This window comes from Podarcis raffonei, chromosome 13 (genome assembly GCF_027172205.1).
Source record: "Podarcis raffonei isolate rPodRaf1 chromosome 13, rPodRaf1.pri, whole genome shotgun sequence".
Lineage (NCBI taxonomy): Eukaryota > Metazoa > Chordata > Lepidosauria > Squamata > Lacertidae > Podarcis > Podarcis raffonei.
This window is the reverse complement of record NC_070614.1, coordinates 20,142,905-20,264,800: the sequence shown is the minus strand read 5'-3', so window position 1 is coordinate 20,264,800 and position 121,896 is coordinate 20,142,905. Positions and strand designations below refer to the sequence as shown.

The window sequence follows — 121,896 nt, the reverse complement described above, 5'->3', positions numbered from 1 at the left end:
TCTGTCCCTATTTTAGCCCAAGCATTTTGGTCTGCTGTTATGCCTAGGTTGTACTCCTATGCCTGGCTCTCTCTATTTGCATTTCCCATCCTACAGTCAATCAGCAATTTATAAATAAAAGAATAACTCTTCAATTATGAAGCAGATTGGATCGAACGATGTTCAAAAGCCATCGTGCGGCACAGACTAGTCCCTTCCATGAATAAGCTTTTAAGGAATGTCGTAATCTGTATAAGCTGAAACCAGGAAAAAGTGGAGCTTGTCACAAAAGGCATTGGCTTTATGGGTCTCCCTCTATTCATAAAGTTTCTGATTCTGTATAACCCTTCTGTATAACACCCCACCCTCTCTCTTTTTAAAAAGGCAACCAGTTTAACATGGTTATCCTGCAACTGGGTTTTTGGTTATGGGGAAATAGTGGCTAGCTGTGCCATGCCCTGTATTTTGAGAACATTCCCTTCCATAGCCAATGGTGCAATGTGTTATACTAGAAGACATTTCTCAAGATCAAGAGCCACCTGTGCAGCAGGAACTCTCCATGATGGTTTGGTTGCACTTATTCCTAAAGAAATTGGACGTACCTGGTGTAGTGGCTGGGAGATATAGCGCTATATGGTCCAAAACTGCTTTGAAGTCCATATCGGTTTCATAATATTGGTTTCATAATTTCCGACCTGGCAATATATTATGAATCATGATGTGTGTGTGTGTGTGTGTGCTATGCAAGAAAACCACAACGTGTTTAGCTGGTGATATATCACAATGTTGAAAACCAGATATTGCCCAGCCCTACTGTTCACCTCAAAAGCATTTACATACATACATACATACATACATACATACATACATACCTATATATATGGAAGGGCTGCCTTGAAGATCTCTAGAAATTCCAACAGTGGGTACCCATAGCTCTGCCTTCCCCAAGAGCACATAGTGGCATTTGAAAAACCGAACAGGGTGGAAACAAAGACCTGCAGTTTATCTGATATGACCGGATGATAGGACAATTGGAATACAAAACCAGGAACAATACGTACATACATACATACATATATATATTATATATATACATACACATTTATACCTGTGTAAAGGAGATTAAATTAAAATTTAAGATGATCTTTTAAAAAACTCATTTGTTTTTCAGAACATTACATCTCATTCCCCTGCACGTCATTCTCCACCCCCCATGCTCTGATCCTGCACCCATTTACTGTTTACAGTACACTGTACACCTCTTGAACCGACTTTTTTTTGGGGGGGGGTGCAAAATCTGTTCCATCCTCTATGTAACCCAGGATGGCGGTGGCGTGGAGACACCTTGTCACCTAGAGAATCAGTCCTTGCAGCCCTCGCAGGGTAAAGGGATGGGAGGAGAATTCACTGGAAGCCAGCCAGTTTTGCCTGCCTCTGTGGTCACCACCACTAACAGTCTGGAAGCTCTGTGTTTGGCAGGTGTAATGGCAGCGTGTTGCAGTGAGCAAATGGCGAGCTGGAGACCCGCGCCTGTTTCAGATGACGTCACTGCGTCACGAAATGGCCAAGCCTTTTGTGGACTCTGCCAACGTGGAACACAAGAATTCACATTCCGTAAAGGGTGTGTGTGTGCATGTGTGAATGAGAGAGCTGCTTACCTCTAGAAGTAGGGCTGCGTTTCAGGGCGTACACACACAATTTGACCACTGAGGTTTAAAGGAGATGGGGAAGCAGTCAAACCCCCTGAAACACATTGCCCAGCTCTGGAATAAAGGACACAACATGTCACCTTTTAATTTTGGATTGTTGGATCCAGGATATTTGTCATGCCCAGGTTGTCTACTCCCCGATCATGATATGTGGATTAGAATCCCCACTCCAGTCCACAGAAACATACCCTGGAAAACCGACCCACCATTTTATCACAGTATTTAATACTCTGGGGGAGTACAAATGGATTGTGAAAGCGCATGAAGGCAAATCTACCCACATTACGTTGTCTTGAGTGGGACACATTCTGCACATCATGGCCATGAACTGTTTTCGTCCCGTGATAAGACAAAATAGGGAACTGTGAATTCAAAGTTATGAAGGAAACATGGGAGACGTCTATCCTGAAGTTATCCTCATTATGGGATCCGGACATTTCTGGACTAGGTCCATTGAAATTGGAGGAAAGACTGGTTCGAAGTTCAAAATGAACCCCTTCGGTGCTTCTTTCCCGAATCAAAGCTATCATGCAGACTGCTGAAATTCACACGGAGTTTCCGTCTGAATTGCAGCAAGAGACACCGGGATGAGCAAAGGATGTCTTTCTTCCAAAGCAGGCACTATTAAAGCCCACAAGAAGTAAACAATAAAAGGGGTGGGTACCTCTTGAGGCAACAGGAGGAAAACACCCTGTTGTTCTTTTCCCCTCTTTCCTTCAAAGTGGAAACCTTGTGGAGGGGACAAGACAACAGCATTTTCCACTCCCTTCACAAATTCCAGTTTAGAGGTGAAAACCCAAAGGCATAGCCTTTCCTGGCATAATACTGCTTTAAACCAAACAAAACATACAGGCTTTTGTATCAGCGTTATTTTGGCTCTTTTTGAGGGGGCAGGGGGAAGCAACTTTTCCCAGCAACCGCTTTACAAAACGTACGTCCAGTTCCACTTTACATAGACGCTCCACAGCAGCCTTAGCTAATGGCCATGTCGGAAAAATAATACTGTCAAAAGGTCTGTAGATGATGCAGTAGGTGGAGTCCTGCTTGAGTGGGTAGAGGAAACATCACCCGATTTGCATCTTTTTTTAAATATAAAACTGAATCTAGGTTAATAAATATATCTCTCAAACAGCTGAAAGAGGACCAGTGAATGTCTATGTGACGCATCTCCCACCAGCTCAGTTTATAACAGCCTTCCCCAAGCAGGTGCAATCCAGGTATTTTGGACAACGCTCAGCATCCCTGACCATTGGCCATGTTGGCTGGGGATGATGGAAGCTATAGTCCAAACATCAGGAAGGCACCGGTTGGGAGAGGCCCCCAATGGGACCCGATTGTGTTATTTCCAAGTTGGGTTGAGCGATGTGGTACTCTTGGCCAAGCTCCAGGGCATGAATGAATCATGGTGCCCAAAAACCATGCCCAAGGACGGGGATAGCGAAAGGTCAGAGAGGCCAAAAATGCAGGCAAAGGAAGCCTCCAAATGTGTTCACACAAAGCTTTACCTGGCCATATTTAAGGTAAGATGTTTTCTGACTTTCCCCCCTTAAGAAGCTGATTCCAGCATTACACACAACACGCAGACGTTGCCATCAGGCCAAACTGCATCCTTCTGGTGCCATGGATGCTGATACAGAAAGAAACTCCCTATAAGCTTGGTGCCATACAGAGAGCACCTTTCCAACATCTTGGCCCTCTGGGCAAAGTGCAGCTCTACGGAAGTGTTGTTTCGGTGCCTCTGTGTATGTCAGCGTAATGTTTTGGCTTGGCGCCTGATGCCTGGGTTAGGGTGTAAAAGCATGGGCAGCGCAGGAGCTGCAGTCAGTGACTTCTGCCCTTGTCAGATTAAACAGACGAGAAATAAAGAAGCTGCAAAACCCTCTGGCACCTTAGAGATGAACAGCTTTTGTAACTCGCTGCCGGCACCTGTTATGAAGGCTTGCACTGTAAGACATCCCCCACCTGTCCAGTTTACCACTAAGGTGACCCAGCGCTTTCTGGCTACTAATAACAATCTCAACTATTTCTCTAGAAAGGGGCGTAAAATGCGGAAGGCAAGGTGCTGACTGGCTGGCCACTGCAGCAACAGTTATGACGCCGTTGTGTTGCTTCAGAGAGGAATTCCCTGCGAGCTAGAGATGCCACGTAAAAAACCCAAACTAAATGCACCCGTGCAGCTCAGTCACTGGAAATGGGGGTGATGTGAAACAAAGGGACATCTACGATGGTCCAGTGTTTTGTCCTGGGACAAAGGTTGACCTCATAAATTAAGAAACAAAGAAGGAACCAGGCAATACCTCTTACAATCTAATGATCTTAGAGACTGGGTCCTCATTACCTGTGTGTCTAAGGCACTCGTGCCTCTTTTTTTATCTTTTGCTGTCCCCCGGCTGTAAGCACACTCACTTCCACAACAAACCCTGGTATTGACAACAGCAAAGCAGAACCCTGTCAAGGTGTTGGGCTTCCGAAAAGGTGCTGCCCTTCACAGCTTTCTTCCAGTCAAATGCAGAATGGCTGGTGCAGAACCATGAAACTGAAGGCTTGCTCAAGAGCGGGACCAATTATTTCTTCCCTGCTCAGTTCCATGTTTTTTCTCTCCAAAGTCTCTAGCTTCAGCTCCTGGCTCGATACCTTTGATGCGTTTGCTCCCGGCTCTTAGGTTTTAATACTCAGCTCCCTTGGGAGGGTCCAGTTCATAAACCTCCTGGGTGTTGATTCCCAGAAATTCTCCAAGACAAACGTGAATAAAAATGCAGTGAGGAGGGGAAAGAAACAAGGCGAATGCTCTTTTCCTGGTTGTAAAAAGTCAGCAGTAGCGTCTATTCAGATGCCGACAGGGGTTTCAGAGGCCGGAGCCTCTCCTCAGTCGCAAAGGCGGCGACTGGCAAAATCGCCCGCGGAAACCCTCCTTAAAAAACACAGACATATTTCCCACCATCGCACGAAACATAGAGAATAATGGATTCCATATTGTCCAAAAGGATGGAAAATTAAAGGCAAGATCATCCAACCCTCCCCACCCTCACCAAATCCCAACAATAAGACCCCCCCCCCACTCCCAACCCCATAAGCCCTCGCTCAAAAGTTTAAGATTCAGGAAAGAAAACAAAAAGAGATAGAGAGAGCGCTGGTCTCGCTTCTTGCCAGCAGAGTCCTGCTGCATTCCAGTTTTGTCCCCTGCTCCACGTGAAGACAGTCTCGATCCCGATCTGCAATGGCTGGCGCAGAGAGGACAGGGGACACAAATGGCCGGACACACGGGACCAACGCCTCCCCACCCTCCATGGTTTGTCGATCCAGTTGACACAAGACGCACACCGGACATGGAAAACTGACAGGTGATTCACCACCCTTGTCAAGGTGTCTGGGTTTCGCCTCTGCGGCCCACTTGGACTTTCGCCATCCTGCCTGACCCGTCCCGGCCTTTTGTCTCTCCCTCACCCTCAAGAGAAGGCAAGGCCGATGGCTACTCTCGCTTGCCGTGGTTCTTCTGACTGTGTCAGGGTCTTAACACTTCCCTGCTGGGAAAACCGGGCAGGGGATGAGGGAAGAATAAAAGAGTTGAGAACGGGCAGGAGGCATTTCTAAACAGGTCCCTTGCAAATGATAGTAGTAGTAGTAGTAGTAGTAATAGTAATGAGAAGAATTAATTGCTCTGGTTGGTTTATATGTGGTTTTTTTTCCTGCTCTCTCTCTTTTTTTAAGTCGGGTTGGAATTTTTCAAAGTCTGCAGCTTCGCCTCCAGTTCAGAGATCTGAAAAACACACAACAGAAAGGGGGTGAAGAGGAGATTTCCAGGTAGAAAAATAGCGGGGGGGGGGGGGGAGAGAGATGGGAAAACACGAGGGAAGGAGACATGGTGGAAATTGGCTGGCTGGCTCAGCGCCATTAACAGCAACGGGAATAGGCTGTGAAAAAGGGGGATGAAGGGGCACGCCAAAGGAGAATTGTATGGATGCAAATGACGTGGGGGGGGGGAGCTCATTAACACGGCTTCTGAACGTTTAGGCTTGCAGTCTGCTCCACGTCCGTTTTGAGACGGGTTTCTCTGCTCTGAGTTCGGCAAAAGGCTGCACAGCGTAAACTATGCAGATCCAGTTAAAAGTTGCATACGCCAGATAAGCTTTGTATAATCAGCTCTGCTTCTGGGAACTGAACGTTGAAGCACTTTCTGTATTGTAAGCTGCATGGGTATAATAATAATAATAATAATAATAATAATAATAATAATAATAATAATAATTTATTATTTATACCCCGCCCATCTGGCTGAGTTTCCCCAGCCACTCTGGGTGGCTTCCAATCGAGTGTTAAAAACAATACAGCATTAAATATTAAAAACTTCCCTAAACAGGGCTGCCTTCAGATGTCTTTTAAAGATTTATTTCCTTCACATCTGAAGGGAGGGCATTCCACAGGGCAGGCGCCACTACTGAGAAGGCCCTCTGTCTGGTTCCCTGTAACCTTACTTCTCGCAATGAGGGAACCGCCAGAAGGCCCTTGGCGCTGGACCTCAGTGTCCGGGCAGAACGATGGGGGTGGAGACGCTCCTTCAGGTATACTAGGCTGAGGCCGTTTAGGGCTTTAAAGGTATATGTAATGAAACACATGAATAATGGATAGTTAAAACTAAATAAGGGAATGAAACGACTGAAGGCTCAAAGGGCAAATCAGAGGTGGAAAGTTGGCCAGGAGCAGTTCCAGGAGAAATCAGTGGGGTGATGGGGTGAAGTAATGGTTGGGGAATGAGAGCCAATGGACATGGTTGAGAAAATAAGCATGGCAGAAGCCTTCGGCCTGATGCTTGGGTCAAATCAAAGGTATAACACATTCGGAGATGGGAGCAGTGTCCTGATGTGGGCAGGCTGCTGTTTGGCAGAGTAATTCACCATATTTTTATTCATTCGAGAGCAGTCAGCCCAGGACGAATTCAGACACAGTCAGCAGAAAGCATTCTAAGAAAATAGGGAGATCACAATTAGGGTGAAGGGGAGGTGATGGCATGATAGGAGGCTATATCCTTATTATTATCCTATTATGTTTTTACTGTGATTTTATTTTATTGGTGTTAGCCGCCCTGAGCCTGGCTCTGGCCGGGGAGGGTGGAGTATAAATAAAATGTATTATTATTATTATTATTATTATTATTATTATTATTATTATGCGGATTGTACCACATCAGACAGTGTGGGAGGCTGCCAATGCTGAATGTTCCCTTATGCTAAAAACTCACAAATACAAGGTTTCTCCTTGCTAGTTTTCTGTTTGCAGGGATCGGTTGGTGGTTACCCACCCACCCCGCTCCAACTGTCTCATGGCCTTGTTTTTTCCATCCACCACAGTCGTGGCAATTGCTGCCTAGTGCTCTAGCCATGTAGAATGTGGTTCGTGCTGCCTGTTCTCCGTCGAGTGGCAGGCCACAGCCATGTAGGAGTGAAATGACTGTGCAAAGCACAATGCGGTCCTGGCAAAATGTGCACCTCTGCTTATTCTGGGCCCTGTGCAGGTGATCCTCACTTTTTCCTTAAGAGCTTGGCACTTTGTAAATGCTGAAGAGCAGCAGTGCTGGCAGTGCTCAAATGCATGTGCTAGCCTGGTCGACCTCAATGGAGATGAATGGCGCAGGGGTGTGTGTGAGTTGCGTTCAGTGTTCTGTGCAAAGAAGAGGAACACACTGAGACCTGCCGCTGTGATTTGGGTTTTGGAGGGGGCTTCTAGGAGCTGCAGTACAAGTGATGTCCTCCAGAGGGAGCATGGGGAATCTCCTGGATGTTGGAAGAGAGAGATTCTACGTTGCTCTCCGATCAGTGTAGCCGCAGTACAGAAACCCAGGTGCATTCACACACACACACACACAAAATGCACACATTTAACACACAGAGGCATGAGAACAACCTGACGAGTCTGACATGATCCACTGCCTGATGTAGGAACCAGGGTGTGGCAGGGATCTGCAACTGGCCCAGCAAGGAGAGATATAGATTTGACACGAGACCTGTTGCAGGATCAAGTGAAGGCCCAACGCCCATGTATACGTGGTGGAGAGACAGCGTTTGATCTAGGATCAAGTGTCTGCAAGCTAAATAGAACACTGCACAACCTTAAGAGATCCCTGTAGATCTGGGATGCGGAATCTCACATCACAGGATCTGGGGAAGGTGGGCGAGCGTGGGCTTGTAAAGATCCACTTTGTCCTGGTGGAAGTTTCAACGGGACTCTGTAGAAAGGACACCCCGGCCACCAACACCCCAAAAAATCTGAGTGTGATATAGGCGTGGGATGTGTTCTCAATGTGGAATTCAAAAAGATCAGTCTTCCCACCCCCTGCCTTTGAGCAGCAGGATCTGCTTAATGAGTGATCCAGCACTTGACACAAGGCCCTACAAGACTCAAGCATTGATGCCCAACTCTACAGGAGTTCAGAAAGATGGGAGTGTCCCTCTCGCCCCAACCCTTCCTCTACCCACGTCAACAACCAGGCCCCTTCCAAGTGCACACATCTCACATGTATCCCTGAGCTGAACTGAACCAAGGCCTCTCCAGTCACAGCAAAGCCCCTTCTTTCTTTCTTTCTTTCTTTCTTTCTTTCTTTCTTTCTTTCTTTCTTTTCCTCAGGAGCTCAAGGCAAACCCCCAGTGCTGTCCTTGATGCCCACCTTCTCCTGCAATTTGTCCACTTCCTCCTTGTGGGCCAGCTCAGACTCCTCCTGGATGCGGCGCTGAGCTGTCTCCTTCTTCAGGAACTCGATCTCTCTGTAAGAGGGGAAAGAGCCAGAGTCAGAAGCACTCAATAATAATAATAATAATAATAATAATAATAATAATAATAATGAGAGCCAGTGTGGTGTAGTGGTTAAGAGCGGTAGACTCATAATCTGGTGAACCGGGTTCGCTTCCCCGCTCCTCCACATGCAGCTGCTGGGTGACCTTGGGCTAGCCACACTTCTTTGAAGTCTCTCAGCCCCACTCACCTCACAGAGTGTTTGTTGTGGGGGAGGAAGGGAAAGGAGAATGTTAGCCGCTTTGAGATTCCTTAAAGGGAGTGAAAGGTGGAATATCAAATCCAAATTCTTCTTCTTCTAATAATAATAATAAATTTTATTTATACCCCGACCTCCCCAGCCAGAGCTAACAACAATAAAATCACAGTAAAAACATAATAGGGGGGGAAAGAGAGGGAGGGAACCAATTTAAAATACAGGTTAAAGTGCAATTTAAAATGCAGCCTCATTTTAAAGTAGCCAATAAATCAAGACCATAAGGGGAGGGAAACATAACGGTCAGACTGACTCCAAACCAAAGGCTAGGCGAAACAGCTCTGTCTTGCAGCCCTGTGGAAAGATGTCAAGTCCCGCAGGGCCCTGGTCTCCTGTGACAGAGCGTTCCACCATCGGGGCCAGTGCTGAAAAGGCCCTGGCCCTAGTTGAAACCAATCTAACCTCCTTGAGGCTCCGGACCTCCAAAGTGTTGTTATTTGTGGACCTTAAGGTCCTCCACGGGGCATACCAGAAGAGGCAGTCCCGTAGGTCCTTAAAGCAAGGATGGGCAACTGGTGGCCTCCGTACATGTTGGGACTCCAAATCCCACCAGCCACAGTCAGTATGGACCAGGGATGGTCAGGGATGAGGTGAGCTGCAGTACAGCAACATCTAGCTATCCTAGACGCTCCCCCATTCCTGCCTCCAGAGGGAACTGGTTAAGAGACAAACATGGGGAGTCTCCTGGATGTTGGGAAATGGTCTAACCTTAGGGCCATCAAAAGAGTTCAGAAGAAGAAGAAGAGTTTGGATTTGACATCCCGCTTTATCACTACCCGAAGGAGTCTAACATTCTCCTTTCCCTTCCTCCCCCACAACAAACACTCTGTGAGGTGAGTGGGGCTGAGAGACTTCAGAGAAGGGTGACTAGCCCAAGGTGGATCCTTTGCCTCAGACATCATCTGAACCAAGTCTGGGGCCTGATCCTGAAGAATCCCAGTCTGCACAGGTTCCCCTGCAACAAACACCAGCTGGGCCGAGTCAGGGGCCTGACCCTGCCCTGGCTCCAGATGCAGGGATTACCTCGTTGCCTTCAGCTGGGCCTTCACAGCTGCCACTACCGGTTTGGTCAGGGGAGGCTGAGGCGGCCCCTGGGTCTAGTAACCGACCGACGTCTCCCGAGCTGCAGAGACTAAGGTCAGAGAGAAGGAGAGACCTGAGTACTCGCAGGAGGAGTGCTTGCCTTCGGGTGAAACAGGGAGGTGAGTCGCCGGGGGATCTGGACCGGCCGCTACCCTGACAAGGATAAAAGGCTGTCGGACCCTGCCCCAGGTTGCGGGAGCAACATTGCTGTATGCTAGATCCTGCCTGAGATCCTGTACCTGTCCTTGCCTGGTTTCCTGCCTAGACCCTGTTGGACTGATTCCCAGTGGAACCTTTGGATTCTGGACCAGTCCTGGACTGCGTTTCACGGGTTGCCCCCGGGCCCAGCACACTATGGTTCCATGATTCTTAGCAGGCAGGCATATCATTGCCTTTTACAGGGCAGGGCTCTGGAAGGGGAGTCCTTACTTCTGCTGATACTCCTTGATGAGCCTCTTAGCTTTGCTGTACTTCCTCTCCAGAGTCTGGTACTGGGCTTGGGTCTCTTTCAAGTGCTCGTCCACAGCCTGGCACAAGTTCTGGGCTTCCATCCAGTATCCCTCCAGCTTCTCCATCCGTTCCTTGTTCTCCTCCACGCTCTGTTCCAGCTGGGCTTTCTCGAGGCGCCAGCGGGATTTCTCTTGCTCGATGGACTGCAGCTGAGGGAAGACAGCGCGAGGGAGAGGCTTACTCATTTTCTCAGAAGCTCACTAAATCGGCGCACTGCTTTGAGCCGTAATTAAAACAAAACGGGCGGTGAACATAAAGATTTGGCTGACTATGAAAGAATCTAAGGAAAGAACAGGTGTAAAGGGGGGAGCAAGATAAGTAAGAGACGTGTGGCGAATGCGGTGGAAGCCTTTTATAATATTTTAACTAAGATTTATATATTGTAATGTTTGAAGCACGAATTTGGTAATATTATTGGTTATGAAAAGTATTTTTTTCTTTTTCTTTTTTTTTAGTTTGTATTTTGGAAAATATGTATATCAATGTGTTTATAGTGTTATGTATTGTTCTTTGTTTATCTTTCTTTTTCTTTTTTTTGTAAAATTCAATATATTTTTTTTACAAAATAAAAAATAAAACAAAACGGACGGCAGCGACATAGCCGAGAGCCATCACGGCGAAAGTCAGAAATAGACACGAAAAGCAGCAGCAAACATATAATGAGTGGAAATCGCAGGAAGGTGCTCAGCTGAGCAACTGGGGCAGCAACCGAGGAGGCCCTGTTCCCTGCGGAGGTCAGTCAAGCCTCCCTCCAATCACAATTTAAATCACTAGTCAGTAAGACTTGATTTAAATTGTGTTTTTTGTTTTGTTTTTACAGAAAAACTCATTCTTGCTGGTATAATCTTAATACTTACAGCCAGACGAAGGTTTCGTTTTTGGAAGAATACATTTCCAGAGTAGTTTTTACAGTTATATCAAAAATTACTGATTTGGTTATACTCTTAGAAATACATAGACAGATAATTATGAAATGATTGTGAGCTTTAATAAGTTAACTGTTTATATTTGGACAACTTTTGGACAACTTTTCTGCTGTACTTTATTGGAAGGAGAAAACAATCATTTCCTTAATAAGAATTTAAACAATTTATTTAAGTAAAGCAATAACATTATAACACATGTACCCATGTTTGTTAACTGATGTCGTTAAACATAAACAAAAAGCAAAACAATAAAACCTTAGACTGAGTTTTAGCATACATGAAAAACTTAAAACAAATCCTTATTTCCTGATAGCCTTTGGGCTATAATGTAACCTAAATAGAAAACTATCTTTAGAAATATTTTTCCTACAAAAGCACTTCATTTTAAAAATTCAATTTAAATTAAAAAAAAATCCAATTTAAATTTAATAAAATCCGATTTACATTTTTTAAAAAATCCTTTTAAAAAAAATAAACCATTGATTTTTATCCACCCTGCCTCCAATGCTCCTTGCAGTCTCATTTTCTTGGCAGAAACAGATATATCTCACAGTGCTTCTGGCAAGCAAGGATGGGAGGTGAGATGAGATAAGCCAGGCAGTTTTGCTAGGCTGGGCAGCATTACTAGAAAGATAGGTGGCAGGAAGCTACCTAGTGGGTGGCCCCTGGCATATGTAGGTCTCCAGACCTAAACAGCTCAGGGCAAGGGATGGGATTTTTCAAAAACCTCTGCATCTGCATACATTTCTCCCTAAGGGTGTGTACACACCATGCAGTTAAAGCACATGGCTCCCCTCAAAGAATCCTGGGAACTGTAATTGACCGCTACAGTTCCCAGCACCCTTAGCACCCTACAGTTCCGAATATTCCTCATTTGCTTTAAATGCATGACTGTTTCCCTTCTTGCTCCTTGAGCTTGTCAAGAAGCGAGCTACTGCCCCCCCCATGAAAAACACAAACAATTCTCGCACATTATATATGCCTTTAGTAAAGGTAAAGGGACCCCTGACCATTAGGTCCAGTCGCGACCGACTCCGGGGTTGCGGCGCTCATCTTGCTTTATTGACTGAGGGAGCCGGCGTACAGCTTCTGGGTCATGTGGCCAGCATGACTAAGCCGCTTCTGGCGAACCAGAGCAGTGCACGAAAACACCGTTTACCTTCCCGCTAGAGCGGTACCTATTTATCTACTTGCACTTTGACGTGCTTTTGAACTGCTAGGTTGGCAGGAGCAGGGACCGAGCAATGGGAGCTCACCCCGCCGCAGGGATTCAAACCGCCAACCTTCTGATTGGCAAGTCCTAGGCTCTGTGGTTTAACCCACAGCGCCACCCGAGTCCCTATATATGCCTTTACTGTAGGCATAATATACCCATACTAAACGCAGACGCATTCCAGGTTCCCCAAAGTTAAACGGCACATAAAAATGTGAAGGCAACTTTATAAAAACACACTTAAGTATTCATGCTTAGAAAATTATGCTATGGAAATGTAGTGCTGCCTGGAGTTTTCCAGACCTATTATACTTATAATATTCTTATTTTGTGTGTGTATCGTTTTCCATCTAATTAGCTGTTTAAGCACACACACAACAGCGCACAAGTGGTTGGAAAATAAGCAGGTACTTGATGGTCTGATGTGGTCAGAGCTGCCAAAATCTCCACATTACCATATTTCCCGTGTATACCACACCCCCTATTTTTGGGGACTCCAAATTAAGAAAATGGGGGGGGGGCGATTGCCCAGAGTTATTGAGCTTTTGTGGGGGAGAGGATTGCCCATAGCTGTTGAGGGCTGCCCATAGCTGTTGGGGGGGTGGTCCAGAATTGTTCAGCTTTTTTTTTAGGGTGGATTGCCAAAAGTTGCTTACCCTCTAGCTATTGTCTGTCCCCGCGCCGGCGGAAGCCGCCAATCACCCGCCCTATTTCCACAGCGACAGCCAATCAATACTAGCCCTTGCCGAAGCCACCAATAACCTGCGGCTGATAATCTCCAGCTCGTGGCAGCAACCAATCACACGTCGCCCCCTATGCACTATTATCCATGTATAAGATGACCCCCAATTTTTATCATACAGTGGTACCCCTGGTTACGTACTTAATTTGTTCTGGAGGTTCTTAACCTGAAACTGTTCTTAACCTGAAGCACCACTTTAGCTAATGGGGCTGCTGCCGTGCCGCCGGAGCACGATTTCTGTTCTCATCCTGAAGCAAAGTTCTTAACCCGAGGTACTATTTCTGGGTTAGCGGAGTCTGTAACCTGAAGCGTCTGTAACCTGAAGCGTATGTAACCCGAGGTACCACTGTACTTTTTAAATTAAAAAAAAAAACCCTCGTCTAATACAGTGGTACCTCTGGTTGTGAACAGGATCCATTCCGGAGGCCCGTTTGCCACATGAATAGAACGCAACCAGCAGCGGCATGTTTGCACATGCGCGGGTCACGATTCACCACTTCTGCGCATGATGTCATTCTGCGCATCTGCACATGCCCAAGCAGCGAAACCCAGTGCTGTTTCTATTTTATCTTTGCAAGAGAAGAATCTCGGGATTGTGACCATGAGGGTGGAGCAGGGCCACCCCACTCCAAACCCTACGAAAACAGATTAAAAATAGCCCTGCTATTAAAAGAAGAAGCTCTTACAGAGCTTGTGGAAAACACTCTCAGCCGTGGATTTGGGCAAGTCTCCAAGGGGAGGGAAAGGGACCTCATAGCTTACCTTTCTTTTCAGCTGCTGTATTTCAGCCTCGGTCACGGCATGCTTGATCTGCAGCTGCCAAAAGAGAAGAACAGAGAGTTCAGGGCAGGGAAACCTTTTCCAGGCTGAGGGCCACATTCCCACCCCAGAGCAGCCTTCCGGGGGCCACTGCGGTGGGTGGAGCCAGAGGCAGAAGCGGAACACAGAAGCAAATGTCAATCTTGCCTCTGTTCCTTACATTCCATTCCCTTTATCCAATAGCTGCCGCTTTATCAATTGCTGCCCATACATTTATCGCATACATCTAAAGAACAAAAGAGGTTACATACACCCCCACCACCTGTCTATTTTAAATCATTACGTAGTATTTTTATATTATTTTCCCTTTCTTATCATCTTGCACGTGTAACTTTTCTTTCTCCCCCCCAAATAATTTTTAGTTGATTTTACAAACATTAATTTATAACCATACCAAATACACATCTATCTAATGAGATTTCTCTGAATCTCAAGACTTCCTCTCTGGCAAGGACTCTTTCTTCTTTCCATTTTCGGACTGCACGTGTAACTTTTCAAAAACAAAAAAAAATCCTACTCTTCACCCTAGAGAGATCCCTATTTTCCACCCTTACTTTGGTTTTGTCCGATTCCTGTTCCCCAACAACTATCGCTTTATCAATACAAAAAACAAAAGAAATTACACACACCCCTGCCTATGTATTTCAGATCACTTATTATTTCTATCTTATTTTCCCCTTCTTTTCTTCTTGCGTGTGCAGCTGTCTGTATCCTCTTTCCTCATTCATTAGTTGAGATCACCTTCTGAGGCCTTCCTTCATGTGCCTCCTTCCTTGAGACGTCCAGAGGGTGGCAACACGAGGACAGGGCCTTCTCTGCAGTGGCTCCCTGTCTGTGGAATGCTCTCCCCAGGGAAGTGCGCCTGGCACCTTCATTATACACCTTTAGGCACCAGGCAAAAACATTCCTTTTTAACCAGGCCTTTGGTTGACCTGATCAATATCCTATATCCTTTTAAAATGTGGCTCTTGGGGGGGGGGTGGCATGTTATTGGGTTATTGATTTTATTTTGATTTTATATGTTGTTATCTTTTTTGTGAACTGCCCTGGGACCTCCAGGTATAGGGCAGTATATAAATTCAATTAATAATAATAATAACAACAACAACAACAACAACTGGGTAAGTGAGTGAAAAAGGACATGTTAAGACCTAAGCTGGGGGGTTGTGAATAGGTATGTGCACATCACCAGTTTTTTTTGCCATCTTTATTATCTCCCCCAAAGCTGCTATTATTCCCCTACACCCCTAAACCCTTTGATTTGGCTCCAGCCAACTTTCTTCATCTTCTTGCCCCATGCTACCTATAACTCCGAGAATTTTCTTTGTTTCTTTTGTCCCTCCGCTTCCCCCAGGAAAACCCGCTCTTTACCGCTGAATGGGAACGAACGTCTGCACAAAACCCGACTGACTTTGTTACGATTCAGCGGCTTTCCCCGGGGGGAAATCGGGGCGAACGAAAAGCCTCTCAGACCCACACCTAGAAAAAGTATGGGGCATGGGGAAAAGAGTGTGAACGAGCCAAAAACCAGCAGCGGCTCTCCAGGATTTCATGCTTACCAGGAGATGATGGGGACTGAAACCCGGGTCCTTTTGCTTGCAAGGCAGATAGTCTGCCAGTGAGCTATGGCCCTTCTGTGTCTGTCTGTCTGTCTGTCTCTTGAAATCCAGCACAGCGTGTCAGCAAGCCAGCACTGGGGCTGGCTTGATTCTAGGTGCCTAAATGGAAGCTTGCTGACACACATTCCAGGGTCAACTAGAGGCCGCTACCCACATTACAGAAGAAGCAGAGACATTAAAATTTAGCGCCTCCCAGGCTGCCTTTCGTCTTTAATTGCCACTTACACACTGCAGAAGATGGCAAGGGAGAGTTAGAGCTGCCTGCGGCTGTTCATTACACTTGGCCACATATATTTATGGGGGGTGGGTTGAGGGAGGAAAGGGGTAACTTCCTCACATGCCGCTGGGCAGAAGCAGACGTACGGAAAACACAAGAAGTACCAACAGTGGAAGAATGGCAGATGAAGATGATGGATTTTTCGGAGCTAGCCGACCTGACTGGAAGAGTCCATGACCAGAAGGAGGAGGAGTACCAGGAAGAATGGGCGAAATTTAATGACTATTTAGTTAAATATGTTAAGTTAAATTAATTGGAAAAAGCTTGCAAATACCGGATAGGCTTAGGCTTCAAATATGTAATGTGATGAACTAATATGTTTAACGCTGAATTGGGAAGAAAGATGTTAAGTGACCAGGTTAATTTTATAAGAATATTGATTTGGAAAACCGTTAAAATGATATACACTGAAATCCAACCAGGGGGATATGAGGAAGTCACTTAACAATGTTAATTGGATTATTTTGAATAAGGTTATGATTTATGTGTGTTTGCTTATTTGTCTGTGTGTTTAAATTTTTGTGAAAATCAATGAAAAAAAGGAAAACAAAGAAGCAGACGTATGAAGCTTAGCGTTTGCTAGCTTCCACAACAGCTACGCCTAAGGCAGCCTCCAGCGAGACGCCTGAAAGGGATTCCTTCTCCTGGCAAGGATGTGGAGGGGGCTGCCGTTTTAGGAGACTTGTATTACACATGCAGCAGCCGTGTGGCATCGCGGTTTCTGTGCAGCTGAGCTAAAAGCGGAGGGGAGCAGCTCCCATCAAGCGTTATGCTCTAAACTTAGAGACAAGAACAGAGGGCTGTGTCGGCCACTAGGGGTCAGCCGAGACGTGCAGCCATGGGCCAGGGATATGAAAAGCACAGAGGCACCGATTTCTCGCAAACCGCACATAAAACACAAGGAGCCTCGTGGCAGCTTGGCTGTCGCCACTTCCTTCCTCTCCACGCTCACCGGCCTTGTTTCCTTCCCACCTCACCACCTGAAGGTTTAACTGATTCCCCCTTGCTGGGCTGGGCAGATCGACAAAACCCATTCTCTTCTTTCCATATGTTTCAACACGACATTTCTATGGTTCAAGGGGTGCCAGAACTGCCACAAGGAGAAGCCCAATGGCGTTCCTCCTTCAGACATAGGTGGCACACATTCCAAGCATGACTTCTCCCAAAGATCTGGGGAACTGTAGTTTACTCCCTCGTGGTGCTACAATTCCCAGCACCCTTAACAAACTGTGGTTCCCAGGATTCTTTGTGGAGACGTCATGCGCTTTACATGTGTGAGGTGTGTGTCATTTGCAGGTGCATCCTTAAAAAAAAACCACCATAAAAGAGAGATATGTTTACCAAGACTGGGAAGATACTATGGCCATGTCATGGCACAACCTTGCTCCCAGATTAGACCATTCCCATGCAGAAAATCCCACCCACTCCAAAGGTTAGTATCTTTTGCCAAATCTCTTTGCCCCCATCACAAAAATCTCCAGTGCTGCTTTGCTCCCACTTCCTGAAACCTATGAAAATAAATTGAATTCATGCGACTGTCTCCTAGCTCTCAAGCCACTGTGACTGCTATGTGATCGCAAAAGCAAACTGCATTTTTTTAGTCAGTTAGAAAGGTTTTTAATTGTTTAATCTAGCCAGTTAACCGGCTAAAGACTGCACTCTACTCCTTATATCTGGTTCCTGGATCCTCTTGGTTCTCTAACCAGAGCTAGGAAGTTGGATCAGCTGGCAGTTATAGCCTGCCACTGTCTTACCTGGTTTTTGCCAATTGTGCCTCATCCATTACAAAGTCTGATTTTTCTGGTCTCCCACCCCTCTTGCTTCTGGAGAATGTTTATTTTTAAACCCAGACTCGGCATTCGTGCAGCTGCGGGCAATGTTAAATTTGCATGCGTTTAAAATATATTAGCAGATTCAACTGCCTTCCCCCAACACCACCACTCCCTTCTGATTTATTCTTGTAAAGAAGCTGGTAAAATGCGGTCTTGACTATGCTACCACTCAGTGGATTTGTAACTGGCTGACTGACCGAACCCAAAGGGTGCTCTTCAATGGTTCCTCTTCATCCTGGAGAAGAGTGACTAGTGGGGTGCCACAGGGTTCTGTCTTGGGCCCGGTCTTATTCAACATCTTTATCAACAACATGGATGATGGACTCAAGGGCATCCTGATCAAATTTTCAGATGACACCAAACTGGGAGGGGTGGCTAACACCCCAGAGGACAGGATCACACTTCAAAACGACCTTGACAGATTAGAGAACTGGGCCAAAACAAACAAGATGAACTTTAACAGGGAGAAATGTAAAGTATTGCGCTTGGGCAAAAAAAATGAGAGGCACAAATACAAGATGGGTGACACCTGGCTTGAGAGCAGTACATGTGAAAAGGATCTAGGAGTCTTGGTTGACCACAAACTTGACATGAGCCAACAGTGTGATGCGGCAGCTAAAAAAGCCAATGCAATTCTGGGCTGCATCAATAGGAGTATAGCATCTAGATCAAGGGAAGTAATAGTGCCACTGTATTCTGCTTTAGTCAGACCTCACCTGGAGTACTGTGTCCAGTTCTGGGCACCACAGTTCAAGAAGGACACTGACAAACTGGAACGTGTCCAGAGGAGGGCAACCAAAATGGTCAAAGGCCTGGAAACGATGCCTTATGAGGAATGGCTAAGGGAGCTGGGCATGTTTAGCCTGGAGAAGAGGAGGTTAAGGGGTGATATGATAGCCATGTTCAAATATATAAAAGGATGTCATATAGAGGAGGGAGAAAGGTTGTTTTCTGCTGCTCCAGAGAAGCGGACACGGAGCAATGGATCCAAACTACAAGAAAGAAGATTCCACCTAAACATTAGGAAGAACTTCCTGACAGTAAGAGCTGTTCGACAGTGGAATTTGCTGCCAAGGAGTGTGGTGGAGTCTCCTTCTTTGGAGGTCTTTAAGCAGAGGCTTGACAACCATATGTCAGGAGTGCTCTGATGGTGTTTCCTGCTTGGCAGGGGGTTGGACTCGATGGCCCTTGTGGTCTATTCCAACTCTATGATTCTATGATTCTGAGAAGTGAAGTGAGCATATGCACAACCCATGTGCTCAAGTGCTTCTGCAGCCACCTCCGCAACTCAGCAAACAGCACCCTTCCCTGTTTGTTTGAGTCAAAGAACAAAGGTTTTCAGTTCCCTAAGCTGCAGGTAAAGGTAAAGGTAAAGGGAACCCTGACCATTAGGTCCAGTTGTGGCCGACTCTGGGGTTGCGGCACTCATCTCGCTTTATTGGCCAAGGGAGCCGGCATACAGCTTCCGGGTCATGTGGCCAGCATGACTAAGCTGCTTCTGGAGAACCAGAGCAGTGCACGGAAACGCCGTTTACCTTCCCGCTGGAGCGGTACCTATTTATCTACTTGCACTTTGACGTGCTTTCAAACTGCTAGGTTGGCAGGAGCAGGGACCAAGCAACGGGAGCTCACCCCACTGCGGGGATTCGAACCGCCAACCTTCTGATCGGCAAGTCCTAGGCTCTGTGGTTTAACCCACAGCGCCACCCGCGTCCCTTAAGCTGCAGGTAGCTGGGGCCATTTCTGTGGTGTGCTTAGAAACAAGAAAAGGTTCCATGGATGTTTTCATTAGTCATGTGACACTTCCATCAGCCACAGAAGCCACTGTATCCCTTTTAGGTCCTCAGTGAGGAATATGTGGCCTTCTGGAGTTTGTTGGACTTCACTCCCCATCATCACAGTCCTGCTGGCTGAGACTGATGGGAGCTGGGAGCCCAACAACATTGAAAAGCTTACGGGTTCCTTAACCTTGCTTTTTAGGCCTTTCCTTACCTCCTTAAATTTATGCACCAGCTTTTCGGGGTCCATCTCAACTGGAGACAGCATGTCTTCGTTTTCAGCCAGCTCAAAGACCTCAATGGCCATCTCGCTGCTGGGGAACATGGGACTCATCTCTTCGTCTTCGTCTGTGGCGTATTCACCCGTCTGCAAATTGCAAAACAGGTAAGCTTTATGGTTTGGCTTTTTAAGTTACGGTAACATCAGTGCTGGACAGAACCAAGTGTATGTTCAGATAGCGCCCTGAGACCAGGAAGAGGGGGAAACAACAAAAGGTCTTGTGGAACCTTAAAAACCAAGGTACTCATTATGGCATAAGCTTTTGTATTCGCTTTGTTGTTGGTCATAAATCCCACATCAGCAATACCATCAAGCCTTGTCACTTCTGATGCCAGATTTGTGCTTACAGTGGTACCTCGGGTTACAGACGCTTCAGGTTACACACTCCGCTCACCCAGAAATAGTGCTTCAGGTTAAGAACTTTGCTTCAGGATAAGAACAGAAATCGGGCTCCAGCGGCGCAGCAGCAGCAGGAGGCCCCATTAGCTAAAGTGGTGTTTCAGGTTAAGAACAGTTTCAGGTTAAGAACGGACCTCTGGAACGAATTAAGTACTTAACCTGAGGTACCACTGTATTCTTCTTTGATTGGACTACAGTGGTACCTCTGGATATGAACGGGATCCGTTCCAGAGCCCCGTTCGCATCCAGAAGCAAACATAACTAGTGACGGCACGTCTGTGCACGTGCGTGTTGCTTTTTGCCACTTCTGCGCATGCGCGTGACGTCATTTTGAGCGTCTGCGCATGCGCAAGCGGCGAAACCCGGAAGTAACGCACTCCGTTACTTCCGGGTAGTCGCAGAGCGCAACTCGAACACGCTCAACATGAAGCATATTCAACCCGAGATATGACTGTACAGTCTATGAAAACTTGTGCCACAGTGCACTAGTTGAGTCTTTAAGGCACCACAAATACTTTTTGCTGTTTTTGCTGCAAAACAGACTTTACACAGCTACGCGTCTGGAAACTTAACAAAGAGAGAGAGATGTAAAAGTGAGTCATGCTTTCAGTTATCACATGGCTCGAGTAATACCGAAAGGGATGCGTGGAGGAAATGTACAAGCTAATTCCACACCAGGGGACTTGCACATCTTCCCAAAGCCACTCTCTTTTCAAATGTTACCATGTAAAAACAGCAAGTGGAGCTTGCTTGTACTTCTTCTCTCCCAGCATCGAGAGAATGTCTGAAACCATACACATAAACGCAGCAGGCTTAAAACATTAGGAGCAGCCAGAGGAGGAGACACCAATGGCCCTTCTATGATCTCCAGCACAAATATTCCTTTGGTATTCAATGTCTTGATACAAGAAAGAAGGCTGATTGTTCCCCTGCCTCCAACCGTGGCCAGCCAGGGACCTCCATGAAACTTCCAACAGGCTGGTTCAGTGGAGAAAGCCATTCTCTATATTGTTTGTACCTAGCAGGTATCTTGCTATTGGAAATGGAGGTTCCATTCTTAGCTCTCATGGTCAATAGCCAATGACAGACCTGCCTTCTGTTAGCAGGTACAGTGGTACCTGGGGTTAAGAACCTAATTCATTCTGAAGGTCCGTTCTTAACCTGAAACTGTTCTTAACCTGAGGTACCACTTTAGCTAATGGGGCCTCCTGCTGCCGCCACACGATTTCTGTTCTTAACCCGAGGTACTATTTCTGGGTTAGCAGAGTCTGTAACCTGAAGCTTCTGTAACCTGAGGTACCACTGTATTGTCAAAAGCAGAATGCACTTTGGTTTGCTTACCCTGAGACAGTTAACCTCATGCTGACCTAGGCCTTACAGCAAACAATCTGAACTGTAATGTGCTACAGAATTTTGCGATGACTGGCAGCAGGGCTGTCTAACCCATAGGCACTAGGGGTGCGGGGAACCCGGGCGCCAGGCTCTCAGGGATGCCAGGCCGAGAGTCTGGGGCCTGAGAGTTGAATCCGGGGAAGAGCTCACCCGTCGGTCAGAGTGCCGCGGCGGGCTCTTTTGCCGCGGGTGGCTCTGCACCACAAATTCGGGGGCAACCGAGCCAGCGAGATGTTGAGGCGTTTGGCCAGCCCTCCTGTGCACCTGGGACTGGGCAAACTGGGGGTGTGTATCAGGTGGTTCTTTGCACCCCGGCGCCACGTATGCTTAAGACAGCCCTGACTGGCAGAGATGGTTGCGAACCCTCTAGCACCCATTCAGCTAGTACATTGGCCTCTGCTGGAGACAAGCGTAATTCGCAGCTACCACTTTAAAAGAAACCAAAGTTTACCCATTTAAGGATGGCACACAGTAATCTGAATTATTATTTTTTCTTCCAAAGACTGGTTTCGGACATGGGTAGCAAGCATGACAAGAGGCCTGGGAATATGAGTGGAAGAAGGGACAAAGGGGACTTTTGGCAGTCAGCTTACAAAAAAATTGGGAAGGGGGAGAGACAGAGAGAGGGTGGGAAAGAGGGAAGTGGCTGGAAGAATAGGACAGGGATGGAAGGCTGTTCTTCCGGGCAGAAGGAGCAACAGGGCAGAGGGATGGAAAGGGAGAGGCACGGAGGAGACATGGAAGGGGAGATGAAGGAGGAGACAGCAGACAACTTTAAAGAAGGACTAGGAACTTAAGAAGGGCTCCAATTGTGTGAGAAAAGATAGGCAAGGCTTGATGCTATTGATTTGTTCTGTTTCTTTATTCAGGGCCCCTCCTGACTGGCATTTTGTGGGTTTTTATTTCTCATTTCAGAACATGTCCTTGACGCAATAATAGTGCATTCATGGCGGGTTTATGCTGGACCATTCACGCACCACCCTGCTTTTTTAGTTGCTCCCCCAGTGCAGCCACATTGCTGCTGTTTGAAGAGGCTACAGAGCGACAGAAGGCGGGACCAAACGAAAAAGCCCCCTCAGAACACCTGTGGTATGAAAAGTGACAGGAAATGCGCCGATCGGAAAGGAAGCTTCATGACTGTGCCAAAACCTTTGCCAGACACAGAGCAGTATTAAATTAAGCAATTTAAATAGACGGACTGCAGTGGATACTGCATTTCCCTCTTTGAGGAAAGGAATTGGAAAATCCCCTCCTCTCCCCCTCTTTTTTTTCTCTTTTCTGTGTGCTGTCCTTTATTACTCTGTGGTTGGTAGACCCCTGGTGGACGGGAGAGAAACTACAACTCATTTTGATAGTACTTGCTAATCTCTCTGGGCTGGCTTAACGTCTCTGAAAGTTGGACTTAAATACATGAGGGAAGAAAGTTGGTATGTTTGAACTTCTTCGGGACCCTCTTGTTGATCTCACTCGCAGTGGAATTTAGCCCAATTGAGGGCAAGAAGATAAAGAAGAAAAAGAGTGGTTCTATTAAAAAGATATTTCTCTCTTTTCTTATCTTTTTTCTTCTTTGCAAAAGATATCATAAGGAATAGACTATTTTGAGGTAGGAAGAATTGACTTAACTACCGACGGATCTGGCCCAGCTTCAAACCTCGGATATTATGACTGGAATATAATTTGAACTCTGATCTAAGTCCTGAACTTTGATTTTGGGATTTTTATTTTTTTTTTCTTTTTTTTTTCTTGGTGGGACGTTGGACTACTTTATAGTGGGTTAACCTAATTGGTGACACCAAGAGGGAATTATTGGAGTATTACCTTAAATCATTTAGTGGAATTGGTTGTGAGTTTTGTAAAGATTTATAGAATTGAATTATCATAATTATCATTACCTTTTTACATTTAATTGAAAATGTCCTACCCACCAAAGAAAGGTGGGAATGGGGGGACTCCAGTAGAAAGAAAGGGGTCCAAGCAAGAATCAGATTTCAGATCGGAAATCTTAAAAATGTTTGCAGAAATTAGACAAAGTGAGAAGAATCTAGAAACAAAAATAGAACAAGTAGACTTAAAGATAGGGAAAATGGATAAGAAAATAGATGAAACTGTAAATGAATTGAAAGGCCAAATTAAAGAGGTATCCAAAAGAACTCATGTATTAGAGGAGGGAATGAAAAAGACAAAATTGGAAATGAAAGAACTAAAACGTGAAGATGATAAAATTAGAGTAGGCCTCTTAGAAACTAATAAATCACAAGAAGAAATGTGGGATGCGATCTCTATGAACGAACTTAGACAACGGGAAATTAATTTAAGGATGAGAGGGGTCCCAGAAAATCAAGGTGAAAATATTAGACAAAAATTAGTAACAGAATTGGCACAATGGTTGGAGTACCAAATAGAAGAGATAGCAGGCATGGTACAGAATGCTTTTAGAATGAAAGTGAGAACGACTAAGGCAAGAAGACTGCCTGGGGATTGTTTGATAACCTTTAAGGATAGAGATATGAGGAATTTGGTACTCCAAAAAAATAGAGAAAAAAGACTAATGATAGATGGGAGTTATATAATTATTTTTAAAGACATTCCAATTAGACTGCTAAAACGAAGAGACCCTTATAAGCCACAGGTGCAAATTCTTAAAAAGAATAATATAGAATTCAAATGGGAGTTCCCGGAGGGGATCTCCTTCACTTACAAAAACAAGAGACACAGATTGACCAGCCCGGAAGAGATAGGTAAATTTCAGAGGAAATATAAGGAATTGTTAATAGAGGAAGAAGAAGAACTTAAAGGAGCAGTAGGAGGAGTGGAGGTTAAAGGTGTGAAGGATTTGGGGGAGAGGAAGAAATTGGGAGAAAGGCTAGAGGGAGAAGAGGAAGAGGAGGGAGAGGAAGAGGAAGAGGAGGAAGAAGAAGAAAGATTATAAAGAACTACTTTATAGGAAAAAAAAATAAAATTTTTTTTTTGATTATTCGGAAATAAAATGGCGTTAAAATTGTGGAACTGGAATATTAATGGACTGAATGATAAAAAAAAACGGAATAAGGTGGAACAATTTCTAAAGAAAAAAAATTTAGATATAATCTGTTTGCAGGAGACACACGTGGCGAAAAGGCATAGGAGAATTTTGGTTAATAAAAGACTTGGAAATGAATTTATATCATCAGATAAAAAAAAGAAAAGAGGAGTGATATTGTATATAAAAAGTAAAATTGAGGCTCAGCAAGTACTTAAGGATGAGGAGGGAAGAATTATAGCTGTCCAAATCAACTGGCAAGGTGAAAAACTAATAATTGTTGGGATCTATGCACCTAATGGAAACAAAATGGACTTTTATAAAAATTTGGAAGAAAAACTGTTGGAATATGTAGACCAAAAGATAATTTTGATGGGTGATATGAACGGGGTAGTGTCAATAGAAATGGACAGACTGAGAGACAGTGGGACAAAAGAAGGTAAATTACCTAAAACATTTTTCGAAATGGTTAAAGATTGTAACCTAATTGATATTTGGAGACTGAAACACCCGCTGGAAAAACAATTTACCTTTTATTCAGAACCAAATCAGTCGATGTCCAGAATTGATCAAGTCTGGATTTCGAGTGAACTAACTCCAAGAATTACTCAAGTGGAAATTGAACCAAGAGTAATCTCAGATCATAGCCCAATCAAATTAGAACTTAAAGGCTTTGAAGAAAGATCATTTAGGTGGAGAATAAATGAAGGCCTATTTGATGATCAAAATTTTATCCAAGAGGCACAGAAGAAAGTGAGTGATTACTTTGTGGATAACTGTAATAAAGGAACGAAGATGAGTATAGTATGGGACGCAAGCAAGGCAGTGATGAGGGGGTTTTTTATACAGAAAAATTCATTCAAAAAGAAGAACAGAGAGAAAGCAAAGACAGAGATCTTAAAACAAATTACGGAAAATGAGAAAAAGCTAATTAAAAAACCAAATAATATAAGAATTAAACAAAGCATTAAAGCTCTGCAAACTCAGTTTGCAATGATAATAAACAAAGAAGTGGAATGGAACATCAAAAGAATTAGACAAAAAAATTTTGAATTTGCAAATAAATCAGGAAAATGGCTTGCTTGGCAGATTAAGAAAAGGAAAGAACAAAGTACAATAAATAACATTAATGTGGATGGAGAAGAGATAACTAGCCCTAAGGGTATTAGAAAAGGATTTTTGGACTTTTATAGACAGTTGTATAAGAACAAAGAAAAGAACAGTATGAGGAAAATAGAAAGATATTTAAAAGGAAAAGAGGTGCAAAAGATTCCAACAGAGGTAACAGAAAGGCTGAATACCCCGATTAATAATGAGGAAATTAAGGAGGTAATAACAGAATTGAAAAATGGGAAATCCCCAGGACCAGATGGGTTTACAGCAAGGTACTATAAAGAGTTGAGAACAGTCCTAACAACACCATTAAAAGAAGTAATGAACAATATTCTAAAAGAGAGAGAGATTCCGGGGACTTGGAAAGATGCATTTATAACCTTTATTCCAAAAGAGGATGCGGACCAAACACAAGTAAAGAATTATAGACCGATTTCCCTATTAAATACGGATTATAAAATCTTTGCAGGAATAATGGCGAAGAGATTAAAAAAGGTGTTACAAGAAATCATCCATGAGGACCAAACGGGTTTTCTTCCTGGCAGACAGATGAGAGACAATGTGAGGAATATAATAAATACTTTAGAATATCTGACAGCTAGGAACGAAAGACAGGCAATGTTAATATTCGTTGATGCCGAAAAGGCATTTGACAACGTATCATGGGATTTTATGTTGAAAAACATGGAATATATGGAATTGGGGAATGATTTCTTGAATGGAATTAAGGCAATATATACTGATCAAAAGGCGAAATTGATAGTGAATAATGTGATAACAGAAGAAATTAAAATATCAAAAGGTACCAGACAGGGCTGTCCGCTTTCACCCCTGCTGTTCATAATGGTCTTGGAGGTTTTGCTGAATTCAATTAGGAAAAATGAAAGGATAAAGGGGGTGGCAGTAGGCCAAAATGAATATAAAGTCAAGGCCTTTGCCGACGACTTGGTAATAATGGTGGAAGATCCGATGAATAGTGCCCTTGAAGTGTTGGAGGAGATTGAAAAGTTTGGTGAGGTGGCAGGCTTTAAGTTAAATAGGAAAAAAACTAAAATTATAATCAAAAATATGGACCAAACAATGACTGAAGTGCTGCAGCAACAAGTGGGTATTGAAGCTGTAAAAAAGGTTAAATATCTGGGAATATGGATAACACCAAAGAACATCGATTTGTATCAAAATAATTATGTTCCGGTGTGGAATCGAATTAAGAAAGATTTGGAGGGATGGGGGAGGTTAAAATTATCTTTTTGGGGCAGAATCTCAATGGTAAAGATGAACGTGCTCCCAAGGATGCTATTCTTATTTCAAATGATCCCAATATTAAAAGGAGTAAAGATATTTGAGGAATGGCAAAGAATGATTTCAAGATATGTCTGGCAGGGCAAAAAGCCGAGAATTAAATATAAATTGTTAACAGATGCAAAAGAAAGAGGAGGCTTTGCCCTGCCAGATCTAAAATTATATTATGAGGCGTCATGTCTTTGCTGGGTAAAAGAATGGATAAAACTTAAAAATACCAAACTATTGGATTTAGAAGGCTTTGATGCCAGATTTGGGTGGCACGCGCATCTATGGCAAGGGAAGAAATTGGGCTATAAATCGTTTGAAAACCACATCTTCCGGAAATCATTAATGGAAGTGTGGGACAGATATAAGAACATATTGGAAATGGGAGTCCCACACTGGTTATCCCCACTAGAGATTATGGGAGTTAAGAAAATCAATATGAGAAGTAACTGGATTACTTATGGAGATTTAGTGGTAAAAGAAGATGGGAAATGGAGATTAAAATCATACGAACAAGTAGAAGAACATGTGTCTGACTGGCTGCACTACTATCAGATAAGTAATATGTTTAAAAAGGATATGAAAGAAAGAGGGTATAAGGAAAAAGATTCGAAATTCCAAATAGAAATTGTTAATAATGATTGTAAGATAATTTCAAAAATGTATAAAATTCTATTGGAATGGTATACGTTGGATGAGGAAGTTAAAGCAGTAATGATCCATTGGGCCAGGGATTTAGGGTACAGTATAGATTTGGAAGATTGGCAAAAAATATGGAATGAAAACTTGAAGTTTACAGCATGCACTACGTTGAAGGAAAACACCATGAAGATGGTATACAGATGGTATATGACCCCTGCTAAATTAGCAAAAATGTACAAAATCTGTAATAAATGTTGGAAATGCGGGGAGAAGGAGGGTACATTTATACATATGTGGTGGGAGTGCAAAAAAGTGAAGGGATTCTGGGAACTGGTTTATAATGAGTTAAAGAAAATGCTGAAATATAGCTTTGTGAAGAAACCAGAGACCTTCTTGTTGGGAATAACTAGAAATGATATAAAGAGGAGGGATCGCAAAATCTTCCAATATGCAATAACAGCTGCGAGAACATTACTGGCCCAAAGGTGGAAGCAGAAAGAACTTCCAAGTATTGAAGAATGGAGAGAAAAACTGACAAATTTCGCAGAACTTGATAAACTAACTGGGAAAATCAGATTTCAGAGAGACCATGAGTTTTTAGAGGACTGGGGGAAATTTAGAGATTATTTGAAAATTGTATGTGAGGAAAATATAACGCTAGTGTGTTTCAAAGAAGCTTTGTGAAAAAAAACAAGGAATATTGCAAAAATGTAAAAGAGGATGGAAAATGTATCAAAATAGTAATATTATAATTAAGGAATGTGTAGATAAGAAATTAAGTATGGATGATTGTCAGAGGAGTTGAGGGAGGTCGGATAAGTTAAAATAAGTGATGTTTAAAATTGTATGATTGGAGATATTATGAAAAAAACTCAATAAATATTATTAAAAAAAAGAAAAAAAAAAGAAAGCGGGACTGTGCAGGGCCGCCCCCAATAACAGCACAATAAATTGCCGTGAATGCACAATGAAAAGAATTTGTCCGGAGTAGGCCTCGGTTTCAGCCAGAAATGTAGCCATCGCAAAGAGTCAGCAAGGGAACCACAACTTCCTCTGGCTCTCCTTTATGTTCAGAGTGCTGACAAGAGGAACGAGGAGGGGAATCGGGGCGCCATGTCCTTTTCCTCCTCTCCCCAACAGGCTGAGAGAAACCCGTCCCACTTACTTCTTCGTCCTCCTCCGTGTACTGGGTATACCTCTGCTCCATCATTTCCCGCTGCCATCGTTCCTGCTCCAACGTCTGTTGGATGAGTTGAGCCACCTCGCTTTGCTCGCCCGGCTTCTCTCTCCCAATCAGGAACCTAAGGAAAACGAAAGAGGTGGGAGAGTGGGGGATAAGAGTACGGATCTCAAAGAAGTGGGTCAACACACCAGGAGTTATGCGGCCAGGCTATATATATATATACACATATATGCACTGGGCTCAAAAAGATCCCAGTACAATCAGTTTCTGAGCCGTGATACAATTGGAACGGATTTGCTTATTTTGTGCAATCAATTTTTCTTCGGTCATGCAAGGAGGACAAGGAAGTACGTCGAGGACCGAAGTCCCCTCATCTCACTAAGTGGAAGGCCTTCCCCGCCACCATTTTTGAGGGCTATAATAGCTGCGCTGTGGGGGAATCTGTGATGAGATATTTTGGCGTTTTTAAACTTAAAAACAGTTGCCAGAGCTCCCTGATTTTGATCGGGAGAGTGTTGCTGATGAGGGAGGGGAGGTTAAACTCTTCCTCGTTTTCCCTCATCTAACTCTCCCACCACCTTAAGTTCCAACAAAGGGGGGGGTTGTAGATATTGTATTGTGCCTGTCTTTCTCCCACAACAGGACTAATGGCACCTTTGGGGGGGTGGGATTTTGGTTGAGGAAATCATGCCAAAGGGTTAAAAACCCCTTAAACCAGAGCCACTGATTCACTAACAATTGGGAGTCCCACTGCCACCGTCCTCTAGACCAGGGGTCAGCAAACTTTTTCAGCAGGGGACTGTCCCTCAGACCTTGTGGGGAGCTGGACTATATTTTGAAGGGAAAAAATTCCTATGCCCCACAATTTTAAATAAAAGGGCACATTCTACTCAAGTAAAAACACACTGATTCCTGGACTGTCCACGGGCCAGATTTAGAAGGCAATTGGACCGGATCCAGCCCCCGGGCCTTAGTTTGCCTACCCATGCTCTAGACAGATCTTCTGCTTTGGGTTTTTTTAAAATTAAGAGCAGTATAAAGGTAAAGGGACCCCTGACCATTAGGTCCAGTCATGACCGACTCTGGGGTTGCGCGCTCATCTTGCTCTATAGGCCGAGGGAGCCGGCGTTTGTCCGAAGACAGCTTCCGGGTCATGTGGCCAGCGTGACTAAGCCACTTCTGGTGAACCAGAGCAGCACACGGAAACGCCGTTTACCTTCCCGCCGGAGTAGTACCTATTTATCTACGTGCACTTTGACGTGCTTTTGAACTGCTAGGTTGGCAGGAGCAGGGACCGAGCAACGGGAGCTCACCCCGTCGCGGGGATTCGAACCGCCGACCTTCTGATCGGCAAGTCCTAGGCTCTGCGGTTTAATCCACAGCGCCACCCGCTGAGCAGTATATAAATAAACAAATCTTTCTTGTTGTATCTATTGGGTCCCCAATATTTTACAAGTTGCTACCCATTGTTCTTAGGCGGGGGCAGGAAAAGAGAGTTGTTGCAATCAACTAACCAAGGAGGCCATGGGTATATGTCCCATGGATACAGAAACCAGAAAGCCATACAGATTTCAGGAGCCTGGTCTTAGCCTGAGGCCTGCCACAGCCCGTGTCTGCAAGCGATGCTCAACGACAAGGCTCAGAAACTGGTTGTGATGGGGAAAGTATAATGACAAGCACCCCTGAGCATGCACAGAGTGCGTTTCTTTCCCAAGTGGGCAGCTACTACATCCAGTTGCCCGCTCCCAAATGGGATCAGGGCTAGGGCTTCTAGATGAGAGAAAGTGACTTCCTGACACAACTCGCTTCCCACCGGAATGCCCCGGGGGAAAAAGGACATTCTATTCAACATCCATGAGATGGTCTTATTTTCTGGAAGGTTTGCTAACTCTTGTTTCCAGAAAGTGACATTTAGGCATGGGTCTTGTGTTTGTGCAACCTGAGTTCACGTGGCACAGTGTCAAGGGGTGTGTATGTGGTTTTTTTTAGCAGTGATAAAAAAAATATGGGCCGGAGCACTAGTTAAAAGGATTACCAAATCCTTTAACTGGTTAACAGGGCCTTTCTATCTGGGAAGGCAGAATGGTGCCTGTGGAGTATGGAGGAAACTAGTTGCCTAGCAACACATTCTCGTAGTTGAGGTTCCCGTCGCTTGGGAACCGATCAGCACTCAAATCTCGGAGGAATGGGTTAGGTTCTAGGTGTAACCCCCCCAAAAAAACTGCACTGCCCTTTTTGTTGAAGGAACCAGGGAGGGCTCATATGTGCCCCCACTCTCTCTCTGTGTGTGTGTGACAGAGCGAGTGTGAGAGAGGTTTTCTGGCTTGATTTCCATTCTTTCAAAAACCACCGACGCAAGGATCCTGGGATGGGGCCAAACCTCTCATTCTTAACGCTGCCAGGAAAAGTCAGGCCAAATGCCTCTGGTGAGATTTAAAATAGAGAGGGGGGGCACAGAGGCAGCCGTATAGATAAAAGGGACAAAAACAGAAGGACCACAGCTGACAGGATAATTCAACAGCCCACAGCCCTATGGTCTCCCTCACGCGCACATATACACATTTCCATTGAACCGAACCCTTGTTTCGTTTCGTAGGAAATAATAAAACGGGCATGACATTGGACACTTTCCCATGGTGCATCGGGGCACATTCTGGGGAGCAATGGGCACTGCTCCCCAGTTTAAAATGGAACCAGATGCTGACTGGGCAATGCTGCCAGCCGCTGCCCATTTCCTAGGAAGCCAAAGGCCTGTTCGCAGACTCCCTTCCGGTTGCAGTTCTCTGGGCGCTGCTGGGCTAGAGCAGTGGAAACAGAGCTATACGAATAACTGGGTGGGGTGAAAAACAGGCCATGCAAGGAGGGTTAGTGGGTCCCTTTCGGTGCTGTGCTAACACAGTGCTAATCTCGCTTTCTTTTCTCTCCCTCCCCTTTTCCTCACTTGATGGCAGGGTTAGGATTCGGGGATTTCGAAGGCGAAAAGGAACGCCGAGTTGGTGTGAGCGTGAGGGGCAGTTGTTGTTGTTGTTGTTGTTTAGTCGTTTAGTCGTGTCCGACTCTTCATGACCCCATGGACCAGAGCCTGCCAGGCACTTCTGTCTTCCACTGCCTCCCGCAGTTTGGTCAGACTCATGCTGGTAGCTTCGAGAACACTGCCCAACCATCACGTCCTCTGCCGTCCCCTTCTCCTTGTGCCCTCCATCTTTCCCAACATCAGGGTCTTTTCCAAGGAGTCTTCTCTTCTCATGAGGTGTTCAAAGTATTGGAGCCTCAGCTTCAGGATCTGTCCTTCCAGTGAGCACTCAGGGCTGATTTCCTTCAGAATGGATCGGTTTGATCTTCTTGCAGTCCATGGGACTCTCAAGAGTTTCCTCCAACACCATAATTCAAAAGCATCAATTCTGAGGGGCAGTAGAGAAGTAAAAAAACCTGCCATTTTCACGTCATGGGTTTGCATTTCATGGTTTACTGCAAAAGAGCAGCATGTTAGTTCATTCGATGAACCCAAAGGGGCCAGCTTTGCGTGATGTATGAATGCAGGGTCCTGATCTGTTGGTCCCAAACCAGCCAGACTTTATAGGCTAATTTTAAAACCCCTGTTTTACAATACTGGCTTGTTTGGGGGGTAACAAACTAGGATTGTGGGTTCGCACTAGCCCTGTTTGCGTGAAGGGAGAAGTGAAGTTGAAGCCAATGGCCTGCATGCTTTTTCAGTGAAGTCCGAAATCCCATACCCTCCAACATTTCCCCGGTGAAAATAGGGACTTCCTATTCCGTACCCTCCAACATTTCTCTGATGAAAACAGAGATGTCCCCTTCAATATTTCTCTGATGAAAATAGGGACGTCCTAAGGAAAAGCGGGACATTCTGGGATCAGATCAGAAACTGTGGTGGCTTCTGTAAATCTGAAACTGTCCCTGGAAAATAGGGACACTTGGCGGGTCTGAAATCCTCACTCACTGTAATGTGTGAATCTAGCCAGTATGTGTCCTCTTAACATACAAGAGTTTATAAAGAACAAGTGTTTCAGAGTCTCGGTGCCCCTGGCTCTTCAAGTAATGCTATCAAATTGGCAGAATGTCAGGCAACATTTAACTTTCTGTTGAGGTTGAGGGAGAATTGCCAGAGAGGCAGGAAAAAGGAGATACGAATTGGGCACTCAGACCTGGAAGGAACAGCAAAAGTGAGGAGAGCCCACTTGACCAGGAAATGAAATGAGGAGTGTTGAAACAGGACTTTAAGAGGCTGAGATGCAGATTTGAAACCTGGCAGAACTGAAGTAGGCTTTTGCATGCAGGTACAAGTACCCGCTGAGAATATGCTTTGAAATATTCATTTAAAAGAAATATACCTTTAAAAGACAGCATAATAAGCAGAAATTCCAAAGGTGCTGGCTGTCTCCCATTATACGGCCGTGATGGGGAAAAGCCAAACCAGTTCAACTTCTGTGTATCACAAACTTAAAGACACAGCTGCCCCTGCCTCTTCCTCTGTTTTTAACCCTGGGCAGCTTGTTCTCTGCTTTCAAAATGCCACAACAAAAAGGGAGCCTTCAAGCTACATTTTAGCACCTTGAAAACAACAACGAGAACAACAGCAACCAAGTGACAGGTAGCAATTTAACAGGAAAACCCTCCATCTGTTGCCCTTGTGTCTGGCAGAAGGCATTTAGAAACTCGGTAGCCCCTCCAGAGGAAAGAAGAAAAAGAAAAGATGTGAACTCTGCCAGGGGAAAAAAAATGTCATCATCGTCTAGGTTCTTTTATACTCTTTGGCATGATTAGCTGAAAGCACTGGAATGAAAGGGAGCTTCTAACCCTGCCTGCTTTATTTGGTTTTTTAAAATCCATTCCTATGCACTTCTTCACACACAGAGCATTCTATCAACTTCATTTGGGAGCAAGAAATATCTCCACTAAGAAGGTAGCCCCTTGATGTAATGAACTCATCAAGGCAATACAGTCCTATATCTGCCCAACTCTACATAAATAAGAGAAGAAGCAGTACCACGGCTGCTAGGAAAACCTTTCAGCTGCCATCTTACACCCACAACCATTTCACGGCAAACAAAATGACTGCTCCGAGAACATTTTCCCACGATGCATCAGAGAGCTCTCTCTGAGGCAATACTTCCGCTCTTCTCTATATCTGGTTTTTTCTCCCCAGACAGACAAACAAAACAAATTCTGGTCCCATCACAAAACTGGGGTGCACACCGTTCCCCTACCGGACTCTACCCTTGGTATTCCTCAGCACGGAGGCAGCAAAGCTTTGGGTCACACCCACCAGACTGGTGCCATCCACCTCGACGATAAGGTCGTTTACCTGGATCCTGAGGGAGAAAAAGGATGGAGAAAGTTAGAAGGGGACTGACCATTCAGTTTCAATATATATGTGCGCAAAGCCTTCTGCATTCTTTAGCTATCGGAAAGCACATCTGTGCCAAACTTGCATATACAGCGGCACCTCAGTTTTCAAATGTAATCCGTTCTGGAAGACCATTCCGAGTTTCGACATGTTCGAAAACCGAGGCACAAAGTCTGCAAATTCAATTGAGAAAACTGATAAACACGCAGCAGAAGACGTTCTATTTCCGAGGCGCGTTCGAAAACGGAAGCATTTACTTCCGTGTTTTCGGCATTCGAAAACTGAAACTTTCGTCAACGGAGATGGTTCGAAAACCAAGGTACCACTGTATTTTTAAAACCCAGCGAGCATCATGGAAGTTGGCCACATTCTCATTTGTGGAGAAAATGGAAGACGTGGGGTTTTTTTTAATCAATCTGCAATACTGCGGTTATTTTTTCATCAATCAGTTCTTTAACACTTTCCCGTATATGAAGGGCTTCATATACGGTTCTTTAACACTTTCCCGTATATGAAGGGCTTCATACTCTCTTACTTAGTTGCCAGTAAGTTAGAATGCAACATAGCGACATGACTTGCCCAAGGTAATATTTGCTCTCCTCTGTTCACTATACAGTGGTACCTCTGGTTACGTACTTAATTCATTCCAGAGGTCCGTTCTTAACCTGAAACTGTTCTTAATCTGAAGCACCACTTTAGCTAATGGGGCCTTCTGCTGCTGCCATGCCGCCGCTGCATGATTTCTGTTCTCAACCTGAAGCAAAGTTCTTAACCCGAGGTATTACTTCTGGGTTAGCGGAGTCTGTAACCTGAAGCGTATGTAACCCGAAGTACCACTTTAACACACACACACACACACACACACACACACACACACACACCCAATCCCCATACACAGCTCTCTCTCTATGTGACTTTAAGGCACTGAGAAGGACATTTCTATCGCTCTTTGCATTCATGCCACTACAGTTCACAATGTGAAGGCAGAATTGCCACCACCAGGCCACTCTTGTTGGGGGGGGGGGTCTGGATGAACCTGCATAGGCCTCAACAAGTAGTGTATTTTTCGCTCTATAAGATGCACCAGACCATAAGACACACCTAGTTTTTGGAGAAGGAAAACAAGAAAAAAAAAATATTCTGAATCTCAGAAGCCAGAACAGCAAGAGGGATCGCTGCACAGCAAAAGCAGAGATCCCTCTTCCTGTTCTGGCTTCTGGGATAGCTGCGCAGCCTGCAATCACTCCATAAGACGCACACACATTTCTCCTTACTTTTTATGAGGGAAAAAGTGAGTCTTATAGGTAATTTCCACGGGAAAACAGAAACACTACTTTTTTCCAAGATTAAACAGAGAAACACACACACACACACACAAAAAAGCAGATGAGCAGGTGGAAAAGAAAACCCAGGCAGGTCACTTTTAAAAGAGAGCAGGTGGCGTCCACACATTGTTTGACCAGAGGTAAAAAAAGCAAAAACAAGAACATCTTGAGCATGCGAAAGATCCTTTGCCAGATGCAACTTGGTGAGCGGTTTCTGTAATCTTACCAAGCGTTCTCCCATGAATACCCCCTGTTTATATTTCACTGGTGCCCCTGGAACTGGGCAGGCAGCCATGTTTGTTGCTATGACAGCGAGCGGCAGCCCTGCTGGCATTTCGCACCAGAGTTGCTTCTCCTCTCCCCCACCGCCACCCCTTCATTTCTCTCCCCCCCCCCCCATTTCAATTCTGTGAGAAAACACACAGGGAGCATTAAGGCGTTCAGTTCCAGCAAAGAGACAGTGGTTGCTTCTTGATTTAAATTGGTGGCCTGGGATGGGTACGGGCTGGTTAAGGATCTATTGTAACGTTCTGTGTCGTATATATTTATTTCAGCTTCTGCCCCTTCACAAAACTTCATGATGGGGAACGGCACGTTAAAAACGCTAAAATACTGCTTAAAAACTTGGAGCGAGCAATCAATGAAAAGCATGCCAGCCCTGAAGCATTTCAACCTTAGCCCCTAAAAGCCCGTTCCAATTAGGTTAACAGCATATAGCAGGATTGGCGAACGTCCAGCCCAAATTTGGCCTGCAAAGCTGTTTTCCCCAAACCACGCCCGCCTGACCCATATACAGTGGTACCTCGGGTTAAGAACTTAATTCGTTCTGGGGGTCCGTTCTTAACCTGAAACTGTTCTTAACCTGAGGTACCACTTTAGCTAATGGGGCCTCCCGCCGCCGGAGCACGATTTCTGTTCTCATCCTGAGGTAAAGTTCTTAACCTGAGGTACTATTTCTGGGTTAGCGGAGTCTGTAACCTGAAGCGTCTGTAACCTGAAGCGTCTGTAACCCGAGGTACCACTGTAAACATAGCACTGCAGAGCTAGGACCAAAACGGTCATCTAGTCCAACCTCTTTCAATGCAGGAATCTTTTGCCCAATGAGGGGCTCGGACTCATTACCCTGAGATTTAGATGTGTCATACGTGATGTCAGGATTGACTATGCAACCAAGTTCTCCATTGCAAATTTGATCGTGCAGCGAATCCCTGCAGGAAGCAGGTTTTAAATCGCTGCCAGTGGGGATGGTATTTCAAGCCTGCCGGATCGGCTGCAAGTTCGAGTTCCCCACGCGGATTGCACCTGCTGGGCCAAGGACACAAGAAGAAGAGCCCTGCTGGGCCAGACCAAAGTCCAGCATTCTGTTCTCAGAGTGGCCAACCAGATGTCTGTGGGGAAGCCTGCAAGCCAGGACACGGGTGCAACAGCGCTCTCTCTGCAGGACAGAATTGAGAGAGATCCGGAGCATTGATTTGCCAGTGAAAAAGCCTGACCACCGCTTAAAAGAATCTGAGAGCAAACGATTGAAACGTTTTGCAGGAGGAGGGAATCATTTATTTATCATATACTGGAGCACCGCAGAAAGACACACCAGAGTGCTCCATCTGCTTTTCGACTGTACTGGGACCTGACAGGGTCTGCTTTGTTTTGAATTCTGCTTATTCAGCCTTGTGTTTAAGCCAATAGCCGCAGGTGACAAGAAATCACATGCAGGCAAGTGAGGAGGCTGGTGGAGGAGAATAGATGAAATGCCCTGTCCATAGCTGTCAGCTTACAGATTTGAAAATAAGGGTCCAGCAGCCTTGAAAATAAGGGATCGGCAGCCAAAATAAAGGATGTTGCTTAGCTTATGCACGTCGGGGCTGCCATCGTCCTGGCACGAGGAGTTCCATTGTACAAATAATAAATTATTATTATTATTATTATTATTATTATTATTATTATTATTATTATTATTCCATCGGCCCTTCCCCGCCTGAGAGAGAGGGAGGGAGGAAGAGAGACTCTCACCCGTGAGCCCGGCATGAGGCCGATGCGGCGCCGCGGTGGCCGCTGAAGCGCCACCCTTCTGCATCCCTCCCCATCCCCTTCTCTTCCTCCTCCCTCAGGCCGCCTCCTCAGCCGCCTCCGGCTTCCCCTGCAGCGCGGCAGAAGTCTCGCAAGAGAGGGGCTGCCTGCCTGCCCGCCGCCACCCGTTTCCTCACGATGCGCCCCTGAGGGGGAAAAGGGAGAGACGGGGACCTGGCAGCTTGTGCGTGCGCTCTCTTACGGCAGAGGACCCTGAGCCACTGCTTCCCTCCCGAGCCAGGTGAGCATGAAACCCGGGAAATTTAAGGGACATCATCAATCCGGGACAGCAGCGGGACACAGGTCTGGGATAAGGGAGTTTCCCGCCAAATAAGGGACGGTTGACAGCTATGGCCCTGCACCTATCAGGCTGTCAGAGGAGAGGAGTCCTTCCTCTGAGCCTTGCACAGAAATGCAGTGTGCCACTGATGGAAGGCCCTGCTCATCTCTGCCTCTTTTGTACCTCTGATTGCCCTTTGCCCCTTCATCACAGTTCCTCGTTCTCGTGATCCCTGAGGGTATTTTTTTTTAGCTTTTCTATGAAAACAAGCCAAGTTGAGGGGGAGCAGGGGAGGGTGAAAGGCATGGAGGAAGTTTCCAAAATGATTCTTGCGCAGTTCTAGAACTCAGGGTCACCCAATCCCATCCCTTGGCAGCGGGTCCCGAGTTCAGAACAGAAAGAAGTTCTTCACACAGCTAAGCCTGCGGACCTCTCTGCTACAAGGTGCGCAATGACTAACGACTAGACGTGTTCCAGTGGCGAAATCAACAGATATGACAGGAAAACGGACCCCTTGCATTCAGTAATGGTGTTATGCCTCTGATTAACAGCTGATGGGTATAAACAGTGGAAACTGGATGACACTCCTTGACAGAGACTTGGAGCATCTAACAGGCTCCCTTTGGAAGTTTGGGGCTGATTCAGAAAGGCAGCAATAATTTACAACGCTCCTTGTTTATTTCACAGCTGAGGTGATTTTAATCTGTTTTAATATTATAACTTTTATATGTTTTAAAAATATGGTTGTGATTTTTTTCTTGATTTTATTGTTAACCGCTCTGAGGTTCTTTACAATCAAGCAGTGCATAAATTGTATGAAATGAATGAATAAAATGAAAATAAATAAATATCCATGTAACTACCTTTCTATAATATCAAATCCCACACCTTGTGATTACTCAAACACAAAACACATCACAAATGCCATAACTCATTATCTCATTGCTGTCAACCCGTGGGATTCTTTATTCCCTGTACAAGGCCATAGTCTTTAAGGTTTTAATTGCTCTCTTCATACTACAGATCTTCCAGCGGTGATTTCACCTCAAACTATTTTGGGCAGAGAGTGAATCCTGCAATGGCAGGTGTAACCCCAGGAATTAAAAATAGCACAGTAAGGTGTGTACAGTTTGACTTCCTCTAATACGAAAATGTTTTCAGGGTTCAAAGCTAAACCAAATTAGGTTACACAGCTCAGGAGATGCTACCGATTAATCAGAAACATGCCTTTTTAATTTTCACTGGGTAAACAAAACTATAAATCATAGGACATGATCCAACTGTTATTTCAATAAGTGTTCCCCTAGTTGTGACATACCATATTGAGATCAAGAATCTCTGCTACATTGTGGTCACGTATAACAAAGCCACCCAAATCCATTCTTCTTTCCAAAACACTTTTGGAAGGGGAAAATTAAAAATGGAGGCAGGGATGCAGTTTAAGAGAAAAGCAATTGGCAAGTGAAGGGTTATGGATTGTCCATTCCTTGCAACCTCCTTCTTCGGCTCTGATGCACATCACACCTTCCAGAAAACTGTCAGCAATGGATAAGGTGCTGCTGCAACAGAGCATGCTTTCTGCCATCTTAAAAATTTGCTCGGGGAAAAAAGGTTGGCTCTTCATTGCAGAACAGTACGAGAATTGTTGCTTCGACATATCGCTGTTTTATGATATGTTCGGGTCTGTTATGAAACCGGGAAAGCAGTTGGTTAAATGACCCTGCCTTCCACAAAAACATTCCATGTCTTTCTTTATCTCTTATTGAAACGAACATGCAGCCCTCAACACATTTATAAGGGAATCAAGTCAGTAACTCAGCAAACTGCCCTTCAACTCGGTGCTTAGGATCACACTGAAAGACTCTGAGAGCCTGGCCGCAAACTAACACTCCCTGCATGTGAGCATCCCCGCCATGCGAAAGTTTTTGCCTGCTGAGAATTCTGTTTGCTGTCCCATGAACAAGCCAAGAAAGTTGGAGGGAACAGAAAAACCACAGGCATATATATATATACACACGCACACAAGATGGTGAAGGAAGAGACTCATGTCACATCAAAACACTGTACATTTAAAGCATGTTGCTTTCCCCGTAGAATGGGAGAGCTGGGAATTGTAGCTCAGCGAAGGGCCAAACTACAGTTCCCAGGATTCTTGGGGGACGACGACAATGTGCTTTAAAGGTGTTTCATATGTACAATGTGTGTGTGGCCTCTGGAGGCCTTTCCTCTCCGTTCTTTATCTCTCCTTTGCAGATTGTTGTCCCTGCTGCGTCCGTTCCCAGTTCCTGGGATGATGGGAGTTGTAGTCCAACAACAGCTGGAGACCTAAGTTTGGGAAGCGGGGACCCAGAGACATGGAATGCTTGCTTATGGTAGCTTTATGAGCGCAGAGAAACACATCACATCACAGCTGGCAGGGTTTTTCTTTCCCCTGCTCCCAGTACCCCCTTCTGTGAGTCAACGTTAGGGCTTTTGCAGTGGGTTCAATGCCAACCAGAGACTGACCTGCCATCTCGGTGAGCTGCTCCTCCTTCTGTCACCGTCTTGACAAAGATGCCAAGTTTTTCTAGGCCCATATCAGCACCGGCTCCCATCCCAATGATGCTGATTCCGAGCCCCTCAGAATCTGCATGAGGGAAAGCAAAAGGTGATTTTCTTAAGAACACAAGGTTCCAGGGGAGTTACCAGAATTAGGTCACAGGGCAAGTTACAGCCCTGGACAGCATACTGCAACAAATACAACAGATAAGCACAAGGATAAGTCAACAAAAAAACTCCTTTGAACTACTAAGTCAGACAACCGCAATGCTTTTCACATTGTAGATGTAAACTAATAGCAGGGAAAAGGGGTGGAAACTTCTCTGCTTGCATTGCGGTGCACCCTGAACACAGACTGGACCACAGGCAAGAAGATCCAAACATCGCCCATGAAATTAGAAGCGAAGAAGAAGAAGAAGAAGAAGAAGAAGAAGAAGAAGAAGAAGAAGAAGAAGAGGAGGAGGAGGAGGAGGAGGAGTTTGGATTTGATATCCTGCTTTTTCACTACCCAAAGGAGTCTCAAAGCAGCTAACATTCTCCTTTCCCTTCCTCCCCCACAACAAACACTCTGTGAGGTGAGTGAGGCTGAGAGACTTCAGAGAAGTGTGACTAGCCCAAGGTCACCCAGCAGCTGCATGTGGAGGAGCGGGGAAGCGAACCCGGTTCACCAGATTATGAGTCTACCGCTCTTAACCACTACACCATACCAAGAAAACCAGGACATGCAAATTAGGGATGGTTGATGTATCAGTGCTTCAGGTCCTAAGGATTAACATTCTTGGTGGTAGGGTGGAGGAAACATTGCATTAAAGGCCTTTTCCTTATTTGTTGTTTATTTCCCGAGTTGTTTACTTTCCTTGCTTCGACCACATCCCAGTTTCTATGAAAAATTAGCTGTTAAGGTAAGAAAAAAAACCCAAAAGGATAGGACAAGGTGGGTGTAACAGGTAGCCAGGTTTTATGAACAAACACAAACACATACATGCACACCCCCCCCCCCATACAAGTGGTAAAGCTTTGCTGCTAACACAGCTGTGGTCATTCCTGCAGAGGAACATTTTGGCCAATATGGTCAAGGTGTTAGTTACCTCAAGAACAGATAACTTCACAACTCCATTACAGTGGTACCTTACTTCTCAAATGCCTTGGTTCTCAAACAACTCGGAACCCAAATACTGCAAACCCAGAAGTAAGTGTTCCGGTTTGCGAACTTTTTTAGATGCTGAACGTGCTGTTTTGAGTGTTATGCTTCCATTTTGAGTGCCACATTTCCGTTTTGAGTGTGACGCTGAGGTCTGTCTGTTTTTGCTATTTATTTTGCGTTTTTGTTGCTCTCTCTTTTTGTTTTGTGTGGAACCCAGTTCAGCTACTGATTGATTGACTGTGTGACTGTAGTACATTGCTTATTGCTTTCATTTTATGGATCCATGGTCTCGTTAGATAGTAAAATTCATGTTATATTGCTGTTCTAGGGGTTGTTTTTAAAAGCCTGGAACAGATTAATCCATTCTGCATTGCTTTCTATGGGAAAGCGCGCCTTGGTTTTGGAATGCTTTGGTTTTGGAACAGACTTCCGGAACGGATTAAGTTTAAGAACCAAGGTACCACTGTAGTTCACAAGCTGCCACTAGGCTGCCCTTTATGCCACTGGGCTCAGTTCAAGGTTTTTCTTTTTGCATTCTGAGAGCTATACAACTTGGAGCCAATTGTGTTCCTCCGATGGGACATGGTTTAGAGTCCCATACGCTTAGATATGCTTGACATCAACTAGATACTAGGATTTTAGTTTTGCGGCTCCAGCTCTGTGGAATCAGCTCTTGATCTCATTTCATTTTTACTCTTAGGCAGCTATCAAATAAGTTCTCTCTCTCTCTCTCTCTCCAGCGTGGTGTAGTGGTTAAGAGCAGTAGATTCGTAATCTGGGGAACCGGGTTTGCGTCTCCGCTCCGCCACATGCAGCTGCTGGGTGACCTTGGGCCAGTCACACTTCTTTGAAGTCTCTCAGCCCCACTCACATCACAGAGTGTTTGTTGTGGGGGAGGAAGGGAAAGGAGATTATTAGCCGCTTTGAGACTCCTGAAGGGGAGTGAAAGGCGGGATATCGAGTCCAAACTCCTCCTCCTCTTCTTCTTCTTCTTCTTCTTCTTCTTCTTCTTCTTCTTCTTCTTCTTCAACAATGGCTTTCCCTGAAGAGTGACTCAGCCATTTTACATTGTATACCACACAACACCTGGGTTTTTAAGATCTGCTTTTCAGATGGTTATGCACATTTTTGCTACCTATTTTGTTGCTTTTTAAATATTTTCGTCACACACACACTGCTTCAAAATCACTTTTTGGGGCAGACAGTTTGTAAATCCTTAGACAAATAAATAAATAAATAAATAAAGAAGGGGAGGGAATGTAAAGGCTGGTGTTAATGACAACGGAATGCAAAATACCGTCTGGGACAATTTAATTAGAATGTAAATGTATGCAAAATTACCCTTCTCAGCAGCAGTAGCTGGCGATAACACAGTAATCTCAGCATCCCTGAGTAAATCAGAGCTTAAATGTATGTGGAATGAACATGGCCGTGACACTTCACAGCGGCAGTGGCGGGTGACAACAAAATCATCTGAACATTAGCACTTGCAGTGGGGCTAGGAAACCATTGTCGCTATTCAGGCCCAAATGGAAAGAAATGAACTATTGGATGCATTGCAATTCAGTGGCCAGGCCATTCCTCAGCTGAAAATCTCTGACAAAGACCTTCCTGGGTGATGTGTGTGTGAATGTAAAGAAACACATTCCCCAGCTGGCTGAATCAACAAATAGGCTCCCACCTTCTCCACTCCAGAAAAACCATTTTTACCTCACATCCATACCAGATTTCTCCATTACCTTTATCTAGTTCCACGGGAAAGAGGTCTAGCCTCTCCACCCGCTTCTCGAGTTCATACTCTGCCGAGGCAGCCATGGGATCGACATCTTCGTTCCGCCGGTCATATTCCTCGTTGGAATAGGTGCTAAAAACCTGGACAGAGAAAGAAAAGATATGAACACAACGGCACAATGAAACACCGTAACGGAAGCCAGGGCGCAAGGAAATGCTGTTTACCTTCCCACCGCAGTGGTACCTACTTATCTACTTGCACTGGCGTGCTTTCAAACTGCTAGGTTGGCAGGAGCTGGGACAGAGCAACGGGAGCTCACTCTGTCACCGGGATTCGAACCGCTGACCTTCCAAGCAGCAGGCTCAAGAGGCTCAGTGGTTTAGACCACAGTGCCAGCCGTGTCCCTGGACTAGATGGGACACTGGCCTAATCCAGCAACACTCTTCTTATATTCAATTCTCTCTTCTTATGTACACACACACACATACATTGTCCGTTAAGAAAAGCACTTCCCTTTGTCAAGTTCTGTGCTGTGACAGGGAAGTCTCTTTCTCCGTGTGCAGTGTGGAAAACACAACTTAGGAATTCAGGAAGAGATCACAGGAAGGAAAATTTGAGACACTGAACAATGGAGAAGGGAGGTGATTTTGGTGTACTTTGGATGGGCTTTGGAGGGAGACCTTAGTGACAGCTAAAGCAAGGAGTGTTCAAAATCCTACGCCCATAGCCTTCGACAAACAGGGCTTGATTCCTTGTTCCGCCATCTCACAAGGCCAAACTGGTTCTCACTTCTTACCTCCTAAGTCAGAATCCACATTTATATATCCTCTCATATTCACACGAAACAGTCCTTATCCCTGGGATGAATTTGTAATGAATCTGTTCAGTATTTAACCTTTCAAACTCCCCACTTCTATTGTTCTAGAATTGATATTTGCTTTTATTGCAAGCTGACTTCTGGGTCTGCCATACCAAAAGTGCTGGTATATGCTTAAATAAAATTTGTAACTTGTCCTTAATTTGAGCAATACCGGATAAGTGGTGTTAATTCGGTTTGGCGTGGTACATTGATTTGGTAAAGTGACTAGTTGTTTGAATGCAAGGTGAATTCAGTTTGCAATGCTTTGACTGCTGCAATGCACTCTACGTGGGGCTACCTTTGAAGGCGGCTCAGAAACTACAACTAATCCAGCTGCCAGACTGGTGACTGAGTGCGGCCGCTGGGACCATATAACACCGGTCCTGAAAGAGCTCCATCAGTTCCCAGTACGTTTCCAACCACAATTCAAAGTGTTAGAATTTGCGCTGAGGTAGAAAAATGGTGAACTCCTCTCTTTGCTGCTACATTTTTTTTTAGGTAGACACACAAACTTACTAAAACTTGGGACATCTGAATTGTTTTATATGGCGCAGCAATCACTTCTCTAACCAAGGACCAAAATTAAAGGCTTAAAAATGACCCAAGAAGTTTCTTCTCCAGATGACAGGAGTATCATTCTAGTTGCCTTCTCTTCATTTTATTGGCTAGACCCACTTCCCTAAATTACTTCATTCATTGGTTTAAAACATTGAAAGGTTGGGACAGGCTAGTTTCTTGCTGAATGAATGAGCAGAATTCGCGTTTACACCATTTTGCCTCATTTCTCTCGTTGCAGAAGGCAAGAGGATTGCAAACAGCGAATCCAGGGATTATGGAGCCATGGTTTCACTCATGAGTTTGTTTGTTTTTGTTTGTTTGTTGCAGGGCTCCTTTGCCCTCTGAATAGGCAAAACTTTAGTTACCAAAAAGCCTCATGTAATCATGAATAAGTGATATCTCTTCTCTTGTTTTGCCCCCTCGCATCCATCTGTAATTACAACATGAAATTAACTGATGGCATCACTTCCCCAGCAGCTCTGTGCTTGCCTTGATGTGAGTTGCCAACATCGCAAACAGTTGACACCTGAGCACAGATGCAGGGAGGTCACCCCAATCAACCCATCTGGATGATTACAACCGAGACTTGTCTCCATGGCCCAGGTTTGCTGTTTCACTGCACAATTTAGAAACTCAGAGTAAATGAATACCCCTCCGGGTACGGTATTTAGACCATTCTGTGAAAGCCACAGGTTGCCAACCCAGTGCCTGCGGGCACCAATATGCCTTTCAGTACCTCTACTGCAGCTCATGAAAGTTCTCCGAAAATATCCTCTCGGAAATCCCCTTTTATGTATTCAGTGGGTTCTGTGTTTGCCTGAGCTTGAGTCTGGACTAAGGATTCTGAGCCCCTGTGTTCTGATTCGATACATGATATCCAATCACAGAACATTTCAGGATTTGGGCCTCTGCCATTGGCCCTTAAACTCTGAGTCATGATTCGCAGCTTGGAAGTTTAGACAGCCAATCACGTTGGGAGTGGGAGTGGCCCGGGCCTTCAGAAATGTATATGAGCTGTTGCTTTGCCCCTGTTGTTCAGTTCTGTTAGTTCAATAAAAGTTATTGATGTTATCACTGTGTTTTGACTCGAGGGAACCCACCTACACTTCACACTTCACCCACCATGCATGAGACTGCTTGCTCTTTCCGGTCGGCATCTCCTATATTTAACATGCCTTGCTCAACATGTCCACTTGACCTTCTGTTCTGAACGCAAAGAGCATGTGGGTGCCTGTTTTCTATTGAGAGCTGCAACAGTACCGTCCAATGCCCTTTTAAAGTGTCTGTGTGGGAGGGAGCGTTATTGGGTTATTTCTATTTTGATTATGTATTTTGTGTTTTTAGATCGTAATTGTATCCTGTGAACCGCCCTGAGACCTGCAGGTATAGGGCAGGATACAAATTTAATAAATAACAACAACATTTTGTCTTCCTGTCTCTTTTTCTGCTCTTTTAAATGTGGCAGCCATTTTATGTTATGCCGCATCCCCTACGTCAGCCATTTTGTGAATGGTGCCCACGGAACTGCCTCAAAATTTCAAATGTACCCAACTGGCCAAACAAACAAACAAACCTCCTGACCTCTCCAGGCATTGCAAGGAGGAGTTAAATGAGCATGTGGAGGGATGGGAGTGGGAACCAGGACCTCAATCTTTTGCTGTTACTTGAATAGTCCTCATTCCCCTTTCTTCCTTAAATGCTCTCTCTTGGGGCCATTCCAAGGCATTTCACCATCTAAGGCAAAGCACAAGACCAAGTTCTCCCTGATCCACATACAGAACCTGAGTTGATTCATAGGGCAACCTTAATTGACTTGAACGTTACTTCGACACAGGTAACAAGACAGCACCCTCCACTAGTTTAGGAGATGAAGGGCAAGCCGACTGGCACAACATACACAAAGCAAATGAAATACCGTGAAAATCAGTGAAACAAGGTTAGCCGGCATCGCGTTAAGGCTTTGTTCATTTCTAGGTTTTTCTAATTTTTTCCTTAAACTTTGTGATTTTTGTTATTTAGTTTAATTCTATAAGGTAATTTTTAGTCGATTACTTCTCGTTTCAGGGATTTTCACAGTATTTCATTTGTTTTGTGTAGTTTTCAGTTCTGTGACTGCCTTTTTTCTACCGACTGGCACAACATAGCTCTTTCCTCCAATGCCTCATTGCCACTCCCCAACCCCCAATATTGTACCACCTGAGGCAGCAGCTTCACGCTGCCTAATGGCAAGGCCGGCCCCAAACCTCTCCTACATTTGTTCACCCTTTCCTGCCTTCCTTTCCTAGATCAAAGGACGAATTCTTTCCCTTTAGCTTTCTCGCTCTTTCCCCTTGACTTCGGAAAGCTCACGTCTCCACCCCGCCAAACACACGCTTTGAGCCCTCCGCAGATCCCGATTTAGCTGCCATCCCTGTACGTATGCTTCCCCACTTAGGAGATTCATCCCCGCCCCTCTGCAACTTCCATCCTCTTCCGCCTCCAATCCTCTCAGGCTCGCTCTATCCTGTAATCAAAGCCGCGAAGGCTGTCACAGCCAGAGACAGAAAGCACGAAAACACCCCACTCCCCAAACCCACGGCGGCATCAATTAAGCTGCCAGGGTAGCAGTTCGGCCTGCCCCTGCCTTGCCTTTGCACCCACACCTGCGATGCCTAGTCAAGAGCAGGGAGTGGGGGGTCCCCACCACACTCAGTCCCATCTATGGATGCAAAGGAACACGGAAAATAAAACAGGAGGAAAACATACGCTTTCTGAGCTCGTGTGTGGGAAGAGAATGGAAGTTTGGAATAAATATGAGTCCTGATTAGCCCCGTCCCCCCTGCCTCTCAAGGTTTAGTAAAACCCTCAGCAGACCCGTTGGGCTCAGAAAATTATTACTCAAAATAGACCTGTCAGGAGATTAAAACACAGCTGGGAGAGGGAGCGCAAGTGGTTTAGGCGCATTCATGGAATTCCCCCCTAGATCGCCTGTTTTTGAACTGTACCCATTGTACAGAAATTGACAACAGGACAGCGAAAATGGATTCTATGCGCCCTAATGGTGGCCAAGGGACCAATACTGATGAATTGGAAGAATAAAGATATGGTTCCCCTTAATCGATGGTTTGACAATATGACAACTTTGGCAGCATATGAACGGACAGCTTGGATAAATACAACAGAATATATTAGTTTATTGACAATTACGTGTGTATTTGGCTAATAAGAATATGCACATCTGTATATTATTGCACAACAGTATTTTTCTTTTTTTCCACTCTCACTCTTTCCTCCCCCCCCCTCACTCTACCTTTTCATAAATGAAATTCTTCTAATGAAATATCAATAATAAGAAGAAAAATCCTATTTTTTCTTAGGAAACTATGGATTTTCCTTTTTCATCCTTCTAGACTGTCATTTTCCTCTCCACTCCCATGTCAAGGGCACTCTTGCCTATACATATGTGGTCTGGAAGGAATTCCCTCTCTCGTCAGATTGGGCAATAGTCACCTTTATTTCATCATTTCATTCTCTAATAATACATAGGTGGGTTCACTTATATGAGCCATCTCTTTACACAGACTGAGGAGATTCCTGATGCAACAATACCTTCTCTGCTCAAGTGATCATCAATATGGAACCCACCAGTACATCCTGTTGCACCCACAACAGGTTTCAGTAAATATCTCCTCAAAAATCCACAACACATGAGAGATTGTTGGCTCTTGCTGTTCAGTTCGTGTTAGCACTGACTTGGCCTCTCCTACACTCAACACATCCTCTTAAACCTTCACCGGATGCCAAGATTTGCTGCCCACCCTCTCATCTGTTCCAAACACAACATGTACGGCTAATGTATGAGGAGGGGCACATGCAGTGCCAGATTTACATATAGCTAAACAAGCTATAGCTTAGGGCCCCATTCTTTTGGAGGCCCCCAAAAATTTAAAGGGAAAGAAAACTGGATGTACATTTCCAAAATATAAGATAAAAATCAAATCAAACCTACACACAGCAACAGTGTTTTGTAGGCTCCTATGATGTAAGTCTACATCAGTCTACATCCCAATCCCAAAGAAGGGCAATGCCAAAGAATGCTCCAACTACCGCCCAATTGCACTCATTTCACACGCTAGCAAGGTTATGCTTAAAATTCTACAAGGCAGGATTAAGCACTATGTGGACCGAGAACTCCCAGAAGTGCAAGCTGGATTTCGAAGGGGCAGAGGAACCAGAGACCAAATTGCAAACATGCGCTGGATTATGGAGAAAGCTAGAGAGTTCCAGAAAGACATCTACTTCTGCTTCATTGACTATGCAAAAGCCTTTGACTGTGTCAATCACAGCAAACTATGGCAAGTTCTTAAAGAAATGGGAGTGCCTGATCACCTCATCTGTCTCCTGAGAAATCTCTATGTGGGACAAGAAGCTACAGTTAGAACTGGATATGGAACAACTGATTGGTTCAAAATTGGGAAAGGAGTACGGCAAGGCTGTATATTGTCTCCCCGCTTATTTAACTTACATGCAGAATTCATCATGCGAAAGGCTGGGCTGGATGAATCCCAAGCTGGAATTAAGATTGCCGGAAGAAATATCAACAACCTCAGATATGCAGATGACACAACCTTGACGGCAGAAAGTGAAGAGGAATTAAAGAACCTTTTAATGAGGGTGAAAGAGGAGAGCGCAAAAAAATGAAGATATGGCCACTGGGCCCATCACCTCCTGGCAAATAGAAGGGGAAGAAATGGAGGCAGTGAGAGATTTTACTTTCTTGGGCTCCATGATCACTGCAGATGGTGACAGCAGTCACGAAATTAAAAGACGCCTGCTCTTTGGGAGAAAGGCGATGGCAAACCTAGACAGCATCTTAAAAAGCAGAGACATCACCTTGCCAAAAAAGGTCCGTATAGTTAAACCCATGGTTTTCCCAGTAGTGATGTATGGAAGTGAGAGCTGGACCATAAAGAAGGCTGATCACCGAAGAATTGATGCTTTTGAATTATGTTGCTGGAGGAGACTCTTGAGAGTCCCATGGACTGCAAGAAGATCAAACCTCTCCATTCTGGAGGAAATCAGCCCTGAGTAATCACTGGAAGGACAGATCCTGAAGCTGAGGCTCCAATACTTTGGCCATCTCATGAGAAGAAAAGACTCCCTGGAAAAGACCCTGATGCTGGGAAAGATGGAGGGCACAAGGAGAAGGGGACGACAGAGGATGAGATGGTTGGACAGTGTTCTCGAAGCTACCAGCATGAGTTTGACCAAACTGCAGGAAGCAGTGGAAGACAGGAGTGCCTGGCGTGCTCTGGTCCATGGGGTCAGAAGAGTTGGACACGACTAAACAACTCAACAACAACAACAACATGATGTAAGTAGTGGGCCCCGTCTGCTAGCCTGCTCCCTAAAATATCACTGGTTTGCTCATTTCTAAATACTGCATGGTGGTACCTTGGTTCTCAAACTTAATCCATTCCGTAAGTCTGTTCCAAAACCAATTTCACTATTAATATACTGAACTTCTTCTTAATTGTATTTCAGTTCAACAATTACTTTGAAAAAATACATGTTTTATTATGTGCAAATGGCTTTAGATACCTATTAGGTCCATAAATTACCATATAGAATATATTCAACACACAAAAAACAGTGACAATTTGTTGTTGACAAAGGACAGCTGGACATATAAAGGGCCCCGTTACCTTCAGTAGCTTAGGGCCTCATCAAACCTAAATCTGGCCCTGTGTGCATGTAGGTCTCTTTTCTGCTCTTTCAGAGGTGGCATCTTGCGTTATTCCTTGCCCTCATGGCAGCCATTTTCTGTTACGCCAACTTTTGTGAAGAAACCAGAAGCTTTTCTATTAGGAACCAACATCCCAAAGGATCAGAAAAGACTTTTTATGTGTGGAACAACAGCCGTCCGGATGCTACTAGCCCGAGTTGGAAAGAAGGCAAGGTACCTACCAGAGAGGAATGGCAAACCAAGCTGGTGGACTAGGCTGAGATAGCAAAGCTGGCTGGAAAACTCAGAAACCAAGAGGAGAAAAACTTTATAAAAGAATGGGGGGAAATTACAAGTTGCCTAGGAGACCACTGTAAGCAGATGGAAACAAGAGCAGGATTTTGACTCACTTGTAGTGAAAAAAATACTATGGATAATATGGTTTGATATAAGAATTGGAGTTTGGATGAATATGTAGTTGCAGATGCTTAAAATAAGACTCCAAGGAAGGGATGAAGGGAAGGCTTGAGATTCAGAGAATCTCTTTGTACAGATATGTTTTTACTGGTTTGTGTTTATTTGTACTTTGTATTTGTAAAATATTTGTATGGTTTTCCCAGTAGTGATGTATGGAAGCGAGAGCTGGACTGTAAAGAAGGCTGATCGCCAAAGAATTGATGCTTTTGAATTATGGTGCTGGAGGAGACTCTTGAGAGTCCCATGGACTGCAAGAAGATCAAACCTCTCCACTCTGAAGGAAAACACCCCTGAGTGCTCACTGGAAGGACAGATCCTGAAGCTGAGGCTCCAATACTTTGGCCACCTCATGAGAAGAGAAGACTCCCTGCAAAGACCCTGATGTTGGGAAAGATGGAGGGCACAAGGAGAAGGGGACGACAGAGGATGAGATGGTTGGACAGTGTTCTCGAAGCTACCAGCATGAGTCTGACCAAACTGCGGGAGGCAGTGGAAGACAGGAGTGCCTGGCGTGCTCTGGTCCATGGGGTCACAAAGAGTCGGACACGACTAAATGACTAAACAACAGCAACAATTTGTAAAACCAATAAAAAGGAATTGTGTTTTTTATATATATATTATATATTATATTATATATATTGTGCATTGTGCAGGGCACCATGGGAAATCACCATGGCTCATGGCTATATTTAGGGCTGCCCTGCGCATTCTCCGCTCTCACTTGAAGTTCACGTTTGTCAGCTCCTATATACGCAGCCTGCTCGTATGAAGTTGTGCAACGGATGAAAAGAGAAATGATGCAGTACCAACACTTCTGTGAACGGGGTATTCAGAGGTAATCTACCTCCGAGGACCAGGTGCCGGGCAGAAGCAGCAACTCGAAGGTGGCGACCTTCTTTGCGCCTTGCTTGGAAGCTTCCCAGAGGCTGGTTGCTATTGGAAACGGAATGCTGAGCAAGATGGATCTGGTGGTAATCCAGCAAGGCAATTACAGAGTTCTTAACATTTATTGCATAGCTCAGCCCCCTAGACATAGCGGGGAAGTAAGTGTCTGGCAAAGCAGGAACCCAGACCAGACCAAGCAATTTGGACATCACTGCAGAAAGCTGCTTTCGGCTTTTATGTGCTCTGAGTAGTCATGATATGGGTGGATTTTCACACTCGCTGCGAAAAGACGGCTTGCTCCATATTGATGGACCTTCCCTTGCCAAGGAGGTACCCCAAAGCCCGAGAATCTTGCAGAAACAGACTGGTTGGGATTATAGACTCAAAGATTCAGAAGCTGTGCCCACCCATTTCCTCTCTGGCACACTCCCTGCAAATTAACACTAGGCAGTGTCCTTTGTTGTGTTGTTTTCAGCACCTGCTAAAAAAACTTCTTTGTTTAGGCAAGGCTACCCAGAAATACAGTGGTACCTCGGGTTAAGAACTTAATTCGTTCCGGAGGTCCGTTCTTAACCTGAAACGGTTCTTAACACGAGATACCACTTTAGCTAATGGGGCCTCCTGCTCCCAGCGCACGATTTCTGTTCACACGCTGAAGCAAAGTTCTTAACCCGAGATACTATTTCTGGGTTAGCGGAGTCTGCAACCTGAAGTGTCTGTAACCCGAGGTACCACTGTATAATGTTAATACATAATTTTAACATGTCATTATATTGTGTCTATTTTATTTAAAACTCCTAGTTTCACATTGCAAATCTTGTGCAACTTTCGATTTTATTGGTACGTTTTAATGGATGTTTAAAATGTCACGTACCCTGCTTGAGAGGTTTTGGATACAAATCTTGTTAACTAAAAATAAATGAAAGAAAAAATCTTACCCGTCACAGACCAGCCCCTCCCTTCTGCATTTTATCCTTTAAAATTCCCCATGATGGTGTACAGTTGTACCTTGGAAGTCAAATGCCTTGTGAGATTAACATTTTGGTTCCCGAACACTGCAAACCTGGAAGTGACTGTTCTGCTTTGTGAACATTCTTTGGAACCCAAACATCCGTCACACCTTCCAATTGTCTGCAGGAGCTTCCTGCAGCCAATTGCAAGCTGCGTCTTGGTTTCCGAACATTTTGGAAGTCGAACGGACTTCCGGAATGGATTCCGTTCGACTTCCGAGGTACGACTGTACTATGAGCAGAGAGAATTGGGCAAGGAGCTTGCAGAGCCAATGGCAAAAAGTATAAAAACAGATGGGCTGACAATTCAACTCTGGCTATCAAAAGACATGAACGTAAGAAGAGAGTGCTGGATCAGGCCAAGGCCCATCTAGTCCAACAATCTGTTCTCCTGGTGGCCTATGGGGAGCCTGCAAGCAGAATCTGAATGCAACAGCACAGTCCCTGCAGGGGATTCCCAGCAACTGTCATTCAGAGGCATACTGCCTCAAACTGTGGAGGCAGAATATAGCCACTCTGGTAGTAGTAGTAGTAGTAATAATAATAATAATAATAATTATTATTATTATTATTATTATTATTATTATTTATATGCCATTCATCTAACTGGATTACCCTAGCCACTCTGGACAGCTCCCACCAAATTAAAACACAATAAGACATCAAACATTAAAAACTTCCCTATACAGGGCTGCCTTCAGATGTCTTCTGAAAGTCAGATAGTTGTTTATTTCCTTGACATCTGGATGGGCGCCACTACCGAGAAGGCCCTCTGCCTGGTTCCCTGTAACTTTGCTTCTTGCAATGAGAGAACCACCAGAAGTGTCCAGGCTGAATGTGTCTGGATCTCAGCGTCTGGGCTGAATGATGGGGTTAGAGATGCTCCTTCAGGTATGCAGGGTCAAAGTTGCTTAGGGCTTCAAATTAGGTCAGCACCAACACTTTGAATTGTGCTTGGAAATGCACTGGGACCCAACGTAGATCCTTTGAGATCCTTAGTAGCCTTAGTGGCTGGGGAAACCCAGCTAGATGCGCAGGATATAAATAATAAAATTATTGTTGCTGTTGTTGTTATTGTTGTTTCTACCTAATTCTCCGTGAATTTGTCTGATCCTCTTTTAAAGCCATCCGAAGTGGTGGCCATGGCCCATGACAGGCCTCAGGGAAAAGGGGGGGGGGAGATGTAATTTTAAACTGATAATATTCTTCATAAACAAGTGACTTCCCGTCTCTTCCATTTTGTACCAATAAACTTACTGCCTATATTCATCGTCTTTTTATTTATAATGTTTTCTTATATATCAATTTTCCTTTTAGAATTGTTATCCACAGAAACTGCTAAAAATCCTTCTTTTTTCCCTCGCCCCCTTTTTCCCCTTTCTTCTTCTTCCTTGTGTACAGCAATGTTTGCCGATCTATGATAATAACAATCATGAACCTACTTTGAAAATAAGAATATGTATAATTGCAAGATGTAAAGTTATGATGTAAAGATATACTTGTGAGTATTAAAGGAAGACTAATAATAATAATAATAATAATAATAGACAGGCCTCAGGGAAAATCTCGACATCTCAAAGGTGGAAGCAAAAGTAGCCAGATGTCTCTCCAAACCCCCTTGGGGTGGAAGAGGCCTGGTCTTTGCTGCATCCGGTCAGTCTGGAATGGCCTCGTGCTCCATCTCTTGTACTCCACCCCCATCCTGACAGATGACTCCTCTCGCCTTTCCCTGGAACAGCGAAGAACTGAGCCAAGCTGTACCAAAAAACTCTGCCCACTCACAAGCTGCCAAGCCCTGGGAAGGAGTGTGCCAACCTGCCAAGCAGTGCCATGACTCAGCAGGCACACATATGGTGGAAGTCACGCCTGCGAGCTAACGGAGGCCAGGACATCTTCAGGAATCCAGACCAGGATTCCTACCCAACGGCACTGAGGTGGCGAAACAAGAACCGGGGCACCCACATACATACACACAAATTGTGGGTGCTTAGCACCCACAATGCGGGGTTCTGATGTGACTTCCGATTTCTACTGGACGTTGGGTCAGGGCTCTGACCTCCCAGATGACGTCAGAGGTCCTCCCAGGCCTCCAGACGCGATTTCCGGTAGAAACAGGAAGTTGCGCAGGAGGTCTCATGAGGCCTCAGACTTAATAATACAGCTATACCTTGGGTTGAAGTAGCTTCGGGATAAGTATTTTCGGGTTGCATACTGCGGCGACCTGGAAGTAACGGAGCGCGCTACTTCTGGGTTTCGCCGCTCACACATGTGCAGACGGTCAAAATGACGTCACATGCATGCATGGAAGCTGCGAATCACGACCCGCGCACGTGCTGATGCGTAGAGCGTTCACTTCTGGATGCGAACAGGGCTCCGGAACAGATCCCGTTCGCATCCAGAGGTACCACTGTAATAATAATAATAATAATAATAATAATAATAATAATAATAATAATAAATTTATACCCCGCCCATCTGGCTGGGGTTCCCCAGCCACTCTGGGCGGTTTCCAACAAAATATTAAAATACAGTAATGCATCAAACATTAAAAGCTTCCCTAAACAGGGCTGCCTTCAGATGTCTTCCAAAAGTCTGGTAGTTGCTAAAAGGGAAGGTGAGAGATTGGTTGCACTATCACCAAATAAATGAAGTGTTTAAATTGGACAGTAAAATTGGCTTCCAGGTGGAAAAATCAAAATTGGAGACTGAATTGTTAGAATCCAGTACTAAGAATTTGTCAAAAATGTACAATTTGCTGCTGAAATGGAATACACAAGATGAAACGGTTAAATCAACTATGATTAAATGGGCTCAGGACATTGGTCATAATATTTTGTTTGCTGATTGGGAAAAGTTGTGGACCACCGGGATGAAATTCACGGCATGTAATGCCTTAAGAGAAAATATTATGAAAATGATCTATAGGTGGTACATAACCCCAGTCAAGCTTGCAAAGATTTACCATTTGCCTGATAACAAATGTTGGAAATGTAAAGAAAAGGAAGGTACATTTTTTCACCTTTGGTGGACGTGCCCGAAGATTAAGGCATTCTGGGAAATGATCTATAATGAACTTAAAAAGGTATTTAAATATACCTTCCCTAAGAAACCAGAGGCCTTTCTCTTGGGTATTGTCGGCCAAGGGGTGTTAAAGACGGATATAACTTTCTTTATGTATGCTACAACAGCAGCTAGAATACTCATTGCAAAGTACTGGAAGACACAGGATCTACCCACACTGGAAGAATGGCAGATGAAGGTGATTGACTACATGGGCTTGGCAGAAATGACGAGCAGAATCCGAAACCAGGGAAGAGAAGCAGCGGAAGAAGAATGGAAAAAGTTCAAGGACTATCTAAAGAAATATTATAAAATTAATGAAAGTTAGAATGATGTTGGACTGGAAAGTAAATGGTTACTATTAGCAATGGTTAAGACAAGGAGAATAAGGAAGATTAGCTTAAATTTAAAGTAAAATAAGGGAAGATTTGCTGAGTAATTGATTAGAATCTGGAATACAGAAAAGGGAGGCATGAGGAAGTCGGGGAAGAAAGGTATAAGAAATTAAGATATGAAATGGTACTTGTTTTTTGTTTTGTTTCTGTTTTTGTTTGTTTGTTTATGTATTTGTTGTTTTTATGTTATGTTTGTGTGGTTATAAAAACTGTTTAATAAAAAATATTTTAAAAAAAAACAAAAGTCTGGTAGTTGTTGTTCTCTTTGACATCTGGTGGGAGGGCGTTCCACAGGGCGGGTGCCACTACTGAGAAGGCCCTCTGCCTGGTTCCCTGTAACTTGGCTTCTCGTAGTGAGGGAACCACCAGAAGGCCCTCGGCGCTGGACCTCAGTGTCCAGGTGGACCCTAAGAGGCCTCAGAAGGGCCGCTGTGCCACCGACACAACGTGATGTCATGACATCACGTTACATCATGGGCACCATTGGACACCCATAACCTGAGGCTCAAGTCAGCATCCCTGAATGCCATTCATTAGTGAAGCCTCTGCAACTGGGTGCAAAATGCATGGAATTAAAGAACAGGGCACCTCTGAGTGCCTGTTGAGCCGAGTAATCTGTTTGCAGAACTGAAAAAGAGTTCTCTGTCCTTTTACAAGAAAGTCTGTTCTTGGTAAGCTTCCTTCATTTCAAGTAGCCTAATTTAGGTGGGGTAGTTGGCTTGTTGTTGCTATTGTTAAACAGCTGGATAAACCCATGCCCTAAACGCCCTCGGTCCAGTATATCTGAAGGAGCGTCTCCACCTCCATCATTCTACTGAGGTCCAGCGCCAAGGGCCTTCTGGTGGTTCCCTTGCTGCAAGAAGCCAAGTTACAGGAAACCAGGCAGAGGGCCTTCTCGGTAGTGGCACCCGCCCTGTGGAACGCCCTCCCACCAGATGTCAAAGAGAACAACAACTACCAGACTTTTAGAAGACATCTGAAGGCAGACCTCTTTAGGGAAGCTTTTAATTTTTGATGCATTACTGTATTTTAATATTTTGTTGGAAGCCGCCCAGAGTGGCTGGGGAAGCCCAGCCAGATGAGCAGGGTATAAATAATAAATTATTATTACTTTTATTATTATTATCTACTGCAAACTACCTGGAGATCTACCTTCTGTGAGGAACAGGTGGATCCTTCCATCTCACTTTCTCCTTTTTCCTGCCTTTACTTCTCCACATTCTGACATCAGTTTGCAACTATTAAAAAACAGAAATTTGCACTAAAATACTGCACTCATGAAGACATGTCAGTATTTTATTGCAAATTTCTCCTAAGAGACAAATTTGCCTAATATATGCATTTCTGCAAGCAGTTTACCCTACTATGCAATGAATCTTTGTTATTTTTACTAGCAGATTCATTTCTATGCACGCTTTGCTTAGTAGATGCATTTCTGTACGCGTTATTTAGGTTTACGCCTTAGCCTTTTCTTCTCCTGAAGATATTCAGCTAAGCAGCAGAGGTTTAGGATCAGAGTTTTCCTTCTCCTAGACTCCATTTACCCCTCACTTCCTCCTACAACTTGTGAAGAAGATTCCTTCTTGACTGCTGGACCCACTATTGGTCTCGTCCGCTCAATCTGCCTGAGCCTGTCTTTGCATGCAGAGGAATATATATATATATATAAAGCACACATATACACAGATGCTGAAGCAACCATTTGTTCAACTTTGGTATAATCAGACGCTACAGGAAGCCCTGGCCCAGCCTTAGTCATTGCATTTTCGTGGCTGATAAGTGTTTTTGCAACGCAGCACTCAGACAAAATGGGAAGCAGTGGCAGGTGTGAGGGCGGACGTTGCTTGCTTGCTTACTTGCTTACTTAGAAACTTACTCTGCTTTTTCAACATTTGCTTCTCGGTCAACACAATGACCCGCCTGCGCTGCAAACAACAACACTTTGATGATCCAGCCATCAAATGTTTGGTGCTTCACTGGATGTCCAAGTGTTATGAGGGAGAAAACAACATTTCTCTCTTCACCTTCTCCACCAGAGTCCCCGCACCTGTGCAAACTCAGATCCCCACACCCGTCCCAAACCTCATCCCCAAGCATGCACTTTGCATGTGACAGTGACATCCCTTATCCTGCAATGTAACAGGCAGAATGGGACGCGGGTGGCGCTGTGGCTTAAACCACAGAGCCTAGGACTTGCCGATCAGAAGGTCGGCTGTTCGAATCCCCACAACGGGGTGAGCTCCCGTTGCTCGGTCCCAGCTCCTGCCCACCTAGCAGTTTGAAAGCATGTCAAAGTGCAAGTAGATAAATAGGTACCACTTCGGCGGGAAGGTAAATGGCTTTTCCGTGCACTGCTCTGGTTCGCCAGAAGTGGCTTAGTCATGCCGGCCACATGACCCGGAAGGTGTATGCTAGCTTCCTCGGCCAGTAAAGCGAGATGAGCGCCACAACCCTAGAGTCGGCCACGACTGGACCTAATGGTCAGGGGTCCCTTTACCTTTAAGAGGCAGAACGCCTTGAATGGCGCCTGCCAAGGAACCAGAGGAAATTGCTTTGCCTTGCAAGATGTAGCATGTCTTATCAAGGGTTAGTGAGATGCTGAAAACAAAATAGAAAAGGGAGGTGCACCACGCATAGCTCACGCCAGCAGCACTGCTGGCCTTGCACTACGACAGTTGAAAAGTTGTTTTATATCCCATGTGGGTGACCTTTCAGGACCTTCGTCCTCCTCCAGCAGCAGCAGAAGCCCCATTCCTGGTTTCATTTTGCACAGCAGCTTTGCTTTTGGGAGAGACAATATCCCTAAATGAAGCAGCTGAGCCTGAACCAGACATGTGTACTCGAATGATGAAGCAGCACAGGAGGGGGCGGGCAAAGTGAGGCAGGATTTTACTTGTGCATAACCTAGACAAAAGAATGGAGGAGGGAGTATCGATCTCAGCCAGCTGTCCATGCGTAGATGCTCCAATAATACTGCTAATTCCCCTGACCCCGCCCCCCACTTTCTGCCCTGTGCACCATCTCTTGTAAACAAGCCACGGTCAGTTTCAATTCGAATCACCAGAGAGGCATCCTTTCGCAGACACCAGCCATAATCTCCTACACAGGAAAAGCGGCCCTGTTGCATTGCCCCAAATATCCTATTTGCATGGGAAATGGGGAGAACAAAATATACCATCCAGCCCGGACACTGAGGTCCAGTTCCGAGGACCTTCTACCGCAGGGGTAAGCAAACTTTTTCAGCAGAGGGCCAGTTCACTTTCCCTCAGACCTTGGAGGGGCAGGCTATATGGGGGGGGGGGAGAGAGAATTAATTCCTATGCCCCACAAATAACCCAGAGATGCATTTTAAATAAAAGGACACATTCTACTCATGTAAAAACATGCTGATTCCTGGACTGTCTGAGGGCCGGATTTAGAAGGCGATTGGGCCGGATCTGGCCCCCGGGCCTTAGTTTGCCTACCCATGTTCTAGCGGTTCCCTTACTTTGAGGCATGAAGCTATAGGGAACCAGGCAGAGGGCCTTCTCGGTAGTGGCACCCGCCCTGTGGAACGCCCTCCCACCAGATACCAAACGGATAAACAACTATCTAACTTTCAGAAGACATCTGAAGGCAGCCCTGTTCAGGGAAGTTTTTAACAGTTGATGTTTTACTGTGTTTTTAATATTTTGTTGGAAGCTGCCCAGAGTAGCTCGGCAATCCAGTCAGATAGGCAGCATATGAATAACAAAATTATAATTGTATCTGGTGGCTCTGATCAGGAATCCACTTAACTATCACAGCTCGTCAAGCTGCACGTAGCCTTATTATGGACTATTAAGTCTGCTTTGAATGCTAGGGTTGTCCCAGGGACAACTGAGGTAACTATCAAGGAGAGAGTGCTTCTGAGCATGAGAGGAGTGCCCTGTAGGTATCCACAGACAAGCTGTAACAGCATGGACAGAGACAGACTTAGGGCAGCACTACCGGTTCCCTCGCACTGGGCGCCAAGCCAAAGCGGGCACCACAGGGCGTCACAACCATGACATACTGCATGCGCAGAACAGAAGGCAAAAGGAGGGGGTGCCAAATTTTGGCCTTGCACAGGGCAACATTGAAATTTGAAAGACCAAAGTCCGCTCCTGGCATGGACTTGGGGGATGAGGGCTTTAAGATCAGAGGGTTTGTGATTTGCAGGCAAGTCTGTTCCAGGCACCTCCCGTTTCTGACAAATCAATGGCTTGACCCAAATGGAGAACTTGTTGTTAAATGCCAAGGCTGAGCTTTGAAATGGGAGGTCACAATCAACAGACTGCCTCTGGGCATAGACAGAGTTTGTTTTCAACACACACACACACACACACACACACACACACACACACACACACGAGACCACCTCTGCACCCTGGGAGTAAGTGAGAGGACGTGCAGAGGACGTGCCTTCTTTCTTTAGATGCCTGAGCCCCACCCTGCAGCACCATAGCTCAGTGGCAGAGCAACTGCCTTGCATACAGAAGGTCACAGGTTCAAGCCCTGGCATCTCCAGATACGGAAGGGAGAGAGGTTGGTCTGAAACCCTGGAGAGCCATTGCCAGTCTGAGTAATAATAATAATAATAATAATTTATTATTTATACCCCACCCATCTGGCTGGGTTTCCCCAGCCACTCTGGAAGGCTTCCAGCAGAATATTAAAAACACGATAAAACATCAAACATTAAAAACTTCCCTAAACAGGGCTGCCTTCAGGTGTCTTCTAAAAGTCAGATAGTTGTTTATTTCCTTGACATCTGGTGGGAGGAAGTTCCACAGTGCAGGCGCCACTACTGAGAAGGCCCTCTGCCTGGTTCCCTGCAAACTCACTTCTCGCAGGGAGGCAACTGCCAGAAGGCCCTCGGAACTGGACCTCAGTGTCTGGGCTGAGCGATGGGGATGGAGACGCTCCTTCAGGTATACTGGGCCGAAGCCGTTTAGGGCTTTAAAGGTCAGCACCAACACTTTGAATTGTGCTCGGAAACGTACTGGGAGCCAATGTAGGTCTTTCAGGACTGGTGTTATGTGGTCTCGGCGGCCACTCCCAGTCCCCAGTCTCACTGGATTAGTTGTAGTTTCCAGGTCACCTTCAAAGGTAGCCCCACGTAGAGTGCATTGCAGTAGACAATTCTAAGCTATGGTGTGGCTCAATATAAGGCAAGTATGAATCACAATGGAACCCTCATACACAAAGTAGGGAGAGAGTCAAAAGGACTAGTACCACGTTTCGTGGTGTTTGTGTGTCCCAACACCACCACCTTCTCTTTGTACGTCCAGCAAAACCATGGCACATCGTTACAGATAGCATGCATAGTTTGGAAACAGAAAACAAGGTTTTCCTTTCACAACGATCTCCCGCTCCTCCTCCTCCACCCCATTACCACTTCTTATCTGCCTTCCCCGCTCTTGAGAAGTCCTATTGTTGCCGTTTCCCTCTGTGCCGGTTTGCACAAAATGAACTTCATGGCACTTCTTTGCGTACAGCACCTGCCCCCTCTGCTTTGGAAGGCGAAAGAGAAACGGCTTCGTCCATCTCTCAACAGCCCCCTCCCCCCATTGTACCATGTCCCCACTCCCCACCTGATCTCCATGGGCCCCTCTATCTGAGCACCCCCCACCTCATCCATCTTGAGCTACAAGAAATGCCACGGACATGGGAGCAGTAAGCAAGGTGGAGAAGGCGGAGAGAGGGTCAGTTGCAAGGTCACAATTATACCAGCAACCTGAATGGTGGTTCAGCCATTGGCCTCGTCCCTATGCTTCATGTCTGATTAAAATAAAATTTAAAAAGTGTAAAGTAGCATAAAGGTAAAGGGTAAAGGAACCCCTGACCATTAGGTCTGGTCATGGCCGACTCTGGGGTTGCAGTGCTCATCTCGCTTTATTGGCCGAGGGAGCCGGCGTACAGCTTCCAGGTCATGTGGCCAGCATGACTAAGCCGCTTCTGGCGAACCAGAGCAGCACACGGAAACGCCGTTTACCTTCCTGCCGGAGTGGTACCTATTTAACTACTTGCACATTGACGTGCTTTTGAACTGCTAGGTTGGCAGGAGCAGGGACCTAGCAACGGGAACTCACCCCGTTGCTGGGATTTGAACCGCCGACCTTCTGATCGGCAAGTCCTAGGCTATGTGGTTTAACCCACAGCACCATCCACGTCCTGTAAAGTAGCATAGATAACTGTATAAACCATTCTTCACCTTTTCACACACACAGTATTACGATCATGTTAACAACCTCTGTAAAACTGCTCCAGGGAGTTGGTGATGTCACAGATGCTGGCCAATAAGTACCTTTGATGGCGGTCTGTTCCTCCCCTTATAAACGTAGAGTGCATTGTTTTACTGCAAGGGGGAATGGCGTAGAAAAGGGGTCTTGGCACTGCACAAAATGTTTTCAAACTGTATCCCCTGCTCTTCAAATGCTGCGTTTGGCCTTCACTATTCTGCTGATCAGTCTATGCTTCAGTCAAGCACGGCGGAGAAATCTCTTCTCCTAAGCATCATGGATGGGACAATGAAGCTGATTAATGGGTAATTAGTTGCAACAAGATGCCATTTGGCGGGCCAAACATACCTGGGAATCTCTCGGCAGCTGAAGACATTCTCCAGGTTTACATTTGTAAGAAGAGTTTTGGTTTGCTGTGTGTGGAGCTGATCAAAATTTCAGTGACCTGAACGAAATCCATATTACGGGGTCACAAGGTGTTTGCTGCTAGACAGATCATGACCCGGTTCACATGATCCTATCTTGGCTTACATTAGCTTTGTGTAGCACCCCCTCCTTCCTCCCTTTTCTCAGTGCACCAGAAATAAACCCGGAACTCTTTAAGTAACCATAGTTTCATTTTACATCCAGACCAGGACTCTATGGTTATAAGCCTCGGAAGAAGCCAGAATCTCAAAGGATCTTCAAATTGTGTGTGTGTGTGTGTGTGTGTGTTAATATCATGGCTTGTTTTGAGGCTGATAACCACAGTTTCCCAGTTCAGACGAAACAGGAAACTGTGGTTAATTGAAGGCTGCACCAAGGTACACCAAAAAGAGAGGAGGGAAGGGGTGGCATGTGGAGCCAGAATCGTTGTTTACATCTTGGCTTATTAAGCCGAGATATAATAATCCGAACTGGGCAAATAACTGAGCAGACTGCAGATTTATAAAGAAAGGTCACATCCAAAGGACTGAATGACCAGTTTCATCATTCCGGCTGGGTTCTGGATTTGTGAAACAACAGTGTCTTCCTCCCCAAGCTAAACTACTTTTGAAACTCAGGTGAGTCTGCATCTAGGATATGGTGGGAGTCTGTTATTTTAAAAAGAAAGGCTCCCTCCGGCTTCTGCTTGAAGTAGCTGCCTGGATCTCAGTCAACAAGATTATTTCAAGGACACCACAAGCTACTAGGGAAGGGAGCTGACCAGATGCTAGAGCATATGCCTTGCTTGTAAAAGGTCCTCAGTTATACCCCCAGTATCTCCAAGCCTGGCTGCGAAAGACTCTCCTGCGTGGAAACCTGGAAACTTTCTGCCGGCCAGGATCAACGATGCTGAGGTTAGATGGAACAAATCGTCTGTGACTTGGTAGAAAGCAGCTTCCTGGCATAGGGGCCAACTCTATGGGGCCCAGACCCCTTCAGCATCCCCCCCCCCAAAAAAAATTTGCTCCCCCAACTGGCGGTGCTGAAAGCTCTCTCAAAGGTGCGTGTGTTCAGAAAAAAGCATATTCTATTTTCCCTCCCCTTCAAGATCCTTTGCCACCACCACTTTGTGATAGCGCAAGTAAGACACTTGATTGCCCACTTGCCCCCCTCTCTCCAGGGGTAAACTCCTTCCTATCCTCCGACAGTCTTGGCATGGACCTAATGCCCCACGAGCTCCCCACCACAGAGGGGACTTGTCTGCCACTTGCTGGCATCTAGGAAGGGAGACGAAGGTGCAGTGTGAAGGCTGTTCCTGCCATTGTCCCCCGGCAAGCCCCCTGGCTCAGCCTCTCAGCGCCAGACCCAGCTCAGACAGTGATGCCTCTCATGCCCAGAGCCTGACTGCCTGGGCCTTGAAGACCAGAAGAGAGAGGAAGGCCGCGCAGCTTCACACTTGGCTGTGCTCACTTGGCTCCAGCCTCCCTCACTGCCTCCATCCTTCTGGTGAACTTGCAGCAGGGGACAGCCCCCCAGTATTCTATTCAAGTTGCCGCCACAACTTCCTGGGTTCCTGTGACCCAGAGATTACCACAGAGCGAACAAGACACATGACATCTGGTACACAGGCTGAGACCCTACCTGCCCCCAAGACTGTCTTGTGGTGGTGCATGCTCTGGTTATCTCCCGCTTGGACTACTGCAACACTCTCTACCTGTGGCTACCTTTGAAGGTGACCCCAAAACTACAACTAATCCAGAATGCGGCAGTGAGACTGGTGAGTGGCCGCTGAGACCATATAACACCAGTCCTCAAAGACCTACATTGGCTCCAAGTCCGTTTCCGAGCATAATTCAAAGTGTTGGCATTGACCATGAAAGTGCTAAACGACCTCGGCCCAGTATACCTGAAGGAGCGTCTCCACTCCCATCATTCAACCCCGACACGGAGGTCCAGCTCCAAGGGCCTTCTGGTGGTTCCCTCACTGTGAGAAGTGAGGCTGCAGGCAACCAGGCAGAGGGCCTTCTCGGTAGTGGCGCCACCCTGTGGAACGCCCTCCCATCAGATGTCAAGGAAATAAACAACTCTGACTTTTAGAAGACATCTGAAGGCAGCCTGTTTAGAGAAGTTTTTAATGTTTGATGTTTTATCATGTCTTTAATATTGTGTTGGGAGCTGCTCAGCGTGGCTGGGGAAACCCAGCCAGATTTGCTGGGTATAAATAAAAAATGAAAAATTATTATTATTATTATTATTACTCCTGAACTGTGGTGCCTCCACACCTTGGTGACGACTGATCAAGTAGTCAAAAGCAATGTGGCTAGAGGTGGCGGGTGCCTAGGAGAAACAGCAAAAGGATTAACCCCCGCAAACATCTGCTGCTTCAAGCCTTCAGAAGCCCTCCCAAGGGGGGCTCTGCAACAAAAATGTCATTCTGACCTAAGTCTCCGCATAGCAACTAAAAAGCAGCATCTTTTCTCCACAACACTAACTCAGGAATACGATTATTTAAAGAAAGAAAACTTGCCCTTTGTCTTTCTGAAAGCTCTTTCAAAGCTGTGCGTGTTCAGAAAAAAGCATATTCTATTTTCCCTCCCCTTCACAGTCTGTGGCACCATCAGGGCAGGATTTTGGGGGGAGAAGACTGGAGCCTCGTGAAGCAAAAACGAGCAGGAGCCCCAACCCAAACAACAACCACCACACAGTAGGGCTAGCTTAGCACATGTTGAAGTCAATGAAATAATGCACAGATGGGGTCCATTCACACATCACCCCCTTGAAACACAGGCAATTTTTGCATAAGAACTCAACGCACCAATTTATATATACAGTAGCAAATTTGGGAACCGTGTCTGGAGTTGAGATATGATACGTCTGACTGTAGTGGAGAAGAGGGCAAGTATGGCCTGCATCCCTGCTCATTCTGCGCTCCTAACTGTTGATGGGGAAATCCAAGATCCCTGACGGTTCTCCCTTCTCACTGTCCTTCCAGCCAGATTTAGACAGGGCAGTTCTTTAAACAGAGGACTGTCCTCTGTAAGGTAGGGCATCTTCAAAGGGGACGGGGAGGGCATTCGAGTGCAGTGTCTAAAATTACCTAACCGCAGTGCTGTTCACAATCACCAAAGGCACGTTGTCCCTTTCCTCAGGGTTAGATAGAGGGCTGCCAGCTCCCTTTTGGACCGCTGACCTTCCTGAAACCAAGGTGGTTTGTGTGTGGTTTTTAACTCCTTTCACGACTGAGGAAGACGCAAGGGCGGCCTGGTTCTGTGTCCAGACAGAGGTCTAGCGGTGGTGAAGTAGGGAGCCTATTGGACCAGGAAACCTGGGAGATCAGGGTTCGAATCCTCACTTGGCTGTGAAGCTCACTGGGTGACCTTGGGCTGATCGCTGCCTTTCTGTCTAAGCCACGGCTAGGCAAACTAAGGCCTGGGAGCTGGATCCGGCCCAACCGCCTTCTAAATCCAGCCCACGGACGTTCCAGGAATTAGCGTGTTTTTACCTGAGTAGAATGTGTGCTTTTATTTAAAATGCATCTCTGGGTTATTTGTGGGGCATAGGAATTCATCCATTTCTCCCCCCCAAAAAAAAAATATAGTCCGGCCCCCCACAAGGTCTGACGGACAGTGGACTGGCCCCTGATGAAAAAGTTTGCTGACCCCTGGTCTAAGCTCCCTCGCAGGGTTGCTATGAGGGTAAAATGGGGGGAGGGAGGGAAACCGCGTACGCTGCCTTGAGGCCCTCAGGAAGAAAGCTTGGGTAGAATCATAGAATTGTAGATTTGGAAGCGGCCGCAAGGGGTCAACTAGTTCAAACCCCTGCAATGCAGGAAACTTTCACCCACCGCGGAACTCGAACCCACAACCTTGGGATGAAGAGCCTCATGCTCTACCGTCTGAGCAGTATAATAACAAAAAAACCCCAAAACCAAATATCGCCATGAAACAGCGCTGAATTCGCTCCTCAAAAAGCTATGGGTAGGCTGTGTGTGTGTTGACGCTCCTACTTGTCTGATGGTGCTGAGAGACGCTTTGCCGTTTGTTACAGGAACTGAAACTGAAATGCAAGTCAGAAAACAGGAAGCAGTTGCCCCCGCCTAGGGCTTCTGTGGAAATTTTCATCTCCAGAGCTGCCCTGTGACATTTTGCAGCCTGACGCAGAAACTCCGAGTAGCATGCCACGCAAGGCTACTGCTGGTAGCTGTTGGTAGGATGGCAACGCTCACCTGACCTCCTAGCACTGGAGTCATTGTGACTTACTGGGAGGGAGAGGGGGCAAAGCGGTGGTGAGGCCAGCACGGTGCAAATGCATTGGTGGAGCCAATCCAAAGTTCCAGTATAGTGTGTTTGCACTATACTGGCCTTGCTGCTATCGTGTTCCTCTCCCTCCTGGGTAAACTGCAGCAGGGCTGCTGCCATGAGATCAGGTGAATGAAGTAACCCCGTGTCATGGCTGGGTGCAAAGGAATGGTGGGAGGAACCAGCTGGGGAACCCCCAAGAGAAGAAGGCTCAGAGCCTGGAGAATAGTAGTGGGACAACAACAACAACAACAACAGCAACAACAACATTTATACCCAGCCCATCTGGCTGGGCTTCCCCAGCCACTCTGGGCAGCTTGCAGCACAACTCAGAACATACTAAAAGATCAAACATTAAAAAGCTTCCTTCTACAGGGCTGCCTTCAGATGTCTTCTAAAAGTCAGATAGCTGTTTACTTCCTTGACATCTGAAGGGAATGTGTTCCACAGGGAGGGTGCCACTACTGAGAAGGCCATGGTCAGAGGGAGCAGAATGGGAGGAGGAGGTGTCAGACGTTGAAGAGGTAACAGGGTTTTGTGAGCAGGAAGGAGCTGTGGCAGAGGGCAGTTCAGAATCAGAGGCAGGAGCAGAGGTTGGAGAGGAGCGGGGCAGAGGCAGAGATCTGGCAGACTGCTGAAGAAGCCAGGGGGTCTCCCCCTCCTGCTGTGACCAGCTCCCCTTTGGCTGGCCTTCCCAGAACCCGAAGAGGTATGAAGAGGGCAGAGCAAAGACAGATAAGACGAAGGAGTCTCAGATTGCTTAGGAAGGAACTGGGGGGAGAGGAGACTTAAGGAGCTGTGGGGAGGCAAGAGCAACAAGTGAGTTGCTGTGCTGACTAGGCCTGGTCTCTGGAGCTGTTTGTGTCTTTGAATAAAGAGTTAACTTCACTGACGCTGTGTGTGACTTCTTACTGGCCTGCTCCTGGCTCCCACCCACTTGACACCCCGCTGGTCACTGCTGTCTGTTGCACGTGTGCCAACATACGCCTGTGTTAATTTACACAAAGCACAACTCACTGAGAAGTGCTCTGGTGAAAGTTTGGTTGAAATGAGCAGGAGCCCATTGCCAGCTGACCCTTCCTTGATGGGTTGTGCAAATTGGGACATCTGAGCAGACGGGGTCAAACTAAGCCCACCTCGCCCATGCTTCTGCCCTTAACATCACCCCAAAGTCCCAAGTTGAAACATCTCGAGGAAGAAGAAGAAGAAGAAGAGCTGGATAAAGGTGCAGGAAAGGACAACCAAATTTGATCAGGGAGGGAGCTGAGGCAATTCCAAGAAGGAAAAGTTAACGGTTGGGTCTTTTTAATTTAGGGGAAAGGCAGTGAAAGGGGGGAACGGGAGAGATAGTGCGTAAAAATTATGCACAGTATTGAGCTAATGAGGGGAGGGGGGAAGGGAAGGAGAAAGAGGGGGAGAGAGAGAGGGAGAGAAAGAGAGAGAGAGAGATGGAAGTCCTCAGCCCCCCCCCCCGCTCTCATAATAACTTGTGGTTACCCGATGAAATTGATTGACGGGAAGTTCAGGACAGACAAAAGGAAGCACTTCTTTGCACAGCATGCAATTAATTTGTTGAATTCATTGCCGCACAATACGGTGCCAGCCAACATCTCGGATGGCTTTAAAACGGAAGTGGGGATGCTGAGGCCCTGGGGATGTTGTGAAACTCCAATTCCCATCAGCCCCAGTCAGCACGGTCAAAGGTTGGGGATGATAGGAGTTGTAGTCGAACAACATTTGGATGTCTGCAAGGTCCCCGTCCCTGTCCCCTGATCTCTGTGTTCTGCCTGGATTACTTTGTTTTCTATCTTCTCTAGAGCGGTCCTCCAAGACCTAGCAGCCCATCCTTGCAAGCACTGTGGACCCTCGCAGTCCATCCTCCTTGGGGGTAGAGGTACCATTCCCCAGTTGTCAGGCCTTGTGGACACCTGTCGGATTGCCTGCTCTATAGGCGAACAGCACACCCTCTTCCCTATGTCCGCCCCTCTGATCCGGCACTTGTTAGGCTGTTTTTCACAGGACATGGGTCTCTCCTCCTTTTGGACTTATATACCCTTCCCTTGAGCATCCAGATTGAGGGGAAGCAGAGAGCAACTAAAGCTGGCCAGGAGGAACGGGAAAAGGGGCTATTGTCTAATAATTTGCACTGTTTGGCTTATCCCCAGTGCACAAAGAGTCCACCTGACGCTACATGGCAAGGCTGAGCAGATGGCCCATCAGCCTGAAAACGGGGGCCACCTAGGAAGAGGATAACCCGGCATCCTCTCCTGGGGTGGGGGGGGGGCGTGGGAGGATTATAGCAGCAGGGGGTTAACGACAGCAGACAACAACACCACTCCTAGGAACCCTGTGGGCCAACATAGCGTGAGAGAGAGCACTGCTGCAGGACATGCGGCTCAGTTCCAATTTCCCTACACGAACATGATAGGGTTGGACCAATTTTGCTCCTGAAAACTATCCTCAAAAAAAAACAGCAGCGGGTGGCTTGGTGGGGGCTGCCCTACCAAAATGAGGAGGCGGCAGGGAGGGTGGCACAGTGCGGTCCCGGCAGCAGGAACTCCAGATTGGCTCTGCTGATGCGTCTGCACTGCACTCATCTCGCTGCCACCACGTCCCTCCCGATTAGCAGCCGTGATCTACCCAAATGCAATTCTGTTTTTAAACACAGGATAAGGCGTCTCTATAGGAGTATATTGTATTTTAAAATGGGGTTTCAGAGTTTTAAGGGGTTTTTGAATGTCTTATGTAGATTTTTCAGTTTCATTGTTCCGTATGGGACAATGACAATAAAGATATCGTATCGTATCGTATCGATCCGCCTGCCAGGACAGGTAAGCGCCTTCTCCCCACCTGGCTGTCCGCTATCGCTCGCAATTCTCATTTGCCAATTCTACAAATTCTGCTGTAAACGGCTGCATGTTTGCCAGCTGTCTTCAACACCCCACCCTATCTGATTTCATTGTTTTGGTATCTTGCAGGTTGATATTTGACAGTGATCCGTCGCTGACATGCGGCGGTATTTAGCATCTCACCCCGCTGATAGCTGGTATATGAAGGCAGATGCTGAACTGTCTTCGGCAAAGGCTTTCTACTTTGGTTTACCTTCCAAGGAACCCTGGACCCCGTTACCAGACTCAGAATAAGCACCCAGCACCCTCGGGAAGCTGCCATGACCCTGGCAGCCTGACATGGCCCAACCACACACATCTAGGATTGATGATGTGACATTTTAAATATTCCACAGAATGGGCTGCCTCTTTATCCTTTGCCTCAAGGGGTTCTGGGCACTACAACCAACTTGGATGGCTTTGAAAACAAGTGGACAGATTCACGGAGGCTAGCGCTATCATTGGCTACTAGCTATGACAACAATATTTGCTCCACTGTGAGACTCATGTTCTGCTAGTAGACAGCCCATAAGCATCTTTTGGGGTACTGGACTAGGTAGACCTTTGGTCTGATCCAGCAAGGCTCTTATGCTCATAATATGAAGGGAATCTGAGATTTCTGGTTTCATGGAGTGGGGGGGATGGACCGCTGTAATAATAATAATAATAATAATAATAATAATAATAATAATAATAATAATACCCCACCCATCTGACTGAGTGGCCTCAGCCACTCTGTGTAGCTTCCAACCATTTATAAAACCACAGTAAAACATCACACATTAAAAACTTCCCTAAACAGGGCTTCCTTCAGATGTCTTCTAAAAGTCGGATAGTTGTTTATTTCCTTGACATCTGATGGGAGGGCATTCCACAGGGCAGGCGCCACTACCGAAAAGGCCTTCTGCCTAGTTCCCTGTAACCTCACTTCTCACAGTGAGGGAGCCTCCAGAAGGCTCTCAGAGCTGGACCTCAGTGAATGATGGGGGTGGAGACACTCCTTCAGGTATACAGGGCCGAGGCCATTTAGGGCTTTAAATATCAGCATTTAAACTTTGAATTGTGTTTGGGAGCCAATGTGAGAGCCAATGTGATCCTTTAGGACCTGTGTTATATGGTCCTGGCAGCCACTCCCAGACACTAGTCTACCTGCCTCATTCTGGATTAGTTGTAGTTTCTGAGTCACCTTCAAAGGTAGCCCCAAGTAGAGCTCATTGATGTACTCCAAACAGGGACTGGGAAATCTGGATTTATTTCCCAGATCTACCTTGGAACTGTTATAGGGCCTTGAAATTACTGCAGTTTTTAAACCTCAGTTTCCCCCCTGTAAAATATGGAGTTTTGCATAGGAATATAATGTGCCGAAAACTCTCTGAAACTGGAAAGTCTTTGCTTCCCCGCACATCAGTCGCTGAGCAAGTGTGTAATTATGACATGTTCACAAATGTTCTAACTGATCACGGAGAAGCTGACAGCAATGGAATATTATCCATCAGTGCAGGCTCCTGTCAGGAAAGTGAAAAGATAGGCCCGGCTAGTGAGGAAATGTTACACAGCATCTGGGAATTGTTGGGGCTGCGAGCTGTTGGGAGAAGAAAGGGTGTTGACAAAGGAAGAGAAGCTGCAAAAGGTGCAGAATTTGGCACAACTGCTGAAAGCAGAATTTCAAATCAAACTGCCCATCCCTGAAGAGAGCCAAAGTGTGATGTCGTGATCACACCAGGACAGGGAGGCTTGGATCAAATCCCTGCTCAGCTATGACCTTGCCCATTCTCTCTCTCTTTCTCCCGGCCTACCTCACAGGGTTGTTGTGAGGAGAAAGGGGAAGGTGACTATGGAAGCCGCTCATGAACGAGTAAGAGTAATGAATTCATTTTTGACCAGGTCTTCATTTGAGCCAAGACTCTGCTTCAGAATCTGAATTCAGCAACAAGAGCTCAACTACAGCGGTACCTCTGGTTAAGAACTTAATTCGTTCTGGAGGTCCGTTCTTAACCTGAAACCGTTCTTAACCTGAGGTACCACTTTAGCTAATGGGGCCTCCCGCTGCCACTGCGGCATGATTTCTGTTTTCATCCTGAGGTAAAGTTCTTAACCCGAGGTACTACTTCCGGGTTAGCGGAGTCTGTAACCTGAAGTGTCTGTAGCCCGAGGTGTCTGTAACCCAAGGTACCACTGTAGTTGCAAACCCCCCCCCCCAAAATCCAACCTTCTGAAGCAAGCAGGAGCATCAGTCAGAAACTTCATGGTAAGGTCTGATGATATGTTAGCATGAGAGGCTGTAATGTTTAATTGCATCCTCTTTCCACTGAAGCTTTCATCAGAGACTAAAACCCACCACCCCGCCCCTGACAGATCACCGGGGTTGACTAAAGGACATACCACTGAGTAGATCTCATATGCACACAGGCAGGCTAGCTTCCTCTTTCCCCCTTCTGTAGAAGTCGCAAAACATATTTAAAGATGGCTTTCCCTTTCAGTTTGGACCTTAAAAGAAGCAGGAAGCTTCCCTTTCAGGGTGATGCGTTTCCCACTAGCAAACAATCCCCGCGGTTGGTGCCAACTCATCTCGTATACTTGTCTCAACTTTGAAACCTGCTTTGGCTCTTGTATGCCAGATGAGAAAACACTGCGTTCCCACATGTGAGAAAAAATAAAATCTCAAAGATGAGACTCTTAATCTCAGGGTCGTGGGTTCGAGCCTAACATCAGGCAAAAGATTCCTGCATTGCCTGGGGTTAGACTAGATGAACCTTAGGGTGCCTTCAAACTCTTCAATTCTATGATTGATTATATGTTTTGGAAAGTTGTTTCGCCCTCCGCTTGGATGCCTCTTATGATATCACAACCAAATTTTGCATGAAGGTTCCAGGGACCAAGGAGCAGAGTTGTTGTTTTTTGTCAATGTTTGGATACAAATGGGCGCCATTTTGAATCAAGATGGCGGACTGAACCTTCCAAAGCTGGTTTGAAACACCGATTTCAAAACTGCGCTGTTTTTGTTGCTTAGTATTCCTGAGCAAAGCTGGGTATGCGGCTGCTAGTATGAAACAAAGCAGGAACATTCCCTCCTAACCACAAGCTCTGGATCTAGTTGATTAAATTAAGCTGTTTCTCACAGGTGTGATTTGCCCCCTGCCATTGCGACCTTCCTTGGTGTAGTGCCACTGCTGGGAATACACTCCCTGAAAGAATGTCTCCTTCCTCCTGGGTAGCACATTTGACTGGCAAGGGTAGCAAAGCATTGTGTGACCATGTCGGGCAACATGCACCATGCCATCTCCCCCCCTTAATGTTTTTGTTGCTGTTCAAATAAGAGTTGTTTGGGGCTACACCTAAAGAGCTGCCTTTCCCCATTATGAACCTGCCTGGATGCTGAGAACATCACCTGAGGCTCTTCTGTGAACACCACATCCCAGGGAAGTTCAGAAGGTGGTGGGGAGAGACTGGGCCTTCTCTGCAGTGACCCCATTTCTGGAATTCTCTCCCCAGGAAGGCCTGCCTGGTGCCAACCTTGTCATTGTTTCAGTGCCATGCAAATAACATTTTTGTTATCCCAGGCACTTGGGAAGCACAAATGCTAGTGTAGTGTTAGATCTATTTTTATATCCTATCTGATTTTATCATTGGTGATTGTTTTTTACTCAGTTATAAATGACTTTAGAATATTTTTTAGCGGGAAGCAATACATTATTGTTATTATTTAAATTTGCCCTTCATCCATAGCTCTCAGGGCGGTTCACAACATAAAATCACAATATGAAAACACACAGCATATATAATGAAAACAAAAACAGACCAATAACCCACCCACCCCCATCCCACAACACATTTAAAAGAAAATCGGATGGCAATCAGCCCAAGGCCTGGTTGAAGAGTAACATTTTCGCCTGGTGCCTAATTGTGTATAATGATGGCACCAGCCAAGTCTCCCTGGGGAGAGCATGCCACAAATGGGAAGCCACCACAGAAAAGGCCCAGTTCTTGTGTTCCCACCTCTGGGCAGAGGAGGAATGCGAAGAGGGGCCTCAGATGATGATTGCAGGATCTGGGTTGGTTCATATGGAGAAAGGCGGTCCTTAAGGTACGGTGGTCCTGAGCCATTTAAAGCTTGATAGTTCAAAACCAGCACTTTGAACTGGTCCCAAAAAACTAATTGGCAGCCAGTGCAATTGGGCCAGGATCAGTGTAATATGCTCAAACCGCCTTGCCCCAGTGAGCGATGTAATAAACCTGCATCTAAACCATTGGCAATGAAGCTCTCCAAACTAATATACAGTCAACTGCTGGGAGGGCACAGGCTGGAGCAGGAATATGACGAGCTGCTCTTCCTACAGACCACAGTTCATCTGCAGAACTAGCTTGAATAAAAGAAGACAGGAACAGATTTCTCACCACCACAGAGGCTGGGACCAGCGGCATTTCCTTTCAAGGTAGGATTCACCGTTAACCAAATCTCTCCATCCACTAACACAGGCGTAGGGAACCTGAGCCCCAAAGGCCAAAGGCATCCTTCCCATCTCTTTCTGACTCTCAAAACTCTCTCCAGGCCTCATCCCTCGCTGGTCCTGCTTCATAGTGCAAGAGTTTTTGCCTGACTGGGTCCTTGAGTGCTGATTGTGCCTTTTGCTGGTCTGTTCGCAGGTCAAAGAGGAGCATGTGAGTGTGTGCAGAAACTAGCCTACTGCACAAAGGTGAAATTTGCATTCATTGCCCCACCAGTTTAATGATGATGATGATGATTTATTACTTATACCCCGCCCATCTGGCCGGGCTTCCCCAGCCACTCTAGGTGGCTTCCAACAGAATATTAAAAACACAATAAAACATCAAACATTAAAAACTTCCCCAAACAGGGCTGCCTTCAGGTGTCTTCTAAAAGTCAGATAGCTGTTTACTTCCTTGACATCTGATGGGAGGGTGTTCCACAGGGCAGGCGCCACCACCAAGAAGGCCCTCTGCCTGGTTCCCTGTAACTTCACTTCTCGCAGTGAGGGAACCACCAAAAGGCCCTTGAAGCTGGACCTCAGTGGAGGTGGAGACGCTCCTTCAGGTATACTGGGCTGAGGCCATTTAGGGCTTTAAAGGTCAGCACCAACACTTTGAATTGTGCTCGGAAACGTACTGGGAGCCAATGCAGGTCTTTCAGGACCGGTGTTATGTGGTCTCGACGGCCACTCCCAGTCACCAGTCTGGCTGCCGCTTTCTGGATTAGTTGTAGTTTCTGGGTCACCTTCAAAGGTAGCCCCACATAGAGCGCATTGGAGTAGTCCAAGCAGGAGATAACCAGAGCATGCACCATTCTGGCGAGACAGTCTGCGGACAGGGAGGGTCTCAGCCTGCGTACCAGATGGAGCTGGTAGACAGCTGCCCTGGACACAGAATTGACCTGCACCTCTGTTCCCACCCGCCACTGACACACAGCCCCTGGAAAGCTGGAAATGTGGGCCTTGAGCTAAGAATAGTTCCTTCCCCCCTGCACTAACCTATCAGCAGAGACCCAAAGGGGACGAGGGGCGAATCCTGGCCAAGCCCACCAAGCAGGAGAAACAGGAAAAAGACCAAAGAAGACCCACCCTTCAGGGTCACCGGCAACGGGGGAGGTTTCCTTCCCAGCCACACATGCGGCAAATGTCGTGCCTTCTGTTCAGCACAAGGTTCGCCCACGGAGTCTCCCTAAAAGGAATTTCACGAGCACAAAAGACCTGCCAGGCATCCTGCCGCTTTCTGTGGAAGTCCTCGCTGCCTAAGACGCCTCGCTGCTCGGGGAGCAACAACAAACACTGCCCCCAACTCCAGAGAAGGACAAAGTGCACCGTCCCCAAAAGGCTGGCCAGGTTTATATTTTGCTACCTGAGACAGAACATCCCACAAGCATCACTTCTAGGGAGCAAAAAATGCCACAGAAGTAACCATGCCTGAGGCATCTGATTCAGTCTGGCCAATGACAGAGCCGGCCTTGCCAATGTCCTAGACTAGGTCAAGGTTACCTGCTTTATCTCCCTGAGGAACTTTGTTGTTTTCTTGTTGTGTTGTCATTTGGCAGATTTAATTGTTCTTTGCGGGGGTCTAACACTCAGCTCTCTTCCATGGTTAAAACACATAAAGCAAGACGGCTCTGTTCACATGTAAATTGCGGTGGCCCCTCTTTTGGAGTTGGTGATCAGGGATCTTAAAACCCCAGGGTCTTAAAATCTGACCCTTGAGCCTATAAGCTAGCACATTCTGTCAGCTCCCAGGGAACTGAACTCTCTTATGGCAGCCTGACTGGAGTAATGCTTCCTCTTCTGCCAGCGAGCAGTCCCATATGCCATGACCTGGTGCCAGGATGTTGGCTAAGACAGAACGATGCCAGAAGGCCAAAGAACATAAGAAAAGCCTGTTGGATCAGGTCCACGCCAGCATCCTGTTCTCACAGTAGCCACCCAGATGCCTGTGGGGAAACTCGCGAGGCCTGAGCAGAAGATCACTCTCCCTTCCTGTAGTCTCCATCAATTGGTACAGTCATACCTCGGGTTACAGACACTTCAGGTTGCGTTTTTTCGGGTTACAGACCCGCCAAAACCCAGAAGTATCGGAACAGGTTACTTCTGTGTTTCAGCGCTTGCACATGCACAGAAGTGTGAAATTGCGCTTTGCGCATGTGCAGAAGCACCGAACCACAACATGCGCATGCGCAGAAGCAGCACTGCAGGTTGCGAACATGCCTCCCGCACGGATCACATTCGCAACCTGAGTGTCCACTGTATTCAGAAGTATTACTGCCTCCAAGCATCGAGGGCAGAGCATAGTCATTGTGGCGAGTAGCTACTGACAGACCTCTCTCCTCCATGATTGTCCAATCTTTTAAATTCACACAAATTGGTGAATTTGAATCCCTCCTGAGGGAGTGAGTTCCACAGAGTAACTATGCACTGTGAGAAGGTAAGAGCTTTACTGCATCCCATCAAAGGTCTATCTAGCCCAGCATCCTGACCCCACAGCAACCAACAAGATTCCTATGGAAAGAGCATGGCTACAACATCGCTATCCCGTTCCTGTTAACTTATTGGTGCAGGGCACCTTCTTTGCAGCGTTAGAAACTCAGGATATATATAAGGTAGGTGCCCCATGGCATCTTAAACCTACGTAGGTTACGGTCACCACAATGGAATGTCTGGGGCTGGACTAGATGGCCCTTGGGTTCCCTTCCAATGCTACAATTCCATGATGCTATGATCTCGACAACATTGATGGGCTGTAGCTTAGTCCGGCAACAGTTCACTTGTCCCAGAATGCAAGAAGGAGAATCACACACAGGGGGAACGGAATTGGTATTAACTGTGGACCAAGGCAGAGGTTTCCTAAACTGTGGTTGATAGCCTGGCACCCAGAAAACTCTACATAGTCACAACCGGATTCACACCTGGTAAATTTTGAACACTGCTTCCTTGCCCCTGCAATCTGCTCGTGGGACATTCACCCATGTTCCTACGTTCTAATCTCTCTCCAGACATATTCCCTTTTTGTCTCAACTACCCAAAGAACTCAAAACGACCTGTGTTTCTCCCCCTTTATCTTCATGACAACCTAGCGAGGTGGGTTAGGCTGAGAGATGGGGGACAGACCCAGGAAGCTTTGCAGCCAAACAGGGATTTCAACCAGGGTCTTGCTGGCCCGGCTGCAACCCACTAACCACTACAACACACCAACCATTAAGTGGAGATATCATGGGCAACCTGAGTTAATGATCCATGTTGAATCCTATCTCAGAACTTGAAAACGTTGGCCTGATTGACCATCTCCTTCTATCCAGGTCTATGACCTCATGGGCACCCGCCAGAGGGCTGTCATGTCCCCCTGTCTCAGGTTCCCAGTGCTGGCCTGAACATGAATCTCATTCGGATGACAAACCTGTCAACCCACTGGAGGGGAGACCCTTCAGCAACGGCCCCTTCTACACTGACCAGGCCTGAAGATGTAGCTCTTGCATATGAAGATGATCCCCATGTAGAATCTCCTGTGACTGAAGAACAGGCTACAGGCCCTTTAAATATTGCCAACAGGTCTCTGGGGTCGGGGCAGGGGGGCAGAGCTACTGGAAAGTCAAACCCTGCTGTCCTTTCAAAGGCTTCAGATGACCCTAAGCCTTCTGCTGAGACAACATCTCCCCAAGCTCAGCATGCAGGGCCTAGTCGGAGCTGTCCGTGGTCCTGATTTGCCTCGCCTTACCACACCCCTGGACCAGGCTCTGGTTATTGATTGCCCCTCTCCCTGTGGGCCCCAGTCCCCAGCAGAACAGGAGAGCTGCCATTCATTTCCCTCATCTGGGGAAGACTAGAGAGTCTTCCTGCCTCCAGATTCACCCTTGGCAAAGCTGGCCTTTTGCAGGGGACAAAACCGAGCTAACTGTTTGGGAATGATGGTCAGTACGCCTTTGATCCTTGCAAGGTGTTGAAGAGCGGAAAGGTAGCCAATCGATAGCAACTCCGAGAGGGAATAAGGGGCATTGGGGCAGCAGGAGGGCTAGAAAGGAACAGATGGCGATGAGCCATCTCCCTGAATTTGTGTCGGTGACATCTCTCTCCCTCCTTCTTCCAGAAACATGCAGCCCCCAGCCGAGGTGGGATAGAGTGTGAGAAACGGAGATTTCACATCCAATGTGTTATCCCCTTTACTACCAGCAGCCAGACAGAAACGGGTGCATTAATAATCCCTCCCTCGCCCTGAGCGTTCCATAAAAGCAGTGGTTTTGCAAAAAAAAAAGGGGGGGGAGGGATGGAGAATGGTTTCTCCCTCTACCACCCCCAGACTGCTTTGCAATATCAAGTCACCTCAGCAGCATCTCCCTGTCTGCCGAAATCTCAGGCTAGGGAACGGTATCCTTCAACCCCACCCATTCCATGATTTTCCACCCTAGACAAATATTCTTTCTCTCTCCCTAGGATTCTACAATGGAAAGGGGAAAAGGGGGGGGGGTTGAGTGAGATTACGGGCGGGGGCACTCCAAAACACTGTCACTATCTGCCATGATACTGTCTGGCCTATTGGTCCTAAAACCACCTTTGCACAGATAGTCTTGAGTCCTGTAGATCTGCCTCAGAGAGAGGCCAGCCCTGTTAAAAGCAGCAACCAGGCCCCTTTTTTCTGCCACTAGCCCTTAGGATGAGAATTTTGCTTTGCTGTTCTTGAACAGAACCTTCCCTCCAGTGTTTCCAGAGCTCCTAAAGTTCAAAATAAAAATACATATATGCAAAAGGGGGACACACAACCCCTTTCCTGTCGGTCTGTAGTTCTCAAGTAATCGTTTGCTATAGGCTTTTCGATATCGAGGCCTTCTCATTGGAAATCTTCCTGAGGAGAGGGTTGGTGTGGGGAGAAAGCCCATCTTTAGGCCTGGTCCTCCCCAACAGGCCAGTGGGTTGTGGGAGGCTGTGCCATGACTGGGCCAATCCAGGTGGCAGGTTAATGCAGCTCCACACAAACAAGTGCATGTCTTTTTACACGCCTTTCCTTTCATGTAGAAATCTAGCTGATCAGGAAGAAGGTGGAGCTTCGTGCCTTCTCCTTGGCATGGCATGTACAGGGAACATATTTATCAAACGCAAGGTAATTTTTGGATGGAGGAGCCACCCCATCAAGCAAGCTCGGTTTGCAGCCTTTGTGGAATTACAATCGAGATACGGGGACTCAGAAAGCCACCTTACACTGGGTGAGACCTCTGGCCATCTTCCTCAGTATTGTCTACACTGACTGGCAGCAGCCCCCCAGGATTTCAGGCAAGGGTCTCTCCTACCTGTCAATGTCAAGGGCTGCACCTGAGACCTCTTGCATGCAAAGCAGATACACTATCCCTGAGCTGTGGCCCTTCCCAACCTCATAAGCTACATGGGAGAACTAGGCCAAACCCGGATAGGCCAAACTGAGGGGTAGCTCAGTTGGTAGAGCATGAGAACTCTTAATCTCAGGGTCGTGGGTTTGAGCCCCACATTGGGCAAAATATTCCTGCACTGCAGGGCATTGGACAAGATTATTCCCTTGGTTCCTTCCAACTCTGAAATGATTTGAAGATTCTAGCTCAGAAAACTCACTGACAGTGACCCCCAGCAGCCGGACTTCCCAGACCCAGGAACACCTGAACTTTGCCAAGCCCAGTCGTACGTCCTACCTGCTCAGAACATCTCATGCCTTGGCCTACCTGAATGGGAGCAGTGCTGAAATGGATCTTGCGGTTGGGGGCGGCCTCCTCCTCTTCCGACAGCCCAGCGATCTCCATGCAGCTGGATTCCGGTGCGTACAGTCCATCGGCGTCTTCGTCTTCATCCAGCCCGCTCCCTCCTGAATCCTCCCCCAGCCCACTGTAGGCACTGATGTCCACCAGGTCAGCCTCGGAGAAGTCCTCTCTCTTCGACTCGTCGCACAAGTCATTCTCCTCCGGCCCTTCTGCCTTGGCCCCTTCCTCGCCAAAAGCGTCCGCCAGAGGGTCTGGCGTCTCCAGGTGCCTCTCGCCACCCGGCTGGCCGTTCTCCAAGGCGGCGTGCACCGTGACCTCGGCCTGGATCACCTCTGCCCGGTTCGCCTCGCCAAGCCCCTTGGAAGCGGCCTTGCTGCGCTCTTCGGCAATTGCCGCCGCCACGGCCACCTCAGCCGCCTCAAACTCCTGCTCTGAGTCCCCGCTCTCCTCCACTTCCACGGGCTTGATCTTGCGTACCTCCTGGACCTTCTGGGGACGCAGACCTCCCGTGTTGCCATCCCCCGGCTTCGCCGTTGCCCCCCCGCCAGCGGGAAGTTTGGCCTGGCTCTTGTCAGCCTCAGGCAGCCTGCCTCTTGCCTGGAGAGCAGTAGGCCTGTCGCTACTACTACTACTACTTCTCCCTTCTGCTTTGGCCCCTTCTGGGGCCTGAAGGAAAACCCTGGGCCTCTTGGGGACGATCTTGGAGTTGAGGGGCCCGACTTTCCCAGGGGCCTTGTGGAGGTTGTTCCTCAAGTCAGCCTTCTCAAAGACAGCACTGAGCTGGCTGACGGTGGGCGACACGGCCTCAGTGTCCAGCTTGTCCAAGGACTCCGTGCTGCCATTGAACCTCACCACCACGTCCAGCTTCCTGTCCTGGAACCCGGCCCTCTCCTTCCTCAGCAGAAGCTTGTTGCTGGTCTCCTTCTCCTGCAGGCTCCTCTCAAAGATCTTCCTCGTCTCCTGCAGCTTGGAGAGCGGTTTGTCCGTCTTGGAGTCGAAGCGGCTCACCCTCTCGGACACGCTGGTGCCCAGCTTCAGAAGGGCGCTGTGGTCCACGTTTTCATTCAGGCTGCTGGCCCGGGGCAAGGACAGCCGCACGGGCTTCTCCTTCATCTTGGCCAGGTCCATGGCGCCCTCCCCGGCGGGGCCCGCCGTCCCCATCTGCAGGAACATGTTCTTGATCCGGTGGACGTTGGAGCCATACTTCTTGTTCCGGGCTTTCTTGGCCTCCTCGCTCTCGGCGTTGCCAAGGGCATCCTTGGTGGCTTTCAAGGCCTGGATGCCAGCTTCGTAGGCGTTCCGGTGAGGCGAGGCACTCCGTAGGCTCCCTCCTCCACCGCCGTTGTTGCCGCCGCCACCGCTGCCACTGCTGCTGCTACTGCCACCAGGACTATTCTGGGGCTCAGTCTTCATCATGGTTCAGCAAATCTTCGGGTGTCCTGGACACCACATAGCCCCACGTTTGGTCCTCTTTCCACGCGCCCACCCTTCCTCCGATTCCCCCTCCGAGCTGCCTCTTCCCAGACGAGCTGCGGCAGCGGATTCACATCGCGAGAAACAAGGGATGGAGGGGAGGGGGGGTAGCTAATGCACGCTTCTCCTTCTTCCTCCTACAACACGGCGTTCATTGTGTCAGGGAAATGTGGTCAGCGGGGGCGGAGGAGAGAACGTTTCCAAAAAGAGAGAGGCTTCTTTTCCTTACCGATGGTTACAGGGAAGCGCGACCCTTCAGGCTCGGATCAGCTCAGGCCCACTGTCGCCGGCTGCTCGGATGCGTTACGCCTCCCCTTCATCCCTTTGCCTCCCTCTCTTCTTCTTCGTCTTCTTCCTCCTCCTCTTGTTTCTGGTCGCTCTCTCAGTCTTGGCAGCCCGATGGTGGTGGAGACCCGGCGCTTCTGCGAACGGCGCAGCCTGTCGCTCCTAAAAAAAATAAATTAAAAATATAATAATGATAAGGTTGGGGGGAAGAGAGGAGGGGAGAGAGAGAAGGGAGGGGGGCAAACCCGAGAGAAAATGCCCGCTGGGTCTTAAAGAGATCAGCTTCTCACCCCTCTCTCGCGCGCCTTGTCCACCCCCCTTTTTTCTGCTGTGGCAGGAAAGGAAGCTAAACGGCAGCCGGCGACGCGCTCTTCTTCCTCCTCCCCCTGCGCGTCCGCGCCGCCCTCCGCCCCCCTCGCCATTGAAAGAGAGAAAAACCCACTGAACTCATCCACCCCGTTGCAACAGGGAGGGAGGCAGGCACGGCCATCCTATCCCTTCCCCGCCCCCTCCCCGGCCGACGGATTATTAAAAGAAATAACAGCAAGCGACGCAATCCAACCCCTTCTTCCGCGCGTTTTTGCGCTAAAATGCGTAAAGCAACGCGCGCCCTGCACTTGCTCCGAAATAGGATCAAGCGCGGCCGAGGAGATTTGCTACATTGATCCCTAGCGCGCAGTTGGGGACGTGTAACCCCGGGATCCGGCTGCAGATTGTTTGGGAGGGGGAGGGCAGATCCATCGGAGAGGAGAACGCCCCGGGATCTTTGGCGGTGTGGCAAAAGCCGCAGAAACGGAAAGGGGCCGAACTGGAAATGTCACAAAATTAGGCGGAAGCTGGCTCGCTATTGTTTGGTGAATTTTTAGCTGGCCCTAATATAACGGTAGTGCTTCACCATGGGATATTTGGGGGGGGGGGTTAATTCTCATGGGCCAACTCTTCTCCCCATTATTGCAAAGGATTTCAAAGATGCAACTGCTTAACTAGGTGCTTTAAAAAGCAAACAAAAATATAAATATATAATGTGCCTCAACTAGTGAGAAAATATGATTTGTACCGAGGACCTCCATTCATAAGGCAGCTATTCTAAATGAAAACTTAGATTCTATACAACGTCTTGAAAGGACCTGAAGCCCAGTTTTGCAAACTCGCGTTTTCTAGGCGCATTTTGCGACAGGGAATTTCATTAGTGCGAGCAGTTTCTGAGCACTGGACATAGTACCACGCCTAAGATTTCAGATGAAAACTGCAGAGTGGAAGGAAAAGAGGACCTTTTTCTGCCTCCCCACTTCCAGCTACTCTCTGAAAACTAGAGAAGAGACCCTCTTAAGAATATTAGGAGGGTGGGCTGTGGAAGGACCAGACCATATGAAAAATGAACATAACATTTTAGCTGCAGTTCATTCTTTTTTCAGCTTTGTGTTCTTATATACGTATAAAAAAAGTGTGCCTAGACATTCCATTGTTGCGCCCATAACTCTAGGCTTAAGGTGCCATTTAGCTCCTAGCTTTCATATCTCAGTTTCTAACACTGCTGAAATCACCACCTCCTCTAACACAGTTTGCAATGTATTGTCCTACTCCAAAATAGGCCAATGTAGCTAGCTTGTTTGGACAGTGGCAAACTGAGCTGATCCCAGTTTTTAACTGCTGTATGTTTATCATGGACAATCCATTATCAAGAGCTTAGAATAGCAATGCTGATTGACAGCTCACTGTTTCTCAGCCATTTGCTTGTTCATTCTCACAACCCCCCCTGTGAGGTAGGCTGTGGGCAGCTTGGGGCAGCAAGGGGCTTGGCAGTACAGTTTGTGGGTTTTATTAAGGGACTACTTTCCCCTGCAAAATGGCAAAAAACCAAAACCAAAAAACAAACCACCCAAAAAAACACACAATGGAAAATTGTTTTTTTTTAAAAGATATTTATTATATTTTCCAATTTTTTATACAAACAAAAAAGAACAAACAAAGAAATTTTTAAAAAACCATATAGTTCATAAAACATACTTTTCAATAACAAATTTCTCTGACCTCCTCATACCTCCCCTTCTTGTATTCCATTTAAAATTATTTGTTCAGCAAATCCTTAACTTAAAGCATTACAGCTTATAATATCACCTTATTTTCCAAACCCTTTTTTTCCATCCATGTTCCTTTATATCATTACAGCTAGAAACCACTCAATTTCAATCCAACACCATTGAACTTTCCTTAATTTTACAATATTTCTGTAAATAGTCCTTAAATTTTTTCCAATCTTCTTCTGCCGGCTCTTCTCCCTGGTCACGGATTCTGCTCGTCATTTCTGCCAGTCCCATACAGTCGATCAGTTTCATCTGCCATTCTTCCAGAGTGGGTAGGTCTTGCGTCTTCCAATACTTTGCAATGAGTATTCTTGCTGCTGTTGTAGCATACATGAAAAAAGTTCTGTCCTTCTTTGGCACCACTTGGCCGGCCATGCCCAAGAGAAAGGCCTCTGGTTTCTTCAAGAAGGTATATTTAAATACCTTTTTCAATTCATTATATATCATTTCCCAGAAAGCCTTAATCCTGGGGCATGTCCACCAAAGGTGAAAGAATGTACCTTCATTTTCCTTCACACAATGGAAAATTGTTTCTGCCACTGTGATTTTGGCTTTTGTGTAGTTTTTAATGTGTATATATATAATTTTTGTCCAATGCTTTGGTAATAAATGTTTTTATGCAATTGCAGCAAAGAAATATTTTTTTTAAAATATAAATAAATACGTTGAGCATTGACTGATAAATCTGAAATTGTTCACAGCATGGTGCCATGAAGGCAGCTTCAAGTGGCCTCTATATGGCGAGAGTTTCTTTTGAAATAGCCTCTAGTTACCTCATAGACAATTACCTTTTTCAGAAAAACAAACAAACGAAAAGCAAACCCCATTATTGTATGCATGTGGTCTGGGCTGGATTGAGGTTTGATGAAGTCCTAAGGTACTGAAGGTAATAGGGCCCTTTATATGTCCAGCTGTCCTTTGTTGACAACAAATTGTTGCTGTTTTTTGTGTTGAATATATGCTCTATGGTAATTTACGGACCTCATAGGTATCTAAAGCCATTTGCACACATTGCCATGCAACTAGTCCATGCAGAATGTAGGCACCCTATATATAGAAAGGAGCAAACCAGTGATATTTTAGGGAGCAGACTGGCAGACGGGGCCCATTACTTACATCATAGGAGCCTACACAACACAAAACACTGTTGCTGTATGTAGGTTTTATTTGATTTGTTTTTTATCTTATATTTTAGAAATGTACATCCAGTGCTTTCCCCCCTCTATTTGTTTTGGGGGGGGGGCCAAGAGAGTAGGGCCCTAAGCTACAGCTCGTTTAGCTTATACATAAATCTGGCACTGCATGTGGTCACGTAATATAAGATCTCTAGTGCTCACACAGTGCGTTCCAGTTACCTTGAGCAATTCCCGCTTGCCTGGGTGCGAACCACTCACGCCGTGTGCAAGTGTTGTGGCAGCTATCCCAGACTGCTTTGCAACAAGGGCAGCTGTGCGTAAGGTAAACGTAAATGGACCCCTGAGCATTAGGTTCAGTCATGGCCGACTCTGGGGTTGCGGCGCTCATCTCACTTTACCGGCTGAGGGAGCCGGCATACAGATTCCTGGTCATGTGGCCAGCATGACTAAGCTGCTTCTGGCAAACCAGAGCAGTGCACAGAAACGCCGCTTACCTTCCCGCTGGAGCAGTACCTATTTATCTACTTGCACTTTGACATGATTTCGAACTGCTAGGTTAGCAGGAGCAGGGACCAAGCAACGGGAGCTCACCCCGTCGTGGGGATTCGAACCACCGACCGCCCTAGGCTCTGTGCTTTAACCCATATTGCATCGCTGACTCAATATTTTGGTCAGGGACATCTCTTCAGCTCCTAGAGAATTGTCCCAGGCTGGGCTGACTTTCTCAGAAGCACTGGTAGATCCAGCAGCAACTAGGTTTGGATTTCTATGCTCTGTCTTCCCTGCTGAAGTCTGATCTTCTGTACTGGCATAGATGCTTCCACACTAAACACAGCTCCAACGAACCGATGGCAGCATTTGAAGATGACTTATACTGAGTCAGAATGTTGGTCCATCTAGCTCAGTAGTGGCTGGTAGCAGCCCTCCAGGGTTTCAGGTAGCGCTACCTGGAGATGCCAGGAGTTGAACCTGAGATCTTCTGCGTGCAAATCGGATGCTCAACCGCTGAGCTATGACCCCTACAGAGCCGTAGCTGGGTGATCTTGCACCCCTGGCAGAACCGTCCAGATTGCACCCCCTTTTGTTGTTTAGTCGTGTCCGACTCTTTGTGACCCCATGGACCAGAGCATGCCAGGCACTCCTGTCTTCCACTACCTCCCGCAGTTTGGTCATACTCATGCTGGTAGCTTCGAGAACACTGCCCAACCATCTCGTCCTCTGCCGTCCCCTTCTCCTTGTGCCCTCCATCTTTCCCAACATCAGGGTCTTTTCCAGGGAGTCTTCTCTTCTCATGAGGTGGCCAAAGTATTGGAGTCTCAGCTTCAGGATCTGTCCTTCCAGTGAGCACTCAGGGCTGATTTCCTCCAGAATGGATAGGTTTGATCTTCTTGCAGTCCATGGGACTCTCAAGAGTCTCCTCCAGCACCATAATTCAAAAGCATCAATTCTTCGGCAATCAGCCTTCTTTATGGTCCAGCTCTCACTTCCATACATCACTACTGGGAAAACCATAGCTTTAACTATACGGACTTTTGTTGGCAAGGTGATGTCTCTGCTTTTTATGAAGTTGCAGTACAGAACAACAACCCCCTGTGAGCACTGGTTACATATCCACATGACCACTTCTCCTTGTGCATTTTTCTAATCTATGGGTTGTGCTGAAGAAGATTCCAGCGAAACAGTCAGATTATCCGGCATCACTGTGCATTGTTATTCACCTACTACTTCGGCACCATGAACTCCTAAAAAAGTTTTACCGCTTAGCCCGCAGGATAGCATCTATTACTTTGTTTCAACCATAGACTTATTATACTTTTGCGGACTTTCAAAGATTCACAGACGTGTGTTCAATTGATTTCAAATATATTAGAGAATTTACAAGTGCACACATTTTGTTTTTGTTCCTAAATCATGTATATTAATCAATAAGAATTACAGTGCTATCTAGTTTACTGGTCTGCGTGTTACTTGTATTGTTTGTTGTGTTAAGAGAAGTTGCAGAACAGCTGCCCTTGGAAGTTCCTAAAGGGGGAACTGATTGCAACATACATTTACAAATTTACTTGTTGGTGAACCGCAGCCTAATGAATGTATCTACCTTCAGTGGGAAACTTGGCTCTGCTGCTCCTTAATATGTGAAAAGGCAGTGAAATGGAAAGGATGCCCGATTGGTTGTATTCAATAATACTCAGAGGAGACCCATTGAAATGAATGGACCTAACAAATGTAGGTCCGTTAATTTAAATAGGTCTTCTCTAAGCAGAACATAGGTACAGCCTATGGCCGCTGGCGAGGATCCTCTAGCTGCATATTCTCCCAGACATTTGACAGATAATGCTGATTTTGCTGTTGATGGATTGCATGTTTTTCTTGCTGTTTTACTGGGTCATTGGATTTTTTAAAAATCACGACGTATTGCTCCTTTGTTATGCTTTATGCCAGGCATAGGCAAACTCGGCCCTCCAGATCTTTTGGGACTACAACTCCCATCATCCCTAGCTAACAGTGGTCAGGGATGATGGGAGTTGTAGTTCCAAAACTTCTGGAGGGCCGAGTATGCCTATGCCTGCTTTATGCTCTTAAATTTGTGTAAGTTGCTCAGAAGCACCGTAAGTGGCAAGTGACTAATAAACTGAAAAATAAAATAAACAGAGCAGGCGCTCAATTTAAAAGTGCTGCCCTCCCCATTCTCTCCTGCATTGTGATTCATAAAGGACACACTTCAGATTAAAATAGAGGCTTTCAGCATCACATGTAGGGAAGCAAGGGCGTAGCTAGGAGGTGGTGAAGTGGGGCCCCGCCAGGGGCGCAGGCGAGGAAGGGGCACAAAATTGGCTTGAAATATGTTCAGAAATATGTCTATAAATAAAAATTGATATTTTTAAAACAGAGGGTGAATTGAATGGGTGGAGGGTGGGGGGTTGGAGGAGAGGCGGAAAGAAGAGCTGATTTATCTGTGGCTAGGGGGCGCAATCCCCTTCACGGATCACTGCCTTGCCGTGGCGAAGGGGCTTGAATAACTCAGAGAAGCTATGAGCTATGCCGTGCAGGGCCACCCAAGATGGACAGGTCATAGTGGCGAGTTTTGACCAAACGTGATCCACCTGGAGCAGGAACCGGAAAGCCACTCCAGTATCCCTGCCAAGAAAACTCCATGGACAAAGACAACACAATGGCAAACCTAGACAGCATGTTAAAAAGCAGAGACATCACCTTGCCAACAAAGGTCCGTATAGTTAAAGCTATGATTTTCCCAGTAGTGATGTATGGAAGTGAGAGCTGGACCATAAAGAAGGCTGATCGCCGAAGAATTGATGCTTTTGAATTATGGTACTGGAGGAGACTCTTGAGAGTCCCATGGACTGCAAGAAGATCAAACCTATCCATTCTGGAGGAAATCAGCCCTGAGTGCTCACTGGAAGGACAGATCCTGAAGCTGAGACTCCAATACTTTGGCCACCTCATGAGAAGAGAAGACTCCCTGGAAAAGACCCTGATGTTGGGAAAGATGGAGGGCACAAGGAGAAGGGGACGGCAGAGGACGAGATGGTTGGGCAGTGTTCTCGAAGCTACCAGCATGAGTCTGACCAAACTGCGGGAGGCAGTGGAAGACAGAAGTGCCTGGCATGCTCTGGTCCATGGGGTCACGAAGAGTCAGACACGACTAAACGACTAAACAACAACAACTACACTGCAACTTCTCTTGGCAGCTTCTCCTATGACTGCACTGATTTTAGTGACCCCACCTCCCGAGTGTTGAACCTCAGTCGACTTTTCTGTAGTTTATACCCATCGCCCAGTTTTTTCCCAACCTGGGTGCCCTCCAAATGCTTTGGAACTACAACTCCCATCAGCCCCTGGGATCAGCACATGCTGGCTGGGGCTGATGGAGGTTGTAGTCCCAAACAACTGGAGGTTTGGGAAAAGCTGTGATCCTCAAGTGAAAGCCAGCCATGTGTGGAAGCAGGCTGCCGTGACAAGCAGAGCAAGTATACTCCATACATTTAAATCAACCTACACAAACCCCTGCGAAGAATCCTGGGAACTTTAGTTTATCCTCACAGAACTACAATTCCCAGCATCCTGAAACTATAGTTCCCATACTTCTTTGGAGGGGGGCTTTAAATATATGGTGTGTACGCAACCCCCAGTGTACAAGAGCCTGTTTATGAAGAGAGGGGAAGGGTTATTAATGGTTTGCTCCTAAGGATCACAGCGCAACCCAAGTTTGCACCGTTTCCCCACGGGCTGAAGAAAACTGATGCATGCAGCAGCTTCCCTTCAGCTCGTCCAGCAAGCTCTGGGGATCTGGGTCGTTGCTTCTTGTTGGGAAAATATCGATCCCCAACAGCACGGGGATTGTGCGACGTGGCCAAAGCAAGCAAGCAAGCAAGCAAGCGAGCGAGCGAGCCCCCGGTCAGCCACAGAAGCGCCCATCACCCCCGAGGCTATGCAGAGATGCTGAGGGCGCAAGGACCCTGCGGGAAATTCCTTAGCAAAGCTTCCCTCCCAGGCTACGCGGTTTCCTGCATCTTTTCCCCGTTTTTTGGCGTGTGCGCAAAGCACTCCTCTTTCCCGTTTCCTCTTTTGCCGTCAGTCTTATCAGCTGCTGCAGATTCTCCAACGAGAGTGGAGGAGGACGCATCAATTTTCTCCATACACACGAGCTGGAGCCAGTTATTTTGGCTCCCTACACCTTTAAAGCACAAAGCACATTCCTCCAACTCTCCTCCACCCCCAAAGAATTCTGGGCGCTGTAGTTTGCTAAGGGTCGCTGGGAATAGTAACCCGGTGAAGGGTAAACCACAGTTCCCAGAATTCTTTGAGGGAAAGGCTGTGCTTGATTGGGGAGGTGGTTAGCGCTCCTTCTTCTATTGCTCTCAAAGCTCAGAGGGGCCTGAATGTTCACCTCCCTCTGTTTCCAGGATGCTTTTGGAAGCGGGGTTCCTCTGCGGCGAAGTGGAAGGCACTCTGCGCGTGCTCAGAGGCACTCGCTTCTAAATTACTGTTTCATAAGTACCGGGTGCCTTGAGATTGGGGACGAGAGTGGTGTGGAAATGGGAACGGCGCAGAACTTGTAGGTTTGGCCACTTGCGTAATTTCTCCCTCTCTGCCACATGGCCTCTGGTTACAGTTGTACCTCGGTTTACAAACTTAATCCATTCCAGAAGTCTGTTCTTAAACCGAAACCGTTCTTAAACCGAGGCACGCTTTCCCTAATGAGGCCTCCCACCGCCAGTGCCCTTCCACCGTTCGGATTCCGTTCTTAGACTGAGGTAAAGTTCGCAAATCGGGACACTACTTCTGGTTTTGCGGAGTCTGTAAACCGAATCGTTCGTAAACAAGGCTGTTCTTAAACCGAGGTACCACTGTATATCCCCCTGGTGTGCCTCACATCCCTTTCCGATGGCCGGCCCCTCTCTCCTTTCCGCCATTTCCCACTACTGTATGTTTCTCTTCTTACATAAAGGTCTGCTCAAAATTCTGCAAAAAACCACAAAAGAGTGACAATGCGATTGCCATGCAAAAAAATCCCCAGGTGGGTGGAACTCATGTATCGCAAGCCCCTGCTGCACACATTGCACAGGAAATGTGAAAGAGGAAATGCAAACCGCAGATGCTTTCACTGGCACTTCCTCCCTCTACTGCCGCTTCTTGAACACCCAAAGCCACAGCAGACACACATGACGGGGAAAGACTCCATGTGACAGAGGGAGAAACTGCCATTTCTCAAAGCTACGGCTGGTGCCTTCCCAATTTCCACCTCACTGAGGACTAGGAGCATAAGTAGAGCCTAGTGGCTCAGATGTGACCGAGGACACAGGCGGGCATGGAATCTGAGTAATATACATGTGCAAATTTAGAAACCATCACAACCATTTTAACAGATATGCAAACAATACAACACGCATACCCCCCAGGCCCCCTGCCAACATTTCTCTGATGAAAATAGGGACGTCTCAATACATAATGATAATTTTACTATTTATACCACACACATCTTACTGGGTTGCCCCAGCCACTCTGGGAAGCTTCAAATACAGTGGTACCTCAGGTTAAGAACTTAATTCGTTCTGGAGGTCTGTTCTTAACCTGAAACTGTTCTTAACCTGAAGCACCACTTTAGCTAATGGGGCCACTGCGCCGCTGCACGATTTCTGTTCTCATCCTGACACAAAGTTCTTAACCCGAGGTACTATTTCTGGGTTAGCAGACTCTGTAACCTGAAGCGTCTGTAACCTGAAACATATGTAACCCGAGGTACCACTGTATATATAAAAACACAATAAGATATTAAACAACCTTCCCCATACAGGATTGTCTTCAGACAATCGGGGGGGGGGGGTGGAGGGTCAGATAACAACATACCTTCCAACATTTCTCCAATGAAAATAGGGACATCCTAAAGAAAAGTGGGACGCGGGTGGCGCTGTAGGTTAAACCACAGAGCCTAGGACTTGCCGATCAGAAAGTTGGCGGTTCGAATCCCCGCGACGGGGTGAGCTCCCATTGCTCGGTCCCTGCTCCTGCCAACCTAGCAGTTCGAAAGTACGTCAAAGTGCAAGTAGATAAATAGGTACCACTCCGGCGGGAAGGTAAACGGCATTTCCATGCGCTGCTCTGGTTCGCCAGAAGTGGCTTAGTCATGCTGGCCACATGACCCGGAAGCTGTACGCCGGCTCCCTCGGCCAGTAAAGAGAGATGAGCGCTGCAACCCCAGAGTCGTCCACGACTGGACCTAATGGTCAGGAGTCCCTTTACCTTTAAGAAAAGTGGGACATTCCGGGATCAAATCAGAAACCGGGATGGCTTCTCTAAATCAGAGACATCCCTGGAAAATAGGGACACTTGGAGGGTCTGTACATCTTTCACTAGCAGGGAAGGTTTTGACCATATGACCTCTCTGCTATCTTCTGGATTGTCCTCTGCAAAGTAGGCCACCCAAACTGCATCATGAATGCAAAGGCTTGCTGGGTAGAAACCACCCCTTAAAGTTTTGCACCCTGCCTGGAGTCCCCTATTGCATCCTGTGCACTCACACGCAACGACGTCTCTGGCGGTGCAGCAGTGTGCAGACAGCGTCCTGCTGCTAAACTTGGGCAGTTCTGTGGCAGCCGACTGTGTTCAACCTCCGCATGAGCTTGTAGGTCATGAGGGGAAATACCTGGGCACAAGGCTCCTAGAATAGCCTTACGTTAGGATTTAGGTGTGCTAATCCAGGCCTGGAATAGAACGGTGCTGCGTGGAAGGGGACCCGCCCAACTGGGGCTGTTACCTGTAATACACCTGCCTCTGCCGCAGGGCTAGCTGGCTATTTGTAGCAGGGCCTTACAGAGGAAATATTGACCCATATTGACTTTCCAGGAAAGCACCTTCTTAATACAGGTAGGTAGGTGCTGGAGGTTTAACGTCAAAAATACCTGATTGAGGCTTATGATGCGAGACATATATTATTTTCAGTCTGAAGTGGTTGTGTCTTGTCGGAATCCTTGATATTTACAGGTGTCTGGGTACAATATAATAATAATAATAATAATAATAATAATAATAATAATAATAATAATAATAATTTATTTATACCCACCCATCTGGGCAGCTCCCAACATAATACTAAAAACACAATAAAACATCACACATGAAAAACTTCCCTAAACTGGAGAGAGGAGCTGAGGGAAGTCTGGGGGCGGGGCGGGAGGGAGGGGTTTTCTTGGGGAGGGGGGGGAAATGGGGGGGTGAAGATGATATGTTTTTGCTAATTTGTTATGTTGAAATTCTTAATAAAAAAATTTATAAACAAAAACTTCCCTAAGCGGGGTTGCCGTCAGATGTCTTCTGAAAGTCAGTTGTTTATTTCCTTCACATCTGCTGGGAGGGCGTTCCACAGGGCAGGTGCCACTACTGAGAAGGCCCTCTGCCTGGTTCCCTGTAACCTCACTTCTCGCAGTGAGAGAACTGTCAAATGGCCCTTGGAGCTGGACCTCAGTGTCCGGACAGAACGATGGGGATGGAGATGTTCTTCAGCTTTACTATATTCCTCTCCTATGAGAACTAAGGGCAACAAAGGTGGGTTGTGCATCTCCTACTGTCCCCTTGAGCCCGGAAGAATGAACATCTAAAATGCAGTAGTCTGAAGACTTCACTGTCCTTGCTACATCTGAACGTTTTCCCTGTCAATGGCAATCTTCTGTGGACACCTGTTCAGACATCTTGTACTGATTTAAACATTAAAAATGGGTGCATTTACAATTATTGTGTTTTTTCCTCCTGCTCCTCCTTCTTCTTCACATTTGTCTCCCACCTTTCCTCCAAGGAGCTCAAAGTGGCTTACCTAATTCTCTTGCCTTCCCATTTCATCCTCACAACCAGTGCTTTTGTTCTTTAAGAATGTTGAGGGGTACAGTGGTACCTCTGCTTATGAACTTAATTCATTCCGGAGGTCCATTCTTAACCTGAAGCCATTCTTAACCTGAGGTACCACTTTAGCTAATGGGGCCTCCCACTGCCACCGCACCACCGCGGCACGATTTCTGTTCTCATCCTGAGGTAAAGTTCTTAACCTGAGGTACTATTTCTGGGTTAGGGGAGCCTGTAATCCAAAGTGTTTGTAACCTGAGGTGTTTGTAACCCGCAGTACCACGGTACTCTCATTTTGACTCAAGAAAATCGCCATTTTATAGTTCAAATCGGGGAAAATAAATACAGTAAATGGACAAAAGTAAAAAGATTTGCAAAATGTTTAGGGGTATGCATACCCCTGCGTCCCCCCAGAAAAAAGCACTGCTCACAACAACCAGGTAGGGTAGGTTTGGCTGAGGGTCTGGCTCAAGGTCAGGCTGAGGGTCTGGCTCAAGGTCACTGTTATGTACTGAAGTTCTCACCCTGGGCCAGCAGGGGGATACTGTAGATAGTTTTCACTCAGGTCCACATATGCAAATAAGGAATTGAAAGTGATGTCCAGTGATTGGATAGTTACAGAAAGTGATTACTGTTGCTCTGTAGTTGAGCTCTATATAAGCAGGTTGGCTGAACCCTTCAGCCAAGTTCTGTTCTGGGCCTGTGAATAAACAAGAGCTGTTTGAAGAATCGCTGTGTCATCTGATATGTTCACCCACAACTTAACAGTCAGCACCCAGTGAGTTTCATGGTCGAGTGGGGGATTCGAACCCTGATCTCCCAGGTCCTAGTCTGACACCCTAACCCCCACACCAGTGTTGCTTTCTGTATTGCTTTCCCCTTACTCCAACCCTCTCTTGTTTTTCTTTCTCTTTGTTAGATTCTCTATTAAAAAGCAATATTAATATATATTTTTTATTTTTTTAAAAGAAGGAAATACCCTTCAGTGCAGGGCAAGAAGAAAAGCTGGAATCAAAACACTGAGTCAGCAGCTCTGATTCATCTGTCCACCCACCAATGATATGTTGCTGTGAAGAAGAGGAGGGGGGTGAGGTTTAATGCCAAACTCTTGGCTATTACTGTCTCGTAATAATTGGTTTCCATACAATTTGATAAAGAGCAGGGGTATTCATCCCGTGTTGTCATAGGCAGTCTCCCCTAAAGTCTCTCCTTGACTTTTTAGCAATTCTTCTTTATATTTTTAAATAGAGTTCAGATGAAATTTGGGGGAATACACACACAAATACAGACAGAGAGAGAGAGGGGGGGGGGGAGGGAGAGAACATCAAAAACTAATAGTAGATATTTGGGTTTCAAAATTAAATGCTATACAGTAATGTTTTCTTTAATATGTTAGATTTGCATTCATAAGCTGCTTTTCCACAAAGAGGACTTTAAAGTGACTTAACAGAAGCTAAAGCCCAACTTGCAGCAACTGCGGTCTTAAAATATCAAAAATGCAAACTGAGAAACAAAGAGAACTGTAGCATAATTGTCGACGAGACGCCAGAACACTGCAAGAGAATGGCTTGAGGCCTAAGGCTTAGCAAACTAAGGGCAGGTCCATTGGTTTTTAAGCATTCGAAATGCCACATACATTTGGATAGAAACAAATGTAGTGCAAGCAAATTATCAAGTTTAATAAGATGCATGAATATAGTAAAGGTAAAGGGACCCCGACCATTAGGTCCAGTCGTGGATGACTCTGGGGTTGCGGCACTCATCTCGCATTATTGGTCGAGGGAGCCGGTGTACAGCTTCCGGGTCATGTGGCCAGCATTACTAACCCGCTTCTGACAAACCAGAGCAGCGCACGGAAACGCCGTTTACCTTCCCGCCAGAGCGGTACCTATTTATCTACTTGCACTCTGACGTGCTTTCGAACTGCTAGGTTGGCAGGAGCTGGGACCGAGCAACGGGAGCTCACCCCGTTGCAGGGATTCGAACCACCTACCTTCTGATCGGCAAGCCCTAGGCTCTGTGGTTTAACCCACAGCACCACCTGCATCCCCTGCTAGACTAGAGCTCCCATCAGCTCCCATCAGTCATGACCCTTGGCTATGCTGGTTGGGGCTGATGAGTCCAGCAACGCCCAGAGCGCAACAGGTCTCCCAACGCTGCTACGTAAAACCGACACCCCAAGCTTCAAAGGGAGCTTCCACAGTCCTCATTGTTGGCATCGGCAGCCAACAAAAAAAGGAGGAACATGCCCTCCCAGCATCACCCACCATCCAGGTTCTCCAAGGCAGAGTACACAGTGTTCCTAATCTGTCGCCCAAACCATCTGCGCGGAGGACAGGCATGAAAAAAAAGAAAATCTCCATGGAGTTTTCTGCACAAGCTGTGCCAGGCAAAGTAAAGTAGTGTAATTATTTTAAGAAGCGGAAGAGGCACGGGGTTGCTTCAAGGTTCGTTGTGGCAACTGAGATCTCCATGTTGTGAAGGAACCCTGGCACAACAAAACATCCCCTGGCTACAGCGGCCCAAGCACCAGGTCTGTTGCCTGCCCCTTCTGCCCTTCTCCCTTTCTTTTAAAATGTTCTCCCTTTATATTTCTCTGTCTAGTGCCGGCCCACCCATGAGGCAAGATGAGGCAGCCGCCTCGGACAGCAGGATCCACAAAGGCAGCAGACCCCAATGTAGATTTTTATCCCCTCGCCCTTGTTCCTGATGTAGATCTTCACTCACCCCTTCTCCCCTGGCGGGGAGGGAAGAACCATTTTGCAGCTCGCTTCAGGTGCCAAAATATCTTGGGCCAGACCTGCCTATATCTATACCGATAGGCTAGAGAGAAAGATATGGAAATTTGCAAAGAGGATCCTTTGAAATGTGTCCTGAATTTGTATCTGTACATTAATCGTCATCAGCATATGTTAAGCAAGTCTTGAGGATCTAGCAATGTGTGTGGGGAGAGAAAGAATAATTTCTAAACACTGAAACAATGCCACCCCCCCCCCCAGGAAAACATTGTGGAGAAGTAAAGAAGAAGCAGAATATCCCACATTTTAAATTTTGTTGGAGGCAACTTACATAAGAGGATGGATCCCTGCTGCTGCACCAGACTGATGACCTATTCAGTCCCACATCCTGTTTCCCACAGGTGGCACTGTGGTCTAAACCACTGAGATTCTTGGGCTTGCTGATTGGAAGGTCAGCGGTTTGAATCCCTGTGGCAGGCTGAGCTCCCGTTGCTCTTTCCCAGCTTCTGCCAATCTAGGAGTTTGAAAACATGCCAGTGCAAGTAGATAAATAGGTACCACTGCAGCGGGAAGGTAAACAGCATTTCTGTGCGCTCTGGTTTCCGTCATGGTGCCTCACTGCACCGGAAGTGGTTTAGTCATGCTGGCCACACGACCCGGAAAGCTGTCTGTGGACAAATGCCAGCTCCCTCGGCCTGAACGTGAGATGAGCGCCACAACCCCCTAGTCACCTTTGACTGGACTTAACTGTCCAGGGGTCCTTTACCTTTACCTTTTTTGCCTCTGGGAATCCTACAAGCAGGACAGCAGTGAGGGCCTTTAAGTCTGGAGGCAGAGGACAGCCATCATTTCCAGCAGTCTCTTGTTCTCCATCAACATTGTCTCACATCCTCTTTCAAAGTCATCTAACCCCACATCTTCAAATAAGCAGGCAGAGGATAGGAGGGCTATTTAAATCTCCAAATTATGATTGAGTTATAATGTGAAAAACATCTTTCGGGTCCATCAATGACCATCAAATATAAGGGACCATCAATGAGGGGTAGAATTTAAGAACGATGTGTTTGAAGAGGGCAGAGCTTGCCCCCACCCACCCTGGCACCATCTTTAAAAGGAACATAAGGTAGGGTTGAGGGATGTGGGTGGCACTGTGGGTTAAAACACAGAGCCTAGGACTTGCTGATCAGAAGGTCAGTGGTTCGAATCCCTGCGACGGGGTGAGCTCCCGTTGCTCGGTCCCTGCTCCTGCCAACTTAGCAGTTCGAAAGCACATCAAAGTGCAAGTAGATAAATAGGTAACGCTCCGGCGGGTAGGTAAACGGCGTTTCCGTGCGCTGCTCTGGTTCAGCAGAAGCGGCTTAGTCATGCTGGCCACATGACCTGGAAGCTGTACGCCGGCTCCCTCAGCCAATAAAGCGAGATGAGCCCCAGAGTCGTCCACGACTGGACCTAATGGTCAGGGGCCCCTTTAACTTTTAAAGGTAGGGTTGCCATATTTCAAAAAGTAAAAACCAGGAGACCTCAAAATTGTTGAGCTTTACCCATGATTTTTCTATTGGCTTGCCTAAGATCCAGAACAAAGCGTCGTCTGTCAGAACTTTACCTATGTCGCACCTGGTGTCTGAGTTCAATGCTGTTCGCTAGAAAGGTTGGCTTTAAATGTTCAAAGGTGCTAAGATGCTAGGAAATAATTCATAGTGTTAAAAGACATCAGAGCCCCACTAACAAGTTCAGTATCAGAACTAAACATGCACCAATGGAGCGATACTTGCCCCCATTCCCCCTCGTCACTGTCAATTGGAAATTCGAAAAGCATGCAGAAGACAGAAACAAAAATTGAAATGGTGTAAGTCCCCGCTGTCTGCGGTATTAATTCACTGAACTTGTTTCAAACAGTGGGCAAAGCAGAGATGCTCTGACGTTATTGTGCAGATGAAACTTTCGGTCCGGGAGTCTCTGAATTCTCTGAAGGCTACTGTCTCCAGCTGAGTACATTAGGAACAGAACGCACATTATCCTGTGACAATCTCACAGGGTAATAGACCAGACTGGTCTATACTTTGTGCTAAAAGCAACAGTGTGCACCAAGCAAAACCAATCTGGCACCCATTCCCAAATTCGGCATCCAAATGCTACATTCATTTAATGGACTATCTTGTGGAAGTGAAAATATATTTGCTGTGTGGTCTGATGGCAAATGATGTGATGGTTGGGGCCCTTCAATATTCCTCAGCCCGCCAGGCCCCGCTGGGCCTTCCTGCAGCTAGCAGAAGGCTGCACTTACCTGCGGACTTCAGAGCCTGTGAAAGCTGGTGAGCTTCATGGACGATTGGGGATCTGAACCCTAGCTTCCCAGGTCCTAGTCCAGTACGTACTCTAACCACCACAGCACCTGTGGCCCCTCTGCAAGAAGGTAAAGGTAAAGGACCCCTGGCGGTTAAGTCCAGTCAAAGGTGACTATGGGGTTGCGGCGCTCATCTCGCTTTCAGGCTGAGGGAGCCAGCGTTTGTCCACAGACAGCTTTCCAGGTCGTGTGGCCAGAATGACTAAACCGCTTCTGGTGCAACAGGACACCGTGACAGAAACCAGAGTGCACAGAAACACCGTTTACCTTCCCACCGTAGTGGTACCTATTTATCTACTTACACTGGTGTGCTTCCGAACTGCTAGGTTGGCAGGACTTGGACTGAGTAATGGGAGCTCACCCCATCACAGGGATTCGAACCGCAGACCTTCTGATCAGCAATCCCAAGAGGCTCAGTGGTTTAGGCCACAGCACCACCCGCATCCCTCCGCAGGAATCACGGAGTACACATGGGTAAGGCTAAGGCAGGGGTGTTTTCTCCAGATAGACAAAACCCCTTTGTGCAGATTTTCTTGCGAGAAACCCGCCAACTTATTTTCACATGCCGATGCAAGCGAAAACCAAACAAAGCAAAAAAACCAAAACTCATGGCAAACCAGGACAGCCTATTCCAAACAAATTTCTGGTTAATCTGTCACCTCACTTCCTCACTTCCCAGGCTGCTTTCTCTTCCTCTGCAAACCAAGACTAGCCAGGAAGACTCCTGCAAGATTTGGGGGAAGCCATGCATCAGTGAAAAACAAACAAGAAAACGAGACTGAACATCCATCAGATGCGGGGGAAAACTGTATTGAGACAGTCGGGGGGGGGGATGTAGAGATGAAAGGGCCAAGATAAACGGCGGCGGCCCACAATTAATTATTCATCAAGTTATTAATAGCCGTGATAGTTCCTTTGCCAGGGCGATCCCACCCCCAGGGAGACAGAGAAGCTTCTGTTCAAATAACTGAGCCCCTCCCCAAATCAAACTCATTCTGCTCCTAACTCAGCAGGGCTGTGGAAGAAGCAACTCTCTGATACTGATACTTGTGAGCGTTCTGAGGCGTGAAAAACGCATGTAGATTATTTGAGCTTTGTTAATTGTAACCAGGGAACAATTGCATCCGCAGCGCCGAGATTAGAACATCCCAAGCTGTGAATTGATTTGGCTCTGAGAGACCCGAACCAAGGCTTTTTTCAGCAATGTCCAGCAAATGCATATGAAATCAGGTTCCTACTTTGTAGATCTCCTGTATGGGCTGCTTGGCTAGAGGCTGCTGGACCAGTGAGGTGTGATGGGATGCTGGGATGCGAAACTACATCTCGTACTGTAATGAATGCTGAACAAAAACAAAAACCTAAGCAGCTGAGTCACTAGCTTCTAACATCTCCAGAGGTTGTTTTTAGTAAAGGGCATGTTGCTAGACATCAGAATCGAAGTTACAGAGGTCAGTGGCTCAGTTCTGACATCACATTATGCCACAATCAAGCCATAATCAGGTTAACGGAGAAATCCGAGGGCTCCCTTGGACAAAAAGCAAGGACACCAACCAGGAAAATTGGAACAAAACAGCAGCCAGTAGGCTTGGTCTTTATTGAAGACTGTCGCGACAGGACTCCCACCTGCCACAAGGTGGAACAAGATGGAAGCCCTGAACAAAAGAGCCCCCAAACTTTTATTAGCTGCTAATCCCCTTGTTACACCCCCCCAAACTACATCACTAATACATCATGGTTACATCATGAAAGGGGAGGTCTGGTGGCAGTAATCTGAGCATCCTGGACCCTGCCCCATGGTTCTCCTTGCCCTCCACCAAACACCCATCAAGGGTAAAAAAAGAGATAGTTACATTTCCCTGTTTCCCAGCCAAGTTAATCACACCCTTTTGTCTTCATCTGGGTTTGTTATTTCTGGAATGGCTACCTGTCTGGCACTCAGGTATCAGGATGCCAGGAATTATCACTCAGGCAGAGGGGCTGCTGAGTAGCTGAGCTCACATGTCTATATGAATTTCTGAAGTTTTCCCTGTGAGCCAGTACATAGATACATTTATCAGTGAATTGTTACATTTGGTATAGTGCAGCAAAGGCCCTTTGAACAGATAGGAAGAAACTGTGATGAAGTGTTTTGTGGGGACAAATCACAAAAATCACAAAAGTGATTGTGCTGATTTTGGTAGTGGGCTGCATGTGCATGATATCTGCTGGAGAAGCAACCCCCCCCCAACCTATACGGTACATAAATTCCTGCAACTATCAGAAACCCTGGTTTGAAATGGTTTCTGCTAACTGTGGTTTGGTGAGATGTTTGAATGGACAAGCCATTGCTACAACTGGCAGAGGCCCCAAGAATGAAGTAAAAAAGTTTGGAGAGCTGGACTGATAGGATTTGAAGGCAGTGGCGCTGTGGGTTAAACCACTGAGCCTAGGGCTTGCTGATCAGAAGGTCGGCTGTTCGAATATCCGCAACGGAGCTCCCGTTGCTTGGTCCCTGCTCCTGCCAACCTAGCAGTTCAAAAGCACATCAAAGTGCAAGTAGATAAATAGGTACCACTCCGGTGGGAAGGTAAACAGTGTTTCCGTGTGCTGCTCTGGTTTGCCAGAAGTGGCTTAGTCATGCTGGCCACATGACCCAGAAGCTGTACGCCGGCTCCCTCGTCCAGTAAAGCGAGATGAGCGCCGCAACCCCAGAGTCAGTCACAACTGGACCTAATGGTCAGGGGTCCCTTTACCTTTACGAGGATACAGACAACGACCAATTGACAAATGTCCAATTGACGCATGACCATGCATGCACACATCACGGCGACCCGGAAGTGGCCTGAAAAGGGAGAGTAACGGGTGTGTGTGTGTGTGTGCATAACAGGGCATAACCATCACACATGATGACATGGCATGTAACCCCTGTGCAATTCGGGGGGTGCCTTTAGCTTGAAACAACAGTACGTTCTGTATGTTCTGAAGTTCAAGTTATCATGTGGTTTGTAAAGTTAGTGCAAACCATGGTTTGGGGTGATGTTGGAACTGAATCAACACCTCTGGTTTTCAGGTGCTATTTTGGTACAGGGGCAAAAAACAACAACGTGATTATGTACTGTTACGGTAAAATCTGGGTGCGAGGCAGCTCTGCCACCCAGCTCGTCGGACTAAGTCCGCGAGTCCCTGCGGAAGAAAATGAGCTCAGCCGGAGACAGCAGCAAGCTGCAGAAGATCCAAGTTTATTGCGCAACAGGTTCAAGGCGAGATTGAACAGCGAGAAAGGGGTGACACGAACTTTTGAAACTTCCCTCCATGTCCCAGAATACAGTGCAAAATACATCCCAGTTACATCATGAATACATTAAAGAGAGGTTGGGTTACACAGATTACATCATGAACACATTAAAGAGAGGTTGGGTTACACCAGATTAACATACAGAGGAGGGAGGGGGAATATGCAGAGCTGGAGATATGCACAGATAAGCACTTCCTGAGTACCGGTGATGAGAAGACAATAGTCCAAGTATGTAAAGTCTGCCTCCTGGCATTGCCCGGAGGAAAGGCTTGGCAGAGTGATTTGACAGGATTAGAGTCTTGACACCTTGCTTGAGGGATTATGGAGGACAGGGAAGGTGTCATGGAGTCCTAGAGAAATTGAGCAAATTGGCACGTTGATTTTCTATGAATTTTATAGATTCTAGTCCCTTTTGACATTGACAATTTGAAATAAATGGATATATTGTAGCGAAGAAGAAGGTGAAGAAGGCATGCCCCCCCTTCCGTATCATGTACCGACATCAAATTTTGAGTGATTCAGCCAAGATTGGGCATGAATGGTGGGAGGTGAAGGTCCTTTCCAAGGTTGCTCCTGTCTGAAATCCTATCTAGCTTTTGATGGAAACTGGCTGGACTTACAAAATGTATCCAGCTTGCAGGATCTGGTGTTCCGCTGGCACAGAATTCTCATTGTCTGAGAGATCACGCAGAGCTGCTAGCAACAATTCAAAGGGCAAAAGAAAGCGTGATTTAGAAACTCTTGAAACTCTGAGAACAAAACACTTATTGAGTGCTTTCAATCATTCAGGGGGCTTGAATTTAGTCGCATTCATCACATTTTGGGTTGGGCGCGCAGAGGGACTGTAATGGCTACCACGGGGTGGGAGAATGTGAGGAGACAGCCCCCCCCCTAAAAGAAGGAGTTCAAGCTCCCTTTTAGTCTTCCTCTGCCTGGGAGCTTGTAATGGTGTCTCACAGTCGCAGAATACAGGAAACAGCCCCCCCCCTCCATCCTCTTTCTTTGCCTTTTTCGCTTGCGGCTGCCAACGTTTCATGCCCACTCATCAATGAAAATCTCTGCTTCGCCACGCACACAGAGTCACCCCCCCTCCCACTGCTGTAATTCTAATACCCATTTTTGAAGCGTGCTACCTAAGCGGTTTCCCCTTTAGGCAACACAGCAAGTGTGCTAAGCAGAGAGAGAGAGAGAGAGAGAGAGAGAGAGAGAGAGAGAGAGAGAGAGAGAGAGAGATTGGTGTGTTGTCTCTGAAGGCTGCTGCACACACAACCCTTTTGAGACATGGGGGTAGTAAAATTCCTGCTATGCAGATGCGCAAGGGTACCCATATGCATATAAAAACACAAAGTGTCCACACACACACACACACACACACACACACACACACACATTCTTATTTAATTATATGTTTTGCAATTTAAAATACTCAATTTTACATCCTTAAAATATCAATGACTTACTTTCTTCCCTTTCCATGCTTCATATCGTTACATATCGTTAACAACAACAACAACTTATTTATACCCCACCCATCTGACTGGGTTTCCCCAGCCACTCTGTGAAGCTCCCAACAGAATATTACAACAGAATAAAACATCAGACATTAAAAGCTTCCCTAAACAGGGCTGCCTTCAGATGTCTCCTAAAAGTCTGGTAGTTATTTTTACCTTTGACATCTGGTGGGAGGGCATTCCACAGGGCGGGTGCCATTACCGAGAAGGCCCTCTGCCTGGTTCCCTGTAACTTCGCTTCTCGCGGTGAGGGAACTGCCAGAAGGCCCTCAGAGCTGGACCTCCATGTCTGGGCTGAACGATGGAGGTGGCGATGCTACTTCAGGTATACGGGGCCGAGACCGTTTAGGGATGTAGAGATCAGTACCAACATTTTGAATTGTGCTCAGAAACATACTAGGAGCCAATGTACGTCTTTCAGGACCGGTGTTAAATGGTCTTGGCAGCTACTCCCAGTCACCAGTCTAGCTGCCGTATTCCGGATTAGTTGTAGTTTCTGGGTCACCTTCAAAGGTAGCTCCACATAGACCGCATTGCAGTAGCCAAGCGGGAGATAACTAGAGCATGCACCACTCTGGCAAGGCAGTCTGCAGGCAGATAGGGTCTCAGCCTGCATCCCAAATGGAGCTGGTAGACAGCTGCCCTGGACAGGGTCCAAAATGACTCCTAGGCTGCACACCTGGTCCTTCAGAGTGGTAGACTCGTAATCTGGTGAACCAGGTTCGCTTCCCCGCTCCTCCACATGCAGCTTCTGGGTGACCTTGGGCTAGTCACACTTCTCTGAAGTCTCTCAGTCCCACTCACTTCACAGAGTGTTTGTTGTGGGGGAGAAAGGGAAAGGAGAATGTTAGCCGCTTTGAGACTCCTTCGGGTAGTGATAAAGTGGGATATCAAATCCAAACTCTTCTTCTTCTTCTTCTTCACACTTACCCCATTCAGGACCAGGGAGACCTCCACACTAGCTCACCCCCTGTCCCCCCAGAACAGTACTTCTGTCTTGTCAGGATTGAACCTCAATTTTCAAACACACGTCCAGAGATATCTGCCTCAGTTTTCTTTGATGAAAGTAGGGATATCCTATTTGATACTAATACTAATAAATACTAATACTAATACTAATACTAATACTAATATATTATTTATGCCCCACCGATCTGACTTGCAGTTCAAAGTGGCATGGTCCAGGAAGAAGTTCCCACCAAAGAAGAATGGATAAGATGGACTATGTGGAATTCGCAAAGTTAACAGCTAAAATAAGAGAACCTAATGATTGTTTTGTGGAGGAATGGAAGCCCCTTTCAGACTATCAAAAGAAATATTATAGTATGATGAATATGTGAGCAGGATTTGAACCAGGAGCAAGAGAGAGAATGAGGGATTATTGTATTATTGTTATGGTATATGAGAGAGATGTGCAGCAAGGGGGAGAAATAAAAAAAAGCCACGAAAAATGGGGTCAGAGGTCAACAAAAGAAATGAAAAATTTATTATGTGTTGGAATGTATATGTAATTTTTTTTTGAAAACTTGATAAAACACAACGGAAAAAAACAAAACAAAATGGTACAGCCCAGATATATCCTCAATTGTGGTTTGCAAGGACTAAAAGATCAAGTCCGTAGTTTCTTGAATTCCTCCAGGAGAAGCAATTGCCTCTGGAATTCTTCATTTCCTGATTTCTGTTTCTCTGGCTGAAACAGAGAATGGGCATGGGGAGAAGAGGGACGGCAAAACAAAGCCCTCAAGCACATTCACTTCATAAGATGTAACCTTAAATTAAAAACAAAGATAAAAAACAAGCCTTGTCCATGTGCAAACCAGGACAGGCCTCCTCTTTCTCTGGACAATGCTAGGCAACCTTCTGCCACTTCATAAACATGAATTTATTATTCGACCCCAAAATCTGGGTTGTGGGGGATGATGTTGTTTTGTTATACCAGGGGCAGGTATTTGGGAGCACTATGACAGAGGGAAGTGGAGGTGAAAGATAGGGAGACATCCCATGATAAGCAAGAGAGATACAGTTGCATTTTTCAGCAATTTGGGGGGGAACTGCTGGAAGCATCTGTTCTGTTGAGCTATTTCAATTGCATTTGTTTGATTTGCTCATTGCAAACAGCTGAAAGCCTGTAAATTTCGATAATACAGTGGTACCTTGGGTTAAGAACTTAATTCGTTGCAGAGGTCCGTTCTTAACCTGAAACTGTTCTTAACCTGAGGTACCACTTTAGCTAATGCGGCCTCCTGCTGCCTCCGCACGATTTCTGTTCTCATCCTGAGGTAAAGTTCTTAACCCGAGGTACTATTTCTGGGTTAGCAGAGTCTGTAACCTGAAGCGTCTGTAACCCGAGGTCCCAGTGTAAACCTTTTGCAACTGTAGCAGACAAGAGCACTCGAGACAGGTGCAAAGCAAAGCAGGCGAGGGAGGTGGCAAAGGATGGATGGTGAAAGTCCCAAGGGCCAGCTGAAGAGATTTGGAGGGCCGCATTCGGGCCAGAGTTTCCACGCCCCTGGTTTAGAACATCATTTGCTCAAAGTCAGCAATTTCAACTGATTCCTGAAACAAATAGATAACCCAAGCAATGGCAGGTATTCAGTCTGAAAATTTGGCCCACCAAAACATCATGGCAGCTGCATTTTGTATGAATGGAAGTACCCGGCCTGGTTTTAAAGGCAGACAGACACATGTTGTTGTTGTTGATTAACGATGCTTGGTCCCGTCCCCGTCCCCCCGTCCCTGCATCAAGTGGACCAGGTGGTCCGTTGAAAAATAGCTTTCTGAACGGAATGGTTCTGGAATAGTTTGTCTTGTGTCAAACTAAGGCTAGCATATAGCACTCACCTGCTCAGCACACAGTTTTGAGGAGGGATGGCAACCTCTATAGCTCAACGGTTAGCTGTTAATCTGAAGGTGGGGTTTCTTGTGTGGGAAGGGGGAGATCATCCTTGCAACTTTTCCCACATTGTCCAAGCAGCATTACTAGCAACCAAACGGCTTCCCTGCATTTCCCACCCGGCCCCATTTAATCTGGATTTACCCTTTCCACAGCAAACCCAGTAGATTCCACCCAAATAACCCATTGCCAATTTCCTGCCTGTGATATCTGAGTGACCCGGTTACGATATTAATCCCCTATCAGGAAGCACCCTTAGTTAGCCTTACTTAATACAAGGCAAATTTTAATTTGCAGAGTGCTTTGGGCTGTGTTTTGCACAACGGTAATCTCGCTATCTTCCTGCGTTTAATACAGTGGTCAGCAAACTTTTTCAGCAGGGGGCCGGTCCACTGTCCCTCAGACCTTGGGGGGGGGCCAGACTATATTTTTTGGGGGAAATGAACACATTCCTATCCCCCACAAATAACCCAGAGATGCATTTTAAATAAAAGCACACATTCTACTCATGTAAAAACACACTGATTCCCGGACTGTCCGCGGGCTGGATTGAGAAGGCGATTGGGCCTAATCTGGCCCCTGGGCCTTAGTTTGCCTACCCACGGCTTAATATTTTCATGCCTCTGCTTTGAGCACTTAATTGGAGGCAGTTTGCAACGTCGGTGTGATTCCAACAATAAAATCATACCGCAGTGGTAAACTCAATAGATTATAAAACAGTTTTAATCATAATGGCTGAGAGATGGCAGGTACAGATCAGAACGTCCCCATCAGTGCCCTTTATTCATTTCAGGTGTGGGGAACCTTAGAAGCAGATGTTGCTGGACTACATCCATCATCCCTGGCCATTGGCCCTGATGCCTCAAACGCTTATGCCTAACTGGATTTTTGTGGTCGTTCCATTTCTCAATCTGCAGAAGAGAGAGCAGATGCTTTTAGAATGGCACACAGCCTCACTGGCGAGATCAGTGGTGATCACTGTCATTCGCCTTAAAAACAAAAAACCAAAAACCCAGCAGATCTATTCTCTTGCTCACACACAGCAGGACAAAACCAGTACTGCTCTCTTCCTGTAAAGGTCGGCTGGCATCTCTGAACGCAGCCTCCCTGCACTGGGACATGTTGACATTCCTCCTTAAGGGAGAAGAGGAAACTTGCTGACCTAAATATTGACAGCTTGCGGGTAATGGAAGGTGCTTTGACGACTGGGGGGTCAGAGCTGTGGCTTTCGGTGGGAGAGGTGTGAAGCAGTAGGGCATCAAGATGAGTTTTACATGCGCTATGTGCTCTAATTGGTTCCAGTGCAACCGCCTCCTCTGTGCATACATGGAAATCCATCTCCTCCTCAAGCTCTTTTTTTAATAAAAAAATCCTGATTCTTTGTCTTTTTTATCAATCTTTATTATGGTCCAGAGACCCAACAAATAATTACAAAGCAATACACAATTCATACAGCCTGCCTCCAGGTTAAACAAGCATTTTGTTCAGAATATAGGGATCATTTGTTCTTGCAAACACCGAGAAAAACTTTGCCACTGCTAATGTTCTAGCATTTGTCCGGTCTTCCAATAGGAACCTAACATAGCGAGCCTCTGATTTTCCCAGGAAAATCAAGGGTAGTATCAGTTTAGCCCTGGCTTGCTCATATTTTGGACAATGCAACAAAATATGTTTTATGGAATCGATGTCTTGAGCACACAGAATCTTTGTCTTTTCCTGCTTTCAGATACTATCCTAGAAAGAAAGCCGAAGCAGCAAGCACCTGCTCAGATCCCACCAGCAAGATCAGTTCCATCAAGGCCTGCAGTTAAGACTGAATTAATTTTTTAAAAAATGAAAGAAAGGGCAATGGAACTCAAGTTGTTCCTGGAGCAAGCCACTTCTCCCATTTGGGGGACTCCCCCCTCCTTCCCGCATGCTGGAGGGCAAATACTGTGGTTACCCCATGGCGAAGGAAAAGCACTTTGTGCATGCTCAGATGTAGGTGAGTGCAGCGGTGGACCTACATTTTGGGAGCCCTGGAGCTTGAACTGTTTTGGGGACCCCTTCACAACCAGCAATGAGGTCTGGGATGCAGGTGGTGCTGTGGTCTAAACCACTGAGCCTCTTGGGCTTGCTGATAAGAAGGTCGGCAGTTCAAATCCCTGTGACAGGGTTAGCTCCTGTTGTTCAGTCCTATCTCCTGCCAACCTAGCAGTTCGAAAGCATGCCAGTGCAAGTAGATAAATAGGTATCGCTGCAGTGGGAAGCTAAATGGCATTTCCGTGCACTCTGGTTTTTGTCACGGTGTTCCGTTGCACCAGAAGCAGTTTAGTCCTGCTGGCCACATGACCCAGAAAGCTGTCTGTGGGCAAACGTCGGCTCCCTCGGCCTGAAAGCGAGATGAGCGCTGCAACCCCATAGTTGCCTTTGACTGGACTTAACCGTTCAGCGGTCCTTTACCTTTTTTAAAAAACCACTGTTATCTTCTCCAATGGGGTTGTTCCACAACAAATCACCACGCCTTTACAACATCCGTGCTACTGACTCTCAAACTTCGGGTTTGTTGAAATAGAGACAACAAAAAATGAACCTAATTGAGTTGTGCTACTCAAATTGGGTCTACTAGACCCAAAGCTTTTAAGCAATGAAAGTCGCTTCTGGGGCTCATCTGGGATCAGGGACCCTGAAGCTTAAGCTTTGTTACCTGGATAGCTCACTTGGTTAGAGCGTGGTGCTGATAACGCCAAGGTCGCAGGTTCAATTCCTGTATAGGGCAGCTGCATATTCCTGCATTGCACGGGGTTGGACTAGATGACCCCTAGGGTCCCTTCCAACTCTACAATTCTGTGATTCTAAGGAAGACCCTTGAACGTGGGATAGAGCAGCTGGTTACTTATCACTAAAGAAAGTCCACATAAGCAGACACAGATTTGCACAAGAGGATTGCAAAGCCTAATTTACATGCGCAGATCCAAATTTAGACATTATTACTATGATTTAAATAGAAGTTCAGTACATCACACCACAGTGGGGGAAGGACTGTTGATTGGGTTTCCTGCGTGCCTGTCCATTCTGGTGGGCAACTTCAAGGTCCCCTCCTGCTCTCCGCTCTGCATCTTTAAACCCTACTTGGATGGAAAGCCCTTCAAATAGCAGACCCCTTCAAACAGAGGAGGGCCATCTGAAAGCCCTTGAAATAAGAGGACTGCAATCTATTAAGTCAGACATGGGGACACCCCTGCCGTGTGACGTGGCCTGGTCTGAGCACAGGAGCCGCTGGACCCGACTCACAACCATCACTTTGCTGCCATGGTGACCCCACTCGGAAACATGCCGAATGATCAGAAAAGAACAGCATGCGCAGAGTGCTTCTGAGGATGCGCGCTGAGCTGGCAGCTGCCCCAACCCCCACCCGACCAGAGGGGTGACCTCTGGAAAGATCCTGGGTTTCAAACCCATCTTTTAAAAAAAGAAATCAGCCAGGGTGCTTCGGCATGTAAGCACCAGGAAGTGTAACTCTCTGCAGCCTATACCAAGCTGTCACACGGAGACTCAAGACATCAGGAGACAGTTACACGAAAGGCATTTTTTGCTGGTTGTCCCTCTGTGTCAGGTGTCCTTGATTGTCGGGGATGGCCTAGATTCGAAACAGATCTTTCCAGCTCCTCCTTCTCTTCGTCATTCCTCTTGCAATGTCCCTGGCTTTCCAAATCTTTCCTTCTTCAGCTCAATTTGCTGGTCTGCTCTCTCTCTCTCTCTCTCTCTCTCTCTCTCTCTCTCTCTCTCTCTCTTACAAATATGAATTTATAACATTCCAAATGCATATCCATATACAGTGGTACCTCTGGTTATGTACTTAATTCGTTCCGGAAGTCTGTTCTTAACCTGAAACTGTTCTTAACCTGAGGTACCAGTTTAGCTAATGGGGCCTCCCACTGCCGCTGCGCTGCTGGCGTGCGATTTCTGTTCTCATCCTGAAGCAAAGTTCTTAACCCGAGGTACTATTTCTGGGTTAGCAGAGTCTGTAACCTGAAGCATCTGTAACCTGAGGTACCACTGTATACAGAGATTACTCTGAATCTTGAGACTTCCCCCCATCTCCTCCTCGGGTCCTATTGTCAGCATTTACAACTGCATATTATTCCACATTCTATATTTTATGTCAACCCATATTGTCCATAGTATTTGTTACATTACAAGTGGGGTTCAAATCCTGTTAATGTTTTCATCTGCTTACAGCGGTCTCTTAGATAAGTTTTTAAAAATTCCCATTCTTTTTAAAAAGTTTTTGCCTTCTTGGTTCCTGAGCTTCCTGGTCAGTTTTGCCATTTCGGCATAGTCCATTAGCTTGGTTTGTCATTCCTCTCTGGTCAGGACTTCTTTCCATCTCTGGGCTAATAGCATCCGAGCAGCTGTTGTCCCGCACATAAAAAGTATTTTCTGCTCCTTTGGGATGTTGGTATGTATAAATCCTAATAAGAAAGCTTCTGGATTTTTAACTGTAATGGGAATTGGGGGTTGCTCGTGCGTAAGTTGCCACCACTCTCAGCGAGGTTGCGTGGATAAACCTTCCCCTGGCTGGACAGTCCTGATTCTGCGTCTGTCTCAGTCACTGGCAGAATCCGTCAGTGGGCGTTTCCTGAACTTCTTCCAACATAAAAGTTCCTTGACGGATACTCTCCGCCTAGCCTCCCTGCGCGGAAGTCTTCTGCGCAGGGTGGCTGTGGGCAGCGGAGGACCTGTGCTCTCCCCGCTGGTCTCTGGCGAAGAGTCCTGGAGCCATCTCTCCGAAGCCCGCCTCTGCCCACCTTTCTCCCTGGTGTAACGCTGATTTCCTTCCCCGGCCGATGAGTCCCCTCTTTCCCTGCTGGGCCCTTCTCCGGCATCGCTTGGGAGCCCTTCCTCCACTCCTGGCTGCGATGGCAGTTCCCTGACATTAACAAAGGCTATTTTAAACATTTTTTTAAAATTTCATTATATATCATCTCCCAGAAAGCTTTTATTACCTTATTCGACCACCACATATTTTAAAAGGTACCTTCTTTTTCTCTACATTTCCATCAGGTATTTGTACTTGTTCTATACATTTTTGCTAACTGACTAGGAGTCAAATACCACCAGTACATCATTTCCACATGATTTTCTTTTGGCATACAACATGCTGTGAATTTCAAATCTGTTTTCCATAACCTTTCCCAATCTGCCATCTGCTGGTCTGCTCTCTCATACAGCTGTGGTACCTCCCAAAATCCTGGACACTTCAAAGTTTGCTAGCCTTTTTATCGGGTCTGAGCTTTGCCAGGAAGACGGATTTCATTTCAAAGTGTTAAAAGGTAAAGGGCCATTAGGTCCAGTCGTGACCGACTCTGGGGTTGCGACACTCATCTCATTTTACTGGCCGAGGGAGCAGGCGTACAACCTCCGGGTCATGTGGTCAGCAGGACTAAGCCGCTTCTGGCGAACCAGAGCAGTGCATGGAAACGCTGTTTACTTTCCCACTGCAGCGGTACCTATTTATCTACCTGCACTGGTGTGTTTTTGAACTGCTAGGTGGGCAGGAGCAGGGACCGGGCAACAGGAGCTCACCCCGTCACGAGGATTCGAACCGCCAACCTTCTGATCGGCAAGTCCTAGGCTCTGTGGTTTAACCCACAGCGCCACCAGCGTCCCTTCAAAGTGTTATGTTAGCGCAAATTTCTCCTAATAAACACATTTTTAAATACAGTTTTGGGTGAGCAATGTACACAGTTTGGCAAGCAGTTCTCCTTCAGACAATGCATTTTTAACATTATTTTCACTCACGCACGGATTTTTGTACCCTTGTTTGGTTGGAGAACTGCATTGCAAAATTCGGATGAGTGTAAATTTTGAAGGGTGACTGTGTTTCAGTTCCCACATTGTTTCATAAAGTGCAAATTTGATTGATTTGGCTTTAAATGAGGACTGAATTCAATTTCTCCTTCATCCATAGTGACAGCGATCATTTCAGAAGAGGTCTGTACTCTTCATTCTCACACGGTGGAAAAAAACACTTCTCCTACAATGGTGTCTATACATTTCTGCTCAGAAGTACCGAATTTTTTGCACCACAACACTCACTTTTTTTCTCCTAGAAAGTAAGGGGAAATGTCTGTGCGTGTTATGGAGGGAATGCCTACGGGTGGCATGCCTACGGATTTTCCTCCTCTAAAAACTACGTGCGTGTTATGGTCGGGTGCGTGTTATAGAGCGAAAAATACGGTAAGTCCTAGTGAGTTCAATGGGAATTACTGCTGAATTAAAGTGTACAGGTTAGTAGCTTTATACATGCACCTTCAAGGGACGCTGGTGGTGCTGTGGGTTAAACCACAGAGCCTAGGACTTGCCGATCAGAAAGTCGGCGGTTCGAATCCTCCCACGACGGGATGAGCTCCCGTTGCTCGGTCCCTGCCCCTGCCCACCTAGCATTTTGAAAGCACGTCAAAGTGCAAGTAGATAAATAGGTACCGCTCCAGCGGGAAGGTCCACAGCATTTCTGCTCTGGTTCGCCAGAAGCGGCTTAGTCATGCTGGCCACATGACCCGGAAGCTGTACACCGGCTCCCTCGGCCAGTAAAGTGAGATGAGCGCCGCAACCCCAGAATCGGTCACGACTGGACCTAATGGTCAGGGGTCCCTTTACTTTTACCTTTTACATGCTCCTTCAGGTGTTAGACTGCAACTCTCATCTGTCCTGCCAGGTTGGTCAGTGATCAGGGACGTTGGGCATTGTAGTAAGGCCACAGGTTCCGCATATATGATATAAAAGAGGAATACTTTTAAAAAGCATGTATTATCCACACGCAAGTGTATAGGGATTTAATTGGACATAGATGAAGCACCTAGGATTTCTTGCTTCAGGTGACACCCCTAATCTCTTTAAATGTTCCAAATGTTGTGTGCTGTTTTGGGTTCAGCTTTGACAGGAAGTTTCGTGAACGAATATTTGGGGGATGCATTACGAAGGTTTAGGGATGAATTTCTAGCTTAAACACCTGGCTTGTTAAATTGTGGATTAATATGATGAGCTTTGTCTTGCATATAGGTACATGTCGATTGTGCTCCCTGGGTCATTTGTTTTCGTTTCTTTCCAGTATCCAAAATAATAATAATACACTGTGAAAAATTGCGTGATTTATTTTTGCGATTCCATCCTGCCTTTCGACTCTCGAGCCAGGCCTTTGATTGCATGGGGATTCCTTGCCACCCCTAATAATTTTGCAGCTGCCGAGGTTGCATGAGCAATTAGACCTGCTCTTTCCCCACAATAAAGAGCTGTGTGCTCTTAACGATTCAGATAATTGGTTCATCTGTATTGTCAACACGGGCCAGCAGCAGCTGTCGGGTGTTTTGGGGTAAAGGTAAAGGGACCCCCGACCTTTAGGTCCAGTCGTGACCGACTCTGGGGTTAAGGCGCTCATCTCGCTTTACTGGCCGAGGGAGCTGGCGTTTGTCCGCAGACAGCTTCTGGGTCATGTGGCCAGCACGACTAAGCCGCTTCTGGTGAACCAGAGCAGCGCACGGAAATGCCGTTTACCTTCCTGCCGGAGCAGTACCTATTTATCTACTTGCATTTTGACGTGCTTTCGAACTGCTAGGTTGGCAGGAGCAGGGACTGAGCAATGGGAGCTCACCCTGTTGCGAGGATTCGAACCGCCGACCTTCTGATCGGCAAGTCCTAGGCTCTGTGGTTTAACCCACAGCGCCACCCGCATCCCTGTCAGGTGTTTTAGGTAGATGATATTTCCAGCCCTAACTGGAGATGTCGAGAATCAAACCTGGGACTTGCTGCAGAAGGCAGATTCTCTACCCCTGAGCTACATCCTTTCCTTCTAGCCAAGGTGCACCCCTGTCTTGTCTGGATTAACCCTCCACTTGCCAGGCTTCACACAGCCTGTATTATCTGTTCTACTTTGCTGTGTTACATTGTCATGATGTTAACCATGCAAGTGGCTTCTACAGGGGTGGCTGGTGCAGTCTGTATCCTGCAGTTTTGCTCAGCAATGGGACCATCTCCTCGCCTGATGTTTTGGCAGTCTTGCAGTGCCCCCTTGAGGCAGTGACAGGGCCTGATGCTCGGGACTCTGCTGACACCCATTCTCCTCACCCCCTCTGTCTGACACAAGGCGCACACACCCTTCCACTGCCTGTGATCGCAACCTGCCTCTGTCGATCAAAACTTTCCTCTCGAAAGATGGCAGGACAGCGCCTGATTGCGAGCTGCTTCCTTGCAGGCAAGTTTTTGGATTTTATATGGGAGCATACAGGAATCTGCTGTACAGCAGAGGGTCTCTGTGTGTTTATGTGCCCTTATATTTAGGATCCACTTATAGGAATTGGGATGGGAATGCCAAAGGACCTGTTTTAAGACAGGATGAGTAGCCGCAGGAAGAGATGTCGGTCAGACACTGTATCAAAGGCTATTTCAAACTTTTTTTTAAAAGGAGCTCCACTCTGGTCAAGAAAGAAGTAGCCACATGTATGTTTTTCACCCTGCTGTGTGTCTTTTGGTACAATTTTTAGCAGGACCTCTGTGCCTAAAATTCTTGGGGACCAGGAAGTTTGCCTGCTTTTTCTTGCTGCCTCTCTTTTGCAACGCCTTCTAATTTTAGTCTCTGGCTGCAGCCCCTTTCGTTTGCCGCTTGGCGCAGAGACAGCTGTTGCCATATTTGTGAGGGAGAGCAGGGGCAGTGGCAAAATCTTTTAAAATGCTTTCGGTTGCATTTCCAAACAATGCCCTTTGCAGCAGCAGCTGGCACACCAGCGTTAAGTTAGGAGCCAGGAATGGAAACAAAACAAAACAAAACTGAGGAGTAATGCGGTTTCACAATCCTGTTAAAGAATACATGTTAATCGCACATGTGGCGTTTCTCATAACCAAGTAGGTAACTTTAGCAAAATCTACTGGTACGTGTAGGATCTTTCTGTTGAGTAGCATGTGTCACAGGGGTAGATACTTGAGAAAAGGGCTTAAGAAAGGGGAACCAAGGAGAACTACTTGAAAATGTTTTACAGATGGTACAGTGGTACCTCGGGTTAAGTACTTAATTCGTTCTGGAGGTCCGTTCTTAACCTGAAACTGTTCTTAACCTGAAGCACCACTTTAGCTAATGGGGCCTCCTGCTGCTGCCATGCCACCAGAGCACAATTTCTGTTCTCCTGAAGCAAAGTTCTTAACCTGAAGCACTATTTCTGGGTTAGCAGAGTCTGTAACCTGAAGTGTCTGTAACCTGAAGCGTATGTAACCCAAGGTATCACTGTATTTAACTCTAAGCTTGCTAAGTTGTATAAGATTGAATCAGATAAGTGCTGGAGATGCAAAGAGGTTGAAGGAAAGTTCTTTCATATGTGGTGGACTTGTAAAAGGGTAAAAGAGTATTGGAAATGATACATAATGGACTGGAAAAAAATGTTCAAAAGTGCTTCCCCCCAAAAAAACCAGAGTCCTTTCTGTTGGGGATAATTCAGACTGAAATTCCCAGGTGTCAAAAATGGTTCTTTATGTATGCAACAACTGCAGCCCATGTTTTGTTAGCCCCAAAATGGAAAACGAGCGAGGTCCCAATCAAAGAAGAAAGGCAACTTAAGTTGACAGAATATGCACAACTCGCAGAGTTACATATAGAAGGAGAAAGCAAGAAGAACATATGTTTAGGGGAGATTGGAAAACGTTTATTGAATATACAGTGGTACCTCGCAAGACGAATGCCTCATAAGATGAAAAACTCGCAAGACGAAAGAGTTTTTCGTTTTTTGAATTGCTTCGCAAGACGAATTTCCCTATGGGCTTGCTTCGCAAGACGAAAATGTCTTGCAAGTTTGTTTCCTTTTTCTTAAAACCGTTAATACCCAGGGTGCATTGCTTGAAGAGGTGCAGTTCCGTGCTTCGCAAGACGAAAAATTTGCAAGACGGAAAAACTCGCAGAACGAATTAATTTCGTCTTGCGAGGTACCGCTGTAACTATACAGCTGAAAATGTTGGCAGCATTAAGATAAATTCAACAGTATAAATAAGTTATGGTGGATGTAATAACGGAATACAGTGGTACCTCGGATTACAGACGCTTCAGGTTACAGACTCTGCTAACCCAGAAATAGTACCTCGGGTTAAGAACTTTGCTTCAGGATGAGAACAGAAATAGTGCTCTGGTGGCACGGCAGCAGCAGGAGGCCTCATTAGCTAAAGTGGTCCCTCAGGTTAAGAACAGTTTCAGGTTAAGAACGGACCTACGGAAAGAATTAAGTTCTTAACGCAAGGTACCACTGTACCGAATGGTATGGTTTTTTTAAAACATGCAGGGATTTATGATATGCAAAATGAACCATGGAAAGAGAAGAAGGGAAGTCATTGATATCTTAAGGCTGTACAAATGAGTACCGTACTTTTTGCTCTATAAGACTCACTTTTTCCCTCCTGAAAAGTAAGGGGAAATGTGTGTGCGTCTTATGGAGCGAATGCAGGCTGCACAGCTATCCCAGAAGCCAGAACAGCAAGAGGGATCGCTGCTTTCGCTGCGCAGCAATCCCTCTTGCTGTTCTGGCTTCTGGGATTCAGAATATTTTTTTTCTTGTTTTCCTCCTCCAAAAACTAGGTGCGTCTTATGGTCTGGTGCGTCTTATAGAGCGAAAAATACGGCACTTTAAATTATAAAAGATATATATCTATATCTATCTATCTATATCTATCTATCTATCTATCTATCTATCTATCTATCTATCATCTATCTATCTATCTATCTATCAATCTATGAACCAAGATATATAGAAGTTGTTGTGCTTGACAAGACCCTGAACTACCCTGCTGCATTGTGTGAGGTGTGGTGGCAAGATATTAATGTTATTAAATCATACTGCAAATGAGCTTTGCTCTTGCAAGGAAGTGACAATTTCTCTCTAGGGACAATACTGTAGAAGAAAAGGAAAAACCTGTTGTCTTGGGTATAAAAGAAGCAAGGGGTAAGAAAAATCTATAGCCTTAGCAACATTTAGATGTCCCGACCCTATTAAGGTCAGGAAGAAGAAAAAGGAAACAGCCAGCATTCGAATGGCAGTCAGAGAACAAAGCACATGAGGTGAAGAATGAATCAAACAAAGGCCAATTTGGTTTGACACATGTGCAGTTTGAAAGCTTGCCCCCAGCTTTATTTTATTTTAGGGATTTCTGTCTCGCCCCGCAAAAGGCCTCCAGGGCAGCTTATGAAAAGTTAAAATAATGGGGAAATTAAAACAACTTGCAAAACGCTACAGTATAATGGTATAAAGGCAGTCGGTGGAAATGAAAGCAAGCACAGCACAATCATATCAATTTACAGAGGACTGAGAAACCATTTGCCCGGCGAAGAAGCATTCTGGGCGTTACGAGCTCAGCCAAGTCACGTTCCAAAGTGGATAATAACCAACTTCGACGAGTCTTTCGGTAGAGTGCGCAGGCTTCCCAGCGATGCTACGCTCCATCTTGGGCTGTGCAAAAATCCTCAATTTGCTGAAAAGCAAAAGGCAGTGGAGAACATAGAGAGTTTGTCTTTTGTGTCATACGAATCCGGATTCTGGATCTAATCCCGTGTCTTCTCTGCTCTGTCTTAGGGCTCCTCTTCAGCCGGGGCCTGGCTGTCAGCCTTCCTGTCCTCAATCTCTATGCTGTGGTTGGGGAGATCTTTGTCCACGAGTTTGAAATAGACGACTTCAAGGATGCCTTTCCCTCCTCCATGGACGAAAATGGTAAGTGACCATGAACGGTTTCCTTTCAATCCATCCCAGGCACAGTTAAATAGCTAGATGCCTTTCTACAGATACGGTTTTGTCTACGTAACAGCATGTGTCTGTGTACCTAGATCTATATATGTTGCTGTGATTAACAAAACAAAGTATTTATTATTATTATTATTATTATTATTAATAATAATAATAATAATAATAATAATAATAATATTCATGTGTGAAGTGCTCTTTGTTGCCAAGACTATAAAAGGACAGGTCCCTGCCCCGGGAGCTTACAATCTAAAACGTTCAGTTTCCGAACGCTGGAAGCGCGAAAGTAAACGCTTCCGTTTTCAAACGTGCCTTGGAAGTCGAACGGCTTCTGCTGTGTGTTTTTCAGTTTTCTCAATTGAACTTGCAGCCAGCCTTTTGCTATTCGGTTTTCGAATGTTTAGGAAGTCGAACAGTCTTCCAGAACGGATTACGTTCGAGAACCGAGGTACCACTGTGTTGTTGTTGTTGGTCCTGCCTCCATAGAGATCAACCCTATACACTGTAGCCTAGGTGCTTCAAGGACCAAGCTTCAGGATAGCATCTCCATCTCCCAGGCAGGGCAGAAGAAGCACAACATTAGCTCAATTTGGGTCTGAAATCTTACAGAGCCGCCCGAGGCCCCTGTCACTTTCCACACCAATCTCCTGGATCACCCAGACTTGCCCCGCTGGCTGCGCTACATTCAACGCACCCCCTACCAGACGGGATATCTCTACGGGTCCCCCACAAGCAAAGAACTCGGCAAGCAAACAATTGAGGTGCGTGCATGTTCTATAATTCCCTGACGGACAGGGGGGTGGTCATCTATTTTGCTCAAGACTCACTTGAGAGCATCCTGGGCAGAAGCCCAGGTCAAGGTTGAGTCTGAAGTCATGCCCACATCCTATATCTAAAGCATATTTATAACACATGGTTCCCCCCCCAAAAAACACACCACAATGGGAATGGTAGTTTGCCCATCACAGAACTACAATCCCCAGCACCCTTAACAAGCTACAGTTCCCAAGTTTTTTTTGGGGGGGGGAGAATCTTGATGTCAAACACGTGCACCACACACTCTGCATCTGCCGCTGAATCTTGGGGGCAACCTGGTGTCATGGATTGGGCCCTCAAACTGCATCTCTGCCCCAGTGGGACTGCACCAGCAGTGGGACACTGATGTACAGCATGTCCCTATTTTCATCTGAGGAATATTGGAGGGTATGGCTAAAACCCATGACTAGAATGTAAGTGTGGATGAGCCCTTAATTAAGTTGATCTGAATAGAAATTCAAACCCAAATTAACCCCTGTTCCTCCCCTCCCCACCCCTCCAGGGGACACAGGCACATTTTGAAGCTGCCGTCGAGCCCCTTGTCAGCTTAGGGCCAATCCAGGGAGCGGCACTGCCAGGGCCGGATTTAGGTTTGATGAGGCCCTAAGTTACTGAAGGCAATGGGGCCCTTTATATGCCCAGCTGTCCTTTATCAACAATAAATGGTCACTGTTTTTGGTGTTGAATATATGCTATCTGGTAATTTATGGACCTCGTAGATACCTGAAGCCATCTGCACATGTTGACATGCAACCAGTCCATGCAGAATGTAGGCACCCTATATATAGAAATGAGCAAACCAGTGATATTTTAGGGAGCAGGCTAGCAGGCGGGACCCATGGCTTACATCATAGGAGCCTACACAACACAAAACACTGTTGCTGTATGTAGGTTTTGTTTCATTTGTTTTTTATCTTATATTTTGGAAATGTACATCCAGGGTTTTTTCCTTTAATTTTTTTTGGGTCCCCAACAGACTGGGGCCCTAAGCTATAGCTTGTTTAGCTTATACATAAATCTGGCACTGGGCACCGTCTCTCCTCCTCCCCCTCCCCCTCCTCCCCCTCCTCCTCTTTAGTCTCAGCCTTGTCTTGTTGAAATCAGCAGAGAACAAGGACAAAGCAAGAATTCGCTGGCTCAGCTTGTCATGGCGTCCATGCCTTCTGCCCTAGCAATCCCAGAGGGCCCTAGTCAGGCCCATGCAGGTGGCAGGGGGTAGCTGGGTACATTTGCCCTGGGCCTCGGGGGACTAAGCTGACCGGGACCTGCTGGACTCACTCTGTCATGCCAAGAATGCCCCATGCCTCCCAGCTGATGGGAGAATCCCGGCACCAGCTATCGCTACTAGCTGTAGCCAGATATCTTCAAAATTAAAAAATTCCTTCCAGTAGCACCTTAGAGACCAACTAAGTTTGTTATTGGTATGAGCTTTCATGTGCATGCACACTTCTTCAGATACCTTCATGCATGCGCACAAAAGCTCATACCAATTACAAACTTAGTTGGTCTCTAAGGTGCTACTGGAAGGAATTTTTTTATTTTGTTTTGACTACGGCAGACTGTTAAGTTGTGGGTGAACATATCAGACGACACAGCTGGTGTGGGGGTTAGAGTGTCAGACTAGGACCCGGGAGATCAGGGTTCGAATTCCCCGCTCGACCACAAAACTCACTGGGTGGTGACTGTTAAGTTGTGGGTGAACATATCAGATGACACAGCGATTCTTCAAACAGCTCTTGTTTATTCAAAGGCCCAGAACAGAACTGGGCTGAAGGGTTCAGCCAGCCTGCTTATATAGAGCTCAACTACAAAGCAACAGTAACAACTTTCTGTAACTATCCAATCACTGAACGTCACTTTCAATTCCTTATTTGCATATGCGGACCTGAGTGAAAACTATCTACAGTATCCCCCTGCTGGCCCAGGGTGAGAACTTCAGTACATAACACAGACCAACACGGCTACCTACCTGTAACCAGATATCTCCAGTACCAGCTCTGAAGAGCCAGCTCCGCTCAGACACAGGATATGATTGCCTCTGCTTCCAGCTTTTGTGGTAGCCATTGGCCCAGAAACTATTTATCTGCTGTTGTTATCCTTATTGGAAACCTGCTTTTTTCTTTTCTTTGAAGGCTGAGATACAACGGTGTGTGTGCAATAGTCTCCAACATTTCTCCAATGAAAATAGGGGTGTCCTAAGGAAAAGCGGGACATTCTGGGATCAGATTAGAAGCTGGGATGGTTTCTGTATATCTGGGAGTCTCCCTGGAAAATAGGGACATTTGGAAGGTCCGGTGTGTTTGGGCATGTGTTTTAAAGAAAAATTAAATTAACCCCCCCAAGTCTCTTTCTCCTATTTGTGACAGGTGAAGGCATATAACAGATACACTTATGAGACTGCGAGGCAAACCATGATCATCACCATCGCCCCATCTTCAGGTAATTCCCTCTCCTCCATGAAGTATATGGGGCAAATTCAGCTGTATCTCCTTATGATTGACTTTGGTGGGGATACTGGATCTTGGCTGGGTGCAGATCCTCACTGCCTGGACTCCCATGAAAGGCCTTTGTTGGGTTTTTGGGGGAAGGTGGGTGAGCAGGTGTTGACCCGAGCCGGGAAAGTTGGAGAAGACTTCCAAATCCATCTAGGTCCAATGTATATATATATATATGCATTATTTGGGCTTATTGATGCCAGTGATGGCTTGGCCCTCTCCTGGGCCAGTGATGAAGAATCTCTCTCTCTCTCTCTCTCTCTCTCTCTCTCTCTCTCTCTCTCTCTCTCTCTCTCTTCTGTGTGTGTATTTCTGTTTTACACTTTAGAATACTCATTTAAACAACCTTAAAATGTCAATGACATCCCTTCTTCTCTTTCCATGGTTCATTTTGCATATCATAAATCCCTGCATATTTTACATAAACTAAACCGTTCAGTATTCCATTATTAC

General features: G+C 46.3%; 2 protein-coding genes and 1 non-coding gene across 5 annotated transcripts in view; 2 read left to right on the top strand and 1 right to left on the bottom strand.

Moving 5' to 3' along the window:
* Positions 1–5,379: 5,379 nt before the first annotated feature.
* Positions 5,380–82,599, bottom strand: PPP1R9B (protein phosphatase 1 regulatory subunit 9B). Of its 3 annotated transcripts, none has more exons than XM_053361211.1 (11): positions 82,498–82,599; positions 80,257–82,212; positions 43,306–43,438; positions 40,390–40,510; positions 34,073–34,177; positions 28,827–28,962; positions 19,741–19,893; positions 13,964–14,017; positions 10,240–10,469; positions 8,347–8,443; positions 5,380–5,445 (listed from the first exon to the last, which is right to left on the bottom strand). In XM_053361211.1, exons 2-11 carry the CDS (start codon positions 81,706–81,708, stop codon positions 5,392–5,394), a joined length of 2,535 nt encoding a protein of 844 aa, XP_053217186.1. In that variant the 5' UTR covers positions 81,709–82,212; positions 82,498–82,599; the 3' UTR covers positions 5,380–5,391. The 3 variants fall into 3 exon arrangements, with proteins under 3 accessions (XP_053217186.1, XP_053217185.1, XP_053217184.1); XM_053361210.1 differs by lacking the exon at positions 82,498–82,599 and adding an exon at positions 82,341–82,451; XM_053361209.1 differs by lacking the exon at positions 82,498–82,599 and having other exon boundaries at positions 80,257–82,305.
* Positions 82,600–109,061: 26,462 nt separating this feature from the next.
* TRNAI-GAU (transfer RNA isoleucine (anticodon GAU)) lies at positions 109,062–109,143 on the top strand. Its single transcript has one exon. It is a non-coding gene; the product is annotated as a tRNA-Ile (tRNA).
* Positions 109,144–114,566: 5,423 nt separating this feature from the next.
* Positions 114,567–121,896, top strand: part of SGCA (sarcoglycan alpha) — a 24,053-nt gene continuing 16,723 nt past the window's right edge. The window contains exons 1-4 of the mRNA XM_053361216.1: positions 114,567–114,618; positions 117,968–118,102; positions 118,742–118,893; positions 121,315–121,387. Of these exons, the coding sequence (XP_053217191.1) occupies positions 114,579–114,618; positions 117,968–118,102; positions 118,742–118,893; positions 121,315–121,387 (400 nt within the window). The 5' untranslated portion in view covers positions 114,567–114,578. The remainder of the gene's footprint in view (positions 114,619–117,967; positions 118,103–118,741; positions 118,894–121,314; positions 121,388–121,896) is intronic.

Bases quoted from the DNA above. Each gene is read 5' to 3' on its own strand.
- PPP1R9B (XM_053361211.1), bottom strand. From the start codon at position 81,708: ATGATGAAGACTGAGCCCCAGAATAGTCCTGGTGGCAGTAGCAGCAGC. The intron at 10,470-13,963 runs GTAAGCTATGAG...GTCTTCCCTCAG, and splicing joins TACAGCAGCTGAAAAGAAAG to CTGCAGTCCATCGAGCAAGA. The intron at 8,444-10,239 runs GTAAGGACTCCC...CCCCTCTTACAG, and splicing joins ATCAAGGAGTATCAGCAGAA to AGAGATCGAGTTCCTGAAGA.